This window comes from Corvus moneduloides, chromosome 2 (genome assembly GCF_009650955.1).
Source record: "Corvus moneduloides isolate bCorMon1 chromosome 2, bCorMon1.pri, whole genome shotgun sequence".
Classification (NCBI taxonomy): Eukaryota; Metazoa; Chordata; class Aves; order Passeriformes; family Corvidae; genus Corvus; species Corvus moneduloides.
In genome coordinates, this window is record NC_045477.1 from 1,511,758 (window position 1) to 1,633,267 (window position 121,510).

The 121,510-nt window shown below is 49.1% G+C and overlaps 1 protein-coding gene across 3 annotated transcripts; it reads left to right on the plus strand.

The window, feature by feature from the left end:
- Nucleotides 1-272: 272 nt before the first annotated feature.
- GDPD5 (glycerophosphodiester phosphodiesterase domain containing 5) lies at nt 273-106,426 on the plus strand. Of its 3 annotated transcripts, none has more exons than XM_032095189.1 (17): nt 274-431; nt 44,732-44,906; nt 76,827-76,930; nt 80,382-80,475; nt 81,095-81,154; nt 83,196-83,294; nt 84,532-84,625; nt 86,185-86,330; nt 90,641-90,723; nt 93,647-93,797; nt 94,207-94,425; nt 95,124-95,281; nt 97,078-97,225; nt 98,191-98,273; nt 99,435-99,449; nt 102,754-102,866; nt 104,194-106,426. In XM_032095189.1, the coding sequence occupies exons 2-17, from the start codon at nt 44,790-44,792 to the stop codon at nt 104,307-104,309; spliced, it is 1,800 nt and encodes a 599-aa protein (XP_031951080.1). In that variant the 5' UTR covers nt 274-431; nt 44,732-44,789; the 3' UTR covers nt 104,310-106,426. The 3 variants fall into 3 exon arrangements, with proteins under 3 accessions (XP_031951102.1, XP_031951080.1, XP_031951090.1); XM_032095199.1 differs by lacking the exon at nt 274-431 and adding an exon at nt 41,986-42,063; XM_032095211.1 differs by lacking the exon at nt 99,435-99,449 and having other exon boundaries at nt 273-431.
- Nucleotides 106,427-121,510: the final 15,084 nt, after the last annotated feature.

The following is a 121,510-nucleotide window of genomic DNA, read 5'->3' on the forward strand; positions in this document are numbered from 1 at the left end:
GTCCACTCTGTGATTCTTGGGTGCTCGCTGCCCTTTAGGGGCTCAGCATTCCCAACTCCCCTGGCACAGTGCCAAGCACTCCCCAACTTCTCCGCTATCGGGGTGCCCCCAACCTTTCCCTTGCCCCCCAAACCAGAACCCTTGGGGACACCCCAAAGCGAAGAGCTCCCACGCTTGGGCGCAGCTTCCTTCTCTCCTCCTCCTCCTCCCCTCCGTGCTCTGCTCCTCCCGCGCTGCCCGGGGCGGAGCCGCCCGGCCCAGCGCCCGCCCCGCTGCCGAGCCGAGCCGAGCCGGGCTGCGGGGACGGGGCCGCGGCCGTGCCAGCGCCGTCCCTGCGCCCTTCCCTGCCGGCCCTGGCACAGCGCTGCCGGCGGGGCCGGGTCCCCCTTGCCCGGGGCTCGGGAACCTGGCGGATTTCCCGGCGGCAGCAGGTAAAGGGAAGGGGCGGGCTGGGTGCGCTGGGGGCTTCCCGCATCCCCTCCTGCCCCCGCTCCTGGCGAGGGGTGCGCGGGGAGCCCGGGCTGCGGGGGGATGCTGAGCCGGGGGGCTGGGACAGCTCTGCCGGCTTTCACCCCCAAAAGGCGCTCCGGTGTCCAAAGCCGCGCTCCTTTGCCCCAAAAGGTGTTTCTTTTCCACGCCCAAAGGGTGTTTCTTTGCCCTGTGTGCCCCCGCTCCCCACGGGTGGCTCACCTGGCCGCGAGCATCCCAAGCGAAGTTGGGATGTGACCGGGTGCTCCCGGTGGTGGGGGATGTGGGTGGGCTCCCACCTGGGGAGAGGTCCCGGGGTACCCGCTGTGGTCTCTGAGACCCCCAGACTGTCCGGGTGTGGATCTGGACACTGCTTTTTCCCTTCAGGCCCTGCTTGTTTCACAGGGAACGCTGCATTTTGATACAAAATAATGGCATCTGCAGCGTCCCGCGGTTCCAGGGCTTCACACCGGTGTTGTCCGGAGCTGTAAAATCCTGAGGCAGCAGAATCCCAAGAGGGATTTATTTATTGTTGCTGGTCCAGCTGGAGGAGCACTCAGTGCCCATCCAGCACCCTTGAGGATGCCCAGGGATGTCCTGGATGGCTCTTGGTGACATTCCCCGGCAGCAAAGCCTCTGTTAAAGACCCCAAATTTCCAGCGAGCACGGAGCAGAGAGGGTGAAAAAAGGGGAATGTAAGAGCGTGTTACTTTGCCTTGATGCTTGGCAAAGAAACTGTTTCAAAAAAAGAGTAATTCAGGAAAAAGGGGGAAAAAAAATCTTCTCGTTGCTGTTTCATTGAAGCCCTCACCCACGTCCTGTCTGTTCCCCGCCCGGAAAACTGGGCACGGAGGAGTTGCAGTCGGCATGCGAGCTTTGCTCTGGAAAAGAGCTGCTGGAGCAATTCCTGGTGTGGAAGCTGTGAAATTTCACCCCTGGCGAGATGGAAATGGGGATTCTCCAGCCAGGAAAAACTTGGCTATGTGGAACTTGCCGTGCTTTGGGATTTTAGGGATGGGTCCTTAGAGCCACTCGGGTTAAGTGTAATCGTGTTGGCTTAAGGGTTATTTTGGGGCTGGAAAGGGATTAGGGATAGATGATAGGAATAGGCATGGCCATGCTGCATGTGAAATTTAAAAAATAATGAATTCTGGTTCTCTTTGCTGGCTCCTTGTCCCGGTGAGAAGGAGCCCATACAGATTTTTCTCCATGAGAAAGTTACGCTGTGCACGGAGAACTCAAATCCCACTGCGCCGTTTGGGTGCTGGAGTCTCCTCGGGATGCTCCAGCTGCCAGGAAATATAGATTGCTGCTGATTAGCAAGTAGAAGTTAGAGCGGTGCTGCTTCTTAGAGAGCTTTTTTGGGGTTTGGATCACCCAGCCATGCAGGATAACAGCCTTTTCCCTTCTTTCCCTCTTACAAATTGCCAGCTTGCCCTTGGCAGGTGTGGCTGGGGAAAAACTGAGGGAAATGGATTTCCTGCCTCGCATTTTGTCTGGCATGTCCATGTTCCTCATCAGATTGCTAAGGAAAATGGTCCATTAATTCATTATCCAGCCTTTATCAACCGGAGCAGTGATGCATCCTGACTCCTTAAAGCCTGTTATGTTAACATATTCTCCTCTGCCAAGCTTGGAAGCATCTTCGTGCTGATATCCCAGCAATGTGGAGCTGGAGAATATTTCTGTGTGATTTAGGAGATGCTTCTTCAGAGGCAAATATAAGCTCTGCTTTGATGGCAGAATTAATTTTAGAGTGGGTGGCTCTGTCAAGCTGTACTTTTTTACTACATGAGCGTGTTCTGCTTGTTACACTTTTCCCTGCGATGAATTTGGCGAAGCACAACTGGTGTTTGTCTTGGAAGGAAAACGAGTCCTGCTAGGTTCAATTGATTTGGTGTCAGGTTGAAGATTCAGAAACTGCTGGCTCGGAATTAATGATAAAGGGTTTCGTTTCTAGCAAGGCAACAAATTGCTTTATAACCCAGGAAGGTTATGAGGAGACAACCTTTTGTTGTACTTCTACCCATTAACTGTGTACCTAGGTGTATTTGATCTCCAGTAACTGCCTTAAAAACACCATGCCAAAATCAGTATATTTGGTGGGGTTTTTTTGTTGGGTTTTTAAATGTTTTAACGTGTGGGTTGGAGTAACTCACAGGTGCAAGTGCTGTTGTAGGTTGAGGTTAAAGATGCCGGGAGCAGGTGGCTCCTTCACCCTGATTCGTGTTAGAGGCACTTTGATGCTCACAGGTGGTGGAAGTTAGGTCTGGGTGCCCTTTAGCCAGACACACCTGGGGGGATATTGTCCTTTAACTCGCTCTGTGAGTCTTCCCGAGGGTGAAGATAAAAGGGAGCGGTTGCACCTTTGAAATACTTCTGGTGCAGCTCTGGGCTTGTGCGGGAAGGTGTGGCAGTCACTGATGTGGGGCTGGACGTGGAGGGGCACTTAGGGCTCCTCCTGAGAGCAGCTTTCCCACAGGCTTAGTGGGGTAGGAACATGCTTTCCTGGAGCCTGCGAAGCTGGTTTTAAACTCCTTTTTCTTGAGATGATGCACCCGTAGAGGTTGTGCTCCTGTTCCTGAGATGCTCTGCACCTTCACGCTGATACTCATGGAATGGTTTGGCTTGGAAGGGGCGTGAAAGCTCCTGCAGTTCCACCCTTTGAGATGAAGGGCTGGGATGTACCTGGCAGCCACGTTGCTTCATTAGGCTGCAGCAGCTGCTAATTAGGCTCCAAAAAGCTCAAGTAGGGCCATTTCACTCTCGTCCTGAACCCCCGCTAGTGCTGCTGGTGCGAGGAGGCGGTGGCTGCTGTGGGCTCTGCTGGTGCCAACTGGAGCTGCTGGAGGGTGAGTGGTGTCTCAGCTTCTCCGCTTATTGCAGGGTGTTTGCTCGGGGCGCCCCAAAATCCTCGTCCTGGGCTGGGTGTGCGGCTGAGCAGTCCCCTCTGCTCAGGAGAGGGCAGTGTCACACCGAGCTCATTCCTTATCCGTGCTGAGCAGCGCACGGAGCTGCCGCCCTCGGCCCGGAGGGTCTCGCAGGGGTTCTGCACTAGGGTGGGTTTGGGATACAGGCACCTCATCCCACTCCCTCCTTCCCAAACCACAGATTCCCCCTCCAGCTCTGCTCCAGGTGCTTAAGAGCCCTTTACAGGAACGTTCTGAGCAGGATGCTGGAAAAAGGGATTTATCAAGATAAAGACTGTTCATAGTCGTTGCTTGTGCCTGCCAGCCCCTCTATAAGCAGTGATCAGATACAGCTACTTTAATGCAGGGCTTGACTTTAAAGAAAAAAAAAATAGCTGCACATTGGTGTTTGGCTTTGCTGCTTTTTCCTCTTTAGCAAACCACTGTGTTCTCCCCACTTCCTCCAGAAGCACCCACAGATACTGGCAGGACAACTGCCTGAATATTTGGTGCAAGAGTCTGTTATTGCTCAGCAGCCTGACAAACAACAACACAAAGCTTTATTTTTTGTATGCAATTAAATATTTGTGGAAGATTTCTGCCCAGGAGTGGTTTCAAGGTACAGAGTGTTCCCCTTCAAGCAAGGACCTTCTGGGGTGGGGGGCAGTTGGGAAGGTTTTTATGCCTGTGGCTCGATGCATTCCATGTTTTCACATACAGAATCCATTTCAGGTTGGGATTGAGCTCTGGTTTGGTTTTTTTTGCCCTCCTGCTCCTTGGGCAGGATTAGTCCTGATGACAGAAAATCACAAATGTTTCTTTTTGTGAGTATTTTGTGTGTGTGTGTGTTGATCTGGTTTTCTTTCTTTCTTTTTTTTTCCCCTGCTGGGTGAAGGGTGAACTGGGGATAGGAGAGGGGGAAATTGCACCTTTCCTGGGGTGCTGCACAAATCTGGGCACCAGCTCTGTCCAAGCGCCCCGTCTGTGCAGAGCCCTGCTGCTGGCTCATCTCTTCCTTGGAAAGAGCCTGGACTGGTTTTGATGTAGTTCCTTAGTCATGACAAACCTGAATCCTGCTGCCCTCTCTGCACTGTGTCCTCTGTGTCGGAGCTACGCTTTCCATGAGGAGCTTGGGGTCCAGGCTGTTGGATCCCAGAGGGCTTGGAGGTGATGGACTGTAAATTTATTCTCTTCTTGTCTGCGAGTGCTCAGAAGGATCTGTTTCACTTTCAGAGTTACCACGTGGCGCTGTGCCAAAGCAGCTTTTTATCTCCTACTCTCCCCCTTAGATACCAGCTTGCCTTCAATTTCTGTTTATTTATTTATTTAAAGTCCTGCTGCTTCTCTTAAAATGCTGCTGCAACTTGTAAAATCTCTTCATAAATGTCTCGCCCCTGTGTTTTGCTTCCCTTTCCTCCTCGCTGAGGTGAAATGAAACTTGTCCCTCCCCCAGCCCGAGGTGAAATGCACAGAGCAGAAATATTCTGGTCCTTGGCTGTTTTTAGCTGTGCTGAGTTTCAGGCTCACGTTTGCCCAGGGAAAACAGCTCGCATCTGACTGGAATAGTCCAAGGTGAAACTCAGAGTTTCCTCTAATAGATATTTTTGGGTGTAGCCTTTAAAAAAATGTATTGGACTTGTTGTACCCTTCAGCACCCACGTGTTCTCCTGAGCCACTCTAGGAGATTATATTTGGGCCACTTAGCTTGTATTGATGAATCTCTTGAGCTGACAGTCACCTAATCATAAATCAAGTCTAAAAGTAAGTCAGTGTTCAGCAGAATTGCAGCAAAACAAATAAAATACATTAACATTTTTGAGTTGGAGCTGGCCCCAGCCTGTGGTGAGCAGTTGGGAATTGGCACCTGAAGGTGACAGGGGATGCTTGGGGTGTTCCACACGGTTCTTGGGAAGCAGAGCTAATCCTAAGCAGGGCACTTAAGAGCTTGGAGAGGATTGGGCTTGCTGTCCTGTGAAACAGCCCTGGACCTTGCCAGGAGGGAGGGACCTGGCACGGCCCTTGGGAGGTGTCCCTGTGTGTGACCCCATCTGAACCCCGTGTGCTGACTGCAGAGCTCCTGCCTGAGTAAAACGCTGGGGAATGGGGATCAGCTGGGATCTATATCCCAGGTCATGCCTCAGGTCCCCTTGCTGTGCCCAGTGCTTCCCCACTGTGCTGCCAAGGGGCAGGATGGGGCTGGGGGCTGCCCAGGTTATGGCTTAGACCCAGTCCCTGGGACGGATGGAGAGGGCTTAGGTTTGTTTGCAGGGATTTACCACTGTGCTGAGGTCACTCTGTGATATTTGGGTGGATTTTGGGGGGTGTGTTGTCTGGATTTGCTTTTATTTTTTTGCCGAGAGGTAATTAATGCTTTCCTTGGGATTAAAATACTTCCGGTATGTCTCAGCTGTTGGTGTAGGAAAGAGTCACCCAACCCCTTGACCTTTCTGAGAGGAGAAAAGGCTCTTTTGGAGAAGGTGGGAAGCGTGTATTCAAATCCAGTCTCTCTCTTCCCGACTACTTTGAGCAACTTGGGCTAGTGGAAAGTGTCCCTGCCCATGGAAAAAGGCGATTTTTAAGGCCCCTTCCAACCCAGACCTTTCTGTGATGATTCTGTCGTTCTCCTTTGTTGCATGAAGCAGCCCCATAAAGGAATTCCTCAAGGCTGTCATGTAGGTGATGTTTTGTAGGCAGTTTCCTGATCCAGCAGTGATTGTTTGCAGGTGTTGTGGGAATTTTGGTATCAATCTGCCTACTAATTATTCAGGAACCTTGTCGGTGAGACTTTAAGCTGCCAGTCAATCCTGTTGCAGTTTGAAACCCAGCAAAGAGGCAGCTCATGTGTCCTGGTCTGGGTGTCCAGGCATGATTTGCTCCGGTTCTCTCAAGCTTTTCGAGTTGTGATTTCTCCATTCGTGGCTGTGGATGGTTGACCTTAGAGACCTGCCCAGTAAAGTGCCTGAACAGTCCACGTGATGTGTGGTTTTGGGGTATTCAGGAGCCCTGGAACTCATCAAGCCAAGAGGTGGGGTGAGACCTTCTCAAGCACCTATTTTTAGATGTGTTCCTGTTCACATGCAAATTACGTTCATCACCGAGGATTGCTCTGCACTTGGGACACGGGATTTGTAATCCCTGTTTTGCAGCTCTTAGATATCAAAATGCCTGCCAAAAATACAGATATTGCTGTGTCCCTTTTCCCTGTGCCCTGGAGCTGGGGACTGGGAGCTCCCACACCACTTGCTGTGCTGCATTTGATGCTTTGTGAATACAGAGTGGTGGCAGGCTCTTATTTTCGGGGTGATTTACCCCCCCTGCATGGGCTTTGGCATCAGCTGGTGGTGTCTGACAGCTTGCAGGATCATCTCCTGCTCCTGCCTGGAACCTGGAGGCAGGATCTGCTTTCAGAATGAAGCAGCTCAACCCCTCTTTAGCTGTGAGTTAATCACCCAAACGCAGAGTGCTTGCAGTCCTCATTAAAAGTCTGATTTAAAGTGCAAGGTTGACAGCTCGGCTGGAGATACTTTCCCTTATCACAGCTGTTTCCTAATCCGTCTCCTCTGCGTAGGGACGTGTTTGTTTTTGGGTTTTTTTGGTTTGGATCCCCAGGCTCCTGCTCTGGGAGAGCCGCACATTAAAGGAATGCGGTGTAAGACAGCTGGAGATGTTCAAATGTTGATGTGGTGGGAATAGGCGTGCTCTGGTGTGCCTGATGCTGGCAGGGACAGACCTCTGTGCCTCACAAGGTCACTCAGCTGCGTGGCCGTGCGTTCCCGAAACACAAACCCTGCCAGGGCTCCTGGGACAGTTTTGCTTTGCCAAGAGAAATAAAGCTGCTTGCAGGATTAGAGGGATGGAGCTGCTGTCCCTGACAGCGCAGCCAGGAGCAATGTGGGAGGGGATTGTCTTTCCCTGGCTTTGTACCTGGGCAGGTTTTGGCTCCGGTCCGAGGGGTTAGCGTGGAGCTCAAACCTTGCCCTGTGCTTTGCTGAGCCTCAGGAGCTGCGCAGAATCATTCCACAGTGGTTCCGTGAAGGGAATCTCTGCCTTGATGATGCTGGTGCCCTGTCCCCGTGTCCCCTGGAGCAGGGGGATCACTCCCTTTGGATGGTCCCTGCTGGTGAGAGGTGTGAGGAGAAAGCTTGGCTTGTTAGCAGCAGGATTGGATTTGACCTGAAAACTGAGGCTCCTGCTGGGCTGGAAAGCCCTCCTGGGGTTGATGTGCTTGATGTGATGAGCACCCCAGTGTTACAGTGGGAATGTGGTTGGTTGGGCAGGAGGGAAGCCTGGGGGTTTGTTGGGAAGCTCTAACCTGGACTCCAGACTTTTAGAGCTGCCCTTTAGTGAGCAGTTACAGATCCACATCTAACAGCATAATAAGCTTAAATTTGGGAGTCCTCTGTATTTTTTGAAAGGGTCAGCGTCACTCTGTTAAACCCCTTCTGTCTTGAGAGTCTTTAAATCCAAATTTCTGAGGTAATTGGTTATATTGAGCCATACTGGACCCGTGAGGAAATCACTTTGCTCTCTTGGCTTCTTCTCTCCCAGCTCAGGGGAAATAATGGCTTTTTCCCTATCTCCCTGAACTTTGCAGCTCATCTGCAGTGTTCCCTGGAGGGACAGAGCTGAAGGACTGGCTTGAAGTCTGCTCTGCTCCTCTCCTGGTGCAGTTTGGGGCTGGATATCGGGCTGTGGGGGGAACACAGGGTGAGGAACAGGGAGCCCTCGCGGTCACGAGCTGGGGCAGATGAGGCCAAAGGAGTCAAACCCCCATGTGTCAGCTCCAGTTTCTGCACCTTCCCAGGCATTACGTGCCTCTCCTTATCTCTGCTGATACTTGCACTGCTGATAAGAGAGGGTCTGTAACAAGTGCGCTCTGCCACAGATAAAACCTGCAGTGCGCAAGAGCTGTTCCCGCTCGGGCTTATCAGCACTGTTCAACGTGGATATCAGCAGGGCTTCAGGGATGAGGCTGCCCTGGGTCCCTTAGCATAGAACATCCGAGCAGGAATTGTGCTGGGACTGCTGCTGCTCTGTAAGTCCCTCTCCAATGTGCTTTTCTTTTTTTTTTTTTTTTTTAATTTAAATTTTGGGATCAAGGTTTGTGAACTGGTTGAGTGTCTGAAATGCAGCTGCCTGGTTGTTGGGTGCTCTGTGTGTGGGTAATGGAGGTGGTGGCTGCTCTCAGCATGGCCTGAACAGGCTGGAGGCGTTCAGTTTCCAAAAAGAGGTGCACGTGTGGCACTTGGGGACATGGTTTGGTGCTGGACCCGGCAGAGTCAGGTTACTGGTTGGACTCGAAGATCTTAGAGGTGTTTTCCAAACTTGATGATGCTGTGAGTTAAATTTAGGGATTCTTGCATCTCCCCAGGCTGCTCTTTGTTTGGAGAAAGAAATCCTGGAGGTTTTGTGCAGCTGTTGAGCAGCGGTGCAGGAGCACAGCTTTCCTGCATCATCCTGGTGCTCCTTCAGGGCTCCTGACCTCTGTAAGGATGGGAAAACGTTGGGTCGAAGCTGGCAAAGGGTAAAGTGGTGGAGAATTGCTTGCATCTTGGATACCTCCCGGATCCAGGGGCCAACCAACAGCTTCTCTGAGCACCCTGTGCCAGGGCCTCCCCACCCTCCCAGAGAACAATTCATTCCCAATATCCCATCCATCCCTGCCCTCTGGAAGTAGGAAGCCATTCCCTGTGTCCTGTCCCTCCAGGCCTTGTCCCCAGTCCCTCTGCAGCTCTCCTGGAGCCCCTTTAGGCTCTGGAAGGTGCTGGATGGGCAGGGAGAAGGTTTGTTTGAACCCACTGATGGTGTGGCAGGAGATGGAGGAGGAATGAGCTGGGAATTGCCAGGAGTGGTCCCTGCTGTAGCACCGTGGCTGAGATGTGCCTGCCCTCTCAAAGCCACGCTCCAGGCTTTAGGGTGCCTGAGCCAGGCTTAATCCGAGCAAAGTCAGCCCTGGCTGTGCTGCAGGTGGCCAGAACTGTTAGAGGAGATGGCTTTGGACAAAAGTGGGAGCAAGTGCTGGTAGCTGTTCCCTGCCGCTGTGCCCAAGGTCAGCCTGACCGTGGAGCTCCCAAATCGTTCGCAATTTTTCCAGCTAACAGTTGCTGCTGCTCAGCTGTGTGAGCAGCTAATGGGGTTTATCAGCCTCCAGTGCTTCTGACTGGGCTTTGTCAGAGCAACCTAATCCCAGAGTGCCAGAGCTAAAATAAGTGGGAATAGCAGTTCCTGGGGCTATTCAATTCCAGTGCCTCGTGTGGCAAAGCTATCTGATTTGTGCCAGACTTGCTAGGCTGATTGTTGTGTCTGAGTTGACTCTAAAGCTGGGGAAAAAGAGCATCCTTGGTGCCTCTTAGAGCTCCAACCCCTCAGGCTCAAGGCACTGTCACATTTCTCTGGTTTAAACACCCCAGTCAGGAAACACAAACCAGCCTTTGGAGGGATGGGGGTTGCAGTGACCTCAAATCCCTTTTAAACACAGCTGCATGCTGGATCCCTGGCCCTATTCCTGCTTTTTAGGAATTTTCTGCTTCAAGCTGGAAGTGAAGTACAACTGTGGGGCAGCCTGGAGTCTGTCTTCTCCTGGCTGCTTTTACCTGGCCACCCCAAAACTTCTTGCTGTGTTTCAGCATTGCCTGAAGTTTATATTTTGTTCCCAATTTGGCCATCTTTGGTGACCGATCGCATCTGTTTGAACCCAAAAGGCTGTTAAGTTTGTTTTGGTTTTGTGTTGGGTTTTTATTCTGTGAAGGAAGGGTATGAAATAAATACTGCCTAAAAGACTTGTGGCTGTCAGCTCTACTGAGGCAGCTCTTGGACAGGGCTGTGAGGAAAACCCTGTTCTGTCTCATGCCCCATCAGGTTTAATGCTTGCTAAGTGGCAGAGCTGTCAAGAACGAGCGTTGGCCTGAGGTGCTGGAGCTGGGATTAACGAAATAAATATTGCTGCAAGTGGCTGAGCTTGGAAATAAATTGTGCTGTGAGTGGATATGCAGGGACTGCTGAGGTGTCTGGATTCCCCCCAGGGCTCACTGCCAGGTGGGAGGCTTGGGAATTTGGGAAGGCAGCCTGTGGGGAAAGTCCTGTGTCCCAGCAGTAATAAATCCTCTCCCTGCCATGCAGCCTGTGGGCTGTATTTAAATATTTTTCTTGCTCTAGAGCTGAAACCAGCTGCAGAGTCTGATGTCTTCATCTTGCCTATCATTTACAATGTGACAAAAAAAAAAAAAGTAGGGTTTGCCACTTGTCTGGCTTTTAGAGAACTCTAAAATGCTGAAAAATCTAATGAAGACCCATCTGCCATGGTCATCCTGCAGCTCTGAGGGTTTTGCTCTTGCTTGTGCCATCTCCCACCTGTTTCTCCATGGGAACAGTGAGGGACTGAGCTTTTTATCCTGCCTTTGAGATGGAGAAATACTGGGGCACCACAAAGAAATGATGTGTTGGTTATTTGTCCTCAGATAATGCGACATAACTTGGGGTGGTGCTCTGACGATGACTCTGAAAGGAAAGGTGACAGGTATTGAAAAGATTTGGGATCATCCCTCTTTTCCTTGCAGACACCAGTGGTTTTGGCCAAGGACAAAGTGTATTTCCCAGTTTTATGGCTGCAAAACGAAGGATGTGGTACTGCCTCAGTGGGGCAAGATGAGGGTGTGAACACTGGGATAGTGTAGAAAGTCAGACATGGAGATTTCTTTCCTTGAGGTTTATTCCTATTAATCCACCTTTGTGGGTGCTGCTCTTTGGCTTCTGTCACAACCTCTTTGGTTGTGGGATTTTTAGGGGGTGGTGCAGGCTGAGGTGGGAATGAGGGTCTGGAAAAGGCTGTGTGGGAGCCTTTGCCTGGCTCCAACATTATCGTACATAATTTTTGCTCTGTTTTAATTCTAACCTCATCTTAATGTCACTCTTTGCCATGAGCAGTGACACAGAGCCACTGAGGAAATGGAGTCTGCAGCAGTTTTTCTCCTTCCCTTTTCCTTTCTAGCAGCTCTTCTCCAGTGCAAAAGCCAAAGGATGAACCCTTGGTTTGTGATTATTTATTATTTATTTCCCTGTCGTGATGGACATTAAGCAGAGACCAGAAATACCTTCAGCTTTGGACACAACCTGCCCAAAATAGCTCTGGGAGCTCTGCAGGGGGAGGTGTTTGGCAAAGAGCTCTGCTGAATTTATCCTGAGCCAACAATCCCAGCTCACAGAGCATCTTTGGAACCACCAGGTGTGAAGGTGGCGATGGGAAAATTTTCCTGCTGCTGCAGCAGTGACACAGGGAGTGTTTCACCATCTCGTGGGATGCTCACCTGGGGGGTTTTGCAACTAAAACCCGTTCCCTGAGCGTTGTTTTGATTCATCCTGGTGGCTGAGTGTACTTTGGTGCCCTGGGGTTGGCCTGGGAATGTAAGAGAGCTCTCCAAACCCACTCAGCTCCCTGCTTGTAGTGATTGAGGGGTGTGGAGGAGGCATTTATCCCTCAGATAAATGGGATAGGAGTAAAATCCCGGTCTTATGGGGCTTGGATAGAGGACTCTGAGCTATTTTTGGCCACTTTTCCCTGAAAGCCCTTGGCACGTGGAGGTGTCTGGCAGCTGAACCCAGCTCTGCTGCTCCCCCAGCCCTGCTTCCCAGAGACGCCGGGGGTGGCTGGGACTGATTTGGGAGGAGGGCAGCAGGGAATGTGTCGGCTCCTTGCTTTCCATCTGGAAGTGGCGCTTTCCCCTGAGGGGGTGGCAGTGAGGGGGGATGCTGAGCACGGGAGATCCGCTTGTTCACAGGAATAACCTCCCTCTGGGGGTGGGAACAGCACGGGGGTTGCTTCCTCTCAGCTTCTTGAAACATTGTTGGCAAAAATGTGCTTTTTTCAGACTGAACGTGGGTCTTTTTAGGACAACCTGTGAGCTGTTACGGGGAAAAAGACAGAATAAAGTGAAAACTGGTGTGATCAGGCTTGAGGCTGTTCTGTGTGTGCCCTCACCCTGGCCAAGGCTGGTGGGTCCAATTCCTGAGGGAATATCCAGAGTTGCCAAAGTACTCAGTCCATCCATTCCAAAAGGTGAGAATAAAGTAAATTTTCTGAGATGTCATCTCCTAAAGGGCTTCCCTGTGGTGTGAGTTTGTTTGCTGCCAGGCTGGGACAGCAGTGACAGAACTGTGTGTCACTCAGGCTTGTGTTTTTCTGGCAATGCAGGAACTTGCACTGCTGGTCCAACGAGATCCTCACCTCAACCCTGCCCTCTGGCCCTGGGAAGCCGCTGCCCCTTGTCCTGTCCCTCCAGCCCTTGTCTCCAGTCCCTCTCCAGCTCTCCTGGAGCCCCTTTAGGCCCTGCAAGGGGCTCTGAGCTCTCCCTGGAGCCTTCTCCTCTCCAGGTGAGCACCCCCAGCTCTCCCAGCCTGGCTCCAGTGCAGAGGTGAGGATTCTGCCCAGCCCACGGACTGCGGGCAGTGTATGGATGGGTGGCTGCCCAAGTGGGGTTGCTGACAGCATTTCTAGAAATGTCAGTGGTTGTTTGGGCTCTGCAAGGGCTGAGGGTGCAGCAGAACTTCCCCCAGGGCGCTGCCGGGCAGGGCTGGGGAAGGTGCTGTGACAGTGACCTGTCACATCCAAGCTGTCCCTCGGTGCAGTGACTCTGCAGGAAGTCCTTGACCTGCTGGTGCTGGTTTTGGCCGTGGGTGAGCTTGGCTTGGCTGTTCTTACTTACTCAGCAAAAATGGATTTGTCACCCGGGCACTTGACAGCTTATAATTTACATGGCTGGAACAGATCCTGCTCCTGATTCCCTGCCTGCCCGCCTGCCGTGCTGCTGCTTGGCTTTCTCTGCTCCTGCAGCTCACCAGCACTCCATGAAACCTCTCTGCTTTGAGGGATAGGGATAGTTCTTGTGTCTTTTAAATCCTGTTTCTTGTTGGGTGCAGGGATAATGCTGCCGTGGGGTTTGCTTTCCTATCCTGCTCTGAATTTGATTGTGTGGGTGGGATGCTTCTCTGACTATGCTGCAACTTGTGCAACTGCCATGTGGCCAGAAATGGCTTTGGAAGGAGCTGTCTCCCGAGCTTTCCCTGGCATGGTTGTGTTTTTTCTCCTTACTCCGGACTCCCCACTTACTGGTGCTGTGCTTAGCACTGGTTTGAACACTTAAAAAGCACAAAGACACTGCCTTGCACCCAGCCCAGAATAAACCCAGAGCAGTGCAGGCACTAATTTTGGCATCACATAGCTGCCTGCTCCTGCTGTGGGAGAGCTGAGTTGGGAGCCATGGCAGCAACGTCGCAGGTACTGAGCAGAGCAACCTCAGAGGAGCCTTTGTCGTGGTGGAAACAGATGGAGTTTGACTTGGTGTCAATCCTGAGCCCAGAATAACTCAATTTTACAGCAGGGGACGTGGAAAGGTACAATGCTGCCACAGCCTGGATGCTGACAGGCAGGAACTGAGCTCTGTGGAGAGCCATGCAGGGATTATTCCCATTCTTGGGAAGCCTGGCCATGAGAAGAAACCTCACTTGGATGTGTTTTGTCTAGGCCTCTGCTTGGGAACGTGCTGAGCAAGGTGTGATAAAGCATCTTCTGGAACTGTGATCTGGTGCCAGATGCCACAGCTGGAGGCTTCTCTGGGAGAAGGGATGTGACAGCTCACGTGTGGTTCGGGATCTGAGGGATGAGAACCTGAAGAGGTCCCCTCTTCCCCTGTCATGTGCTCACTGTTCATGCACAACACTGAGCTTCAAAACGTGCCCTCTCAAGCCTTGTTCCCAAAGCCTCCATTTCATTTATCAGCTGGTTTAATTCAGTTGGGGATGGGATTAAGTTCAGCATTGGCTGGAGCTGTCCCTGAGCTGGGTGTGTCTCAATTACTGCCCTTTTTTTAGGGGTCCAAGCTCTCTGTGGAGTGGGAGCAAATCTTGAACCACAGAATGGTTTGGGTTGGAAGGAACCTCAAAGGTGAGCTCACCTTATCATCCAGGTGGCTCCAAGCCATGTCCAGCCTGGCCTTGGACACTGCCAGGGATCCAGGGGCAGCCACAGCTGCTCTGGGCACCCTGTGCCAGGGCCTGCCCACCCTCCCAGGGAACAATTCCTTCCCAGTGTCCCATCCATCCCTGCCCTCTGGCAGTGGGAAGCCATTCCCTGTGTCCTGTCCCAAGCCCCTGTCCAGTTCTCCTGGAGCCCCTTTAGGCCCTGGCAGGAGCTCTGAGGTCTGAAGAGCCTGTCAGAGCTGTGGACTCGGGCTTCTTGTGCAGTAATTCAAGGTTAACCCCAGCAGTCCTTCCTAACGTTTGCCTTTTGCTTTAGAGGCAGGAAATGGGATCCTAATCTTTAGCTCAAATGCTGTCTGTACTTGCACTGACAAAAGTCAATTTGTGATGTGCTTAATGAAGCCTAGAAAGATGTCTCAGATAAGGGACAGAAAAGATCTGCCCTTAAAGACTTCCACCTCCCAAAGTTGTTGCAGGGCTTCCTACTGTGGTTGAGGAGGTGAGGGCTTGTTGGTTTGGGGGTGTTTTTTGTTTGGTTGGTGCTTTTAATGATGAGTTTTTGGAGGAGAAAGCCTCCTTGGAAAGCAGATGGCAGAGTTGAACCAGGTGCTGCTTCCCCTAATGTTTGGGTGGAAAATGTTCCCTGGAAAAACCAGGCTCTGGCTCTGTGGAGCTGCCAACGGAAAGCAGGGGGGAGAATTTCGGAAATGTGACTTTGCTTTACAGAGTGTGGCTGTTGGCCTCCCCAGCCTGAGACCTGGGGAGTCTGCAGAGGTAGGAACTGGGTGACAGACACCTGTGCTTCAGGCATGTCCCTCTCCTTGATGCTGCCAGGACAGCCTGGAAAAATCTGCTCAGTTGGTGCCTTATGGAGGAAAGCTCATTTCCAGAGCAATCTCTAGGAGCTTTTGAGGAGATGTCATTAGGAAGGACTGGACTCTGCCTTGATACTGCTGCTCTAGCATTGAAACACGCAGGTATTTGTAGGAAAAGGTTTAAAGATAATGGGGCTTGTGGATGAAAAGCAGATACGTCCACTTTGCTTTGAGAGGAGGTGCAAAGACAGGGTGTTTCCAGCACTAAAGAAAGCAGGTGAAGAGCAATTTGGCGGCTCCTGCAGCATTTGAGATCCATTCAAGTCCTGTATTTTGAGGGATTTGGAATCATGGAATCACAGACTGGTTAAGGTTGAAGGGACCTTGAAGCTCATCCGATGCCATGGGCAGGGACACCTTCCTCTAGCCCAGGGTGCTTCAAGCCCCATCCAGCCTGGCCTGGAATGCTTCCAGAGACGGGACACGAACGGTCCAAGGTAGGGAAGCTGCTCTGCTGGATGGTGGGACAGGGCAGAGCACAGAGCTGAGATTCAGCAGTGAAGGGCTGGGGAGCTTTGGGATTAGCACTAAATCCCATGCACAGAAAGAAGCCTTGAGGCTTCAGATGGCTTGGATGTCTCGCGTTTGAAGGACTTCTCTGGTCAGGTTTTTGCTGAGCCTGCTGGTGAAAGTCCCCAGAATGTCACACTTACTGCATGAGAGCTATGCACTAATAGGATTTAATTTCTGCAAAGCTTCTGATGAGAGGAAGAGGTACCTCAGAGGAGCACAGGTATTTTGGGAAAGGCTTAAGTGGAATAAAATTCAGCTGCAGTCATGGTACAGCAGGGAAGCTTGGAGATAAGCGAGATGGAGCAAGGAGCCTTGCCACTTCCACATTGGATATGCACAGCCTGGTCTCTCACCTGCCCTGGGGTCTTCCCTGCTGGAAGGAGAGGGATCATCTCCTCAATGAAGGGGGGAAAGGCTGTTCCATGAAGTTCTTGTGAAGCTTGCAGAGGTCCTGCTATCCCAGGGTTTAAGTTCCTGGCCCAGTGGGCAGCTGCTGCATTTTGCTCCCGTTTCCTTGTGCTGTCAGGGCTCCTGGGGAGCTGGAATAAGGGGGCCAGGCTCGGCCTTGCAGATTGGAGGGGAAGGGGAGTGTGGAAGGTTTCCTTCCTGGGAGAAAAGGGCTGGTAGTGCAGCTTGGGGGGAAAAGCATCAAACAAAGCAGCTTCTCTTCCCTTCTGGCTCAGAGTGGGTGTGATGTCAAGGTGGGGCTGAGCCTTCCCAAAGACTATGGGAATGTTTTTTTCTTTCCTTTTTTTGAGGGATGGGGGATTGGTTTATATGTTTTTCTGTTAAATCTCTCAAACAATGCTGCTTCCCTTCCTTGGAGCAATTGTTCCCGTGGCTGACTCTCTTCCTTCCCCTTCCTCCCCATCGTGGGAAGCGCTCTCCTGATGATGATAGATGGGCTCAGATTTAGTCTCTGCTTTACCTTCCTTTGTCCTGCTCAGCTCTCTTGTTTTGCTTTGTAATTTCTGCCTGGATCCTCATCACAGGGTGGCCAAAATGAGATGTTTTAGTGCTGGTGGAGGGAATTAAGTGTCAGAGCAGCTTCTACCTTCGCCCTTGAACTTGGCAGGGCTGGGTTAATGACTCCATGATCCTGGAGGGCTTTTCCAGCCTCGGTGATTCCTGATTCTACTGCCAGAGACATGGGACTGCAAAGTCTCACAGCCTCTCCAGGTTTCATCCCTTGAGTCCATGTAATCTCCTCTTGGGAGAGACAGTTTCTTCCTTGGGGAAATAAAAATAGGTTTTTTGTGAGCCTGATCTCAAACCTTTTCAAATGCATCCATTTTGGGGGACAAGAATTTATTTTTGAATTGATTTTATTTTCAATGCCCAAGAATCCCAAGACAGTGGTTGGGCCCTGGCTCAGGTTGCCCACAGAACCTGTGGCTGCCCCATTCCTGGAAGTCATCAAGAGATAAGTTTGGATTTGTCCTTCAGGAGCATTTCCAGGGAAAATCTGTCATAAACCAGGCCTAGACAGAGCAGCATGGGAGAGATGCTGATCTGTCCACTTAGACTTCACAGTGGGCCCATGAATTGAGTTGGATTGGAAAAATTCCATGTGCCACATGCAGCGATAATAAACCATTGGATATTCCAGGCTTAAGGATGTAAGTAACCTGATTCTGCAGGAACTCCACTATGGCCTAGTTCTTTGGAAAATATCCCCCAGACTCCAGATGAGAACTTCCAGGTCCTCCCACCATTTATCAGAGGAGCTTCCTGCCGGGAACTGTCGGTGATTTGTCCCGGGAGGAAGAGGAAGGGCATCTGGCTGAGTATTCCATGACATTTGGATGGCTCCTGGAGTGAACTGGGAAAGGCAGCAGCAGGCTGGGGGGTTCTGCCCTCTCTGGTTAGGTGGAAATCACGTGGTCTAATTAAACAACAGTTGATGAGAACCTGTTTTAAGGGATTATGTCATGCTTCAGCAGAGCCAGGACAGTCATCCTGTCGATAAGGCTAACACCCACTGTAAACACAGTAATTAACAGCCTGAACTCGGGAGAGGTGCTCTGATGGAAACCCAGGACTGCAGGATAAGAAGGAAGCCTGTGGTGGATGTTGAAAGCCTCGTTCCCTTGGGCAGTAGTAAAGGACCTTCTTGCATGGAAGTCTGAAAAAACTCCTTCCTATGCCTCTTCCACAGCCGTGGTCAGGAATTGCAGGTAATCCCTGAAATGATTATTGACTGGAGAGCTGCCTGGGAGTGCTGCTGCTTGCTGACTCGACAGATGATAAAACCCTGACCCAGTGTGATCTGAGCTGTGCCTGAGCATCTGTCCTTGCTGCATCCCAGTCACCGAGGCTTTACCTGCATCTGGTCCAAAGCCAGCTGTATTTTTAGCCAGTTTAAACAGGCAGTGCCCAAACTGTTGGATGCTGTCCCAGGGGGACGAGAGTGGTTGCATGAAGGACTTTTTGTACTGAGAGCTCCCTGAAGGAGTGATGGGCAGGCTGTGGGAACTGGGGCTGTGGTGGCTGCTGCAGCAGAACTGTCAGGTTGTTCTCTGTGATTCCTTAATGTTGCTTTGAATTAAGTTATTATGAATAAAGAAATTTGCTTCTGGGAGCAGTTTTAAAGGAAATCTGGAGGAAATGGTGAGCCTCTCTTTAGCAGAGGGCCAAACACTGAAGTGTTGACCTGGTGCTGGTGAGGCAGAGGATCTGGGACTCTTGGCTAACCTCTGGGCAGCAGGGTGAGATTCCTCCTTCCCTCCTCTTGGGAGACCACAACTCCCATAGTGATGTTCCCTGTGGCATTCCTTGCTGGAGGAAGATGGCAGAAATCTGGGAGAGGTCCTGTGCAGTACTGGGTACTCTTCTAAGCCCTGCACCTATGAATGTGCTTTTGTCCAGGGGATAACATCACTTGTCCAGAAATGGCAAATCAATCTGCAAGCCAAGCTCCTGTGTGATCTGCAGCAGCCCTTGGAGTGCTGGAGCCTGTTTTGGATCAGCAGTGCTCCACGGGTCCAGCTGTTGCAGTGTTGCTTTTCTCAGCACTGATCCTCTTCCTTTCTAATTCGTCAAAAGAAAACAAATCCATCATTTTTGGTGCCAGAACTCAGTGCTGACTCTGCAGAAGTTGTTTGCTCATCTCTTGCATCCTTTTCTTTTCTTGCTCCAGAATCTGGGCCCCAGGGGAGGAATTTCTGAAAAGTCTTCAATGCAGAGCTGATCCAGGGGCGTAGGAAAGAGCGGAGGAACAGAGTTAACAGATAAACATCTCCAGCCGCTTGGAGACCTCTTGTGTTGGCTGCGTGAAACTTGTGTCCCAAACACAACAAGTGACAGGATGGGAGGAAGTGCTGGGGCAAGTTTAGGTTGGATGTGAGGAAAAATTTCTTCCCTAGAGGAGTGGTCGGGCCTTGGGACAGGCTGAGCAGGGGACTGGTGGAATCACAGCACCTGGAAGCGCTCAGAAGGTGTGTGGAATGTGTGGTACATGGGGACAGCACTGTGCTGCCAGTTAATAGTTGGGCTGGATCTTAGAGGCCTTTCCCAATCTTAATCTGTGATTCTGTTTAAATACAACTTTTCTTTCTTTTTGCTATAAATCTTGGTGGAATTTGCTCTTGAAAGCACATAGCCATTACAAGTCTGGGAAACTTGGTCTTCCTAGCGTGGAGTCATTTAGGCTTTAAAGGATTGTGATCATCGTTGAGGTTTATGCCTTGGAGCTGTGTGGTGGCTGTGTTGGACCTGCTGTTCTTGGTGGAACCATGTGAAGACTCCAGGAGGCTCCTTGCCTTCAGTGGGGAGGTTTTGGCTCCTGTCCTGTCCCTGGCTAAGGTGCCAGCCTTAGCTTGGTGCTGCAGGAAGCCGTGGGGGACCTTTGTGTCATATCCTTGGGATGGGGACTGAATTCCACGGATGGGGCTGCAGTGATTGTGGTCCAGCTCCTGTTTGTTCAGGCTGCCCTTGGCCCTCTGGATAACCCCCTTTAATCCCTGGACTTACTCAAAATCAGTGTCACTGGAGAGTGTCTGAGCAGAGATTAGCCACGGGTGAATGCGGCCGCCTGCGAGAGCGCCGAGGGAAAACTGAAATCTTCTATTGCTAAAAATGACCCCAAATTATTACTTTGCGTTTTGCTGTTTAATTTTTTTTTTTTTTTTAGCTTTGTGTTCTGAACCAGCTGCTGCAGTTCACAGAGAGCTGCTCAAGGGCTGCAGTGCCACGAGTGCCTCATGCAAGGACTCCTCCATCGTGCATCAGAACCATCTCTGTTCTCTGCTGTCCCCTGCAGAATGCTGGCACGAGCCAGGTGCCCTCGAGGGGACAGCTGGGCTGTGTCTTGCTCTGGCTGATCCACCCCTAATGCACTGCTTGGAGAAGTGGAGCCTGGCTTGCTAAGAACGGGCAGCTTTGTGGGAGATAAGCACCAGGCTGAGCTTAGCTGTGCCCAGCACGTTTGGCCCGAGGGGAGCTTGGTAGCTGATGGTTCATCCTGTGGGGGAAATGAGGGGGAAAACAGTTTTTAAACTGAACTTTTGGAAGGGGAGGGGGGCTTAAGAAACCCACAGGTGTGCTGGTAGCACCACTGAAGTGTTCATAAAATCACAGACTGTCCTGAGCTGGGAGGGACCCATCAGGACCATGGAGTCCAGCTCCTGGCCCGGCACAGACACCCCAACACTCCCACCCTGTGCCTGAGGGCATTGTCCAAACGCTTCTTGAGCTTGGCTGTGCTGGCACAGGCTGGATGGAGCTTGGAGCAGCCTGGAATAGTGGAAGGTGTCCCTGCCATGGCAGGGGGGGAACTGGATGAGCTTTGAGGTCCCTTCCAACCCAACTATTCAGTGATTCTAAGTCCTTTTCCCCCTGGGACTTGCCCACGGCTCTGGGATGGGTGACAGGGACGTGGCTCAATGCCTTGCCTCAGCTCAGGTTCTCTGCACCTCCTTGTGACCTCTCAGGGAAGAAATTAATCTCTGGGGCTTCGGGGCTTTGCTGGCCAAGCTGGGGGATAACCAAATTCCCCCTCAGGCTGCTGTGCTTCAGGGCCTGTACTGTAGGGTTTAAGCAGGAACGAGCTGCTGATCCTGTGTGTTTTTCCATATGGATCCTAAATGAGAGGAGCAGGAGTTCCTGTGCTGCACAAGTGGATGGATGGAGGAGCAGAAACTATCTTCTTGTGCAGGATGAGGTGATTCAGCCTCTGTTTGTTGTGTGAAAGGGCCAGGCAATAGGCAGCTCTGTGGGCCCCTTTTTTGGGGAAGAGCTGGTGCTCAGCACCCAGTGCCACACATGGAACGCTCATCCCACCAACACCAGCCCTCCACACTTCAGGTGATCTGCTCTTCTAAGTGCTGGCAGCTCAGAACGCAGCCTGGGCATCCTGACTCGGCTTCATGTCCTCTTTCAGTGTCCCTGCCTCCTGGGTATGGATTTGACACGAAACAGAGATTTTCACATGTTTTAAAGGCTGCCTACAGAGAGGCTGGGAGGAAAGCTAACGTGAGGACAACTTCCTGGGAGATGGGAGAGTGTTTGTTTGCTTTTCCTTTGGTGGAAAGGCTCAGAGTGGATTTGTTTTGGCGTTGGTTTATTTGCTAGCAGAGCCGGCTATCTCCTGGACTGGTGGGATCTGCTCTCCTCTGAGGCATTTCGGTTAAAAACCAAAAAGATGCTTGGGAAGATGATAGCAAGGAAAGAAGGGGTTTAACGAGTGTTTGTCAGGAATGACTTCCTCGGTGCCCTTGTCTCTGTGTTATCTCGCCGTGCCTCTGGAGGAATGCTGTCCCTGAGCAGCAGCAGCAGGTCACGGTGACACGTGTGAAGCTGCCAGTGTTGGCTGCCTCGCTCACACACTGGCAGCCCTTGTGGGTTGCTGCCTGAGGGGTCCTTCTTGTTAATACCTCACTGACAGCAGTGGGGCTCTTGTGGCAAAGGAAATTTGGAAGTGTTTAAGAATCTTGTTATGGTGATTGAAGCACCACCTGTGTGGGTTCTGTGGGCTTAGAAAACTGGTTCAGGACCAGAGGATAATAGAACAGTTTAGGTTGGAGTGGAGCTTTAAACATCATCCAGTGCCACCCCTGCCATGGGCAGGGACACCTTGCACTATCCCAGGCTGCTCCAAGCCCCATCCAGCCTGGCCTTGGACACTTCCAGGGATCCAGGGGCAGCCACAGCTTTGTGCTGCTGGCCCCAGGGCTGGGGCAGCCCTGCAGGTGGGGTCTCACCTGAGCAGGGCAGACGGGCAGAATCCCCCCTCCCCTGCTGCCCATGCTGGGGGATCAGCCCGGGACATGGGGGGGTTCTGGGTGCCAGAGGCACATGGCAGGGTCGTGTCCAGCTCTCACCCACCAGTACTCCCAGTTCCTGCCTTGCAGGGCTCTTCGCAGTGTCTCCATCCCCCAGTACCTTGGGAAGTGCTGAGCTGTGTCCCTCAAGGTGTGTTCCCTGGGTGTTTGGGCTGGCACAAGGCTTTAGTCTTGGCTTGTTATTTGTAGAGAAGCTCAGTGAGCTCTCAGCACTGAGAAGGGTTTTTCCCCGCTGAGTGGAAGAAGTGGGGGCAGAACTGCAGAGTGCCAAGTGCCGGTGGTGCCGTTCCCAGTGTCCCGTGCTGCCCCAGCTGGGAGGGGACGGCAGTGGCTGTGCCAGGCGTGGCACATGTGCAACCACCGGGGCACTGCTGGGGCTGCGAGTGCCTGGCATGGCTGTGGGTCAGGGGAGGGCACTGTTTACATCCTGTGATTAACATCGGTGAGTTAATCACCGGGGCTGGCACACCCGCAGACGCTGGGTTGGAGTCACACTGTCTGTTGCTGCAGTTGGATGCCTGTCCCAGAGGTGACAGGAGGCCAGCAGCAGAGATGTGCCAGCTTGGGCTGACACTGTTGGTTCTAATTCATCCTCCTCCCCTGTCCCGTGTGTTTGCAGCAATAAATCACCATCTTCATAAATCAGAGCTTTAACTTCCTCCTCTTTTTGGCCTCTTGGAAAACCAGCTTGGTGCAAGTGTGCAGTTTTTCTTTAGAACACATGGAAAGGTTTGGGTTGGGAGAGACCCTAAAGCTCATCCAGTTCCATGGGCAGGGACACCTTCCAGTGTCCCAGGCTGCTCCAAGCCCTGTCCATCCTGGCCTTGGACACTGCCAGGGATCCAGGGGCAGCCACAGCTTCTCTGGGCACCCTGTGCCACGGCCTGCCCACCCTCCCAGGGGAGGATTCCTTCTGATTATGAACCTCTGGGGCAGATTAAGGAAAACATAGCAAAGGCAGAGCCTTGAACACAGCATTTCTGGTGCTTGGTGGGACATAGAGCTGCTCACAGAAGGCCAACCTGAGACTTCTCGTGGGTTTCACACTGTTTTATTGGCTCTTGGAGACTTGGGTGTCCTAATTACTGTCCAGTGCAAATGGAAATCTAATATTTGGCTGATAACTGTTCTGAAATATGTTAATTGGCTGCTGGAGGGATTAAACTGGCAAAATGGGATGTTTGTGTTGTGTTGATCCCCCACTATCACTGTCTCTTGTTTGGTGAATGCCATTCTTGTTGGGGCTGCAAAAAGAGGTTGTTTTACCTCTCTGGTTTAATAAAAACTTCAGAGGATGGAATTAGTCTGTCTCAGAAGGATGCAGAAAGGGAAATGGGCATGGTGCCTTAAAGTCTCCTCTTCCCCTGTGTCCATAACACAGCATCTTGCTCTAAGCTATGTGAAAAGACTTTAATTCTGAGTCTAACAAGGCTAAAGGTGGTGAGGAACAAAATCAGCTGTCTTAGTAGAGGCAGAAGTGACCTTCTTGTTAAAACGTGAGGCTGTTCAGACTCCTACAACTGCCTATAAGGGACACAGTTAAATCATGTTGAGGCAAATATGCTGGGCAGTTAATTTACATCCTTACGTCCCTCCAAATGTTACGGAAGGGTTGATGTGCCTTTGTCCTCCTAAGTGGTGAAGGAGGTCAATGTCTTCTCCAGGTAACAAACAACAGAACAAGAGGAAACAGCCTCACATTGTGCCAGGGGAGGTTTGGTTTGGAGATGAGAAAAAATTTCTTCATGGAAGAGGTTGTTCAGTCCTGGCACAGGCTGGGGAGAGTCCCAAAGGTAGCCTGTGTGCATTAGTGCCTGAATTCAGCTTTATCAGTGCATCAGTAAAAGTTCTTTGGAAAAGGCCAGGAAAAGATCCAGCTGAGTGAGGAGAATTTGGAGAAAAGGAAGGATGGTATGAAGCTCATTTTCTGAGAACTCCTTCCATTGCCTGGCTGAGAGGCCAGGGATGCCATGGAAGAAGGGACCAGTTTCCAGCCTTTTGAGGCACACTGTGATGGGTTTGTAGCTCTGATTTCCACCTCCCTTTTTGAATCTGATGGGTGGCTGTTGGTATTCCTGAAATCCACAGTCAGAATTCCACAGCAGCCTAGAGGATTTTGCCTTCAGTTATGGAGAGAAGCTGAGGACATGACTAGGGCAGAACCACCCAAGCTTCTGGCAGTGCTTTATCCAGCAGGCACAAAATTGTCTGCACAAAAATTACTGTGTCTTCCCTAGAGCAATAATTGCCACGTTTTCATGGAGCAGGATCAGGGTGATTTTGGGTTTGCCTGCCTCCCTGGCTGTTTTGAGCTGTGCTGTTGAGCTCCTGCAGCAGCAGTTGTTGTTACCAAAAAAGGACCTTATTTTGAGTGGTTGGGGTGTGATTGTCTCTACTTTTTTTCCCAGTGGATCTCCCACATCTCTACATCTTCCTCTTAGGAATGGAGGCACTGAGCTCCTTATGGAACCCTTTTTCCCCCTCTCCCATTCTTTGTACATAAGCTGGGTGTCTTAAATTCCTCCAACCCAAAGAAAATCCACGTGGAGTGAAATGTCTTCACAGCCCAAATGTCTGGTGGGACAGATCTCCTTGGGAGCTCTTCCAAGCATCCCCTTGTTTCTAGCCCAAAGCAGCAGGGGCTTAAAGTGCTTGGAGAATCCATCCCGGAGCTGAGAGCTCCCTTCCTCTTGGGTTGTGTGGGAAATCCGTTCATTAGGCAGGAAGCTCACCTGGCATATGGGAGGAAGAAACCAGATTGGAAAGTGTCTTCCACATCCCAGGTACTTGGCGAAACCCTCGGGCTGTTTACAGTCTGGGTTTGGTGGGAAAGATTAAATGTTTTCTTTAATATTCTAGGTCTTTTTTCTGTAGGGTGAGGGAGATTTTTGCAATCTGCATTCCATGGAGCTGGAGAAAGTGTCCCTGCCTGCAGCTGAACAGAAAAGGCAAGGACAAGGGAGTTATCCAAGAGGTGTTGGAATGTTCCAAACCCTGGGGAAGAGGCCAGGGAGAAGTGAGGAGTCACCTGGCAGGGTGTGCTTTGGGTGTCTTCGTAGGTGGTGATGAGCAGGATTCCACATCTTGGGCCTGCTGTAGGATTTCTTGGATGTTTGGGAGGCTGGAAGACACCCAAATGCTGTGTGTGTGTTTCTTGTTTATTCAAACATCACAGTTACACCACACATGCCTCCAGAGCCCAGGGCAGGGGCATCTGTGGGTGATGGAGGAGAACTTTAAGGCCTTGTAGTGATTCACCTGCTCTCCTTTAGGATCAAACAAATCTTTCCTTAATCGATGCAGGTAAATAGACTTTCAAACTGAAACTATCTTATTCCTTATAAATTTTTCCCCTGAGTTTTTTTATTTCCTCGCAGTACAATCCCTGGACAACCTTTAAATCTGAACCACATTTTTCTGCTCAGTGCTCCTGTGATGCTGATAATTCTTCTTTCCTTGACCTTCTTTCATCCCTGGGTATTTGCGTGTCTAAACAGAGAGCAACAATTTTGACTTGCCATCCCAGGGCTCTGTGACCATTTCAAACATAAACTCTGCTTAGATCTCAGTTCTGTCTTTCCACGTAATAAATTTCCAGCATTTATTGGTTTTTTGACATGTAGGTTTCCCAAGGGAAAAGAAGGAGACTGCCTGAACAAAGCCTTCTCTATAATCATGGGTTTCAGGAGGCTTTGGGCAGAAATTGCAATTCCTGGCCAGTGCAGCACGGATTTTATGGCTCTATCCATAATTGCATTTATGCCAAGGGCAGGAGGTCTGGGGGCTGCTGGATCCTATACGTTAGACTGCATCATTAAGAGATGAATGTGTATAATTTATGATAGGAATGGCATGCCAAGAACCTGACGAAAACTCAGTGTTTTTATGGAAATTCTTCACTGGAGACAGTTTTAGAGCCATGTAATAATTTGGGTTGGAAGGGACCTTAAAGACCATCTCTAATTCCACCTCCTGCTATGGGCAAGGATGCCTTCCACTATCCCAGGTTGCTCCAAGACGGGGATGACTGGGAAATGAGTTGGATCTCTGGTTGGGGTGACACTGATGGCTCCTCTTCTTGATTGCTTCTGTTCTCTGTCACCTCGTGCTGACGCAGCTCAGTGCTTTAATAAAACCTTCTGCAGGGACACGTCTTGGGCTCTCTGACCTAAGCTGGGGAAAACCTGGTCAGCTCCTGTCCTGTGGGAGATCAGATGGGTTTTTTTACACCTGAAGAGCTTTCTCCTGTAGAAAGTTCTGTACTGGGAGGAAGACTTCTCGTGGCTCCCGAAGGTCGCTCTGGTTTTCGGAGCGCACAGACAACTCTTGACCCTTGAGGTGGAAAGTACTGGGTGAATCTTGCTGCTGGTTCCAGTTGGGATCAGGAACTGGGCTGAGTGAGCGCCATCCTGCTCAGGTGAGGAGTAGCTGAAGACCAGGATTTTCCTGCAGAAGGTCAGTGGCTCCTGAGCAGGCTTCTCGTGAAGGTGTGGCTGAGAGCCTCAGCTTGGATAATAAAACTGGGAATCTTCCTCTGCTGGAGGGGGCTGCTGAGCCAAACTTCCTCTCCTGGCTGGCTGTTCCTCCCCTCTGGAATTTCCCTTGCCCCTGGGACAGTGGATGGCCCTCATGGAGACCTTGGCTTTCCGTGTGTGTCCGGCTGGCGTTGCAGTCAAGCCATTGTGTCCATCCCCTCTGTGGCTTTGTCCCTGTCCCCTTCCCACCTTGGGAACTGGTTTGGAGAGAGGCTCTGGGAAGGTTCCAGACCTCCCAGCTCCCTGGGAGGGGGTGCTGCTGGGCTGGAGGGTTGTGGCCTTGTTGCCTGGGCAGAAGGACGGTGGCCTTCACCTTCCTGCATCCAGAAGAGGCATCACTGCAGCAATTTTGGCAGGGCTTCTGCTCCTCTCCTGAGCTTGCAGAGCAGCAGCAGCAGCTGCCTCGTGCCCTCTCCCAGCCAGGAGGGAGAAGTAGGTCAGGATTTGCATTCTTTGCCCAGATTCTCTGCATAACTTGAACACTTTTCCCCTTTTTTTTCCCCCCGTCTTTTAAATGCCCTGTTCCGTACATGCGAGTTCCTGGGGCTCCCCTGAATTAGAGGGTGAAGACTCAAACTCAGATGTATAATTGGGCTTTAATATCTGTCTTCCTTCCAAAAACACTTTTGGGAGACTCCTGACATGCTGACAGACCAATCCCAGTGTGTAAGAATCTGGAAGAAATGCTTGGGGGCAGCATCTTCCATTTTTGGCTGTAGTGTTGTCTAGATCAGGAGTTAAATATTCTCCTGTCGTTCTTTCTTTGCATGACAAGAGCGAGGATTTGGGGTGAAATCATCTGTACTGCAGACTGGGATGGTGAGAGTTCTTTTCAGTGCTTCTCTGTATGGCTTTTTTTCTGGTTTGCAATGTCCTGATTGGGTGGGGGAGGAGAGATGGAGCACAGAAGGATTGTGGCAACGGGAGAAGCATCCAAGCATTGCTGCAGGGCAGCGAAGGAAGATTTTGGCGTGGTTTTGTGCAGTGTGAGAAAAAAGAGCTTTGCTGTGATGAGCCAGATGAGATCTGATGTGATGGGACAGAAAAGTTGTGGCTGCCCCTGAACCCCTGGAAGTGTCCAAGGCCAGGCTGGACGGAGCTTGGGGCAGCCTGGGACAGTGGAAGGTGTCCCTGCCCATGGCAGGGTGCAATGGGATGAGCTTTAAGGTCCCTCCCAACCCAAACAAATCCGTGGTGATTCATGTGTGATTCAGCATCTCTGGCAGATTTTTCAGTAATCTGGCAAAAAAGGGAATGTCACATCCTGAGATTGGGTGATTTTTCCAGAGGGTGATGGAAAGACAGACCTGCTGCACGATTCTGGCCTTTCTCCATCTGTGCAGGTGATTTTTGATTTGGGCTTTTGTGGTTCAATCCTCCAGAGGCTTCGTTTGCATTATTGTCAGTCTGAAATAAAGCAGACTGTGTGGTCTGAAGGCAGGTGGATGGGTACAAGTGACAGAAATGCCATGACACAATCACTATTTTAATGAATTTCCACTACATTTTTAAAGTAAAATATTTTTAAATACTTCACTGAGATTTTGCCTTGTTTTTCTCACATGTACACGTTTTTAGCCAAACCCTCTGTTTTCCCGAGGAGATTTCAGGCTTTTCTGCGGTGTCTGCTTCGTGCTGGTGAAGCTGCCACCTGGATCTGTCTGAGCCTTGTGCAGAGAGCAGGAATTGTCATGTCTGTTCCCACCTGTGCCCCCTTGAGCTGCCAAAAGGTGTCAGCAGCTCTGGGAGGGTTCTGCACAGGGATGATCTTTTGGGAGTTGAGCTTTTCCCCATCCTGCCTTTGCTGTTTGATCTCTTTCCTTGAGGCTTTGGCGTATTCAAGCCTTGACAGTCGGAAGGCTGAGTAGAAATAAACAGAAGGTTGAGTCTTTTTCAAGTTCAATCCCAATTTTTGGGTTTAAACCCTACTTTTAAGTTGGATGAACTTTACTGGAGGGTAGATTTGGGAGTTGCAGTGAAATCACTTTGGATTTCTTTGTTCCCTCCTGTACCTGCTGTTTGCAAAAATCCTACGGATGTCCCGTTGTTCCCCTGGGATTTGAGGGTGTCATATTCCTCCTCCATTGTGTGTTCCTGTTTTCAGCAAACAAAAGGGGGAATTGAGTGTTGGTTTTGGAAATGTGGGATGTGGCTGGAATCCCTGGATCATGCTGTGGTCGACCCAGAGTGCTGCAAAGGTCTTGTTATCCTTCACTCGACACTCCTGTCTCTGTAAAGAGCTTTTCTTGGGCTGTATCTGACCTGCTCTTCACCTCCAGGTGGGGTTTAAGTAAACCAGTTAACCTCTGGCTTAAACTCAGACTAGGCCTAAACCTGCCATCCCCTGCCTCGACCTGGAATCTCCTCTCTGTGGGTAACAGCAGGCAGAATGCTTGGGCTGTTGTGTGCTGAAGTCTTGGCCACCTTGTGCTTGTCTCGTGAGCAGAATTTCCAAGCCCAACAAGATGAAAATACACAATGAAGCGTTTTCTGTCCCTAGGACCTGATTTTAGCGGGAAATCGATGTGAACTTCGGCTTCCTTGTACAATCCTGTCTTGTAAGCAAGGGGATTGATGAATGGGTATCAGCTCAGCTCCTACCAGGCAATAACTGGAGCTGGAAATCCTTTGGACTAAGAAACTGCACTGTAACTTAAAGCAAAAATTCAGGATTGTCAGAATACAAAGATGGGGCCGATCCTGAACACAATTTATGGATCCTGAAAACGATTCCTGGCTGCCAAGCTAAAAATCAAGAGCGCAGTAGTGGGAAGCTGTTCTGGAGAGTATTTGCCCATAAAAAGGAGCAAAGCTGCTGACAGCTCCTGGTTTGGGGCATCCAGTGCTTCAGCCTCCCCAGCTGGTACAAAGCATGGATGTGAATTAAAAAATGAAAATCTCAGACTTCTTGTTGCGGCTGGGATTGTCTGGTGGGTGGTGGCACTGGATCTGCTGGAGCTGATCCTGTACCTGCTGTTACTGTTTTGTTCTTTGAGGTGGTGAAATGATTTCGGTTTTCTTTTGGGGCAAAAGAGATGATCCTGTTGGCTTTTCAACATGATAGGCGAGAGTTGTCTCCTTTGTGCTCAGCTCCTTCCTCCAGTGATATCCCTGGATTTCAGCAGGGGCTTGGAGCTGAAGCTCTGAGGATGTTGCTGTTTGTGTATTTTGCACATCCTAAAGCAATGTCAGTACCAGAAGCTCTGAGAATTAGGGGTATTGGCTCTTTCAAGATGATTAAGTTAGTAGCCACTTAGCTCACTCCTCTTAAAAAATAGTAATAATGAAAAAATAGAAATAAAAATATGAATATAATCCTGGATCTCTGTCCTTTTCTCCTTATCTTGACAAAGAATCCCATTACTCTGCATCTTGTCCAGTTCCTGAACTCTCTGACCAGGGAACCAGGTGCTGGGGAAGCTGAGGTGAAAGCTGGTGGCCCAGGGTTGGGGTTTCCCAGCTGAGAGTCAGATCAGCTCTTTTGATCTTACTCCAGAAGAAAGCAAAAGCATTTCCCTGGCCACCACCACTGACTGTTCCTGCCTGAAAGCTGAGCAGCCTTTTCTTTTTGGAAACTTTCCCAGAGATAAACATGGAGCCTGTGGTGTGGCGAGACTAAACTGGGGCTGGAAGCTTTAAACACGTTCATAGAAGGGTTTGGGTTGGAAGGGACCTTCAAGATCATCTCATTCCAACCCTTCTGCCACGGGCAGGGACACCTTCCACAGTCCCAGGGTGCTTCAAGCCCCAATGTCCAGCCTGGCCTTGGACACTGCCAGGGATCCAGGGGCAGCCACAGCTTCTCTTGGCACCCTGTGCCAGGGTCTCCCCACCCTCACAGGGAACAATTCCTTCCCAATATCCCATCTATCCCTCCCCTGTGTCCTGTCCCCCCACACCTTGTCCCCAGTCCCTCTCCAGCTCTCCTGGAGCCCCTTTAGGCACTGGAAGGGGCTCTGAGGTCTCCCTGGAGCCTTCTCTTCTCCAGGTGAGCACCCCCAGCTCTCCCAGGCTGGCTCCAGCCCCTGGAGCATCTCCATGGCCTCCTCTGCACCTCTTCCAGCTGTGTTCTGACCTCTCCTGCATTACTGGGATTGTTGGACTTTCCTCCAGCATGTGGCAGGGAACTCCCTGTGCAGTGACTTCGTGATGTGACCTCCAGCAGCTGTTCTGTGGTGTTGGCTGGAGGGGGGGCTGGCATATCAGCCACATTAGTTGGGGAGAAAACATTCAGAAGCTTGTGTTTAAAATGCCTTTGTTGAGCTGAAGGAGAGATTTTAAGAGGAACCACGCTCAAATCCCCACAAAACCTGAGCCACCTGCTGCAGGGAGAGGGCTCTGGAGCGGGGCTGAGCTGTGGCTTCACACCTGGGGGCTGAACAGGTTGGGTGGCAAGGATGATCTGGTGTGGGGGAGAGAATGTCCTTAAGCTGTGAAACAGCCTCTTGAGAGACAGAGCGAGACGAGACACGGAGCCGCCTCCGCGTCCTCACTCCACGGGCATCTTGTGGAGCCCAACAGATTTGGGGACCCAAGCGTGGGTGGTGTGTGAGGAAAGCACTTGGGTAATGTCCCTGGAATAGAAACTCAGCCTTGCTGCTGCAAGCAGGTGGTGTCAGCTGCCTGCCAAAACAAAAAGGGAAGGGTTTTTGGGGCTTCAGTCAGCCCATAGGAACTGGAATAAAATTGAAAAAAAGAGAAAACTTGAACTTCTCAAGGGCTTGGCAGAAGATTGAACAGCAAACAGCTCCATTGGAGAATACCTGGAATTCAAGAGGATTTTACTAGAAATGCTGGGACAGTGTGTTCATTTTTAGCTCACTGAACATGTTCTCACCCTCTTTTAAGTACTGCTGAGGATGATCCAAGCTGAGGGATGAGGGCTTGAACTGAATCTCACAGGCTCCTCCGAAGCTTGCAGTTGCTAAAGAGAGAAATGAACCTTCTGGGAAAGCAGCATGGCCCAAACCCCCAGCTTGCTGGAATACGTAAAATTCCTTGGAAAGCTGGAAGTGAATAGCCAGGATTAAAGAGGAGAAGATGATGACTTGCAGCAGTTTTGCCAACATTGCTGGCTTGAGGGGTTTCTGCTGGGGAAAAAAAGAGATTTCCAACCTGAGCAGCCTTGCTCTGTTGGAGTTTAGATATTGACTGTAAACCCCAGGCTCGTTTAAAACTTGAAGAAAGGCTTACTTTCTCCAAGGAGGGAAAGGGGTAAAATACAAAATTCCTGCTGCATCCTCTTTCCAGTGCCTTCCTTATGTTCCTTGAAGAAAGTGATTCCTGCTTATAAAAAAATCAGATAACAAATAGTTCAGCTTGGGAGGGAGCTCAGCAGCCCAAGCAGCTGCTCAGGTCAGCTCTGGAATCATCTGAAGAGCAAGCTGACGGAAAAACCTTGGCAGCTGGATCCTGTGGATTGCCAGAGCCTGGTGTGACGTAGAAGGATGTGCAGGCTGACTCCAGAAGCACTGCATGGAGGATGAGCAGGAACCACCACAACCCCAGCCTGTATTAAAAGAGTGTGAGCCAAGGGGTCTGAGTCTGTAGGGTTTTTGGTTTTTTTTTTAATTTTGACTGATAGGCAATTCTCACCAGGATTCACAAAAATCACAAAATTAAACCAAGAATTGGTTGAAAAAGGTGTCTCCTAGCAGTTGCATGGTTTTCTTTTCTCCTCCTTAGAGATGAAAATAATATAATCACTGTATTTATTTTTATTCCTTTATTTTTATCCACTTCCATCTTTTTATCGAGCTGGAAAGGACAGGGAGAGAACATGGAAAGTTTGATTCATGTTTCTCACCTGTGGGCTTAGAGCCAAGGAAGGCAACCAGTCTAACTCCACTGGCTTTGGTTGGTGCAGAGGTTAAAATGGCTTTTTTTCCATGAATGAGGCACCTTCTGTCTCATCCATCCTTAGGATTTATTGGCCTGATTCTTGCTGCCTTGAGGATCCATGGATTTGTTTCTTCCCAGCTTTCTTGGCTGAAGAGCTGTACTGGACAAAGTAAGGCATTGCTTCGGGGGGCATTTCTCAGTGCTTCCATCCAGTGCCTTGTCAGGAGAAACAGTCACAGTCTGCTTAGGAAACTGCTCTGGGGCCTCAAATACTGAATTTGGAAGGTGAAGTGTTTGGTTTCTGTCTCTGAATAAGGAGTTTCAGTAAGGCTGGGCTTGGTAAAGGTCTGGAAGAGGTGCTGATAATGCCAGGATTGAGGTCAGGGAGGAAAGTGCTTCCTTCTCCTTGTAACCCTGGAGGACTCTTACATAACTGTTCTAAACCAGCTTAGGAGAGAGCTGAGGTGGGGAGGGGAAATAAAAAAAGCACACTAGTGAAAGATTGCTGATAAGCCCAGAGAATCCAAAAATAGGATCAGGCTCCGGGGAACAAAGGAGAACCTGCTGGAGGTAATACCTGGAGATTGACAGAAATTCAAGGGACTCACGTGAGCCCTGAGCCAGACAAACCCCAATCTTGGGCCCTAATCTTGCTGTGAGGATACCTGTGCTGTTTATAAATTGTGTCCTGGCTGGGGTGGACAAAGAAAAACCTCCTCAAGCTCTGGCCATGCCTCACCTGGACCAGAATGCTCCCATCCCAGGCATGCAGGGGGAGCTGGAGGGTCTGGCACTGCTGCAGGGGTGAAGCAGAATGAATGTTCAGATCCAGAGGATCATGGAATGGGGTGAGCTGGAAGAGACCTCGAAACTATCTTGTTGCAGCCCCCCAGCCACGGGGTTGGAACTAGATCACTTTGGGCTCCTTCCACTTGCTCCAAGTCCAATTTGGTCTTGAACACATCCACGGATTACTCTTTTCAGTTGAAAACGATTCCTGAAACACGGACAAAGAGCTACACTGCTAGATTTGGGAACCAAGATTTGCCTCTCCCCCTCTTCCCAATTGTCTTTGCCTTTTTTCCCCTTCCCTGTGACAGATTTGCCTGATGATTTGTTGTGCCATTTCCTTCTGCTTTCATATGGCACAGAGATTCCTTCTGTTTCCTGCTCCCATGTGTACTTTGCTAGTCTGGAAGTTAACACTTTCTCAGGGAAAAAAACCCTCCACTTCTCTACCTTTTGTTTTCATTCTTTCCTGGCCAGCTCTTTGCCTCTGGAATTGTGGTTTATCCAGTCTGGATTCTGGTGGCTTGGAACCCTGGTGTGCTCATCCAGGGAGCAGCAATTTTGATGTTGATTTGCCCTTGAGTCTCTGTAATGGATAAGACCCATTCCAGCAAAAAGAAGGGTATTGCTGGTGATCTTTTTTGTTTCCTTTGGGTTTGGTTTTTTTTTTTTGTTGTTTTATTTGCTTCTGATGCTTATGAAGCCTAATCCTGCAATTCCTTGCTGAAATTTCCCACTGGCAGCAATCGTTTTTTGGGTACTTGGTGTTTTCTCTTAATTTGATGAATATCCCAGTATTTTTCAGGACCTTTTCAGTCTGTTTAAAACAGTGGCAGGAACTGGCTTGGCCAGCAAATTATTCAGTGTGAAGTTAATTATTCAATGCCCTCTGTGTTTTCCTACTTAACCAAACAATATTGACTCAAGAGCAAGCGTGGTCCGGTTGCTTTGGGACTTACTTCAAATCTTTAATCTTCCCACTTCCATCCTTTCCCCTCTCCAGCTGTACTTGCTGATTAGTCTTTGACAGCAGGCTGGGCTAGAGCTGCTCTTCCTTTTGAGGGGAGGTTTATTTGATCTTTTCCCACCCAGCAGCAACTCTTGGAGAGCGTTCCAGCTGGGCTGCAAGAGGCTGAAGCTCCAGGGAATTGCTGCCTGGGGAGGGAAGGAAAGGTAGGAGAAAGCAAGGAACAGGAACAGAGGTACTTATGCAATCACACTGTGTTTTGGTAGGAAAATAAGCTGGAAATAAAGATATTTTGGCTCGTGGAAGGAAGGCTGCTTGTCTCCTACCCAGACAGTAGTTGTTCTCAAGGCAGGCTCTTAATCTGACTGGATTTAAGATGGAAATCTGGAGTGGCTTTCTGGAAGTGGGATAAAAGCTGTTTAATCCTGAAAGTGCTGTGTTTGTGTGGAGCTGGCTTGCCCTTTCAAGTTCCATGGGCTAATTTTCCTGGGAACCTCTTAAATAAATGGATATGATAATAATAAAAATAATAGTAATAACAGCTTTTCTGTGGGAGTTCTGTTCTCTGGAAAGCCCTTCTCTGCTTCCCTGGGATGTGGCTACTGTTTGGTCTGTATTCCAGGTGGGAGATGCCTGACCCACATGAGCAGGGGGTTCTGTCTTCAGAATGCATGTCACCTTGAAAATTGCACTTTTCTCATGCTTTCCTAGGGCTGGCTCATCAGAAGATGTGCAGGAAGCCTTTTCATTGAATTTTTTGCTTGTGTGATGCTCAAAGGTGTGCCTTGAGCAGTGTCCTGGTGTTTTGGTGCCATGGATGTGTTTCTGGGATGGACAGGGCAGGTCACTGTGGTGAATGGATGTGTTCCCTGTAGTCAGCCTCACTGACCTGGGGATGTTTGCAGAGCTGGTGTTGAGTGTGTGCTGCTGAGCACCTGCCCTGCTCCAGATCTCTTGGGTATTTGTATTTTCTTTTCGCTCCTCCAGCATCACAGAGCTACTTTAAAAAAATGAACTTCCAACTTGTCCTTTTTCCTAGGCCTTTTCCTAGAAAGCTTAGAGTGGTGTAGAGGAGAGGGAAATGCTGTTGCATCCTGGGCTCCTGTGGGATTTAGCTGCTCCAGATGTTTGGATGAGCTGCTCTGGGCTGGAAGCAGTTCCCACCAAACTGCTGTGTGTTAATGGACCCTTGGGGGTCTTGCCGCAGGGTTGTGTTCTCTGGAGCACGGGGCTGAGGGTCATAAATAATGACCTCACTGGGATTAGTGTTTCAGGAGTCCCAGATGGAGAGAGCTTTGTGCCAGCATCCCCAGCCCCGCAGGCTCATCCTGACCCTGCAAAGGTTTGTTTTGGATGCCTTTAATATCAATCCCAGAATGGTTTGGGTTGGAGGGGACCTTCAAGCTCCACCCCCTGCCATGGACATCTTCCACTATCCCAGGTTGCTCCAAACCCTGTCCAACCTTGAACAATTCCAAGGATGAGGCAGCCACAGCTTCTCTGGGCAGCCTCTGAGGGAAGATGACCATCTCACTTTGAAGACAGATGTCTGCAGGTGTCCCTGTTTCACTCCAACACTGATTATATTGAAAACATCATTTTGCTGATAATGTGCCAGTGGTGACCATCTGGAAGAGTGTCACTGGTGCTGGAAAGGGCCCTGGGACACAGTGGGTTAATGCTCAGAGAATCAATGCTCATCCTATTAAAAGTTCTCAAAAAATGATTGAAAGCACTTGGACTAATAGGCCTTGGGTTTGCATCAGTAAATGAGTTTATGAATCCCTCATGACTGGGCCTTTCCATAAGGAAAACAAGATAGGAGCTGATGTAACTGGCAGATGGAGCCTTGTTTTTGTGTTTTTTTAGAGCAGGACTCTCCAGGCAGCAGCTGGAAATGCCTGTGAGCCTCCTCTTCGAACTCTGGGAGTGACCCTGTGGATGGAGGGGCGGTTCCCTTCCTGACTTCACCCTCTCTCCCACCCCTTGATGTGTCAGGGTGACCTTAGCCAGCATTTGGAGATGTTTTTTGGAAAGCAAGGAGCGTTTAAGACTGATGTGACTGCTTGCCAGGTGAATTGAGAAAGTTCCTTTCTCCTGAAGGATTTATGCTGCAGCGCACAGAGTGAAATCTCTTTGCCCTTATTCACATCTTCCTAAAGATCAACACCAGCTTTTGACAGGATACAGGAATTGTGGTCAGGCATTTACCTGGAGCTGAGTGACACTGGAATGGGGGGTTGTGACCTGTCTCTCGTTACCTGTTTGTTTCTTTGGATGCAATTTTCCTTTCCCTCATGACAGGGAAACTCTCCTGTCTGTCTCCTTGCATTGAGCAGAGACTGATTGGTGCAGAACTGGAAAAAAATCAGTAATAACTGGAAGGAGGCTTTAGGAACATGAGACAAACTTCTGCTTCATTGGAACAGAAGAGGGATCAAGTGGATGTTAGCCCTTCCCCTGGTAGAAATCAAATATCTTCTGTGCCCCAGGGGTAAGGAGGGGATGGGGGATGCATACATCTCATTTTTCCAATATTGTTTTTGCTTCCGTGTTTTTCAAGCGATCACAAAGCTGAAGTGGGGGTGATGAAGGGCTGACTTTGCTTCTTGAACCTCTCCTGGGCTTCATCAGTTACCTCATGGACCTTAAAGCTCATCCAGTTCCACCCCCTGCCATGGGCAGGGACACCTTCCACTATCCCAGGTTACTCAGGAATGCAAAGCAGGTTTTTCCTTCTCTATTTATTTAGCTCCTCTGCTGCTTAAGAACATTTTTTTTCGTGGATGATGTTTCTTGCAGCCACATGGAAGGAATCAATCATAGGAAATAAAGAGCCTGTAATCCATTTAACTAGGACTTTCCACCTCTCATTAAGCCAGAGACGTTCATGCCTAATTCTCTGGGTAGCAGTTGCACAGCAGATGTGCAGGGTATGGATTGGAAAGTGAGTCTTGCTGGTTTTGTTCTCCTTGCTTCCCCCTCCCTCACTGTTTCCACTGGAGTGCGTGTGGTGGGTGTGGAGGTGCTTGGCTCCCTCTCCGGTGAGTGTCCGGGGCTTGTTCGTGCAGTTTTCTTTTCCTGCTGGCAGGAGCCAGGCTTTCAGCAGGGAATGTGTCTGAGGGAAGCTCTGGAGCCCTGTGTGGGACAGGCGCCAGCTGCTGGCACCTTGCAGGGAAGGTGGAACCTGCCCCTTGCAGGGCCAACTGACACAATGCGTGGTGAGCTCTTCAGGGCTGTGTCTGGAAAGGGAAAACCAGGAGAGGGAGGAATGGTTGTCTGAAGAGGAAGCTGCTTGTCAGGGTGTGCATGCTCAAACCCAGCTCTATTTCCACTTAATTCCTCAGCAAAAACATGCTGGTAGTGGGTAAAGCTTGGTGCAAACTTCTGCTTTGCAGCTTGGTGAGGATGGCAAAGCTGCTGGAGTCTGTGGAGAGGAAAAATACTGTGTAATCTTTTTAATTCTTTGAATATTTTAAAATTCCTTGTTGGTACATGAGTTTTCTTTAGTATCCAGCTGTGCTTTCCTGGGTTATCTTCTCATTCTTCCACTGTTGGCTTTTCCTGGCTTGTCCTCACCTGGGCTGTCTCTGTTGAGCCCTGCTGATGTGGTGTCATCACCCAGACCATATCCCAACATCACAGGACATTCTCTGTCGGACGATCTTCAGACAGCAGAGGCTGAACATGGGGTCTCTTACTCGAACCCCTCCCTTCCCTTCCCACTTCTCCCAGACCTGTTTGGTGCTTTCCTGCATTTATCTTTGGGTTTGTGGCTCAGATTCCCTGCACTTCCCTGTCTTCTGCCAAGATCAACAGCGCTGTCTGGCTCCTGGTGGTGTCTCACCTACCTTAGCTGCTATTTTAGATTTTTTGCTGTTGAACTGCTGGGTTCTTGTGCTGCTCTGAATGTTTCTGGAATGCTGTCCCAAAGAGACTCCACCAGACATACCCTTGGAGAGGTGGAAAGGTTTGAGTTTCTCTGCCAGAAACATGATTTCACACACTTTGGGCTGCTTAACATTTCTCCTTGCTGCTTCTAGAAGCCAAGAGCCTCATTAGACTTAAAGGTATGAGAAATTGATGAGTTGTTGCCCATCTCTCCACCAGCTCCCAGAAGATGAAGCTCTTTTTATACTCAGGTTGTCAGAAAGTCTTTGGCAGAGGGGACCTGAAGTGTCCCACATTTTCCCTCGTGTCCCACCTGTGCTTTGTCTGCTGCTCAGAGTCACTTCAGAACCCGCTTGTGGATTCACCTCGTATTTTCGGATCTGCAGCAGATTTTGGGTTTTCAAAGCTGTGCCAACACCTTGACCTGCAAGGTTTGTGCAGAAAGCAGAGATTGTGTTTAATTATTGCTTTGCCAGAAGTTTACACAGGGTTTTCCGGTGCCCTGTTCCTCTTCTTCCACCCTTTCAAAATTCCAGGCACCCATCCCTGCCTCAGTTCGTGGAAAACATTAAGAAGCTCTGTTGCAGAGGGCGTTAGTCCGTCCTGTGCTTATTTATTTAGGGAGATTAAAGTCTAAGGTTTTCTTTTGTAATCCCTTTGAAGTATTTATCTTTTGAAGTCTGAATTTTCATTAACTGGAAGTGTACAAACCCCAAACTACACGCTGCCCTAGTTTCAAAGCTGTAATTTTTTTTGCAGAAAACATTTAAGAACAATAAACAACAGGTCAGACCCATCGGGGCTCCACGTCAGCCACATCCCAGTTGGGGTGTGTCTATTTGGGTCATCCCTTGCCACTCTGGGGAATCAAAGTGGCTCTGCAGGCTGTCTCCCTGGGCTGGGATGTAGCCATGGATTTTTGGGATCTCAGAGAGACAGTGATGTTCCCCTTCTGAGTGCTCTGCTAGACCAGCACGTGGCCTGTAGACCTTGCTTTCAGTTTTTTAATTTGCTCCCTCCCTCTCTCCCCCCCCCCCCCCCCCTTATTTTCTGTCACTGAAGCAGCAGCACTCGGCTTTTAGGACAAGGATATTGTGCTTTGCTGCCTGAGTTCTCATCCAAAGGATTCCATATATCCATATGCACGTGGCAAGGGATGCTTTGCTGCAGTTTATCTTTTCTGTTTGTTTGCCAGGGGGAAAAAAAAATATGGAAGCTGACTGGAGATTTGATCTATCTGCTGCTTTTATTTGTGCAGGATTATCAGTGTAAAAATGAATGTTTACAGCCTGGAAAAAGTGGGTGGGAGACCTCTGAGCCACCCTAATTTCCAGAGTGGGGAATAACAGTGCGTTGGGAAGAATAACCCTGCTGGGTCATCAAGGGGGTCGTTGCCTGGGCATCCTCCACCCTCAGAATGAATCACCTGAGGCTGTTTTATGGCTTTGGGGTGTCCCATTCCCACCTTGAAATGAAATCTGGGATCTTGCAAGTTGAGCTGCTTTGGGTTTGTGCCAGCAAAACGTGGAAAATGCTGCTCAGTGTGTGTTTGTGTGTGTGTGTGCTTCTCGATTTCCTCCCGTGGGAGTGGCCAGAGCAAACAGCCCTCAGTAACAGCTTGTTATTGATATTGATATTGACCTTCTTCCATTTCCATTTTCCAAGTCAGGGAAAATGAAATTGCATTACTTTGCCTTGGAGGAGTTCAGTATGTTAATAAAAAGATGTATATGAAAACCAGTGGAGAGTCCATGAAAATCACAAGAATTTCGATAATTTACATGAATTCAGCCCTGGCTGGGCAATAGAGATTTCTCTTCTAATTGTCTTTTTTTTTTTTTTTTTTTTCCTTGTGCACAGAGCTGAGAGTTTGCTCTGGAATAGCCCAATTTGTTTAGAAAGTGTTTAAGGAAAATCGGGATTTTCCAGTGTAATTAGGGAAACGACTGACAAGCAGGCTTACAAGCATATCAATAGGGCTAATTGATTATCAGGGATGTTCTCACCTAATTGGCATAGGAAATTATTTGCTTAACATGGCTTTAAGCATAATTAGATTGATATAAATTTTAGTAGAGACCGAGATGTTGAATTTACAGAGATTCTTGATAAACAGTGATCCCAGGAGTCACCAGCAAGAGGAAAAACATTTCTTTTAATATGGAAATCAGTAGAATCTGTCAAAGCTCTTTTTGAAATGAGTGAACTTAAAAAATTCATCTCAAACACCCCACGAGTCTCTATTTTTTATCTTTATTTACAGTGCAAGTGGGGTGTGTTTCCTTGGGTCTGCATTTTGGGAGGTGGGAGCCTGTGTGCTCAGGGCTTGCTTTGGTTTTGAGTGTCCCACTGCCTCTCCAGATACGGGGGGAGCACGTGGTTCTCCCCACAATTTTGCCTCTCTGAAACCACGGGAGCCTCCTTGTGGAAGGCCAAGTTTTTCCATTGGATGGATGTTCCCAGCTGTGCCTTGGCAGATGGAGATGTCGTAGGAGACCACAGGTGTCTTCCACATCTGGAGGGATGGAGTTATTGGGGAAAAATGTGTGTCTGCCTCTTTCCAAGTGCTTGGCTTTGCTCCAATGTCTCCTGAGGCTTCAGGATTCCATGGGTTAGTTTATTCCAGGTGGACCTGGCAGTGCTGAGTTAATGGTTGGACTCCATTATCTTAGAGGGCTTCTCCAGCCTTAATGACTCTGTGATTTCATTATTCATAAGCCTCCATCAAAGCATCCTTGGCTGTGTTTTGGGTTTTCTCTTGGACATGCTGACCCAAGGCATCCTGAGCAAACCGTGGTGGGTGTTCAGAGCTGTCCATGTTGTGGCTGGAAATGCACTAAAGCTGCTTGCCCCTGGGCTGTTAAAAACTACAGAATATCCTGAGCAGGAAGGGCCCCACAGGGATCATCCAGTCCCACCCCTGGCCCTGCACAGACACCCCAACAACCCCACCCTGGGCATCCCTGGCAGCGCTGTCCAAACGCTCCTGGAGCTCTGGCAGCCTCGGGGCCGTGCCCATTCCCTGGGGAGCCTGGGCAGTGCCCGGCACCCTCTGGGGGAAGAGCCTTTCCCTGATATCCAACCTAAACCTGTCCTGCCACAGCTCCAGCCGTTCCCTGGGTCCTGTCCCTGTCCCAGAGAGCAGAGATCAGAGCCTGCCCCTCCTCTTTCCCTCATGGGGAAGTTGTACCTGCAGTGAGGTCTCCCCTCAGTCTCCTCGAAGGGGGATCAAAGGGGAGGGCTTGGACTGTAGCAAGCCTTGGGAAAGGCTGTTAAACCTGCTCCTCTGGGGCTTCAGCCCCACTGTTTACTCAGTGCACTTGAGGACTTGTGCTGTTGCTCTTCCCTTCACTAAAATGAGGGCACTGAGATGCTTTAGTGATTGGTCTTGATTGCTGCCTTCCCTCTCCACTCCAGGTTTCTGAATATTGCCCGGAGACTACAGGGATGGAGGAGTTAACTCAGAGAGACAAAAATCAAAAATTTTTAGGCCAGATCTCCCCAGAGAGCTTCACTTTTAAATTTGCAACTCCAATTCTCCCTTCTTTCTTTTTCGCCAAAGCTGTTTGGAAAGGAATAATGTGTAACAGATACCTCCACTTCAGTATCTCAGAAGTGCAGTGTGTGCTAATTAGGCATCCTGGAGCCTTTGGAAAACGCTCCCATTGTATTTGCAGATGGAATCTACCCTGCTGCCCCTTTTTGGACAAGCGAGCTGGTTATTCAGCTCTGAGAAGCTCATAGCCATTGGCAGATGATGCATTTTTAAAGTCAAGGTTGAGAATGTGTGGGTTTGTGTTTTCTATTTCTTTTTTTCCCTCCTCCCTCCTGGTGCACGTTGCTGAATTTGAATAATTAATGCCTGTTGTCTTGCTTCCTGTTTTCATTACTGTATGTAATGCTAACCAGCAGTGGGCTGAATCATTCATAGGCTGCTTTCTCCACCTCGAGCTGGAGATGTCATGGGAACAGTGATTGTGAGGTGCTGCAGACTTTCTAAATCCATTTCTGGAAGCAGGAGCAGTAAGTACTGAGTCCATGCTCTTGGCCAAGTGAGGTTCTCTGGGCAGATGGTATCAGTGTGGTTTCTCTCCCTGCAGCTTCTGTTCCTGCTCAGGTGTCCGTGTGTGTGGAGGGGAGGGTGGGTGCTGCGTTTTGTCCTTTCCCATCTATTTCGGACTTTTATGGATCTGTTTGTGATGCTCATGGAGAAGAGGGAATGGTTTTAGACTTGTTGGTTGTGCCTCATGCAATTACACTGTATTTAGGAAGGGATTATTTAAAACTCATCTTAGATTTTTTTGTCACTGTGCTTTTCCTGAGTTTCTGTGGAGAGCAGCCTGGAACTGTGGGCTCCCACAGTGCCTGCCTTTGCAGTGAGAGGAACCAGGGTGGGAGCTTCACTTGGTGCCTCACAGAGCCTTTTCAGTTGTTTTTTCCCTTGGACACTGCCAGGGATCCAGGGGCAGCCACAGCTTCTCTGGGCACCCTGTGCAAGGGCCTCCCCACCCTCCCAGGGAAGGATTTCTCCCTAACATCAAATCGACACAATTCTTGCAAGTGATCAAATAAAATACCCAGTGGAAGCTTTTGTAGGTGGAGGTGACCTGTCTGCCCTCTTGCCTTGCATGACTAAAGCAGGAAGAGGTGGAAATCAGGAGAGATGCTGTCCTTTGGAAGTTAATTCGTGCAGGATTACTTGAAACAACTGTTGGCTTCTAGGTTTTCAGGGTGGGAATAAGGGGTTTGGCTGGGAAGTTGTTAATAAGCTGTGAATGATTTTTACATCTTGCACAGATGCCCCAGCGCCTTGTGTATCACTCCATGCTTGGAATCTTCAGGGCAGAGAGGATGGTTTTGCCCAAGACCTTTAAGTAGCATCCAATTTTGCGCATCCTCAGTGTTTCTGTCCCATTGTGATGGGTTTTCTGCGTCCGTGGTGGGAAGGCAGAGGGGGGACTCATTTCCTAGGGATGGTCTTGAGGCTGAAGATAGGAGGCAACTTGAGCAATGACTAATGCTGAGCTTTATAAATAGCAAGAGGAGAGGTGAAATGCGGGCAGGGAGGTGACCTCGACACGAGGCCACAGAGGTGGCACAGCAGAGCTGGGGGGGGGCCGTGGTCAGCCCAAAACAGTGTCAGGCTGGCTGTGGCTGTGCCTCTGTCCTGCTTGTCACCCCCGAGGGCATGGGCAGAGCCACGTGGGGAGCTGGGCTGGCCACACACGGATGCGTGAGTGAGTCGTGCCCACCTCGTGTCCTCTGCCAGGGTCAGCGCCTCGAGCAGCACAGAGAGCTCTGCTGGAAGCACAAAGCTGCCCCTGTGTCCGGGGGACAGGAAGACACAGGGCTGCGGGCTCCGGGGACAGCGGGGTGACACTCTGCTGGGCTTGGAGCCACCCCTGCCTCCGGGCTGCTGAGTGCTGATTAGAGTCAGGGCAAGGCTGTCCTTGGCTGTCAGCACAGAGCGTGAATGGGCATAGACACGGGCAGGAGCTGGGAGGGTTGAGCTGTCCGTGTCCTTGCTGACAATTTCTAGACTCCACCGCCGTGTCTGCACTGCCTGCAGCATCCCCTTGTGCATCAGCTGGATTGAAAAATACGGTCAGCCCTGTTTTTGGAGGCTTCCTTCCATGGCATGTGTCAAGGAAAAGCTTTTAGGTGGCTGGCTTATCTCCCTAAGCCCAGCCACGCTTTGCTGATGCCAGCGAGGATGTTGCTACTCAGCTCTCGCAGCTTTTCCCAAGACCTGAGTGCTGGGAATCCCACATGTAAGGAAGTGTTTCCCCTGGAGAGGGGAGGATTTACTGCCCACACACCCTGCACTCAACTCTGCACTCTCGGGAAAGGTGGGCAAGCACTTTGCAAGCTCAGCCGCTGTCAAACTCCACTCCCAGCCCACTGATGATCCACACAGCAGCAGTGTGTGGGGCTGTGGGTGCACACCTGCGCTTCAGGAAGCTGTGGAAAACCTGCGGTGTGGGGTCAGGCACAGCATCCAAGCTCTGCACCCCTGTGAGTGCTTGAGAGGTGTATAAAGGGAGAGGGTAATACCTGTATTGTATATTTTGTGTATACACACACTATATTCCATATTCTTGGGGTTGTCCTGTTCTGTCCAGGGCCAAAAGTTTGATCCTTGCTGGATCACTTCCAGCTCAGGATAGTCCATGATTCTGTGATGCCCCTTCTGCAGGACGCATGGAAGTGTTTATTCCTTGTCTGGGACTGTTTTGCAGGCTCCAGAGGATGCTGCAGATGAACTCCTTTAGCCTGGCTGGGTTTCAGCTTTGTGGAGGTCTCCGAATCGATTTTCAGGTTGTTCTTGCAGGGGCTCTGGGTCTTTACACTTCAGTCATTCATAAAAACCCAATCACCTGGGCTGCAGATCGTCGTCCTCCTGCTCTTGTCCTCACGTGGCTTTCCCTACCGATAACTCCTACGAACACATTTGCTTTTGGTGGTGTGGGAGAAGCTGCCCGAGGAAATCAAACTTGCAAACTAATTAAACTTCTTGGTCTTGTTGAGTTACGAGTGGGAGATGTTGGCAGGGCTGGGAATAGATCTGATTCTCATCTCTCCTCTCAGTAGCCAGAGGACACGGTTAATTATGAAATTGTGTGTTAATGTATTGAAATATCGCTCGGGATTTTAATTTCCTTTTTTTGTTGTTTTCTCTCCTTTGCCTCAGGGCACTCCCAGGAGCTGATGGATTTGTGGTAGCTGGCTCCGGAGGGGCTGGAAGGAGCATGGTTAAACACCAACCCCTGCAGTACTACGAGCCCCAGCTATGTCTGTCCTGTCTGACCGGGATCTACGGCTGCCGCTGGAAACGGTACCAGCGGTCACATGATGACACCACCAAGGTGAGCAGGTGACAGCAGCTGGCTGGCACCTCTTCCCTGGGCTGCTGCGTTGTAGGTCTTCCTTGAAAGTGTTAAATATTTGGGGTTTTTCTTACTTATTGGCTTGGATGTTTGATGAGAGTCATTGACCCCATTGCAGGAGGTCTGAGATGTCCTCCCCACGTGGTTGATGTAGAGATGGGCACAGGGAGGTTGGTCATGGAGCTCCAGGGGATAGAATGTGCCCAAATCTGTCCATATTGTGGTCCTGGGGAACACTTTCCATGTGTTTTTTCTCTCCTTGCTCTGTGTCCTGCTGGTGCTTGCAGCACCCTTGGCTGGATCTGTAGGTCCTGTGTTTCTGCAGCATCTCTGCCTTTGTGGTGTGCCTTTAGTGGGCATGGTGGTATTTGGTCCAAGGGGCGACTTGATGATCTTGGAGGCCTTTTCCAACCTTCATGATTCTGTTCTTGCATGTGAAAATGAGTTTGTAGGTAGGGAACAGGATGGGCTGTGGCTGCCCCATCCCTGCAAGTGTCCAAGGCCAGGCTGGACAGAGCTCTGAGCAGCCTGGGATAGTGGAAGGTGTCCCTGCCCATGGCAGGGGATGGGACTGGATGGGCTTTAAGGTCCTTTCCAACCTGAACCCTTCTGTGGTTTGATGGAAGGCAACAGAAGGTGAGAGCAAGCTGGGGGTAAATGGGAAAGCTGTTGCAGGTGACTCTTCCCTCCCCTGGATAAACATAGATTGTACGAGCTCTGGCAGAGGGAATCCAGGCAGTGAGGCTCGACTTGCACCTCCTCTCTTGTTCTGGGCTGGGAGATGAGGTCTTGTGATGTGTTGATAGGAGAAGTGTGAAAATATTGCTGTCAAAGCCCCCCCGTTACATCCTCTGGGCAAGGAGTTTGTATCACTCTTCTCTTGTACTCCCGTGTTGCCTGGGATGTTTTTTTAAGTGTGCTTACAAGTTAAATTTTGGGGGTTTTTTTCTTCTTTAAATCTCATTTCATCTGGAAGTGCTCCCTGGAGACCCTCTGGTTGCCTTCTGAATGCTTAATTTTGCTCTGGTATCGCTTGGCTCCTCTGTTCTGTTTTTAAGTCTATAACCAGGGATCTTCTTGGCTCTGGAGTGCTTTTCCTCTTGGAAAAGCAGCTGTGAAGGAGCAAACAGGGCTGTGTGGCAGATCCTGTGCCAGAAATGCTCCTGGTTGTGAATTGCAGCCATTGTTGGTGGTGCAGCTTGGCCAGGAGCTCCCCTGTGAGTTGGAAAGTCACGGCTTGAGTTTGTGCAGCCCAAAACAAATTTCCTTTTGCAGAGTAGGAATGTTGGTGCTGTTTTCACTCTGCTTTCAGCCTGGCCAGCTTGGTCTGGGTGACCACTTTGAGCCAGCAGAACATTACAGTTCTTAGCTAAAAATTTACAGGAAAGTTGCCATGAATTTTTTCAGTGAAATCTGCCTCTGCTTGCGCTACCAAAAAATATCAGTGGCAGCTTCCAAGTCTACTTGGAATTTCCATTGGTTTTTTCCTAGTGCTGGAAAGGAATTAGTTGTGTTTAAAGGTAGCTGATCCAGGCTTAAAAATATGTCCAGTCTGAGCTGCTCTTTTTAAAGTCTGTGTGAGGCCTCAACTTCCACTTTGGTGAAAGAGAGATGGAGACAACAGCAGAAGTAAGAGAAGAAAACCTAAAACGAGCTGCAAGCTGTGCAAAACAGAGAAGCCGTGGCTGCCCCATCCCTGAAAGTGTCCAAGGCCAGGCTGGACGGGGCTTGGAGCACCCTGGGACAGTGGAAGGTGTTGCTGCCCACGGCAGGGGGTGGCCCTGGATGGGCTTTAAGGTCCCTTCCAACCCAAACCACTCTGTGATTTTATTACTTTTTTTAAAAACACTGATCTGTAAAGGACAACAAAGAAAACACCACAACTTAGGAGCCTTTTTACTTGGCACAAAGGCAGCGACACAGTGATGAAAACACCTCTTGTATGGCCTCACATGTGACCTTATCCTACCTCAGCCTCTGTAAACCCAGCAGCTGTAGCATCACGCATTTTCCTGAGCATAAAAATGGCCGTGGCACACCAGGGAGGTTCTCAAGTCTTGCAAAAATCCAGAGCTACCTGGAAAGGAAGAAACTGGACGTGCACGAGTTGTTTTCCTACTTTTTAATTCTCAGCAAGCAAGTCCTGCTTTCAAAGAGGAGTTTCTAGTGTAGACCACAGCGTGTTTATCTGCTTTTCTTGTTAAAGCATCAAACTCCCCAGAATGAAAGGCTTTCACCCCAATTTGGGGCATGAACCCAGCCTTGCCTCTGTGATATCTTCAGCTGATGCCTGTGAATATTTGTTGTCTGAATTGTGCTGCACCTGAACAGCCAGAATTTTAATGATTCCTCTCTTTTTTCCTTCAAACGAATGCACATCAAGCTTTCTACTCCACATTTAAAATTTACATGAGAATGAAAATTTTAATTGGGACACCTGAGTTCTAGTTTTTCTGAGGCAGTTTTCTGGAATTGTCATTATCTCTTGCTTTACTCTGACCTTTGAGAATGGAAGAGTGGGGCTGAAGGCACACAACCCATAGAGTCCAATCTCCTTTTTAAATTTTGAACGTTTGCAAAATTCCTTTTTTCTGTTGTGGGCCCTCAGCTTTAACAGCAAGGCCCCCTCTCACATTTATCTTTTAAATCTTTAGTGCTTTTTTAAATGAAAGACACATGAAGGAGGAGAAAATAGTCTTGCTGAGATTCAGATCATTATAATCTCTGTAGCTGGGGTGAAGAAGGATTTTCTGATCTAACCACAGCTTGTTCATCACATATTCCACCAAGGATATTATGAAGTCAGTGCATGGAACCATTTTTTTATTGCTTCCAAACCCCTGTTGTTTGTACACGGCAAATATCCCACCTTGGAAATCATCCTGGGTGAGAGAGGGGAAAGAGATTTCCTGCCAAAAGAAATGGCAATGATAATTTTTTATTCTATCCAGTAAAAAGAAGAAGCCACTCTGATTGACTGGCTGGGCTGAGCTATCAAAGCATGGTCTTTCTGTACATCACAAATCTCCTAATCCTCTTCTTAATTGCCAGTTGTCTGAACTGTGAGCATGTGGGAGGGGAGATGAGGGGAAATATCCAATAAAGGCTCTCCCTGCCTTCATCTGCTGCTGCTCATGTAGCTGCAAATGTATAAACGAGATCCCAACCCCTTCCCATGAATTGGGCAGTCCCTGTTAGGATTTATGCCCTTCAAGTGAAATGTGTGTGATTCAAGACAGTCCATTTGGTTAAATGCATCATGTGACCTCCAACTGAGGCTTCTGATGGCTTTTTGGGGTCCTTTTGTGCGAAGATAAATGAGGAGATGTGATCCATCAGCATAATGAATTGCAGAGCTGTGTCTGGGCTGCGTGTATTAATTCACTCTCTGGTGAAATGCTCTTGTAATTCCCGCTTGGCCAGAGCTGTGAAATGACCTGAACAGATGATCTCAGCCACAGGCTTTGGAGCTGGGACTTTGTCAGTGCTAATTCCCAAACGGCCAGAGGTCACTGGTCACAGAAATTGCTTGCTTTGCTGAAATCTGCTATTAGAGGATGGGTTAATTTGCCCTTTTCCATGTGTTTTTCAATTTGTGAGTGTTCTAGACCGTAGGCCTGAGGGCATAGGAGCTTTTGAGGGGAAGAGGCTCTTTCAAGGTTGTTTGATTGGAGGTTGGGCACTGAAGCATTGGATGCTGCACGTTGGCCGTGACCAGTGATTCAGAGCTGAGTCCCCATGAATGGATGTGTCCAATCATGTTGGCTTCATGGGCTCAATGCAGGGAAATCCAGTCATTCCATTAAATATCGATGTGTTTTTTCCTTATTGTTCCTGAAGGTGCCCCCCTCACTAGAGGGGGCTGGACCAGATGGCTTTTAAAGGTCCCTTTCAACCCAAACTATTCTGCTTCTATGAATCTGGGGTTTTTTTTCCCCTTGATGCTTGGAAATGAAAGCAAAACCTGTTTTGGTTTGTTTAGGGTTTTACACATCACTTAAACATCCTTTAAAATTGGCCTTTGAGTCCTTCATTTGACAGGGAGGCTGTGAGGTGGATGCTTATCCAGGGAAGCTGTTTGGGATCCACGTGTCAGCTGAGCCAGGCAGGAATTGCGTTTGCTGTGTGTGGTGCCATCAGACCAGACTTTGCCAGGGTGTTACTGGGTCTGACTGGGAATGGCCTTTGTGATTTTAGCCTTCGTGAAGGAGCAAGACCTCTCTTAGACAGGGCAGGGTCCTGTGGAGGACTGGCAAGGAGCAGAGAGTTTTTCCAGCCTCAGGAACTCGGGGATTAACCTGCCAGGAGCTTGCTTCTCTTTGATTTCCACACCCTCACACAGCTCCTAGAAAGGCTGGGATGAACTTGCTTGTTCTGTGTCAAAGAGGTTCCCTATTTCGGCAATGCTGGTTTGAAGGATGGGAAATCCCACGTCCCTGAAACCCCAGTGTTAGAGCCTAATCTTGTGGTGCACCCTAAATATTGTCAGGGTGAGGCTGTTTGATTAATGCTGAATTTCTGGCGTAGTCCTGATGCAGGCAGAATGCCTGTGGGGGAGAGTCTGCAAAACCCATTGACTATGGGGCCTGGGTTGGGATTATGGGCTCAGACTGGGGGATTAACGTGCCCTGGGATTTATAAAGCTTTAGAGGTGTCAAAGGTTTTTACTGCAGAGCATCTGCAAAATGGGGCTTTGGGCTCTGAACAGCCAGCACTGAACTGAGCTGCCTCTGGAGAAAGGGGGAAGAAGAGGGGACAAGGAGGGATTTTTGGGCCATGGTCCCTTAGAGCCAGCCCTGTGTTTAGCTGGCAGGTCCATCCCTGGGTTTTTCCGGGGATTTCTTTCCCCTGGACTCCTGGGTACAGCAGCACTCCTCCAGTGTCAGGAGAGTGGTGCAGCCGCTCTTGTAAAATCTCAAGTGGTTTGAAGGATGCCAAGTAAACTCCTGGTTTAACCCACATGGCAAAGCCTTTCCAGGCTCTCCCTGTGAGTTCCCTGGACTGGTTTTGACTGGGATACAGTTAATTTTCTGCGCAGCAGCTGCTATGGTGCTAAATTTTGGGGTTTTGACTGTAACAGTGTTACAGCTATTGCTGAAGATTGTTTACACAGCATCAAGGTACAATATTTTCTAAATTCCCTCCAAGAAGGGGAGAAATGAGGTGTTTTTTCTGCTTGTTTTCCTAAACAAGCATTTTTCTTCTCAGCTGTGTAGTTGTCACAGTTAGACTTTTACAATTGAATTATCTAACTCCTTTTCCCAAAGAGGCAGTGGGAACCTGTGAGCTAATTAATCCCAGGGTAATTCATTGTGTCTCTCTTTACTCTGATATTTAGTCCTTTCCCAGGGGTGGAGCCATGAGTGTGAATTTTGAGGAGAGAAAAGGGTAGATGTGAAATGGCATTAACATCATGGGAGTTTGACTTGTGGGAGTCTTGATGTCAGAAGGTCTCTCTCTGATCTTGACAGAAGAGTGAAAAATTGTGGCCCTTTTCCAGAGGAGACTGGATTCTTCTCACCCAGAGGGAAGTGAGCCGTGCCCTTGCTGCCTTTGAGTTGGACTCGAGTGATTTCCTTTACATTTGGGGTTGAATTTGCCAGTCTCCTGCTTCGCCAGCTCTGCTTTTCCAGCCTCTCTCGTGAATTCCCAGGTGTCCTGGAATAGATCCAAGGACGGTTGGGCGGTGACAGAGCAGAAAATGCTGGAGAGCAGCTTCGCAGTGTGTCCTTACTGGGTGGCTGGATGTGCTGGGGGAGTGCAGGCGCCAGTGGAAAAGGCTTTTTTTGGTCCTTTCTTTTTTTCCCTATCCAAATAGAAGGTATTTTTTCCTGTCTTTCAAAAAAGCACTTTGTGGAAGTGCCTCAAGGATGCTTGTGGGTCCAAAATGACCGCGAAAATTACCTAGATAAGAAGGAAACCTGGCCCCAGTGGGAGTAAATGAATGACATGGAGGGGATAGGAGGGGAGCAGGATTAGCTTGTGGTGATGAGCCTTGAGAAGGGTGTGCAGAGGAAGAGGTGGAAGTTAGGAATAGTCTGGGAGTAAATCACAAACTGGTTTGTGTTGGGAAGGACCTTAAAGATCACCTAATTCCACCCCCTGCCAGGGGCAGGGATACCATCCACCATCCCAGGCTGCTCCAAGCTCCATCCAGCCTGGCCTTGGACACTGCCAGGGATCCAGGGGCAGCCACAGCTGCTCTGGGCACCCTGTGCCAGGGCCTGCCCACCCTCCCAGGGAACAATTCCTTCCCAATATCCCATCCATCCCTGCCCTCTTTCAGTTTAAAGCCATCCTCCTCTGTGCTGTTATTCCAGGCCCTTGTCAAATGCCCCTCTCTGAAATCATGGTCAGCAGGGAAGAACTTGGAAATACATGAAGGTGTGGCTTTCCTGGCGCTCATCACAAGGCATTTCAGTCATCTGCCAGTCTGTTGTTTTGGAGAGGACTCTGCTGCCTGTGGGGTCTGGGTGGGGATCCAAAGTGCTTGGGTTCCAGGAATGCTTGTGGTTTTTGAATTGGGAACCTTTGTGCTGCTGACATGTCTTATTAACAAAATTGATTAGCAAAGCTGAAAAATACACTGACTCTTCTTTGTTGGCTGTGAAGCTGATTGGTGATTTTAATCTGTATTTGCTGTCTCGTGAGTCCTTCTGGGAAAGGGAACTTGGATTTAGGGGTGTTTGGTTGCAGATTTAAGCTTTTTCTCCAGGTTGTTTCCAGAAGAGCTATGGCCAAGCTCCAAAGTGCGGTTTCAAGGATATAACAGCAGCTGGAGATGTGCTTGTCCATGGCTGGAGGTTTTAATTGCTTTTTGGTTGTTATTCTTTGTACTCATCTCAACCTTGAAAATTATTCTAACTTTTTTTTTTTTTTACCTTTGTGCCACGTTTGCAGTGAGGTGTTAAGAGAGAGAGAAGCTCATGAACTGCCCTGGGCCCATCATTTCCACCTGATGTGCAGTTCTGAGCCTTTATTTGGCAGATACTTATTTGCAGGTGATGTCAGCAAGCACTTGAGAGTCAATTGCCTTCAGTGAAATCAGATGAGGCCCTTTTCCAGGGAGAACTATGGAACAAAAAATGAAACAACTGAGGCTTGCAGCCTGTGACCCTTAGAAACTGAATCAGCTTCCTCGTGAGCTCTCCTGAAGATGGTTGTAAAGTCAAGGTGGACTTTTGGGTGACCAACAAGTAAAGTTTGGGTGGGTGGTAAATCACTTTGCATGTGCCAAAGATGGCCTTGGGTCCCAGGAGAGCAGCTCTTACCTCCCTGCCCATCAGTTGGGTGTCTGAGGCTGCTGGGCAGGGACCAGGCTGTGACAGCTCTTGATCTGAGGCGGATGTGAACAGCAGGAGGCTGGTGACTTTAACATCCCCTTTATGCAAAAGTGTCTTAGCTGGGCTAAAATTCCCAAAGTGATTTAAAACTCAGCCTTTTCAGTGGGATGAAATTAGCTGGATGCTTAGCAGAGGTAGAGGGGGGAGACCCAGCTCCTCTTCTCATCCCTTTTGGCAGGAACCAACCCTTCCCTTGATTGTAATCACAGAATGGTTTGGGTGGGAAGAGACCTTAAAGATGATGTAATTCCAACCTCCCACTATCCCAGGCTGCTCCAAGCCCCGTCCAGCCTGGCCTTGGACACTGCCAGGGATCCAGGGGCAGCCCCAGCTGCTCTGGGCACCCTGTGCCAGGGCCTGCCCACCCTCCCAGGGAACAATTCCTTCCCACTATCCCATCTAATAATGCTTGGGGGAGAGGTGGATGTTTTTGGTGCTGGTGACGTGTCGGCTCTTCCGCTGCCCCAGACTGCTCCTTTCACCACAAAGCTCTTTGGTTCTTGCTCACTGCTGTCCCTTCACGTGTGACGTTTTTTGACATGACTTCTTGTGGCCTTTCTGGAAAAATGAACCTGGTTCCTGTAATTCAGAACTCGCTGTGGTGCCTTACTGGAGGCTTTGCTTACCACGCCTGCTTTGTCACCACTCAAACCACCCCACATCCTGAGCAAACCGGCCCTCTGTGACTGCGCCTCCTTGTCTGGGTGTTTTCCTTCCCCAAAAGGCTCAAGAGCATCAAGTTGTATCAGAAGTGGGGGTGGAACTTTTAGCTGAGCAGTATCTGGAAAGGGTCTCTCATTTCACTGCTTTTTTTTCCCCTCGAGGTTGATGCAGAATTACTCTGTATGTGTTTGCAGGATTTAGTAGCTGTGTGCTCAAGTCTGACCAAACTATTTTGCTGCTCTTGTCTGCAGCCGTCAGGGATTCCTGCTTCTCCAGCCAGAAGCGAGGGATAAACACCACAAGGCAAAGAGGAACCTATGATGGGCCAGTGTCTGTCATGTGCTGGGCTTGCAATATCCAAGTTCTTGTGTGATGAGCCAACTCCAGCATTTAAATTACTCCCAGGATGGCTGATTGTTTATTTTCTTTCCCCAGCACTTCACCCTTGAGATTTAAAAAACAGTAATGAATAAATAAGCCAAGCTTCTGCCTCCTCTCCAGAGGAATGCTGGCTTTGGACACCCAGCCACTGCTGGGCCTTGTTGGTTTCCCTCTGGCAGTGCACTTAACCCATTTAGAACTCTCTTAGGGAAAAACAGGTGAATGCCTTCCATATGTCAAGTATTAGAGAAATGCACGATTTCTGTGACTTGCACAAAGCATCCCCTTGTCTGGCAGATACAGGAACAAGTGCACCCTTGTTTCTGGGAAGCGAAGCCCTAACCTCCTGCTGGTAAATCTGACATGTCCACTGTTTCAGACAGCCTCTGTTCATGTCCGCTGCGCCTCTGGAGGCTGGGCAAGACCCTGATTTTATCAATTTTCCCCTTGAAAGAGAGGCACTTCAGTTTTTCCTTGCTCTAATTCTTTTTTTTATTCTAGGCCTTCAGGTCACTGGGTTGCCACCAAAGCTGGGGCAGAAAGCCTTTGGCACATTAGCCCATTCAGTGGCTTTTGTTACCAGATGTGTCTCTGCCCTCTGGACCATCCTGTGGGATAAATAAGTCTGTGTATTGATGGGGCAGCATTTTGTGGAGCAAAATGTGAGCACTGAGGATTTGCCAGCTGGGTCAGACTCGAGGTCGTCCTGCCTGACATCCTGTCTGTGCCTGGGCACAGTGATGGGGCTGGGAAGGAGCAGGAGATCAGCCTGCTGGGCTCTGGGCTCCTTCCTTCCCCCTCCTGCCTTTGTGCAAGCAAGGGTTGAATAAAGATTGGATGTTGGGAAGGAACACCCTCCTGTGAGGGTGGGCAGGCCCTGGCACAGGGTGCCCGGAGCAGCTGTGGCTGCCCCTGGATCCCTGGAAGTGCCCAAGGCCAGGTTGGATACTGGGGCTTGGAGCAGCCTGGGACAGTGGAAGGTGTCTCTGCCCATGGCAGGGGTGGCATTGGATGGGCTTTAAGGTCTTTTCCAACCCAAACCATCCTGGGATTTTGTGGAAGAGGAGAGGGGAAAACTTAAGATACAGCCTAGGGAAGAGGAAGGGAGGATGAAGGGCAAGGAAATAAAGCAGTCCAGTAGTTGGATCCAATCTGATCCAATATTTGTCTGTTCTTCTTGATTTTAGTTATCTGATGTCCATCAGCTCACCTGAAGAGTGAGTGGAGAAACCTTTCCAGTTTAATAGATAAAATCTGACAAGTATCTTAATTGGAAAAAATGATGTTTTCTAGGGAGGTTGCTTTGGGTGGTCACATGGACTTCTTAAAGAGATAAAAAGGCATTGCAGCTATTCCTGAGCACACTCCCTCTGAGAAACAGAGAACTGGAGATGGTCCCAGGGACCTCCTTCTATATATTGTATTTTCATATACTTCTTATTTTGGGATATTGTTCAGCTGCTCTGAGCCTTTTGTAGGACTCAGACAGAGCTTACCTGTTTGGGAGTCGAAATTAATTCAGGATCATCACCTTTTGGCTGTATTTTTGCTGGATTTCTGCTGTTGTTGCTTAAAGATTTTCTGTTTGTTGGTTGCTTTTGTTTATTTTGTGATGAACTTGCCCCAGCTGGTTGGGATTTTGGGTCTGGTAGCTGAGTAGTTGCCTGACAGCAGAAACGCAGTAGGGGCGACATGAGCAGTGTCTGCCAGCCTGGGTCATCTTTGTAATGCTTGGCATGAAAAACAACCCAGGGCACCATTTATCCTCCACCAAACAGGTGAGCTGGGGAACGGGGCTCCTCTGAGAGCAAAAATTCCTTCAAAAGTCACTGAGTTATTCCTCTTCTGTTTAATCCTGTTGCTGAGTCTGAAACACAGCTTCAAGTCTTTAAAGCTTCCAGCCAACCTGGGAAATTGTGATTGTTTTTTTCCTTCCCATTTTCCTTCCCTGCTCTGTGTTTCACTGGCTGTTCCTGCTGGGTTTACTTCCATCACCTCTGGCACCGGTTCCTCGCCAGGAGCCTGTCACTGTTTCCACAATATTTATAAATCTGTGAAAAGTTTGGGTTGGTTTTTTTTGCGTATGTAGGAGCCCTCAAGCAGAGATCTGGGAAGAATTTTATATATTCAGTTGTTTAAGGTAGAACTTTATATTATTCTTATTTCAGGATAAGTAAAAAAATTGCTTTTCTTGCTTTCTTTGAGTTGGACAGTTTATGATTGTGGAATGTGGGAATTCATTGGAAAGAAGAGTGAAGTTACAGTTAATTTTCACCAGCAGCTGTTGAAAACTGGGGTTGCTGCTGCTTCAAACTTTATTACTGGTCTTGTGATGGGAGGATTTGGGGATGGGGCCAGTCTGCCCTGTGCAAGGATGTTAAACCAAATGGGAGGTGGCTTGGTGTATTGTATAAAAGGAAACTGAGAAAATCAAATAAAAATAATCCTTCTGCTCAGCCTGGCCTGAAATGGCAGCCAAAAAATTTAAAGCAACCTCTGCTTTTATTTTGGCATCTTAGCACCAGTTTCACTGGGGTGAGCCCACAAAGCTGAACAGAGGAATGGGTGGTAAATTAATTTCTTTGGGATTGAAGAAAAATTTTACTCAGAGTTGTCTTTTAAATAGTTACTCAGCTGGAGTGAGCCTCTTGTAATGCTTAAGGGTTTTAATTGTCTTCAGTGGGAATAACTAATGAAGAGATGGATGTGAGTGTGGTATTTGCTTTCACAAGCTTCAGATTTGCAAGAGTTCTTAATTGCAAAGCAATACTTAAAGGGGGATTCAAGAGTGCTGGAGAAGGATGTGGGACAAGGGATGGAGGGACAGGACACAGGGAATGGCTTCCCACTGCCAGAGGGGAGGGATGGATGGGATATTGGGAAGGAATTGTTCCCTGTGAAGGTGGGGAGGCCCTGGCACAGGGTGCCCAGATTAGAAATTAGGATTAGAAATTCTGAAACTGCTATAGGAACCAATCAATCACCTATAAAAAGGTCGGTCCTGCTCAGGGGCCACTTGGAATATTATCCAGAGCCTGGATATGAAGGCAAACCAGCTAAAACTGCAGAGAAGACCCCTGTAAAACCTCCAGGTTAGCTGTGATTCCTGGTGGCATCAGCCCCAGTGCCACACGCCTCACCTCCAAACCAACAGGCAGCAGGCAGCACCTGCAAGGGAAATGCTTGAGCACATTCCCAGGTTCCAGGGTGAAGGATGATCCCAGGGATTCAGAATTCATCACTGGTGACACCAGCAAGGTCTCTTCAATCCCAATCCATTCTGTGGTTCTGTAAAATGCTAATCTCAAGGTGTTTGGGGTTTTTTCTTTGTATTTTCCCCCTCATGTCCTTTCCTGTTTCAGTCTCAGAGCAGCCCAAACGGACCTGAACTGGGGGAACTGGCAGAAGAAGGAACTGGGAGCTGTTTTCTGGCCCTGGCTCTTTTGTGCATCTTTGCAGAAGCCCCTTCCTAAGTGGGGGATGTGCAGTCAGGGCACTCAGTCTCATTTCCGTCTAGAACAGAGCTGGTTCAGTGGGGTCAGAGGAACTAATGAGGGGTGTTTCCCTTGGGATTCTGTCCCAGCCCTCCATCCTCGGAGATAAATGTGTGCTGGGAAAAGGGTGTTGTAATTCAGCAGTGTGACATGCCAGCCTGGAGGCCTCTTGATAGCATTGTAATTCAGGCAGGCAGAGTGCTTTGCCTTTCCTCTCCCCACTTCTGGAATGTGGGCAGAGCTGATGCAATGTATTTGTTGCCATTTCAACCCCCCAAGCTCTGATTTGGGTGTAGGATAATGCTCTTAACAACCCACACACTGAACTGTCACCACTTCTTGGGTGATGCAAACCCAAATGTTTGCATTTGGTGGTTCCTTTCAAGCCAAGTTCCTTATTCAGGTTTCTGTGTGGGTTTGGGATTTGCCACTGTGTGCTGCTTTTTGTAGTATCTGGTATTCCTCTGGGCTTTTTCTTTTTAATTGTACTCAAAGCCCTGAATGATGGATATGATGAGATGAACTAAATGTAGGCTTGGGGTCTGGCCCTCACCTCACCAATCTTTGCCTTCAAAGGTGTCAGTGTTTCTTCGTCACATCAGTGAAGTAGAAATAGACATTTTCAGTTCCCTTCCAGGGCCTAAAGGGGCTCCAAAAGAGCTGGAGAGGGACTTGGGACAAGGGATAGAGGGACAGGGCACAGGGAATGGCTTCCCATTGCCAGAGGGCAGGGATGGATGGGATACTGGGCAGGAATTGCTCCCTGTGAGGGTGGGCAGGCCCTGGCACAGGGTGCCCGGAGCAGCTGTGGCTGCCCCTGGATCCCTGGCAGTGTCCAAGGCCAGGTTGGACACTGGGGCTTGGAGCAGCCTGGGACAGTGGGAGGTGTCCCTGCTCATTGCTGAGGAGGTTGGACTGGATGAGCTTTAGAAGGTCCCCTACAACTCAAACTATTGTATGTTTCCATGATTCTCACTCATTTTTCTAGAAAATCTTGCAAAATTCAGGAAAACACTTTTTTCTGCTCTGGAAAACAAGGCTTTCCTGGGCTGAATGTGTTCCTCCAAAGCAGATCCGTGTGAGAGCTTTAAAGCAGCTGCAGCTGGGAAAAAGTGACGGAGAGGTGACCCAGGCCTCACAGACTTGTCAGGATGTTTTAAGGTATTAAATCAACTGGTAACTGCTGCTGAACAATTATATTTTGCAGCAGGGTTAAAGTTGAGCAGTTCTTTGCCCTCTCTGTCTGGCTGTGATTCATGAGTTGATACACTGCCTGTGCTCCCAAATTGTTTTCCTTATCAATTACCACTTGTTCTCCAGCCTGTCATTTCACGGAAGCTGGCCCCAGTGGCATCCCAAGGGAACGCATTTGCCTCTGAGGCTGCCAGCAGTGATGGATGGGCTCACCTCGAGTCAGGTGCTGCCTAGAAATGCTCCTGTCGCTCCTTTCAGAATGATGCTGGGCAGGCACATCAAACCCCATGGATGGGGCAGTCTGTTACTGCAGGGGTGGGGTTTGCAGCAGCTCCTGGTGGAGGCTGCAGGGAATTTCTGGTTGCTTTTCTGGGCCCTTTTTGGGCTTGTTTCTCTGCTGTGCACGAGATGCTCTTAGATCTGTTTTATTCTCAAATCTTGCACCCCCTTATTATTGAGGGCTTGTAAAGCACTGCAGGACAGCTTTGGAGATGAAGACTTGTCTTCCTCTCCTCCTTTCTGACTTATCTCCAAATGGGAATTGTCATCTTCCCCCTAAGATGCTGCTCTTACCTGTGCCTTGTAAATGGATCCCAGCGCCAACCTGGATACTGCACCCCAGGGAGAATCTGGGAAGCATCTGCTGGTGCTGGCACATTAAGTGGTTTATGAGCACTAAAACAGCTTTATGAGAAGCCAGCACTTAGCTTCTTATTAGTCCAGTGCCTCTGTGGCTTGAAAACAAATTAAATTTGAGATTTTCAACACTTGCAACCAATGTTTAAAGCTATTAGAGGGGTAAAAAGCTGAAATGGCCTCCATTATAATTTCACCACTGATTGAAGGGTTTTTCAGAGGTGGCAATAATGACTTTTTAAAGCAACTTCTGGACTTGCCTTCTTCAGAAGCCTTCAGTGAAGCTTGGGGGGTGGGGTGAATGTGGTCGGTGAGAAAGTTCTCCCATCGCTGGTACTGAAATGCTCTGTGAGGTGAGGGGACAGTGCCTTTGAAGCCTCCAGGGTGTTTGAAGTCAGGAAAAGAAACTCTCCAGTTTTTCCACGTCTGCATTGCTTCCACCAGCATGGGCTTGTTCAACAGCTAATCTTGCCCTGAGTGAACTCTTTTCTTCCTTTTTTTCCCCATTTCTTGGCAGTACAATGATTCATGTCGCGTTGTGGTTTTTATTTAATTGGTGTTCACCTCCTTCCCTCTCTTTTTAACCTGTTCTGGTTTTCTTCCTCTTTCTGTGATCTCCTTTTTTTTTTTAATTTGCTTGAAAGGAGAGAAATACCCAAAATCTCTTTTCTAAGAGCTGCAGTAACACCAGACTGACTGCTCAAAGGCAACCCCTTTTAACTCAGGTATCTCATTTGCACCAGAGCTGGCTGAGGACAAGGAGTTCTTGTCCTCTTGTTCCTGATGATGCTGATTTAAAGACAACACCGGACTAAGAAAGAGATTTTATTTTGCCCTGCTCTGAGAGCTGTAAAGAAAAGATCTGGGTGATCAGAAACAGGCAGAGTGTGTTCCTTCTGCTATTCATGCTTTTCTTTTTTTTTTTTTTTTTTTTTTTTTTCCTATTTTACTTTTTCAGAACTGACCTGCTCAGAGGCTGCTGGGTGTTAAAATTGGGTGGGAACTCCTGGTGGAGAACAGAAAACTAAAATTTCAGATATCATTGTTTCCTCTGGACATGTTTTGTCCTCCTTGGAGCAGGTTAAAGTTTGTGGATGCCTTCAGAATCAGGAGATGCATTAAATGCCACCCAGTTACCTCTGGAAAGTCATTTTCCGGGTGGAAAATTGATATTTTCTGAATTACAGTGCCTTTTTAATGGAGGTCTTGATCTTGGCAGGCTCCACCTTCTACAAACACCTCAAAAGATGACCAGGAAGGAATTAGTAAGGGGAGAAAAAACAAATATGTGGACATACTTTGGGGAAAAATCATTCAATTCATGCACTCCAAAGTTTTTGGACTCTTGCCTTGCTTGTGGGGTTGGGATGAAATGCTTTTTGCATTGATGGAAAAGAGGCTTTGAGCTTAATAATTCATGTATGGACATCTTGAGCTTTGTTTAAACACTTTTGTCTGTCATCACAGCGCTGGCTTGAAATAGGATTAGGGTTTGTTTTCCTTGGCTTCCCGAAATTTTGCGTAAGGAGGACTTTAGCTCCATTATTAAGCCGTGTTTACTATGTAGGAACACTGACACTGGTGAGGAAAGCTGGGGAAATAAGTAATGTGCTCCTGGTGTGCTTGGCTGCTGCTTTTTGGTTGTTAGAACTTTCTACAGCGCATTTGCTTTCATATCATTTGGTGGGAGGAGGGTGATTTAAATATGAATTTAATTATTTCCAGTGGTAGGAAAGGAGTCCTCTGTAGCTGTGTGCTGTCACTTCTGCCTGCAAAATTGCAGCTATTTATCCTCCTCGAGGTCCTGCTGCAGTCAAGTTCCAGATGTCAGAGTTTGCTGGGGTTTAAAAATGATTTTAATTTTCTCAGAGGTTTGGAGAGGGTGTCAGGATTGATTTGCTGTCTGCAAATAGAGGCTTTGGTTTTGTGGCCTCTGAGCATGAAAGACAAACTCAGGGTCACTGTTTGTCTCTTCAGAGGCTTTGTGAATATTGAAAACCAACTTATCCAGATCAGTCTCCTTCTGGAAACACTGCTTTTCAGGTAGGGATGATGAGAAGGCTGGTGGGCAAAATGGAATGGGTTGGCTTATCCTGATGCAATTGCTTGTGTCTGTAGCAAGTGCAGGACCCTGTAGTGGCCTCAACCTGAGCAGGAAATATTTTTAATTGTTTTCAGGGCTCACAAAGAGTATTGTGCCTTTTACAGGCAGCGAGATGGCAGTAACAATTCCAGATTTAACCTCGTTTCCCTGTTTTCTGAACTGCAGGATAGGGGCAAAAATAAAATACAGATGCTTAGATGTTGTGTGAAGTTGTTGACTGTAATGATTCCTCTGGAGAAGCTTTGTGGTGGTGATTTTTAGGGAAAATCCCAGTGTTTTACTGGCAGGTTGGTTCTCCCTGGCTTCACTCTGTGTCCAGGGATGTTCAATCCAGTGGTTTCCAGTTGTTACTTACTGGCTGCTCCCTGAGCCTCGATGAGACCTGTTGATTCCCGTGGCCTCCCTGTGACTTTCCCTCTGGAGCATCTGATGATGGTTCACCTTTGGGAAAGGTTGAGGGGTTTTCTTTGAATATGTTACACTAAAAATGAACATTGAAGAGTGCAAGGCTAGAAGAGCAGGTACCCAAGGTGGTGGGGACTGGATCGACTGAATTCCTGGTAGGGCTCGGAAAGGGTGGAGAGCTGGCTGAGTTATGGACTAAACAAGCCCTAAATCTCTGCCCAGTGTCTGCCACGTGTCCAAACACTGCTGTGTCCTCAGGGGACAAAGGAACCTGTGTCAGCTCCACAGGATGACTGGAGATTTTCCCATCTGGGCCTCAGTAAAGCTTCCCACAGCATTTCCCAAGAGAAACTGGCTGCTCATGGCTTGTTTAGTGGGTCAAAAACCGGCTGGGCCCAGAGAGCAGAGGTGCCCTCCAGGGCTCAGGACTGGCGCCAGTCCTGGTTAATATCCATATCCATGATCTGGAGGAGGAGATTGAGGGCACCCTCAGTTCGCAGCCCCAGGTTGGGTGGGAATGTTGAGGGCAGGAATTCTCTGTAGAAGGGTCTGGACAGGCTGGATCCATGGACTGAGGCCAGTGGGATGAGGTTCAACAAGTCCAGTGCCCTTGGGTCCCCACAGTGCTCTGGGAGTGGGGATGAGTGGCCAGAGAGCTGCTGGACCTGGGGGTGCTGGTCCCAGTGTTCTCAGCCAGCAGAGAAGGATAATTTGGTTAAAAACGATGCTGTTGGAGGGAAGATTCACAAGCTGCAGGGTTCTTGTTGTAAAATTAAAGCACAGCCTTGATGTAACGAAGAATAAAAGAAGGGAGGTGCAATGTGTCACTATTTATGGCATTACGGTAATTCTGCTTCCAAAGCAGATCTTTAATTTGTATCCTGCTCGAGTTGTTGACTCTAATTTATAATCCAATAAACCCATAGATTGTTGCTCAGGGCAGGCCAGAGATATTACATCAGGCCAGGCCTAATAATTTAGGAGCAGTTCATTAAGCTCAATAGCATCTAAGGTGCAATTGCTTTTATGGGCTGGTGTGTCCCATTTGGCACCACCTGGTTTATTCCCTGGGTGCTGCTGCGTCCTGAATCCATGGCTGCAGCCCAGCAGTAGCTCATCTGATTGCTCCTGGTGGGGGAATTGAGCTGTCCAGTGGTGACATGAGTTGCTTTCCTACACCTCTGCCCTCATGGCAGGGGTTTGGAGCTGGTTTTTCCAACCCAAACCAATCTGTGATTCTGTTTGTGTGCCCTGCTGATTCTGAGTCTGTAACTGGTGTTCGTTGAGTTTTGGTTTGTGGGGTTTTTAGGTTTCTCTTTGGTTGGTTTATTTATTTGGTTGGCTTGTTTTGGGTTGGTTGGTTGTTTTTAGAAGCATTTTTTGTGTGCCACAGGCCGTAGTTTTGACAAGGCACTATCGATAAGGTTTATTTGCTTCTTTTAAACACCTGCCAGCAGAAAGCAGAGTTCAGCCCTGTCTGAGCTACTGTTTGATTCTGTCACATTTATTCTGTGTTCCTGCACGGCCTCAGGCAGCTGCCACGTCTGTCTGCTGGTTTCCCACATGCATCAGCTGTGTGAGCTGGGAGCACTGCATGTTGATAACTCAGTTCTGCACTCAGCATGGAGCACAGCAAGAGGAAAAAGACTTGGCCACAGAAATAAATCTTCCAGTTCCTCTCAAGTCCAGATTTTCTGCTGGAGACCTTCTAATGCAGGTGGTGTGTGAGGAGAAAACATCAGGCTGTCTGATAGGCAGAGCCCAAACTTCTGGACAAGATTCTCCAGACAAAACCCCCAGAGAGCCTAAAGATCTCTCCTGAGCATCCTTTTCTCCAGGCTGAGCCCTCCCCAGCTCCCTCAGCCACTCCTGGTGCTGCAGCCCCTTCCTAGCCCCGTTCCCTTCCCTGGACATGCTCCAAAGTGTGATTTTTTTTAATGGATCATGTAAGTGACCTCAAGCTTGATCTGCTCCTGTAAATGGTCCAGATCTGTTCTATTGGAGACTTGGCCAAACTGGATGGTTCTGTGCCTGCCTCTGGCAACAGTTCTCCTGCTGGGAATGCCAACATCCATATGCAGTTCTCCCTGTGGCTTCCTAATTTGAGGTTGGGGTGGGGGCATATTCCACCTTTTTCCTGTCTCCTTCCTCCTGCGAGGTCAGCTGTAAATTAGGTTGGGTTGTGGTCACAGGCTGCTGCCAGGAGATTTGTTGACACTACTTCTATTATTTTTTTGGTTTTTTCCACTCTGGCATGGTGCAGTCATTGCTTTAGGCAGGACTTTTTGGAGGGGTGAGCCTAGGCTGGAGAAAATCAGTTCTGATGTTGTTTCCTTGATGGATGAACAGTTGGTAGGAAAGCTTTGCTCATCAAAGATTTGTGTGGTGGAAAAAAAAAATGTTTTAAATGTCAGGCCTCCCTGTTTTTGTCCTCTCCATCCTTTGTGTTGCTCCCAGAGCTGCTGGCTACAGCCCAGGAGATGCTTTGGGAAATGCCCCCGGTGATGAGACAGGTAAGGGAAAAATCAGCCAGGTTTGGGTATTAAATGCAACAAGAAAATGTAAAAGATCACATCCCTCAGGGAGTCTGCTCCTGCTTGGCGTCAGAGCTGTTGCTTTCCCTTTTCTCCTGGTTCTTCTGAAAGCTGCAGCCTGTTTGGTGCTGGAGTAAATCCAAGGCGAGGTTCCTTGTGGGCTGAAACAGCAGATGCACCTCCCACCTCTGAGCTTCCTGGCCTGCCTTCGGAGAGGAAGGAACAGAGAGTCCTTATGGATCTCTGTGAAATACTCCTGATATTCTCTCAGCAGATCTGGAGCAATAATAACCACACTGCTGACGGGGCTGTAAAAAATGGGAAATCTGGCTTAGCACGTGCTATATTTAGAAATGCCATCAGTCCCAATGAAATGGGAGCCGTGGATAATCCTGGTATTTCCTGTGACAGAGGACTGGAGTTTTTGGGGTGGGTGTCCTGCAGGCAGACAGTTGACACCCTCAAGTGGGTTTGTAAATGAGGTTTTACTTTTCCTGTGCGTTGTGTAGGCAGTGCTGGCTGTATTTTCATTTTGAAAAACAAACAGGTGTTTTATACCAAATGTGCCTTGATATAATTAGTCATAATTAAGAACCATGACTGCTTTAGCTGTTGATTGAAAAATTAGGCATTTTTCTCACCAGCTGCTTCTCACTGAAGCTGCTTTGATGCTCTCAGATGCACTGAAAAAACCCAGCCCAGCCAAAGGCAGAAGAAGTTCAAGGCCATTCCTCCCCAGAATTCCCTTTCTCAATGGTACAAACCTCTGCTTAGTGATTGTGATGACAAAGCTCACAGAGGTGACAGATGACTTTGCAGTGACTCTGCAGGTGACTTCCCTGCCATGGGTTTTGCTGCACAAGCAGTTTTGCTCTTGCAGGAAGAAGGAGAGAAATGGGCTGGAAAGCTTTCTTTGCAGGGGAGGTAAAAATCACATTATTGTAAAATTTGACTTTTGTTTCTTTACTATGCATTTATCTCAGATTCCTTCAGGTCCAAGATGTTTGTCAAGATCTGAAGAGAGTAGGAGGAGAAAAAACTGGTTCTGAGTGTGGTCAGCAGCCCTTAGAGCATTTTGATGTCTGCCAAGGTTCCTTTCCAAGCAGTAGATTGAAGAGCTGCTTTGCTCCATGAGAAAGGTGGAGAAGGATCACTGAATGCAGGTGTTACACCTTGGTATGGCACAGGTTGTGCCTCATTTTGGGCCACAGTCTCTTCCATAAGCAGGAGAGAGGTTGTGTGGTTGGGATAAAAGTTTCCTTTGGGATGGCATTGTGGACACTCTGGGCATGATCTATTCCTGTGCTTGGAAATATTTGTTACTAGCTTGGAAATTATTTTTTATCTATCCCAGATGTGAAGCCAAAAGCCACGTTTGCCATTGTCTGTAAAATTCCAGGCTGCAGACCAGTGGTGCTGTGGGAATTCTTTCCCTGCATTCTTCCCCAAGCTGGGATCTGTCTGGTCCATCCCTCTCCTGGCCACCACAAGGGCTTTATCTCCAACTTGCTGAATTCCACGTTGGGTTGTGCAAAGAAATGGTTTGAGAGCAGTTTGCTCATCCAAATTGTCCCCAGTCATGTGGGAGAGCTGCAGGATTAGCACCTTTTTCCTGGCATGATTTATGATCAGGGAGTGATGGGGTAGGAAAAACCTTGAGCTTGGGGTTATTTTCAGTGCAGGGTTTTTTGAAATTGCTGAAATTGCCCTCTCCAGGTTGTCCTCTGAAAAGGGAATGGAAAGTCAGGCTGGCTGTGCTGGTGTTTGACAAACTCTGGAGTGCAGCAAGGTGCAGGAGCAGCAGTTTGGCAGATTTGCTATTTCTGTGCCACCTTCCATTGGAGGCGCTTTAATCAACGTGCAGCTCTTGATGAGAGGGATAATTATTCCCACTTCCACAGAGCTGAGAACATGAGCCAGGTTAAAATGTCTTTTCTGGGATTGCAAACGACTTTGTGGCAAGGAAATGAACTGAGTTTCCTTCCCAAAGGGCAGCCCTCTGGGGTGCTGCTTTGCTTCCCAGCAGAGATTCCTGGGCTCATCCCACAGTGTGGGCAGCAGGGGAGGGGGGATTCTGCCCCTCAGGTGAGACCCCACCTGCAGAGCTGCCCCAGCCCCGGGGCCAGCAGCACAAGGACCTGGAGCTGCTGGAGAGAGCCCAGAGGAGGCCCCAGAGCTGCCCCAGGGCTGGAGCCCCTCTGCTCTGGAGCCAGGCTGGGAGAGCTGGGGGTGCTCACCTGGAGAGGAGAAGGCTCCAGGGAGAGCTCAGAGCCCCTTCCAGTGCCTAAAGGGGCTCCAGGAGAGCTGGAGAGGGACTGGGGACAAGGGCTGGAGGGACAGGACACAGGGAATGGCTTCCCACTGGCAGATGGCAGGGATGGATGGGATATTGGGAAGGAATTGTTCCCTGTGAGGGTGGGGAGGCCCTGGCACAGGGTGCCCAGAGCAGCTGTGGCTGCCCCTGGATCCCTGGCAGTGTCCAAGGCCAGGTTGGATGGAGGTCTGAGCAGCCTGGGACAGTGGAAGGTGTCCCTGCCCATGGTGTGTTCCAGCCCAAACCATTCTTTCGTTCTGTGAAATGTTAAATTTGCTCTGGTTCCGGAAAGGTGACTCAGGAATGTTCCTCCCTTGGGAACTCCTCATCTCCCAGGCTGTGTCTCTTGCTCAAAGCCTGTCTTTGTGCTTTTGCTGCAGATGCTCCAACTTTAAATGAAGAGAGAGAAAACAGATTTAACTGGGCATGGCCCCTCTCTTGGGCTTGGCACCATTCAGGTGCTGCCCTGGCCCTGGAAAGCAGCAGGAGATGAAGCAGTTGCAGGGCCTTTTTCAGCACATGCACTGAGGCATTTCAGGTTTTCAACAGAGCATTGAGGCTCTTGCTCCTGCTTAAAACAGGATGGTAACAACTTGTTCCTCTTGTCTGTGAGTTGGCTGCTTGCCTTTCAGCCATGGTGATGGGTACTGAGAAGGAATAGCTGCAGGGGAACCTCCTGGCTCCTGTCTAGACACGCACGGCAGAGTTGTTACATAATTCAACTTTGCCATGCCAGAATTTATCAACATCGCATAAGATGTCCTCTTGCAACAACAGTGATGTGAGTGTGATGTGTCAGAGCTGCTGGGAAGTGGGAAGGGGACTTTTTGTAAGTCAGACCTTCCATTTCTTTGATGCAGCTTTTATTAGCCTATAAATTTTGCTTATTTTAGTCCTCATTTTTGTGCCTCCCAGTGGTTTCTGAGTAACACAAACATTTAGACACCTACTGCTTTACCATTTTCCTTGCTGCTTCCTCAGCTGGAGACCAGCTGACCCTTCAGGCAGAATTGCTGGATGATCAACCCTTGCAAATGCTTTTCTAAGATGTCATTGCCTTGTTGCTTGTGCCACCAATGGAGAGAGAAGAACGAACCTGTGTGGGTTTCCATGTGGGGAAGTGTTCTGCTTTGCCTTTTGGTGTTGATGCTCCTGGTTTAGCATTGTCCTTCTGCTTGTGCTGGTGTGGGCACTCTGCAGCCACACCAAAGTGACCACTGTGACACAAGGGGGGCTTTGGGGAGGGCAGATGTCACTTGCTGTGGAGGTACCACAGGCTGATATTTGTTGGTCATCCCAAGCAAGGTTTTCCTAGACCCAAACTGGGTGTAATCCAGGGAAAGTGGATATTGATACCAAGAATGGCACCCACTGCCTCTTTTACTGTCAGGACTTTGTCTTCCAGCACGGGCTGCTGATGCTCCTGCCCTTTCAACCAGCACAGAAATCCTTGGTTTGTTTTTGTTGTGCCAAGCATCATGACAAAATAGTATTTTTAGATGTTGTCTTGCAGACATTTGCTGCCAAGGGTAAGATGCAAGGGAAAAATTGTCCAAGGAATGAATTTACTGTGTGTTTCTTCTCCCAGTCCAATCATTTGCCCTTGGATCTATTTGACATCTATGTCAGATTATTTAGGATAGTTTACAGAGCATTTTACAACAGAATTCCTGTAAATGCTTCTGAAATATAGTAATTCTCTTGAAATAGGGATAAATATTCAGGATTTCTCTCATCCACTGTTCTTCCCATATTTAAGCCGTGCTTACTAAACTCATCAGCACCCAACAGGACAGAGCTGGGGACACATCTGAGCCTGAGCTGGACAAAGGGCAAAAGCAGTCAGGGGCCAGGACAGAGACAGGGTCAGCAAAGGCGAATGCAGAGCTGGTTCCCCTGGCACTGAGTGATCCACTGAGGTGCGGAGTGGTTGGGTCACAGCTTTGCTGAGGGTTTTTAGAGACTGCAATCTTCTCTAGGCCTGGTATAGGGCCCAAATGTCCTATTTCCACCTGGAGCCAGAAGCTGGCCATTAAGGAAATGCCTTTAAAACCCCCAGGATACGCACAAAATGTTCCTCCCTGGTGATAATAATTTTCTTCTGAGATTTCTTGAGTAAAATGTAACACTGAGGCCATTGCATTTAATAGCCTTCATTGGCTGTGTTCTTAGGTAGCTTATATAGTCCTTTTTTTTTTTTTGAGCCTGCTTTTATTAAAGCTGCTTTTAATCCTCACCCCCTTGCCCCAGGATGCTGCTGCCTTAATTAAAGTGGACCATCAGCTGAATGCAAGTCAGCAACATCATGTGCCTTTGCAAAGGACTGTCAGGAGGCTGGGATGAGTTGGCAGGAATAACACCCACAGGAGGCACTGAGGATGAAATCCTCCTGCTGCTTGATGCTGATGAGTGCTCAGCAGGGATGCTGTGCTCAGCAAGGTGCCCCACTTCAGGCAAGCCTTGGACCTCAGCCAGTTGGTCTCTGCAAGAACTATGGGCTGTATTTTGTTTTCCTTCCCTAGATGAGCCTCATCAGTAACAACTGAAAAATCTGGACCTATTTCGTCTGGAAAGAAATCTGTCTCCCCTTGGCATCTGAATATGCAAAGTGTTGGTGAAAAAAGGAGGTTGTAGTGCATTGTTAGCATCAGGAATGGGTTTGGAGTACTTGGATCGTTCCATGAGTTTGCCCAGAAGCACTGGTTATGTTGGCTGGGCAGAATCCAGTCGGTTAAAAACACATCATCAGGAGCTGTGGGAGTAAATCATTCTGTGGGGGATAGATTGGGGATCCCCTATCACTCTGTCCTGTTTGCTCATGAATCAGAGGCTCCCTCAGGGATTTTTGTTTACCTCTGCCTTCAATGAAAGAGGGGGGACGTAATTGCTGGAGGCAGAGCTGGTCCAGGACATGATTATTGCTGCTGAAGGTCCCCAGGGGCCACTAACAGCCAGAAAGAGCCCTGGCTCCAGCTGTGCTGTGTCTGGAACAGCACAGGAATTCCCATCTTGGTGCCATCAAGGGTTGCCTGTGCTTTTTGTGATGAATGCTGGGGACTCAGTGAAATGCCGCCTCTGTTGGGTGATGGACATCTAGAGAGAAACTGGTCCTCTGGCAGACTGTGTGGGGAGGGGGGGGCAGGCAGCTGTGGGTTATCCCTCAGTTTAGATCCCTTTATCCCTCTCCTTGCTATTTAGGCAAGGAAAACTGCCTGATTGCTCCCAGCTTTGTAAGCCCTGGAGCCCGGAGGGAATCAGCCCTACCCTTTCTGGTTGTGTTTTTGGAGTCTGGGAGCTCGAGGTGTTTTACAAAGTGTAACAATGATATTTTTAGAGATTTGGCTCTTTTTAGTTGCATCTGTTGAGCTGCAGTTCAGCTCCAGCAGCCCCAGCAGGAGTACATATTTCAGGAATATGTTCTCCGCCACTTTCTGTGACCTGCTAAATGGAATTGTAAATGGAGCGTGTCACAGCTCAGAAATCTCATTCATGGCCTTTTCTAACAAGGTGTGCAGAGAACCATTAGCCCAGCCTTTGCCATAATCAAGTAAGATGTGTCTGAGATGTGCACTGACTTGCTTTAGGAAGCATCTGGTTAAGTGTCAAAGCCTCAGCAGCCAGAGCAGCAGGGTTTTCTTCTCTTTCCTCCTTACTTCAGACTCATTGTCTGTCAGACCCAATTTCTTCCTTTTTCTTCCCGTTTCTGTAATGATTGGCAGGTGCCTCTTATGCAAAACCACAGCGTGTTACAAGGAGTAAAAAACCTTGGCAGTGTTTCTGAAGTGACCACACTGGCTCAAATTGGCTGTGCTCCCAAATTTCTCCTTCCAGTCAGTCCCTCTCCTGTCTGGAGAGGGCCATAGCAAATGGGAAAAATCTCATTCCTTATGAAGTTTGAAGGAGTAAGCCAAGACAGGGAGAAGGCAGAAAGCTGAGGATGAGGAGTAAAAAGCAAGAGGTGGAGGAGGTGTTCAAGCAGAGCTTTGCACCAGATGGTCGCAGTTGCTGGATGAAGAGAAAACAAAACCATTGGGCAGGTTACAAAGTCCTGTGGGAGCTGCCTGATGCACTGTGGAGTCCTGCAGACTCCTCCTGCTCTCTTGTGTCCCTGAATCTTCAGTCCGAGAGAGGGATGAAAGCCTGATCCCTCTGCAGCCTGTCAAGGTGAGGGAATTTCATCCCAGGCACCTTGGTTCTGCTCCGGATGTGCACAGGGTCTGTTAGGCCAACATTTGCTGCTGAAGTATATTGATCTGCTCACTTAAATGCTTCAAATCCTTGGAGTGCAAGGTGCTTTCCATTAGTTCTGTTCCTCTGCAAGATGAGATTGAGCTGCTGGATGTGCTTTTGGCAATGAAGGCTGATTGCATCCTGGGCTGTGACGATGACAGTGCAGCCGGATGTGGGTTTTCCTCTCCAGGGACACTTGAGAGAAGACATCTGAGCACTGAGGGCTCCCCATAACTAAGGCAGGCTTAGAACAGACAGAAGTGAAGCCACTGGGGCCACCAAACTGTTTGGAACAGGAGCCAGGGGCAGAGAAGGAGGGGCTGAGAGCTGGGGTTGTGCAGCTGGAGGTGGGAAGAGAGGATTTTGCTGCTCTCGGCAGCTAAGGAGTAGCTGTAGAGAAAGTCACAGAATCATAATTTTTGGGGGGTTGGAAGGGACCTTAAAGATCATCCCATTCCAACCCCCTGTCATGGCAGGGACACCTTCCACTGGACCAAGCCCTATCCAAGCTGGCCTTGAGACCTTCAGCCATAATGGCCCTTGGCAAGAGGCAACGGGAACAGTCTGCATCAAAGGAACATCCAGTCAGACAGTCGGGAAGTTTCTCCCCATGAGGGTGGTGGTGAAACCCTGGAGCAGAATCCAGAGGAGGGTGGGAATTGAAAACAAGCCACTGCTTTAAGGACTCCGCATTCACATACTGAGAGTTTGTAATGAAAGTTTGTAACTTCTCCTTAGGAATTGGGGTGTTGTTCCCATTGACGAAATGCTCCAGCTGACACTTGTTCTTGGTGATCCTCAGTTTCTGGTTCTGTTGGAGATGGAGTCATCCTTCATCCTCAGAGATGATTTAAGAACTTGCTTGAAGATAATCTTTTGTTTGTTTGGACGAGGTCTGATTGGGTAATCCCGAAATGAAGAATGGTGCCGTCAGTTTTTCCTTTGTATTCTCTGGATAAATGTTAGCTCTCCTCCTTTCCTCTCCAAACTAATACTGACAAATGCCTGCAGCAGACTGATTCTTGAAAATGTCAGAAAATAGTGAAGTGCAGACTCCTTAATAAACTCTTTTTTGTATCCAGGAGTGAATTAAAATGATCTGAAAACACTCTTGAGTGATGGTGGTGCTCCAGTCAGAGTCCAGCTCTTGGATTTGCTCCTGAGGTAGAGAGCGATTGCTCAGGACTGCATGGCCTTGATCCCTCAACAAACCCATTTATTTGCTAAAGGCAGGTGCCTGGGCTGGTGGATATTTAGTGACACAAGGATGGTGTGCACTGCAGGGAGATAAAACACCTTTGAGGCCTTGTTGCGTTTCCAAGTTGGAGGGTGTGGTTGTGTTGGATATCTCTGATTGTTGTCTGCACATAGAACTTCCAGCAGGGAGATTTACAGTGTGGAGCTGGAGGAAGATGCCCAAACTGGATTTTGTTTGTGTGTGTGATCAGCTCCACGTACTGTTGTTTTCCATCTGCTTGTGCATTGCCTGCCCAGTGCGCTGCCAGATTTTTGGGAGGGCTCAGTCTCCTTCCAGTTTCCTCTCAGCAGAAATTCCATCCTCAAGCCAAGATGCCCTTCAGCAAGAAATTGCTTTAAAATATTAGCTTTTCTATAAAAGGCTTCTGTTTTACAAAACTGGATTTTTTCTGATTTAAAAAAAAAAAGCGGGGGGAGAGGAGGGGGCAGACATTGTTAAAAAGCTTCTTCCTGTTCTAGTTTGATTTTTATTTCGTTATTTCATTATTTTTAATGAATGAACAGGAGGTTTACTGTGCTCAGGAGACAGAGGATGGGTAGAGTCCTCCACAGGGACTGAAAGCCATGAATTCCCAGAGGCTTTGACTTGAATAAGAGCTTTCTTTGTGGTGGATGACTGGCAGTTCCAGAAACAAGAGGGTCGGCTTCCCCCTTCCCCCCCGTTTCCCCCATTTTTCTTTCTTTTTCCCCATTTTTTTCCCCCTTTTTTTTTTTTCCATTTCCCCGCCCCCCTCTTCTTTTCCCTTTTTCCTCTTTTTTCCTTTTTATTAAAACAAAAGGCATGCCCCAGTTGCCGCACTCATCTGACTTAAACTTCTGCACAACTTTAGGTTGTTTCCTCTGCCCAGCATCAGTGGTGGCTCCTTCTAAAGTTGGCAGGAGCCATGGAATCGTTTGGATTGGAAGAGACTTTAGGGATCATCTTGTTCCAGCCCCTGCCCGTGGGCCAGGACACCTTCCACCAGACCAGGTTGCTCCAAGCTGTTGATGTTCTCTGGTTTTCGGTCTTTGAAAGAAAATACCTTTTATTGAGGAAGATCCATCTGCTCTGAGGTGGATCTCCTCAATTCCAAGCACCCACAGCCTCCTCCCTGTATTTAAGGTGGAATCTTTAGGTGGCATCTTTAGGTGGACCCTTTGCTGTGGTTTCAGCTGCTCTGGGAGAGCTTGGGGGCAGAGCGGGGGTGACGTGAGCACGGCGCAATCCTCGCACTTAGATGTGAATCCAGGAGGGAATGTAAAATCCATCTGTTCCCATCTGAGCTGTACTGGGATGAACTGCAGCACGCTCCAGCAGTGACATTTGAGTTCCTTCACAGGAAAGCTCCTGTGGGTGCACACGTTGGACTTCACCCACGTTGATGGAATGGTTCCTGTGAGCTCATCTGTGTGGGAATGGAGCCCTAATCCATCCAGCACTGGCATTTCCTCAGACCCATTCCCAGTTCAAAGCAGGCTTCTCTCTTTCCAGTTCCTTTTCAAGCTCTGTGTGGGTTCTGGGTGCCAGGGCGGATGCTGGAGGCGTGGGTTTGCTTAGGACAGGGTTCTGCTGTTTCATCCCGAGGCTGGGAGGTGTAGGTGGATCTCAGGGATGCTAATCCTGCTTGGGATGAGCTGACAAGGACTCCAGGAACCAGCAGAGGTGGAGGATGGCATTTCAGGACTGGTGTCAACTGGGGTGACTCCAGCAGCTTCAGTGGAGCAAAATCCATCTGTTCTGTTTACTCCACGGACTGTCAGGGGATCATCTGGCTCTGGCCTTGGATTTTCTTGGCTTTCATGGATCAGACCTTGAGCCAAGAGTGCTGTACTGCCCCTGCTTCCCAGCTGGGTCCAAAGGAACAGTGAGGGGGCAGCTGAGCTCATGGGGCAGCATTTCAGCAACCTTGGGGAATATATGTGGTAGTAAATAAGGAATTTAATATGTCTCACATGTTGAACCCTCTGTTTTGCCTGCAGGCCCCAGGCAAGGTTTGGGACATACTTCTGATAGAACCAGCTTAATTATGTAATTTAAGTCAATGTTAATTCTAAATATATTGAATTTATTTATAAGTTCTATCACTATATAAATATTAATTATATTACTCTTAAGACATACTATGAAGAATATTAATTATATTATACGGTTAAGCTTGTTGATCGTAGAGTTCTTTTCCAACCTTTCTAAGTCTATGATTAATAATCCTGTTAAAATATTTAAACCTCAGGAAGAGGGGCACATGTAAATGCAGTGATCACCGCTTCAGAGCAATGCAGTCTCACCCTGGGCAGTCCTGGTTTTTAAGATCTGAAGTGTTGCTTCTCTGTTCTAAGTCCAAATCACGCTCTGAATCCTGAGACCGTGCTGATCTGCTTTATGGGAGGAAAGTGGGCAGTTTGGTGATCTGAAGCCTTGATAAGGAATCATCAAGTAGATATCAAATGGACCATGAGTGTGGCTTCTCTAGAATTCTCTAGAACTGTCTTGTGTTAAGCTGGGAATTCAGCCATAATTCAGCAGGGAACAGGTCTGGCAGACAAATCCATAGATTTGCAGAGTGGGTTGGGTTGGAAGGGACCTCAAAGCCCATCCAGTGCCACCCCCTGCCACGGCAGGGACACCTTCCACTATCCCAGGCTGTTACCAGCCCCGTGCAACCTGGCCTTGGACACTGCCAGGGATCCAGGGGCAGCCACAGCTGCTCTGGGCACCCTGTGCCAGGGCCTCCCCACCCTCACAGGGAACAATTCCTTCCCAATATCCCCCCTAATCCTGCTTTCTGGCAGTGGGAAGCCATTCCCTGTGTCCTGTCCCTCCATGCCTTGTCCCCAGTCCCTCTCCAGTTCTCCTGGAGCCCCTTTAGGCCCTGGAGGGGGCTCTGAGCTCTCCCTGGAGCCTTCTCCTCTCCAGGTGAGCACCCCCAGCTCTCCCAGCCTGGCTCCAGAGCAGAGGGGCTCCAGCCCTGGGGCAGCTCCGGGGCCTCCTCTGGGCTCTCTCCAGCAGCTCCAGGTCCTTCTGCTGCTGGCCCCAGGGCTGGGGCAGCTCTGCAGGTGGGGTCTCACCTGAGCAGGGCAGAGGCTAAACCTGCATTGGCTCTGCAGGTTGGCTTTGGCAGAGGATAAATTTCTAGGAAAACCTCCTCTAAAGGAATTTTTTTTTTTAGAAATCCTGGTCAAAGGATTTCTTTAGCTCACAAGTGGTACCATGCTGGGAGGTGTCTCCTGGCATATGTGTGGTCATCTGGAATGAAATAGGTGAGAAATAGGAGGAAGTTTGACTAAATTGAGAAAGTCCTCGTAGGAGGGGTTGGTGAGAGCGTGTATAGTTAAACCTCATAACATCTCCTACAGATCTTAGAATAAATAAACTTCCTGAGCTTCTCTGCTTTGCTGTGCCACTGCAGTAAATAATGCTTTGTCTGGCTTGGAGAGTTGCAGCAAAAGAGACTGGCAGAGACTTCAGTTGACCAAAACTAATCCCTAAATTGGAAAATCTGTCCCCTGTGATAATGAATTTCAGTGCTGTTTTAAACAAGATTCAATCTTCCAGCACAAGAGTGGGTAAAATCCGTGAGCCAGCATCACAGATGAATCAAACATTGGCTTTTCTGTGGCAAGTTCCTTTAATTTGTGGGGTTTTTTTCCCCCTAAATCCCTTAACTTGGAGTTGGTTTTGCTCCCACCTGGCATAGTGTGGGGACTGGGGATGTGCAAAAGGGGTGGAGAATGTGTGTGAAACACTGATTGATTTATTTATTTCTTATTAAGGATTCTATGATTTTTTTTCTGACAAAAATTTTCTGGCAAACTACAACTTGGTAAAATGTCTCTGTCATCATTAATTTCCTTTTGGGGCTCTTCTGATTGTGTCTGTTGATCACTGGATCAGAGAATGGCTGGAGTGGACCTTAAAGATCAAATATTCTGTGTTTTTCTGAAAGCCCACCCAGAACTGTGCCTGAACTCACTGAAGGATGCCTTAAGACAGAAGAATTTGCCTGGGTTTTCACAAAACCAGCAAGGCATGGCAAGGGCACCCTCAAGGGCAGACCCAAAATAGCATTTGGAGAGCTTGCCACAAGCTCTGCTGCTTGCATGTAAATAAGAAGGGGGAAATTGTGTTTATATATATGGGAAAAAAAAGCTCAAAGGTTTTGAAATGTTTTCCTTGGCTTGTTTATCAAATCAGTGTCATCCACTGCACGAACATCAGCAGAGCTCAGCCCAGAGTGACCTTTAAAGAGCTGGAGGGTGGGATTTTTTTAGCAATGTTGGTCTTCAGCATGAAAAGGGCATAAAACCTCACTTGCCTTGGAGAACCCCAAATATATATGGGAATATAACCCATATTTAACTTACATGTGCAAGGAGGTGTTAGACCCAAGCGGAGAGGGGGAAAGAGAATCCCAACAAACAATGGGGAAAGTGAGGTTTGGAATCCCGGAAATGTGCAGGCTGCAAGGCATCCAGAAGGAGGGGAATGGTTTGGATTGGAAGGGACCTTAAAGCTCATCCAGTCCCATGGGCAGGGGCACCTTCCAGTATCCCAGGTTGCTCCAAACCCTGTCCAACCTTTGGAACACTTCCAGGGATCCAGGGGCAGCCATGGCTTCTCTGGGCAAAATTGGGTGTCTTGATTTGGGTTATACAGCCAAGAATTTGGAATTTCTAGCAGAAAACATCATTTTTTGGCATAGCAAAAAATGAAACAATTCCAACCCTTTTTATTGCTTTCTTTTGGCTCTTTTTCCTGTGGTGGAGAATACAAGGAGGAGCTGTGTATCACAGGATTGGTGTCCAGGGTGATGCAAAATAGTCAACACACAGTTAAGTAAATAACTCCAGCCCTTAGCATGGAAAGGGACGCAAAATTTAGTATTTTTTAGTGTTTCTATTCGCTATATTGGTTACAGTGTTTTGCATAATTAAAAATCCAGGAGAGCTCACCAGAGAAAAGAGCATTTTCCAAGAAGATCAATGTGTGCTCAGGGTCCAGAAGGGAATGACGGTGGTAGGGTTGCTCCTGTTCTTTTCCAGTTTTCATCCTTCCTTGCTCCTTGTGGGAAGAGAGGATTCATTAGAATATTTTCCATGCAGAATTTATTTCAACAAAAGACCCCTCACCAAACAAAACCCCAGCTCCATATCCAGAAGTGTTCCCTCTTCCCTGACAGCTGGAGAAATGCTCTTCCAGCCCTCCGTAAGATGTATCTATATAAATGACCCTCTGCCCAGAGCTGGGGAGCAGGGTTGCATCTCCCAGGGAGCAGAGGTGTGAAATCTGCCCTTGGAAGTGCCTGTTTACTCCACAGCTGGGATCAAGTGGCATCCTATGGACACTGACTTCTCTTTTTCTCCGCAGTGGGAGCGCCTCTGGTTCCTCATCCTCACCTCATCCTTCTTCCTCACCCTGGTCTGGTTTTACTTCTGGTGGGAAGTTCACAATGACTACAATGAAATCAACTGGTGAGTAGAGCTTCCCTTAGGAAATCTGGCTGCCATCACGCACCTGCTCAACACAGCTTTGGATTCATCTGGATCCTTTGGATGGAGTTGCAATGATGATAAAGGGAAAATGAGGTGGGAAGTGGGACTGAAGGAGAGCTGCTTCTGCCTGGTCCATGTGTAGATGTAACGTGGCCTCACATCTCCACTGCGTGGCTGGGTTTTTGTTTGTTTGTCTCTATGGTCGGCTGGGTTTGGAAGTGGCTGAGCAATTTGGCTGCAACTATTCCACAACATATCCGTGGCAAAAATTCAGCCTGAAGCACATGGGTGTGGAAAATATTATACAAAGTTGGAAGGAGCTGAAAAGGAGCTTTGCAGTGGGATGTGCTGGAATTTAGGGTGTTGCCAGCTGCCTCCAATGCTGGAAATTATACTCCCTTTTATTATTCGCAGCATCTTAAAACATTTTGACAGCACCTTGGGCTGTGTTCTAACCAAACTGCTTTGACATTGTCTTCTTGTCAAACATAAGATGTAAAGTGTATTTTAAAACACAGTGGGGAGCTGATCCCTTAAATAAATCATCTGCTTTAGATGCTGGAGCTGTGCGAAGGGAGCATGTTTACCAACATGGTGATGTGAGCTGGCTCCTCCCAGGAGGAAATGGGTTTTTCCTCTTTGCTCACACCCACACTGTGGCAAGTGAAACCATCACCATTGCTCTGAATTATTTGTAACAGCAGCATGATAAAAATGCCTTTTCTAAAATGGTGTTTTGGAACCTCTCTCTTCTTCAGTTAAACCTTCAGAGAGGATGTGAGTGCTCCAAGTCCACCCCAGTGCGAGACCAACACTGAGCTCAAAGTTGTGAAAGGGCTAAAAACAATCCTGCAGAAATGAAGGAAAGCCCTGGGAATGCTGTGAATGGGCACTGGAGCTGCAGTGCTGCCAAGGCTTGGCTCCCCAGATATTCCTGCAGGAAAGGGGGGACATCTGCAGGTCTGCTCTGGATGCAAGAGGCAGTTGGGATTTAACACGTCCAGATGTCGCCTGCAGCCCAAAGCCCTGTCCCTGCCGTGCAACCCAGGGTGCTGGAAGCACATCTGGATTGTGCACAACACTGGGAAAGGATTCCCTCTTGTGCACAAGTTCTGGAGAGGCTCTCTGGATGGAAAACAGCATTTCAGGCACTGCCATTCAGTGCTGGAAATGGGTTGGTGCTATGTGTGTACTGTAACCCCAGTGAGATCCCTGCTCCATGCACTGGCACCAGAGGTTGAGCAGGGTTTCTGGGAACAGCTGTGGAAAGGCTGGAAAGGAGGAGGAGAACATGGGGTGAGGTTTTCATTACAGCCATGCCAGTTCCAGGCAAGGGGGAAGTAATTTCCACTGGGTCCATGCAGGCTGAGCCTGGCCCTCTTCCCTTCCAGCTGCGTGGGCTCCATGAAAACAGAGCAGTTTTGGCCAGACAGGGTGTGAGGGAGTTGAAAGCATCAATTTGTTCCCAGTGGGGCTGTGAACCTGTTGCTGATGAGGCACAGTGAGGGGCTGGTGTTTAGAAACGGCGCCTTCGCTGTTCCTCTGTGGTCGTCGCTTCTGGGCCGTGCTTTTGGATGAGGTTTCTTTGCTGCTTGTTCCTGCTGCCTTCCTCTCTGATTTACTGGGAAGCTGGGAGCTCCCCCAGAGGAGAGGAAGGGCTCTTTGGGGCAAACAGCACACTGAGTTGCTGCCAGGGCCTTCCAGAGGAACTGGGAGAAGGAATTGCTGTGATATTGGTGTCAGGAGCTGCTGAGCTTCTTCCCACCCTCCAGAGCTCATCCTTGGGAGCTCTCCTCTCTCATGTCATGTGCAGCTGCACTGAACTCCTTCAGCCTGTCCCACCAGGTGAAGAAAGACTGGAGGTGTCTGTCCAAGCAGCCCCTCAAGGAGGAGCACTGCCAGCAGCAGGTTGGCTTGAGGGCTGGATGAAGACTTCCCCCCGCTCTGGGACTTGTTCCAGCACTGCATCACCCTCTGGGAAGAGATTTTTCAACCCAGACCTCTAAGGGCCTTTTCCCTCTGCCACCCTTGAGGAGGTTTTTCATCTTTTTACCTGTCTGTCAGGCATCTTGGGCAGCAGTTGGGGCTTTTCAACTTGTAAGGACTAAAGGGACTATTCTGGGGTTGAAATGGGCTTTAGAAGGACAAGGCAAAATTGTAGCCCAGCATGTCTTGCTTCAGGCTTTTCAGCTTTTTTTTCCTTGAGGCTGGATATCAGTGAGGTCCTTGTTAGTGAAGGTGCTTTGTGTCCCTTAAGTAAATTTTTTTTTTTAATTTATTGCTTCTGGCATGTCCCTTTTTGGTGTCTACACTTGATTGCATTATAATTTAGATCTGCACTGTATAAGGTTTGTACTGCACCAGTTCTGGCTCGGGTGGGCTGTGGGGGATGCTGTAATTTGGGAACCTGGCTGTGTTCCCCTGGAGCAGGACCATAAATGCAAGGCTTGTAGCAAATGTGTTCCTCCTCAGTTCTGGAGAAAGCTCACCTGCTTCATAACTGCCATGGACACAGCATTTTAAAACATTCATTTGCACATCAAGTGAAGGCCTGGTGCTCTCAGAGGGGCACCGAAGGGACATCAGAGCAAAAACTTAAATGGACTGAGAGCTAAGGAAGCTCTGGGTGGTGGCATCAGCAAAGACTTCAGAGGAGCCCTCTTTCCTTTCTTCCCTCTTTTTTCCTAACAGCATGTCTGAATGCCTGCAGATCCCTGGTTTTGTGCTCTTTGACTTCCTGAGCAAAACCTGGACACGGGCCATGCCTGTTGAGCCCAAGGATTTGCTTTCCAGATCTCACAGGGGAGCTTTACTCCTGGACAGAATTGGAATCAGAGAATATCCTGGATTATATCATGGATTCCAACTCCTGGCTCTGCACAGGACAGCCCCAAAAATCACCCCAGAGTTTGTCCAAACAGAGCAGATGTTCTGTCTGATGACCGATGCTGGATTTGAGTGCTGGGGAGGAGGTTGGCTCTTTGACCTGCATGTATGTAATGCAGCATTTCTGTTTGTTGTAACCAAAAAGCAGGCAACAAAAGAACCCAGCCAGTTCACTGCATGAGCTGATTCCCCCCAGAACCACCCTGTCCTTGTTGTGCCAAAGGGTTTGCATGGAGGTAACATCAACCCTAATCCAAGTTAGGGATGCTGTTGGGTTTTTTTTTTTTCCTAAAAGTCCATTGGAAAAACTTTAATCCAGGTCAGGTTTTAACTCTCAGAAGCTGCAAGGAGGGTTCTGGGGTTTCTCTGCCTCTCTCTATCCAGGTAATTTCCATAAGGGATTAAAGCACTGGGTTGTCACTTGTGCTTTTTGCTGCCTATCTCTTTTCTTGACAGATCCATTTTCTAAAGTCTTGTCTAATCCTAGTGAAGCTGTTCTGGTGTTGAATCCCTTCTTAATCTATCCTTCCTACTTCTCTTCCAGGTTTTTATATAACCGAATGGGATATTGGAGTGACTGGTCCATTCCAATCCTTGTAACAACTGCTGCTGGCTTTACCTACATTACAATGTTACTGGTGAGTAGAATGAAATCCCCTTTCTCAGAGGTTTGTGTGTTGGCTTTAAAAAGGCCACGAGCTTCTCAGGCCATCTGCAAGTTGAGCAATCTTCCCTCAGAAGTGATTTCTCTCCCTCTCTCTCTTTTCTCTTTCTCTTTTTTCTCGTTCTCTTTCTCTCTTTCTTATTCTCTTTTTCTTAGCCTTAATTTGCATAAAATTAAAAGTGAAAAATAGACACTCTTAGGCCTCAGATGATCAAAAGACAGATACCTTCAGAGGAGGAATACAGCTCTTGTTTCCCATGGTATGGCCCAGTTTCTACTTCCAGGCACAAGGGGCAGTTGTTGCCCTTCATCCCAGGGGGTTGGGACCTTCAGGGTGGTGTCCATTCAGGTGGCCACTGCTTCCTGCAGCCCCAGGGGCTGTGCACCCCTGGGCCAGACTCTGAGCTCCCTGCAAAGCCTTTTCCTTCACATCCTTGGCTTTGGAGAGGATCTGCTGGCCCATCCTGCCTCCCTTCCTGCTGGCTGCCCTGGCTTGTGTGGCTGTCCCCTCGGGTGGGTGACGTGTCCCTGTGTGCTCAAGCGCTTCAGGGTGGTGATGTGCCTCTGTCTGACTGCTGGTTTCTCCCTCCCAGATCCTGGCACTGTGTCACATAGCTGTGGGACAGCAGATGAACCTGCACTGGCTGCACAAGGTAAATCTCAGCTTCAAGGGGAGCAGGATCTCGGGAATGCGGGAGCCTGAGGAGCAGGCGGGGGGTGGCACTTGCTGTCACTGTGCCTTTGGGAAGAGCATAAAATGACTGTGGTGGATGAGCAGACTGCTCAGGAGAGGCCATCAAGGCCTGGGGACAAAGAATTTGGTGAAATGCTTTTGGCCCTTGCTGATAGAGAGGCCACCCGTGGAGATGGAGAAACACCAGTGGTTAGAGCAGCCTGGTTCAGTCCCAGCTCAGGTGCTCCATGAACCTCTCTGGGGCTCCTTTCTGTGCTGAACCCAGCCCTGGAGAGGGGCTGAGCAGACGTGAAGCTCTTCAGAGTGTGCTTGGAGGGGACCAGCTGGAAAAGCCTTGGGAGAAGATGTAGCTGTTAAAACTGGGGGTGTGCAGCGTGCAGGGTGAGGTTTGCGGGGCCCAAGGAGATTTGTGTGTAAAGCAGCTTGAAAAACACTGCTGTGAAACACCAGAGAAGATCTTTGGAGCACAGAAGGGGAGAGGAAGGGTATGGAGGGAGAGAAAATGGGTTGGCAGGATCCCACTGTAGCAGGCAATCTGCTAATTGGAAATGAAGGGACCAGACCTGAATCTGCCAATACACAGCCCCTCCTGGAATTCTGCCCGTGATGAGGTATTGCAGGATCACAGCCTGAACACCTCCCAGGACAGGGAGAGCAGAGACCTCCCCACCCTTCCTTTTTCTTTATTTCTTTCCCTTAGAGATGGTAGAAATTATGCTTCCTCAGGGGAGGAGGAGGATGCAATCAGAGAGAGGGGGCAGGGACTGTCTGACTGCTGCTGCAAATACTTTATCAATTCTTGAGCCTGACATATGTTTCTTCATCAGGGAAAATGGTATTTCTCAGGCACCCTGGTGGGCTTAGATGAGTAAGTCCAGAAGAGGGGTGTGTTGGTGGAGATCAGTTCTACCCTGTGGGCCCCCCACATTTCCTCCCCTTCTTCCTAAGAAGCCCCCTTTTCATCACAGCTCAGATGTGTTGCTCTGTCTCTTCCCTTCCCCAACACCTCCCTCAGCTTCCTAAGGAGGTTGAGATACACGACTGGAATAAGTTAATATTTTTCTCTGAACTCTACTGAATTAACTTCAAATATAGATTAAAGTGTGGGGGAAAGGCTGCTATGTGCAAACCACACAACTCTGTCCAATTTTCTCCTGCAATTCTGTGCAAAGAGCTGAGGGTTGTAAGCCAAGTCGAAGATGGGTGTGAGGGGAGGGGTAGAAGCAATATATTGGAGTTGATGGGAGGAGGAAAGGGAGAAGTGGAGATTTGTGTCCTGACACCTCTGTGCCACACAGGACGGCCACACCAAGGGCAATTAGGGCTGCAGAAAGAGGAATCCTGTTTATATGTACCAGAGTGATTTCTGTAAATGTTGGGAATGCGGGGTTTTATTTGCTGGTCTGAGATATTAAACCTGAAATTGGCCTAGAGGTGCCCTGTGCAACCAAGACGATCAGTTCCTTCCTGGGGATCAGTTTCTGCCAAGTCTCCCCCACAGATTTTGGATCTGCAGCAGCATCCTTTGGCTCTGGCAGAACAGCAGGGGCTGGATACCAGACAGAGCAGAGAGTGGGAATTATTTTTAGACAGACAGCCCAGATTCTCAGTCTTTGCAGCTGGAGTTATTTCCGTGGCACTTTTGGATGGTTTGAACTTTTTACCTTCCTCTTGGAGGTCACGTTTTCATTTTGCCTGCTTTGCTCAGACCTCTGAGTGCTTCCATGTGAAAGGGCAGCTGGGGGAGGTCCTGATGGGCTGGGTCTTGGTCTGCCCTCTCCATGCCACCACTGTCCCATCCAAAGTCCTTTCTCAGGCCCTGGTATAACAGGTCACAACGTGACAGCACATGAGCCCAACCTCCTTCCCCGTGGGCCCTCGTGCTGCTTTTTTCAGGCCTTTTATTACATGCAAAGGTTTTCTCTCTCCATTTCCCAACCTATACAATTTATATAATAACCACAGTCTCCAGCCTGCAAATACCCTCTGATTTCTTGCAGATTGGCCTGGTGACAACCTTGATAACTACTGTGGTGACCATGTCATCGATAGCACAGCTTTGGGACGATGAGTGGGAGATGGTATTTATTTCATTGCAGGTAAGTTGTCTGCAAGGATGTTTCCCTGGGAGGGAAAAGGGGCCAGAGCAGCTGAATGCCATGAGTGTTTTATGAATTTCTGTAAGATGAAACTCTGTCTTGATGGTCGGCACTCCCCAAATTGAAATCTTGGCAATGAGAAAATTGTTTTAAGAAAGACTTGTGGTATCCTGCAGGGCTGTAGAAGTGTCAGAGGAAAATACTTACAAACTTAATTTCTTTTAGATCTGCTCTCTGTTCCTTTTTCCCCTCTTCCTCAAAAAAAAGTCCCAAAATATTTTGCCCATCTTGCTTAAGAGGTGATCACTGACATGTATTTGGGAGTATGCAAATCTATGCAAATACAGGGGGTGGAAGTGGCATTCACATGAATGACTAACATTTCTCAGAAGTGCTTTATTTTACTGCGGTTTTTTTTTAAGATTTAGGCAGGGAATTGGAGAGCAGAAGCACGACTCAGATGATACATCTCCAGCTTTGTGTCATGGTGATGCACCCTGGTGATTAACAGACTGGTGTGTTCAGAGAATTCCAGAAGAGTTTGGGTTGGAAGGGACCTTAGAGCTCATCTAATTCCCGTCCCCTGCCATGGGCAGGGACACCTTCCACTATCCCAGGCTGCTCCAAGCCCTGTCCAGCCTGACCTTGGACACTGCCAGGGATCCAGGGGCAGCCACAGCTTCTCTGGGCACCCTGTGCCAGTGTTTTACCACCCTCATCATAATTTTTTTTTCCGCTCATATGTGGTGTGAATCTGCACAATCGCAGTTTAAAACCATTTCCCCGTGTCCTACTGCAGCTGGCCCTAATAAAGGCTGTCCACATTTCTCTTACAGACCCCCTTCAAGTGCTAAAAGGCCACAATAAGTTGTCCCTGGAGCCTTCTCCAGGTGAACACGCCCAGCTCGGCTCCAGAGCAGAGGGACTCCAGCCCTTGGAGCAGCTCTGAAGCCTCCTCTGGACTCACTCCAGCAGCCCTTATTCCAAATATCTCTGTTGTTGAGGGGGAAATTCCCCTAAAAGGGGGTTAGAGCTTTCCTCCTTTCCCTTCAGAGTAGCCAGAATGCCAGAGGCAATGGCAGGATTTGGAAGAAACAATGGCCAAAACAGCTGCAGGAGGCTGATGGAGGAACGCTGCAGAATCCACCTGGAAACAGAACCTGTGAAGTCAATGCGTTTTCAAGGTGCTGGGGTGTTTTTAATCACATTTTTCCTCTCCTGTTCTGGTGCCCTGCAGGCCACAGCCCCTTTCTTGCATATAGGAGCCCTGGCAGCTGTCACAGCACTGTCGTGGTTGGTGGCGGGGCAGTTTGCACGGACGGAGAAAGCCAGTGAGTACCTCCTGTGTCCCTGCAGGGTGGGGAGTGGCTGCTCCTCTTGCTTCTCTCTTTCCCCCCTTGATTCTATTTTTTCCCCCCCTGTTTCTCCTTTACTTTTTACCTTTTTATTTTCTTTTGAATAAGCCAGGGAGCTGTTTTCCTTCTCTGTTTCTGGATTGTTTTGTTTGTTTTTAAGGAAAAACATTGGTATCACTTGATCTTAAGAGTATGTCAGACTCGTTTTACTCGTGGAAGGCATCTTACCTGGAATAGTTTACAGACTTTTTGGTGCAGACATGGTGGTGTTAAAAAAAGAAGAAAAAAACCAAAACATCTGTGAGAATGTGAACTACAGTCACTTCTAGTGGAAAATGGGATTTCAATCTTTTGGAAAAATGAGGTGCAGCTGCCGGCCTTGGTGCAAGCCTATTCTTGCCATTTCTTTGTGGCATTTCAGCTTTTTTTCTGAGCAAATTTTTTGGGGCTTTTTGTTCTGATTAGACTGAATTTTCAGAGCATGGTTGGTGTGTGGTGCTCCTGGGGTGAGCAGGAACTGGGTCAGGATCACATTCTGTGTCTGCCTGGAGGTTTGGGTGCTGGTGTGACGCCTTTAAGGTGCAGGGACACGGTGTGAGTTCCCTTAGCAAGGTACCACTGAGTTCCTTGAGTGCTCCATGAGTGATTGACATCTCTGCCAGAGAGGAGGAAAAAGCCCTGGCAGAGTTCCTAGAGTTACTTTCTGCATAATAAATAATAATTTAAAAATTTAAACATCAAGTCTTTTGCTGTAACATCTGTGGTTTCTAGTGGCTCCAGATATCTTAGGAGTTCAAAGGTGCCTGTTGTTTTTTATAAGGAACACATGTCTGTGGAGTACAAGGGGTGATTCTGTTGCTCTGTTGGCACCTCCCAAAGATTCCCAGAGAGCCTGGACTTTGTGGGAAGTCGCTGATAAATGGAATTGGGTGGCTGATGGGTGGTGTGGGAGGCAGTGTGGGGGCTCCTCTGGCCCCAAGCACTGCAGCACCATCACAGCCCAGGGATTTATTTAAAGGTCTCCAACTTGATCAGTAAAGCATTACTACATTTTTCTGGCACAAATCTCAAGGCAGAAGCAGCTGAAGCGGCCTTGCCCTGGCTGAGGTGGGTGGTGGTGGTAAACCACCAATATAAGCTTTAATTGCACTGGTGTGGTGCCATGGCTTATTTTTAGCTATGAGTGACTGATGAGTTATTTCTGTTGTCAGGCAGGGAAAAATTTGGTGCTGTCCCACCCAAAGGGTGGAAAAGCCAACAGTGTTTTGGGTGGCACTTCTGGGGTTTAAGCAATTCACTTAACTTACTGTTTCCCAAATACAAAATGAAGTGAAAGCCTCCTTCAGGGCTTGATTTTTATTAAACAGAAGATGTTTTCCCCTAAACACAGAGCTCTGCTCTTACATTAGAGGCACTGACGGTAGATCAGTCCTCCCCTCCGGAGGAAGACAGAGGCATTCTAGAATGTGCTCCTGTGGCACAAGGACGTCAGGGCCAGCAGTTTCACCAGCTCTTTGTCTCTCTCTCCATCCCAGCTTCCCAGATGCTGATGTTCACTGCATACCTGGCGGTTGTAGTTGCACTTTACCTCGTCCCCCTCACCATCTCCTCCCCCTGCATCATGGAGAAGAAGGCTCTGGGACCCAAGCCAGCCATCCTAGGGCACCGTGGGGCACCGATGGTGAGTAGTGACCAGAACCCTGTGCTCTGGCTCCTCTGCCCGTGCAAAGGGTGCTGCTGGATCTGGCAGTCTCCAGGCTGCTCTCCAGGGAATGGATACAACAAATACAACTTGGAGGCACTCCTGCCTAGGATTACCGTGGAAGTAAAGCGGGACTTGAACCCAGAGTCAAGTGACACCCCAGATGCTTTAGATACAAACAGAAGGGCAATTCTTGCCTTGCTCAGGCTGGTTTGTGCCATTGCATTATTTTAGCTGCTGCTTTTCGTACAATTGTGGAATCCTTCCTTTCATCTTCTCTTAGGTACCAAAACACCGCCACCATCTTTGAGGGGGCCTTTTTTTCTTTTTGTGACTCTGAAGAGCTTTGGTTTGTGCTGCTTGTGCAGGTGAAATCAAGAAGCATTTGCTTTGCTGCACACATTCTTTACATATTAAAAATAAGGGCAGTTAACCTGGCTGGCGGCCTGATTGATAGCAGCAAACACTCACAATAAACATCTTCTGCCAGAGCAGGAGAAAGGATTGTCTGGGAAATAAATCTGTGTCAGGTCAGGTCAGCTTTTGTTAAATCAAGCTTCAGTTTTCTTGTGTGGGCAGTACAATAATGAGGTCTCATCTCCTGTATCTAGTTATTAAATCCCTAATGCCTTTTGCTTATGAGTTTATCCTCTTGTCCGTGGCAGGTTGTTTTTCCTGTTTGTTTTGTGCTTTTTCACTTCCTTTCAGTCCGGGTGAGCAATTTCCTGAAAAGTTAGGCCTCAGAATCCCAGAATGGTTTGGGTGGGAAGGGACCTTAAGGCCATTGAGTTCCAAGCCCCTGCCATGGGCAGGGTTAGTTATGGATGCTCTCTAAAATAGGGGGATTAAAGGTATGTTTTATTGTATGTTTTAAACAGAACTGTCACTGCCTTGGCATGTTACTCACCTGGCATGATGGGACACTAATGCAGAAATCCAGTGGAGTGGCAGATCCCACACTAAGCCCCACACAGGGAACTTCCAAAGGGCATCGTTTTACACAAAAAGAAAGTTCCATTTCTTAGGTATCACTTTAACCCTGACTTGTGGGGTTTTTCTGTCCAGTTTGTAGCTCACAAGGAGATTAATACGGGAGAGATAAAGAGGAAAAATTAATAAAAAATAAATCAAAAGGATGGCCATATTTCCAAAAGGACAAGAAAATACCCTTAAATCTTGTTGATGAAACAAAAGATCAGATCCTTTAGTGCATAATCTCAGATTCCCAGAATGGTTTGGGCTGAAAGGGACCATAAAAACCTTGTTCCAACACTTTCCCCTAGACCATCCAGAGGTTTGCAGTGGCTGCAGTTAGGTTGGAATAAAATTGGGTTCTTCTGTCCAGGCTTCTTCATTAACCTCCCCAACAAATGATGCCATGAGTTTCTTTTTTAAGCCCTGGCTAATCAAGGGAAAAACACAATGTGGTGATGTCCAGCTGCAGCAAGGTTGTGCTGCTCTAACACAGTTTGATAATCTTCTTTAAGGAAGGTCCCCAAAGCTCCTGGCTCTGTTTGAATGCATTTGCAACTGATTTGTAAGCATAAAAATAACCGAAATGAGTTCATTCACAGTAATTTTCTAGAAATTACTTGCTGTGTCTCTGCAGCAGGAAGAAATGAATAGTAGCCTGATTTTTGCGGGGGATGAGTCTCTCAAACCAGGCGCAGAGAGGTGGAAGAGCTCACAGAAATCCTGTGCTGGGTCTGTCTGGCTCTCAGTGACGTGGGCATGGTTTATAAAAGAGAGGAGGTTTGGAAATCATTGCTTTGTGCCCCAAGGTTTCTTTCCCTTCAAGAGTTGGTTGTGTCCCTTGATACAAACCTGGATTTTAGGTTTTAGGCATAGCACACCTGAATATATTGTGCCAAGGAGGTATCCCATAAAACAACCTGGAGAGAGGCAGCGAGAAACACGAACAGAAGGATTGTGCATTTTTGTAGTTATTTCAGTTTGGCTGTAAAGCCTTTTTAAAAAAATAACATTAATCCAAGCAATTAATTCCTGTACCAGCAGCTGCCCCGCTTGGATGCATCTTTGCCTTAAACATGCTTAATCTGGGGCTTCAGCTCCCTCTTAGCAGAATAGACAGGCTGGGAGGATGCAGATCCCTGTATCTCACATTGTCCTTTCTCACAAAACCCCTCACATGGCAGGGTATATAAACTCCTGGTACAGAGCAATCCTGCCTCCAGAGTGGTGCCAGCTCTGGGAATAGGCAGCATCTGATATTGGTGGGAAGGGTTAAATTTGCTCTCCTGGCTTTCTGGCTGATCTTTACTGAGCTACATCATCGGTGTCAGTGGCCTGTGCAGTTCCCTCAGGGCTGGGATCGACCGAGAGGTTCAGGAGCCGGGGAGGGCAGGTTTTGGATCGATGATGGGAGAGGCACTCCACTGGGAGAGGCAATTATTTATGTGAGGGTGACAGGCTGGGGACTCGCCACATGCTCACAGGGAGAGCTGTCTTTGCCTGAAGGGTTATAATCACAGAATCACAGGATGGTTTAGGTTGGAAGGGACCTTAAAGCTCATCTCATTCTTCTGCTCTGGAATGGGCAGGGACACCTTCCACTCTCCCAGGCTGCTCCAAGCCCTGTCCAGCCTGACCTTGGACACTGCCAGGGATCCAGGGGCAGCCACAGCTGCTCTGGGCACCCTGTGCCAGGGCCTGCCCACCCTCCCAGGAAACAATTCCTTCCCAATATCCCATCCGTCCCTGCCCTCTGTGACTTTAAAGCCATTCCCCCTTGTTGTGTCACTGTCTGCCTGTGTAAAACGTGCTCTCCTTTTTTCCAGTCCCCCTTTAAGTACTGCAAGGCTGCAATGAGGTCTCCTCGGAGCTCCTTTAGGCACTGGGAGGCTCTCTGAGATCTCCCCAGAGTCTTGTCCAGGCTGAACAACCCCAGCTCTCCCGGCCTGTCTTTGTAGGAGATGTTTTCATAGGAGGGTGGGTGCAAAAGCAAATATTGAACTGTAGAGAGAGGATCACCTTGCAGGGTTACCCTGCAGAAACCTGAGCTACTCGGGAAGGGATACCCGAGCTGGTGACAGCGACCCAAGGCCATCTGAGCAAGTCTGGCTGGGATTCTCCAGATCCTTGTGGCTGCTGCTCTCTGCTGGCGGCTCTGGGAATGTGTGGAGAACTCCTCTTGGAGCTCGACCTTGGGTGACCCAGCACGGGGCTGTGCGCTGGGGGTGTTGCCTCTGTCTTCGCCTAAACAAGTCTGGCTTTGATTGGGAGCTGTTTTAGGAAGATAATGTGGCTCTGTGCTGCCTTTGATGAGCAAACGTAAAAATGAACTTGTGTTGATGTGTGGCTGGAGCCAGAGGAATTCAGTGCTGAGATACCGGAGCTGGGTGAAGGTTGGTGCTGATATTTGCTCTGATTGTTTTACTCTGAAGCTCTGCTGACCTGAGCCTGTGAAGTGATCAGAAAACAAATGTCACTTAGAGACACTCTAAATGCTTAAGCAAGTTTTTATATTTATCATTATATCTTGCTCACATGGTGCAGTTGGGCCTTTGCCCTTAATTATTGCTCTTTGCGGTCCCTGAGTAAATCATGGGCTGTTGAATGCTTATTATGTCCTGATGGAACTGATCCTGGTGGTGGAAAACCAGGGTGTTACAGGTGCTCCAAGCCTGAAAAAAACTGGGGGAAAAAGTAATTTATTTTTCAAAAATAACTTTATTTTGATGTGATTCAGTGCAGAAAACCTGCCAGGTTTCCTTTCCACAGTTGTATTTTTTTTTCTGGTCTTCCTGTTGTTGTTTCATGGGTGTTTTGGGAGTAGCTGTACTGTACTGCTTTTGTAGAAAAGCAAAGTATTTGTCTTCACACCATTTTTATTTTAAACGAACCCTAATTCTCTTACCATCTGCTCCTCAACAGGGAGGAATATCAAGTAAAATCTGAGTCCTTCTCTCTGATAGCCTCAGGGATAAATTTTCTAGGCTTAAGGCTATTTTTTAAATTGTTGTTAAAACTAACTAGAACATTTGTTATTAGAGAAACTGTCTGATTTTTAGATTAATAGCTGACTTCATGGAATGGGTAGATGTGGGAGTAAAATGTATCTTACAGAATATGTGGTCTAGTTGTTCTCCATGGTATGGAAGAGACAGGAATTTTTGGGCATGGAGAGATGTGGAATAATAACATTTTGGGCCACTTAGGACACCCTGATATCTCCAAACCTTTCTCCCAGCATCCTCGCTGACACTGCTTTGTAAACTTCCCTCATGCTGCTGATCTCTCATTGCTTTTTTTGTGTGTTTTCCTAACAGCTGGCACCAGAAAACACTCTGATGTCCTTCCAGAAGGCAATGGAGCAGAAGGTGCATGGAGTCCAGGCTGATGTGGTATTGAGGTAGGTCAGTGTGCTGGCTGCTCTGAGGCTGTCTGTGGGTAATCCAAGCCAGGAATGGTCCAGCATATCCAGTGTCTGGTCACTGCAGCTTTTTCCCATCGGGAAGGGCTGTCCTGGTGAACTCCTCCAGTAGCTCCTGTGTCTCCATCAGACGCTGCTGATTATTTCACTGAGGTTATGGTTAAAGGTGGAGTTGTCCAAATGAGGGAACCTGGATCTCTTTGTCACCTTCATTTGCAGGAAGGCTGTAGTTGATCCTAGAGCCTGTTTTATTCCAGTGAAACAGCCTGGCCTTGGGAGGAGACAGAGCTGCTTAGATGTGACTTTTTCTGGCATACCCCAGGTGCAGACAGAGCAGAGATCCCAAATTGACTTTGTTGCACAGGAGGGTCTTCACCAACCTTGAAAAACCATCCCAAGAATGCACCAGGAGGAAACCCTTCCTTCTTCTCTTCCTCTCCCTCCCAAGGCATTAATCTTTAGGGAAGGAGGAACCTAGTGACTGTCAGAAAGTTGTTCCTTGCTGACAAGTGTTGAGCTGAGTGGACAAGACCAATTAAAAGAGAATTTAGAGAGGATTGTTTCAAGAGCTGTGCTTTGTTCCAGAAGTTTGATAGTTCCTTAATATTCCTTGATATTCCTGCTCCCAGTTTGTCCTGGTACCACTTATAAATACAAGAAAGACTCAAAGCAGGTATTTTATTTTTTTTCCTGACTGCTTTGGAGGTCTGTGTCAATGGAGAGATATTTTTGCCTGGTGGAAGGAAGTTGAATTGTTAATTGTTTCCTTTTTACTTCGCATCATTTTTTTTTTTTTTTGAGAGAAAATGATTTAAAAACTGAAGGAATTTCTTTCCACTGGTGAGTGGAAGGTCACTGTGGAAGGATGAATTGGGATGTATGTTATACAGTTCTTGTTTTTTTCCAAAATTAGTTCATCAGCTGTCATGAGGGGACAAGTACTTGACTGTCCAGCTCCCAGATGAGCACTTGGCTCATGTGGCTGAATCCATTAACACTGGCCAAGGAGAAAGGTGGGCTTTGGGAGGAGGAGAGCTGGAAAAGCTCCAAGATCCTTCCCCATTGCCACTCATCAGCCATCCCAGAGGAGCACTCCAGGCTTAAACAATGCCCTTGATGGCCCAGTTTCCTGAGCCCTCTCCAAGAGACCCAAGTGCCTTCAGAAAAAGAGGATTCCATTGACTTTCAGACTGAAAAGTGGGATATTGGTGCAGCTGGCAGCACCCTCAGGAAGGGTTTGCAGCACAACAGCCCTTGCTGTCCTTATCCCTCAGGAAGATGCTCTTTGTGCCTGTGGCTGGATGGGTCCATCCCTCCTGGAATACTTCCATGTTCTTCTAGGCATGTATCAGCATGGGTGGGCAGCTTGGACCTGCACTCAGAGCCATCACATCCTGCTCCATACCCATTCCATATCCCAAACCATTTACAAAGCCAGCTTTGCTCCAAGCAGCAGAAGCCTGGAATTGCTGCCTGTTCCTCTCTCTCTTCTACCCCTTGCCACATCTCTTCTTCTAAAGCTCTGGTTCCTGTCTCTGAATTACTGCTTCAAACCTGGGCCTGCCAAGACGCTGTGGTTAGCCCTGAGTGGTGCTGGGTGACTCTGTGAGGGGAGGATTGGAAAGGAGGGAGCAAATGTCAAGTTGAGCCCCATAGGATTTCTGCACTGTGTTTAAGGCTTAGCAGTGCTCTGCTCTTCTATGAGATGTTAAACTCGAGCTCCTGTCTCTTTTAAACACTCCACACTCTTCATTCTGCAGTTGCTTGGCATTTTTTTTAAATTTTATTTTTAACTGTATTTATTAAACCCCTTCCGACTGCAGCAGTGTGGGATTGCCGTGTCAGCGGGTTGCTTTGGGCTGGGGGGAAGGAGTTGGCACAGCACAGGCCCGAAATAGCAAATAAAGATGCCAGTGACCTTTGTGAGAAGGGACTTGTGAGGGCAGTGGTAAAGCTGAGGCAATGTTTGCTCCATCATCTACAACTGGGTTTCATTTTCCCTCTGGGAAACAGCTCTGGATTATCTCCTAATTCAAATGGGATTTGTCATTTCGCTCCATCCTCTTTTCAGACTTCTTCTGCGTCTCCTTGCTTTGGAAAATGTCATTGTTATCAGGCTGGCTGCCCTGGGTTTGTCTTGATTTCTGGGTGCAGACAACTGCCCCCTGCCCTTGATAAAAACTGTCACTGCCCTGCGTGGTTTTACCGCTGATCTGGTCCCAGAAAATTGAGTGGAAGAAAGCTTAACAAGTTTTTTATGCTTTCCAGAACCATTATTCTGTAATATCTAGATGACTTAAAAACCCCAGGGCATGCATTTGGCTGTTCAGTTTCATCTGAGAGGTGATTTTTTCTTTTTTTTTAAGCATGAACTTAACTCATGTGGGCATGAAACCAATTTTCAGTTGGAGAAGGCAATTTCAGAGCATTTTTGGTAGTTTGGAACCCTTGCATCTCACTGAAAGCCTGATGTTCACATATAGTCTGAGAGGCTTTGAAAATCTCCCTCCTGATCTGCTCTGGACAGATTGAGGAGAGTTTGTGTGTGTGTGTCTGCATCCAGGGAAAACTCTGATGTTTTGGGGAACTGCAGAAGCTTTGATGAGCCTTCAGGGTGGGTGTTCCTGTCAAAGCTACCTGAGCTGGAAATTTTTGAGGGGATAATGGAGAGGAGAGAGGGAGAGGTGGATGAGGCATGAATGGGGTTATGTCAGTGTAGCAATGACTGCCAACATCTCTTAGATGTTCTCCTCTGCATGCACCTCAGGTGCTCTTGGGGATGGAGGGGGTTTGTTGGGCTGCTTGACACTTGGACAAGGATTTTGATGTGAAGCCCTAACAGAGGCTGGAGTGGGAAAGGGGCATTTCTCTCCTCCACCTGTAACAGGGCCTGTCTTTGCAGCTATGATGGGGTGCCCTTTCTGATGCATGACAAGACCCTCAGGAGAACAACAAACGTGGAGGAGGTGTTTCCAGAGCGGGCCTACGAGCACTCCTCCATGTTCAACTGGACTGACCTGGAAAAGCTTAATGCTGGGGAGTGGTTCCTGCAGGTGGGTGCCAAGGAGCCATGGGATCACAGCTCATTCCCAGGTCCTCTTTGAGGGGGAAAGGTGTAGATCCATCTCTTCAGTGATGTGGTGCAGCTAGACCAGGTGTCCATGGACCACGTTTAGTTCTGTCTCTACTAAACTTAGGCTTGGTCTAAGTTCTGTGCCTTTTCTGCCGCTTGGAAAAAGGGGCCTTAGGCCTGGCTGACACCACAAAGAACTTTAAGACCCTCAGGAGGGTGAATGTGGTTATAAGGAAGACAGAAAAAGCAGTGTGTTATACACTGTTCCCCTTCTGTTGAATTTAATTTTGGGACAATCATCTCCACAAAGATAAAGTAAGAAATTCAGCCTTTACACTGGGGGAGTCTGGGCTTTGTGGCAGTAATCCTGGGATGTGCTCTGCTTTCAGAATGACCCTTTCTGGACAGCAGGGTCTCTCTCAAGGGCTGATTACTTGGAGGCTGCCAACCAGTCAGTCTGCAAGCTGGAAGATATGCTGGAGGTGATCAAGGACAACACATCCCTCATCCTGAACTTCCAGGACCTGCCAGCAGCTCATCCCTACTACAGCACTTACATCAACATCACCCTGGAAACCATCCTGGCATCGGGAATTCGGCAGCAGGCTGTGAGTTCTGTGGGGTTGGGGATGTTTCCAGAATCAGCCTCCTTATGGTTTCCATGAATCCTTGGGTGTCTCCAGTTGGGCATCAATCCCTGGGTGATTCACTCTAATTTGAAATGCCACCCTGTGCCAGGAAGTTGTGCTGGGCACTGTACCAGTGGTCCCAGAGGCTGGAATGGACCACCTGGTACAGCTCAGGAGAGGTTCTCTCTGGGTATAAGGAAACTGGTTCTCCCTGTTTTTTTAAGCCCCCTCTAAGGCCACAACAGAGATGGAGCTGAAGAGCAAGAGAAAAATAGTTGAAACATAGATGTGGGGATGTGAAGTGGGATTTCTCCCTCAGGTTTTTGGTTCCCTATTGAAAATGCACATGGCTGTTTCTATGCTACTCTGATGCTTTGGTAGATGAGTGTCACTGAGTTAAGACCAGGCTGGCTGGGGCTTGGAGCAGCCTGGTCTAGAGGAAGGTGTTGGAATGGCAAGGGGTTGGAACGAGATGACTTGGAAGGTCCCTTTCTACCCAAACCCCTCTGCGATCCAATGATCCACTTCACCTCTGGCAGCTGGCCATGAGCTGTTGATTTGACATGCTTTGGAATCGCGGTATGAGCTCAGGGCTATTCCATGCCCCGCCCTGGAGTGTTCCCAGATCTGGGAGCCACGTTTGCCGTAACCGGTGCCCTGTCTCGCACCCCGCACAGGTGATGTGGCTGCCGGACGCGGAGCGGCAGCTGGTCCGACGGGTTGCTCCAGGTTTCCAGCAGACCTCTGGCCTCAAGCTGGATGCAGAGCGCCTGAGGGAGAAGGGCATCGTGAAGCTCAACCTGCGCTACACCAAGGTCACGAACGAGGATGTCAGGTACTGCCTCTGTGAGAGCCCACACCATCCTTTCCTGAGCGTCCCAGCCTGTCTGGCTGCACAGAGGGGTCTTTTCAGATGGATTTGCTCTTGAAAGCTTGAGCTGTGCAAGCTTTTCACTACCCATCATCCAGAATCCAGGCTGTTTCTGGGAGTGCACAGCTGCCTCTGACATGTCTACATGCTGTCTCAGGATATGCTGATCCTCTTTGAAATACAAATGTGTGAATTGGCTGATTCTTATTACGCTCACAGCTCTGGGAAAAAGTGAAGGCCTTTCACACTGAGTTCCCTCCTAGTGCTGCTTCATCCTCATTAGCAGCTGCTCTTTGGGTCCATTTGTCTGCTCCAGAGCTGCTAGCACAGAATTTTGATTAGCCCGAAGTCTGGATGTGCTTTCAGAAAGTTCTCTTTGCAGGAAGAGGAATTCCTGTCCTGTATCATCCATTTAGACTGATCAGCTCTTCTCTGTAATGACCTTGGCACAGCAAGGGGTTCCTGTCCTGCCTGAGCCTGTATTTGAACTCTGTGGTGTTTCAGCTCCCAACTTTGCCCACCTTTCTCAGGGAGGGCAGATTGTTTCTAGTAGGGCTTTCCTGGTTTTTAAAATCTAAATTAAGCAGGTTTGCAGAAGAGAAATACCTCTAAAGGAGATGTCTTGCTGCATGTTAGAGTTGGAAGTAGGGAAGAGCTGAGCCTGCAGCTGTTTGAGAGCATGGCCCTGTTCAGGGTGATCCAGCTGTGTCTTTCTGTGGCTGCCAGCAGTCAGTCCAGCTCCTTAAAACCAAGGTTCTGCTTTACCTGCAGGATAATTCCTGCTTATTTTTCCTCCTATTTTCTCTGTCCCATGGAGAGGGCTCTATGCTAACTTGCTCTTCTATCCCAGTTTATCAGCCTCAATCTCCCATCAATCCCACCTGAGCTGTAAGAGCTGTCACCTGAATGTTTCTTGAACCCTGTGGTGCCCAGTCAGATGTTGCTGCAGTCCTGGTTTAACACAGTTCTCTCAGTTCTCCCCAAATCCAGCACCTGGATGTAACATTGCTGCAACCACCCCTGCCCCTGAGAACCCCTTTGGAGCACCTTATTCCTGTTGTGAGCTTAGAGATGTCCATGTTTTGCACTGTGGCCTTCCACCTCAAAGTGTTTTGCCAGTGTTAAATTGCAGGGATTAACCTGTGCTGCCCGTGTGAGGGAGATTGTTGATGCTTCTGCTTCACAGATAAGGAAACAGCAATTTATGTGTATTATCTGGGTACCAGGTAATTGGTAATCTGGCTGCCAGTGCTTGGTTTGCTGCTGGCAGCTCCTGGACCCCAGCTGGCAGTTTTAGGCACTTGGAAAATGACCTCAGGAGGCTGGGAGCTGTAACTCTGCAATTGTCCCCAAAACAAAGGCATGGAAGTTGTAGGAATTGATGTTGGAGACAGGTCTGTCAGTGTTTAATTAAGCAAATTGCTCCTGAAGTGTTACAGGCGTCTGAGGCAGATGCTAATTTTGCATCAGCATGGTGAGATGGTTGTTCCAGAAACACACCATGTCCATCATTCCTGGGGAGGCATCTGAGATGGGCTGTGGCCTGTGCCAGACAGCAGCCAAGAGGTGAGGAAAGCTGTCAGGATCAAACCATTGGCTTGCAGTGCCCTCGGCCCGCTCTTGAAGTGCCCACGCCCTGTTCAAAACTCTATTTCACACGTTTCAAACCACATAAAGCTGTCTGTGGTCGATGGCAAGAGCAGCTCTTGGAGATGAGGTTTGGTGGGGTCCTGCATGTCACGCTGTGTGTCTCCTGGCAGGGACTATGCCATGGCCAACCTGAGTGTGAACCTGTACACGGTGAACGAGCCCTGGCTGTTCTCCATCCTGTGGTGCGCCGGCGTCCCCTCGGTCACCTCCGACAGCTCCCACGTCCTCCGCAAGGTGCCTTTCCCCATCTGGCTCATGGTAAGCACCACCCTGGGAGGGGCTGGGAGATCTGGGAGGAGGAAGTGCAGTGGGTGGGTGTACAGGTGTTGGCCACTGCAGCCCTGTGCCCAGTGGGATTTTCCAGGGAGGTTTGGTTGGGCTTGAGGGTTTTCCCCCCTCTGTAGAGCTGAGCCCTGAGATGGTTATGAATTGATGCTCCTCTTGCACAGTCCTTTCAGTTTGGGTGGGATCCTTGGAGACTGCCTTGCATTCCCTGTTTAACCCACATGATTTTTCCAGTTTTCCTCTGAGGGAAAACACCTTTGCAGACCTGCTGAGCAGCTGTTACAGTTGCAGGAGAAGCAGGCACGCAGGTGAACCAGCAAACCAGGCCTCTGTGTCTTGGCCAAGTTGCAAAATTAGGTTTTTGCCTGTTCTTAATCCGAAATTAAAGACAAGTTTTACCTCTGGCCTACCCCATTGCTGAGCAAGAACAAGTAGAGACCCAGTGATGATGGTTCACCTGGCCTCAGCTGGTGTGATGACCACTTAGACTGGCACCTGGAACCACACCTACCAGTGCCTGAAAGGACATAAACTGCATTTGCAGCTTTGGGGGCTGTGCCTAAAAGCTCCCATGTGCAGTTAAAATGGACCTTGCATGGATATATTTCCCTGTTTTCCTCCAGACCTGGACTGCCAAACAGCACCTTGCCCTCACCCTTAGGTACAGCTGAGAAAGGAAACTTTCAGCCCAGAGAGCTCTGAGAAAATGTCAGCATACAAAAGGAGGGAGAGTTTCAAATTCTTCCCGTTTGCAGTTTTCCCTGATAGTTTTGGATGACAGCCTGGCATTAGGAAGGTCATAAATGTTGTGATTTGTACCTGACCCCTGCAGCTCTGTGCTTTTCTTGCTCCTTGGTGGTAACTCCAGCCATGTGTGGTCTCCCTGTGATTGCACAAACCCAAATGTTTAAGGTCTGCTTCTGTTTTCTGTCTTGCAGCCTCCAGACGAGTACCACCTAATCTGGATCACGTCTGATCTCATTTCATTTCTCGTAATTGTAGGAGTTTTTATATTCCAGAAGTAAGTTTGTTACAGCTCTGCTCTTGGGTATTTGTGACCTGTGTTTTTGTCCAGATTGTCTGGTGGAGATGGGAGAGAGGAGCACCCTGACCCTCAGTTCTTGGATTGCAATAGCAGGGGAAATATTTATTAAAAAATCCTTGCAAACAATAATTTCACTCCCAAGATGGGATGTAGAATTGGATGCACCTTTTCAGAACGAGAGATCACAGATTAGTAGTGTCAGATGCCTTGCTTTGCTCCTAAAATCTGTGGAAGAGAAGCTGTAAATGCTTTAGGGAAATGGGTGTTGAGAAAGACATTACAGTGCTTTAAAGGGAGAAGAGGAGAGGGCTTTTGAGATTCCACCATTATAGTGTTCAAAAGGAACCCGTTACAGTTCTCTTAAATCAGTTCTTCCTGTTTGGATGAAGAACTAGAAATATTATGGAGTAATTGGAATAGTTTGGGTTGGAAGGGACCTTAAAGATCATTTAGTTCCAACCCCCCTGCCAGAGGCAGGGAATTATTATGGGAAATGTTACGATAGTGCAACTCAAATCAGTTGCTTTGTTAGAAAGAAGGAGGAGAAGCTCTACTCCAGAAGCTGGACTTTCCTGCAGCAAAGGGCTTGCTCTTCCAAGAGCCTTTTGCAGGACAGACCCCTTTCCCTGATGTTCCAGTTTCTCCACCACATGAAAGAATTGGTAGCAGCGTTGAGGATGTGTCAAAACCAAATCAGAGCAGGATTGCCCAATGACCACCTGCTGATGGGATTCAGCTCTGGGGAGCTGGGCTTGGCATTTAGCCTTCAGTGTCATGGTTGGTTTTTTTGGTGTGTTTTTGTTTGGTTTGGTTGGGTTTTTTCCCCCAAGTCCTTTTTAGGGCAAACCAGAGCTGCAGGATGAGGGGGTGGGTGGGAGCAGAGACACTGCTTCGATGTGCTCGTCCTCTCCTCCGCATGGCTTTTCTCTTCTCCGCAGCCGAGGGCAGGGGCTGCTCCTGCTCTTCTGCTCCAGCCCCGGTGACAGGATCGTGGCAGCCTCTCCAGAGGGGAAATACCAACTGTGATGACTTCTGACTAACCTTTTTTTGCCTCTTTGCCTTGTTATTTTCTTACTGCTCTGACTGTTGTGCATGTTCCTCCTCTTTCTCTCTCTGCTGCATTCTGGCATCTCACAGCTATCACATGATCAGGTAATTCTGGTGCTTTCCTCCTCTTTCTCTTTTTCATTCAATCTTCCTTTCTCTCTTTCCTTCTCCCTCTCTGCTATGGCTTCACTGCAGATGGACAGGGTAGGATGCAGCTTTTCCTGATGCTTTCCAACATCTGGCTTCAGGAAGGGACCATGAGGGTTTGAACATTGCATAGTCCATAGCCATGAGCCACCATGGAGGTCTGATGCTGAAGCCAGTGGATGTTTTGAAGGCAATCTGACCTTCTGTTACAATGATCTAAGTCACTGCCTTTTAAAACAGCCCAGTTCTGAGGTCTTGGGGCATGTTGTAATTGGGAGATTCCCAGAGGATGTAATGCTTTCTCTGTGGAAATAATCCCATGCAAAATATCCCCTTCCTTCCTGTATTTACCAGAGGTGTTTGAGATCAGCCTCTTCTGAACAGGCCTATCCTAAAGAAAACCATGGAATCTAGTCAATTACATACGATAGTGCTTCTCTAATTAATTCTTTGAATTAATGGAGCTGATAACTGGAAAGGTTTGGCTCATCAATTGCTGCCCTCAGTGCTTGGGATCTTCCCAAGTTACACCACTGTGAAACTGGAAATACAGTGTGAAAATACAGAGCACTGGGGTAGGGGAGGGAATTGAGCCTGGGGCACTGGATTTGAAGCGCCAGCAGTCTGATTCCCAGATTTCTCCTGGCCTTGGCTGTTGCCATCCCTTTGGAGGGAATCGCTGTCGCTTGTCTGCAGTAAAGCCTTCGCTGCCGCCCTACTCGGACCAAACTCTCCACGCGTTCCCTTCTCCATTGCTCCCGCTCTGTGCCATGGGCTTGTATTCCTGAGGAATTTGTTGCCCCCACCCACTGCCTCGGGGTCAGGGTTGGCCCTTGCAGGGGTCCATGAGGTGCTTTGGATCGCGGTGTTATGGCCTCGTGGCATCTCCCCGAAACAGGGCCTGGCTGTGGGGCTGGGCTGAGCCCTCCTGTGGGTGCAGGGAGGTCGGGTGGTTCCCCCTTCTCGCCTTCCTGTTGCTCGTGGATGAAGAGAAGGCCAGCATGGAGGAGCTGGGCAGGCTTTAGGCAGGAGCAGGCACAGGAGGGGAACTCTTTGCAGCTGGCTTGGCTCTGTGCTCGCTCCATCTTATCACCTCAGTGCTGATCAATCCCACTTTTATCTCGACCCCTCTCCCAGCCCCTTTCCATGGCATTGAGCATCTCCCCTCCCACCCAGGGTCTGGCCGTGGCCCTAACCCGGTGTATGCTGTCTCTGTGTTGTTGTCCCAGTATTTTTTAGTCTGTTCCCACCCCGTGTCCGTCTGGTCTGCTCTGACGCCAGCCTCCCAGAACAGGACCTTCCTGCTGTCTCTCTGGCCTTTTTGCACGCTGCAGTCCCAAACCTGGTCCATCACAACAGAGTCCAAGGGGGTAGGAGAGGTGCTATTTTCTATTCAACCAGCTTTTTGGAGACCCCAAGGCTACTGAGCGCAGCACAGAGTGTTTCACGTGGTATTGGTTGGAGTTGCATCATGGTTAAATGTACTGGTGGCTCTTCTAAGAGGATATTTCAAAGCACCCCTGGAAGATGGGGTTACCCTCTCCTGGCTCAATCAGAGCAATGCAGCCCTGGGAGAGGAGCCATCATCTCCTTGTGCATGTTTTACCGCTCTGGGGCTGCCCACAGCCGCCACGGGAGATGGAGAGCACAGAGCACTGCTTGTTCCTCTTGGCAGGAGGAGAAAAGCCCTTAGTCCCTGCACATGTTTGAGGCTGGGTCTCTGTGCCTCAGAATGACCCGTGTCCTCCATGGAATGGCTGGGATCTGTGGGCAAGAGGTCGCCTTTGGCCACAGAGTGACTTGATGCTGAAAAGCCTGGTGTGGTGGGCAAAGAAAAGGCTCATTGTTGTACCGATGTGTTTTGGTCCTGATTTAGAGTTTAAGGAGGGTCTTATCCTGTGTGATCTTGCAATCACATTGGCCTTAGTGGGATCTGCCTGCAGGGGACACTAAGGCCAAAAATATGTTCCAGGTCAGAGTGGCTCAGTTTAGATGATGATGATGATAGAAAAAAAAAAAAAAAAAAAATTAATTTTTGTTTTATACTTAAATGTCTTTGCCTCCTTGTGCTTCCTCTTCATTGCTTCTGTCCATGGGTCTGTGAGTTGTGTCGTGTTGCCATCCCACCCCTTCTTTTCTGTGTAGCCTTCATCTGTACCCTGGTCAAAGCCTGATGGTCACCCAGTGTCAACCACTGGGATTTGGGAAGGGGGTCCACAAAACTGACACCAGCTAGATTTACCTGGGGGAAAAAAATTGCAGAACCTCTTTTGTGGATATTGATTTGTCAGGCTCATGCTGTAGACCCAGGCTGAAGATTTGTGAGCTCCTCAAATCTGCTGGGTAGGGGGGTTAGAAATTGAAGAGAAGGTGATTGTTTTGATCACCTTCTCTTGTGTGGGTGAGCCACTAGATGGTGCCAGCAGATCAGAAACTTCATAAGCCACCCTAAATCCCTGCTGTTTCTTTATTAAATAGCTTTAGAGCATCCGTGGCTCTGGCAGGGAGAGTGGGATTTACTGATGGGTCAGTGGGGTGTGGACTATGAAAGCCTGGCCTAAACATAATCCCATTGTGGTGGGCTCTTGGGTACAGGGGCCTTGGCTGAGCCCACCAGGCCGTGTTTTCCCTATTCCAGCAGCCCATCTTCCCCTCCTAATGAGGGTCTGCCACAGGGCTGCTCTCAGTGCCCCCAAGTGCCACATCCGCATGGCTGTTAAATCCCTCCAAAGATTGGATGGCTCTGGGCAGCTGTGCCGGGGTTGGACAGCCCCTTTTGGGGGAGGAATATTTCCTAATACCCAATCTAAACCTCTCCTGACACACTCTGAGACCATTTCCTTGCTGTGTCTCAGGTTTGAGACTTTAAATTGTCTCTGAGCTCTCTTCTCTCACAAGCCTGACTGGCACTCAGTGAGGGAAAGGTGGTGGTTTCTTTACTTGCCTTGTTCTCTTGTTTCTTCCCTCTCAAAGTTAAAACACCTCTGTCTCCATTGTACAGCAGGAGAGGGCTGTGGAAAAGCTGCAGTTCTTGGGGAAATTAGTTCATGGATACGTGAATGCATGGGTCAAATTCCCAGGTGGAATTTGGGTGCTAAGGGTGGTTAAAGATTCCTGCGGTAACACTCTGATCTCTGAGCATCCTCCTGCCATGTGGGGTTGTGTAGGTGCAAGGGAGCAAAGGGACTTGGTGGCCTCTTGCACAGAGGATGCTCCTGTGTCTGGAGAGACCAGTCCCTGAAATCCTGCTCCTGTCTTGCAGGTGGCGCCTGGGAAGCATCAGGACCTACAACCCGGAGCAGATCATGCTCAGTGCTGCTGTCCGCCGCTCCAGCCAGGATGTCAAGATCATGAAGGAGAAGCTGATCTTCTCAGGTAGGAATGGGGCTGGTGGGTCCCTCCCTCAGCTGTCAGCCTGCTGAGGGAGGAACTGGTCTTGATTTGGGAGTCTTTTCCTGCTGTGGGTCAGGGGACTGGGCTGACCTTGCTGCATTGCACTTGAGGGATATGGGCAAGGCTCATGGGGGTTGGAATGAGGTGAGCCTTAAGGTCCTTTTCAACCCAAACCATTCTGTGATCCATCCCAAACTGGTTCATGTCTGAGCACTGATACGCTCAGAAGTCCTGCATTTAGCTTCCCAAGTTATCCCATCTTACACTGTCCCACATCTTCTCCACTCTCCATTGTCAAAAGCCATAAAACCCACTAATAATGGCACATGTGGCCACAGATACGGTGATGAGTTTGGGGTAGACCTGAAATTCAGTGGCATTAGAGATTGAGGGGTTCCTGATATCCTTGTGCTCCTTCCGGAGTTTATTTCTGTTGGAACACATTTGTAACGTGTCCATCACATGCCACCTCTAAGACAGATATCAAAAATGTGAGCAAAGATGGAAATGTTTAGCTTTAAAAGGTTAAATGTGGTGCATGAAGCTGAAAAACTCACCTTTGAAGGAATGTGAATATAATCCCTCCACCCCCTGAGCTTTGTTATGGGTTTTCTTTTTTTTTGTATTTAGGGTCGGGAGATGCCCAGCAGGGATCAGGGTTTAGTGCACTGGGCACAGACACAGCAAAAAGGCAACTTTGCTTATTGTGTGAAATGCCAGCCAGAGGTGGTGAAAATCGGGTGTAAATCCAGGGAACCCAGACAAGGAAAGCTTGGGCACAGCAGAATTAAGCTTCCCTAACGTGTCCCAGACATAAAACATCCCAGACATAAAATATCCTTAAGGTGGGGGGTGGAGATTGAAGTTTTGTGCCTCTGGAACAATTGTTCTTGCCTAGGGTGGATGTTTGCCATTAAAACATCAGTGGGTGTAGGTTTTTTCCAGTGAAACCAGGGACTAAAGGAGTCAGTCCTTTTCCAGGATGGCCATTTGGGCAGGGATTTGGCTCAGTACTTGGTACCACTCTCCCACAGGTGCCTTGCTCAGCCTGTGACAGTGACATCAGGTGTAGGGGGGGATCCAGCTGTGCCTCTGGTGGTGGCACCACGGTGAAGGGCTGAAATGTGGAGCTCCAAACTGGAGGCAGATCCTGTTCAGAAGTGGTTGGAAATGAGTGCAGTGTTCCTAAGTCCCTGTAGGATCTGATGGACCCCAGGTGCTGGGATTGCAGGGCTGCTCAGCACCTCAGTTTCTCCATCCAGGGTGGATGCTCCTGCGGTGACATCCCTGCTTTCTCTGCCCTTCCCAGAGATCAGCAACGGTGTGGAGACCACGGACGAGCTGTCCTTCTGCTCCGAGAATGGCTACGCCAACGAGATGGTGACACCCACGGACCACCGGGACACCAAACTCCGGCTCAACTGAGGACTCTGCTCCGGCCCTGCGCACGCTCTGGCAGCGAGAGCCGCGCTCTCCTGCTTCCTGCGGGATGGGAACCTCCGAGGAACTGCTGGTCGGGCAGAAACCCCCTCCCGCTCCCCACCACTGGCTGCTCCACCTCCCTGGTTGTGAGGCTGGGGGGCTTATTTTTGTAAATATGTAGAAAAAATGAATTTTTTGTCTTTTTTTTTTTTGAGTGTAATTCTTTCCAGGGCATGAGTGGAAATACTGTGTTCATTAAATCCTCAACCTTATGGCTGAAGTTCTTTGGATCTTGATGTGAGAGCCTGAGTCCCCTTGGGGGGTTTTGGGAGCAACACGGTGGACGTGTGTCCCCTTTCTCCGCCTTTCCCTAATCCAGTCCTTCCCCGGTGCAGCGACTGTGTAGCTGAATGTTGTGATGTTCTTGTGAAGTGTTCCTTTTGTTATGGTTTATTTTCTTTTGGTTTTCCCTCATTCCCCTTTTCCTGGGCAATGGAAGTGTAGCTCTGATGCACCAGGAGGCTGTTGGGAGAAGAGAGGCTTGCCGAGGAGAGGAATTGACGCTGCTCCGCCCTGCTGAAGTTCAGAGCCGGGGAAGGGCCTGCACTGGCTCAGGCGCTCGGGCACCTGCTCCTTGTCCCATCCTCTTTCCCCAAAGCCTGGATGCTCGATGGGGAATGGCTTTCTTGGAATGTCCTGCCAGAGTTGTGAAGGCAAATCCTGAGCATTTCCTGTAGATTGGGCTCTGCTGGCAGCAGGTTTGGATTTTTTTTTTTTCTCCTTTTTTTCCTCTCTTCTCCCCAAGCTGGGCTCTGCTGGGAGCCCAGATGGCTTGTGACAGACAGGCAGTGCCATGGGCACCATCACTCCTGGCATCTGGCTGAAGTGCCTGCCACTCCAAGTGGCATTTGCAGTCACTCCTTGCTTCCCTTCTGGAAGAGGAGGTGGTGGTGCAGTGGGAGATTCCCCTCTCTCTGGGCCAAGGAGATGCCCGTGGGTGAAGAAACTGTAAATAGTTAGGAAGGCAAAACAACCCCGGGATATGATGTATTCCTGCAAGGAGACCTTTGCTCCTTGCTGTAAAAGCAGGATCTTTACAGCTGCAGGTTCATGTCCTCCAAAGGAGCGATGGTCTTGCAGCCAGTGCTGACGGGCTCTGAAGGCAGGAGCTCCCATCAGCAAGTTTCCAATGCAAAAGGCTTTAAACCAAAATCTTAGAGCAGAGGTTAAAAGTAAAAAAAAGATAAATTGAAAAAGGAGAGGAGAAGGCAGTCTGGGGGATGCCGATACACATCACATTCCACACCTAAAGGCAGGAGAGAAACAGCCCTGAGCAGTTTGTTCTTGCTTTGGAACTGCTCTGGCCTTTTCAGCTGAGATCCGGTGGCATTTTGAAGCCCTGGAGTTTAGGGCTTGGTGTGTAAGAGTTGGGGGCAAAAGTGGCCGACTTATCTCTGTGAAAAACCCCATTGATAATGAAAGTGTGCATTTTGGTGCTCCACCACCTAAAAAAGCACCACGTAAAATCCAGACTTTATTCCTTTGCATCTTCCCTGGGTTTTTAGGAATGTATGTGGAACAAGGCCCTGGTCCATGCTCCCTCTTACCTTGCCCAAATACTCTCCTTCTCCATGGTACTCCCCAGTCTGTGAAATACAGTGTGTCTTGTTCTGCAGAACTGCAAGATTTTGGTGGATTTGAAGGTATTTTGAGAACTGAGTTGCTTCTCCCTTTGATGTGGTGCTGTATTGAAACATTCCTGGTGGATTGTCATTGCCAAGTGAGAGATGTTGTTAAACCTCGGCATCTGTTGTTGATCACCTGCATGTTCTGATTTTATCCTTGGAGATGACTTTATTGAGAGGTTAAGTGCTTAAAAGCTTGGAAGTGTTGAAAGCAAACCAACAAAGAATTGTTTTCACAATTAACTTTTTTTCTTTTTTTTATGACAAGACCCAAATTTCATGCATAATGCACTGACTGTTACTGTCCTGAATATTTGCTACCTTTTTTTTTCTTTTGGAAAAAAAGGAGGATGATACTTTTCTGATGAGAATAGAGCTAGACCAAAATAAACTCTGCAATGCTCTGTGAAATAAACTGTCAGTATTCCCCTGCCAGTCTATCGTTGTTTTGTGTTATGGCACTACACAGGGGCTCCACCGCCCGATCCAGGGAGTTCTCCCATTATTTTCTGTTGTTCTCAGCACCTGGCAGCTCATTTTAACCCCACAGGTTGAAAATGCCCTGGGAGCAGTTGGAATCAGAGCAAATCACACAAAAGCCAGGCTGGGAGAGAATGAGATGTTCCAGGTATTTCCTTTTCCCAGTGCGCTTTTAATTTAACGCAGAACCCCTCTCTTCCCCTCAGAGCCTCTATCTTCTAATTTGGAGTTTTTCTCAGAAAAGAATTCCCTGCCTAGGCTGGGAAAAAAGCCTCCAAATTATTTAGGGTGCTTTGGGATGGTGTCACATGGGTTCAGCTGGTCACTTGGAGCCCTTGGCAAGAAACCCGTCATCTCCTGTGCGCACGGAGAAGCTCAGCGTGACCGTAAGTGAATAAATAATAGCAACAAACCAATTAACCCCTGAAAGGCGCTGCCGTTCCGCCGCTGCCCACCGGAGGGCCCTGCTCGGCCCCGCCGCTCCGTGTCCGCCAGACGGCGCCCGCGGGGCTCCGTGGGGGGGTCCCGGGGCCCCGATCCCGCCTCGGTGCCGCGGGCCCGGGACCCGCGCTGCGCCCGGCGGACACCGGCAGGAGCGGGCCCGAGCCCCCGGAGCGATGCTCCCGCCGCATCCCGGCATGAGCGGCCGCTGCGGGAATGGAGGGCGTTTCAGTTCCGAACCTTCCCATTCCGGCAGCTCTTCCCACCTTTAGAAAAGGTACTAAAAGACAGATCCGCTGCTGGTCTGCAGCGTCCCCTTGTAACCACAGCGAACACGCCGCTGCGCTGCCTACTGCCCTTCTCGGCGACACGGACCGTAACATTCCCGGAATCGCGGAGGGCGAAGCTAAACCAAATTGCTCCCGGCTGAAAACTCGACAAGGAAAATGTGCCAGCACGGAAAGCTTCGCTGACCTTCCCCCTTAGGAGTGATCACTTGAAAAGTTTCCAGCTACATCTTGCAGAGAGATAAACGAGGACAAAACGTTTGCTCAGACCTTGCGCCTGGTATTTGGAAACCTGTATTCACTCCACAACCAAATGACGATTTTCTTTCCTTTGCAGCCTGCAAACTGCACACAGCCCGTGGTGCTCTGCACGGCCTTTCGAGCTGTGCACCAACACTTAGATGCTCGCAGAGCCTGACGCACTTCTCGCACACAAGAATGTGCCGGGACACACACAGATGCTCCATTTCCCCTCCGCCTCGCAGCCTTCCATGAGCACACCACACCCTGGGGCTGTGCGCCTTCCTTCTCAGCTGGGTGCACCTCGCATTTTTTCACTGTCACATCCCAGTGTCCAACCTTAAAACGTCCAGCAGGTGCTCCCATCAAAAAGATGGTGCTGTAACAGAACAGTTACTTGAAAAGATAAGGAAATCCAATCCTCTGCCCCCTCTAACCCTCACGAAACACAAGAAAATGAGCAGCTGGTAATGAAGAGATTTTTAAATGGCCCTTCCTTGCCCGTCTCCTGTGTAAAAGGCAGAGGCAGAGCTGTTGTTAAAGGTATAATAAAAAAGAGAGTGTGGCGATAAAAGTCGCAGCAGCTGAGTGTGGGAAGATTCCCCCAGCGTGGTACAGACACATTGGAGCTGTGGGCTCAGCTCTCTGCACTGCCCCAGGGAGCTCAGGACCGGATTTCCAGGCAGCGCAGGGAAAGAATTATTGGCATCGCTTCTCTAGGTGGCCCAGAACGATGCTGCTGTGCTGGGGCAGGAGCAGGGGAAGGCCAGGAACATCAGTGTGGAGGCTTAGGATTGGGGTGAGAGGGTGGGCAGAGGGAAAATGTGGTTAGGAAGTGGAGAGGAATGAAAAGGAAGCCCCACAGAGCAGTTGTATTCAGTTGTGGGGGGAGTTAGGGCTGTTTTATTTAGGCTGAAGAGCTTGAACCTGCCAGACATCCTCCTGCTAGCAATACCTGCAGTTACGCCTGGACTCTGGAACAGATTTTTTTGGGGAGGCACAGCACATTGATTGAACTTGGATTCCTGCTCTCCGGTCCTGAAGGCAAGGAAATCTGGAAGAGGTGAGGAAGGGCTGTCCCCATGTTTAATGATGTTTCTTTTCAGGAGGGAAAGGGCTTTTCTCTGCCTCATAAGGAACTGGCGTCGTTTGGAGGTAACAACAGTCCCCCCAAGCTGAGGGCTGCATTGCTCACCTCTGGTGTCTGGTTTTGAGGGAGCATTTTCTTCCTCAGACTCCTCCATCACTGTCCAAGCAGCCAGAGCCAGCCTCACCTGCAGGTTATTGACTGAACATCCTTGGGACATCGTGCATGTTTCTGAAAAGCGCAGGTGCAAAGGGACAGTGTCACTTTGTCACTTTGCTGATCTAATGAAATTCATCTGAGTTTGGGCCTGGAGGGACTGTTAGCACAGCGCCCAGAAATGCTGAGAGATGCAGGTACACACCCCTGTGCTCAAGCACAGGGTGATAAAACCCACCACGGCCATCTTTGCTGGTGGCTCTCTTGTTTTGGTGACAGCAGAAGAGCCCTTCCAGAAGCAGCAATGGATTTAAGGGAATGAGGAGGTTTTGCACCAGTTCCTGTGAAAACTGCTGTCAGACCATCGAGACAGGAGCTGGGAAACACCACAGAAGGCAGAAGGCTCAGTGCATCCCCGACAGCCTCGATTTGAACAGGAGTAAACCAAAATCAAAGGACACTGGTAGCTCAGTTTGCCCGCCTGTGGCTGGGGAAAGCTCTTCCCACTCAGACTTCACAGGGAGCACAAATAAATCTACCCTGCTGAAGTGAGGTGGTGTTCACCTGCCTGGGACTGGGGTGTGCAGGTCCCTCCAGTGCAGAGGGCAAACAGCTTCATTTTCTCCTTGAAAGACAAAACACCAGAAGATCTTTAGGTTGTGTGAGATACATTCCAACAAATACACCTTTTCTCCAGCATGGTGGGGGATTTTGTCTGGCTTGGGGCTTAGGGAAATTCCTGATTTCACTGTGACCCGTTTGTGCATCCCAGTCCTGGGGTTAAGTTCCCCATTTTGCAGAGGAAAGCCGGTGGACACAGAGGCACTGGCTGCAGCTCAGCCCACGGGGACCCGCCGCGCCCTCAGGCAAAGCGGGGCCTGGCTTGTGTTTGTGTCCTGCAATTCCCTGGGAAAGGGGCTGGGTGTGCCCAGCAGCTCTGCGCCCTTTGGAATTCCCTGTCTGCTCTGGCAGAGGCGGTTCCACGTCGGTGCTCCTGGTGGCACCCTGGCTCTGTGAGCTGCGGATGCGCAGGAACAGGGGAGGAGAATCCCAGGCTGCGATCTGCTGGCAGCTCCTGTGCCACCTCTGGAGTCCTGAGCTGACACAACGCGGGAGGTCTGAGCGTGCCGGAAACGAGAGAGCTTTTAAATAATTGGAGGTAATGGTTTTAATTACCCTTTAAAATCCTTGTTTTAATTAATCATAACCAGCACATATATAAATTATAAACAGGGTGTTATTCTTAGATTAATCTCAGCAAAGTTGTCATAAGCTACTTTTGTGGGAACACGGCTGGGGAAAATGACTGAAACTTTGACTTTTGATAAACTAACTCTGATGTGCTCTGATGAACAAAGCCTGTGAGAGGAAGATGGATTGGTGAGGTTGGACATCTGGAACGCAGAATTTATGGACCACAAGGACATTTTGCAGAAAGCAGAAGATAAAGGAGAGGCTAAAAAAGACTCAGTAGATGTCTTGGAAAGTGGAGGAAAAAGATACTAAAAATACAGACTAATTAGCATGAGAAGTGAGAAATAATAACCAATAGAGGATAGAATATTGAAAGAGAATTATGTAATCTAGAACCAATGAGCAAGAATTTCTTCTTTTTTGCTAAAAATCCATAAATAAGTGAAAAAGTTCTGTATCAGTGTCCATGTGGAGGCTGGAATTTTGTCAGCCACACACACAGACCGTGGCCGGGAATAAAGTCATCCCTGACTCGCTGGCAGTGAAAAGGGGGTGTTAGAAGAGGGTTTGGTACCACGGGAGTGTTGACACAACCACTCAAAACCTGCCTTAGCAAATATATTTAGAGGGGCAGCAGCTCCCCACTAAATGGGAGAGCCTGGGCTGTGGAACTAAAGCTGCCACTAGTCTAGAGAATGGCAGAACCCATCCACCAGGAGCTGAGCTTTGGAGATGCTGAGCAGCTCAGCCCCAGCCCAGCCTCCGAGCAGGGAGATAAACCCAGGAATTGTCCTGCAGGGATCCCCAAGGAAGGCACAGGAGACGCTCAGGGCTGCATTCACAGCCCCTCCGGCTCCTTGTGTGGCCACAGCAGAGCTCAGGCCAACCCAGACTCCTCGTTTTCCAGCAGAAGAGGAAAAAAATGATTAAAAAAGGTTTCTTCCTAAAAAAAGGAAAGAAACAGTTGGATGTTTCTTAATCACTGCAGGCATGAATGGAAGAAAAATTGCTAATCAGGAGTCTATTGATGGGAACACAATTCACAATCATTCCATCTGCATTGCCTGGAGCTGCACTGCTGCCTTCGGTGCAGCAGGGAAAACCTGGCTGCCGGGAGGCTGGGAAAGAAGCCTGGAGGAGATAGGATGAGGGAGAACTTGGGCATTTTCCTTGGATGTTTACTGTAAGCACCTTTTTAATTCCTTCTTTTAGTTTTTTTTTCCTTTTGAAATGAACCTCTTGGTTCTGCTATCAGATTTCTGCACTTCACAACCTTCTCTCCCTCAAGAGAGGTGCTTATTCTCACTGTGAGGAAAAGAGGTGCTGCTGTGGCCGTTCCCAGCTGGACACTGAAGGGAAGGAAACCTGGCACACGGTGTCACTGGCAGACCAGAGGCTTAGCTTAGATATGACAAATCTCAGATCTGATCAATCTCAGCCAGAATCCTCCTGTGACAAACTTTGCATTGAGCAGAAAGACAACTCTGACCCCCTTGTGCAGGGAGTGCTGCTGGCACAAAGGGGCAGCTTTAGGGGAGCTGTTCCTCAGAGGATGCACGGAGCAGCCCCTGATTTTACTTGGCCAACTGGGGGCTGGAGGTGCTGCACAAACCCTGTCCCAGCGCCAGGAGGAGCTGAGGGAAAGCAGCGCCTCACCTCAGCCTCCAGGAAAGCAGGACTGGCTGATTCCCTGCTTTGAAATGATTTGCAATGATTCCAGCCTCTCACATCAGATCAGCAGCTGCACGAGCTCCAGGCACAGATTTCCCTTCATTTCCCAGCACTAAGTGGCTCTTCCCGAGCCATGGGGGCCTCAATGCAAAACAGAGCAGGGAGAGGATGCTGCTGTCCAAGAGGATAGTTGGTGCTCTGGGAAGGCAGGAGGACAGCCAGCACTGCCATCAGACAGCTGCATTGCCAAGGGTTACCTGAGGAGCCCAGCCAGGAGGAGCCAGGACAGACAAACAGAGCAGGCGCCTCTTTTGAGACACTTTGGGAGTCTCATCTTCTGGGAAGGGATGGCTTCCAGAGAGAATTCCTAAGGCGGCATCCTTTACACCCGTGGCTGCAGCCATTCACCTGCTCCTGAGGCTTTCCCGTTTATTTTTCATCCAAAGGCAGCTGTGACCCCGTGTGCCAAGATGTTCCACCTTTCCCAGAAGCAGCCCCAGAAGGGTGAGGGTGTGACGCTACAGCTCAGCCCCAGGGTGCCTGAGGGGTTTGATGTCCCTGCTGCTCTCCAGGAGGGCCCCACTCCAGCAGATCAAAGAGACCCGAGGCCAGCAGTGACAGTTTTCATCACGCTTTTAAAAGAAGGATCATGTTATCACCTGATCTCAGGTGTTCAGCATCTCCTTTGATCCAGGGCACACTGAGAGATCCGAGGGCCATTCCTGCCTCCTTTCTTGGGTTCTAGCTGCAGTGCTGATCGATCTGGGGAGCTCTGGGCTAATTAAGCCCTCAGCCTGCACTGCTTGGAAGCCAACATCCTGAGTGGGTTTGTTTGGGTGCTTTGCAGGAGGAGAATTAAGAAACGGCCAGGCAGAATTCATTAGAGCACATTTTGTTTCTCTCCCAGCTCTGCCTGACCCCGGTGCCTTCATTTGCTGCCTGGGTTTAGAAAAGCTGAGGCAGCCTGGTGTGAGGGTGGCTGAGTGGGAGGAGGTCTCTGGGAAACGATGAAACCAGGAAAGCTGAGGCCAAATTCCTGGAAATACAAGCCCAAGGACTCATCAGTCACGGTAAATATTTTGCAGAGCTTTTGCAGATGAATCGGTGCAACACCGGCTGTCTTTGCTCAAATAGAAACGTGGTTTGGGTTGGAGGGGACCTGGAAGCTCATCCCATTCCTGCCCCTGCCATGGGCAGGGACACCTTCCACTGTCCCAGGCTGCTCCAGCCTGGCCTTGGGCACTGCCAGGGATCCAGGGGCAGCCACAGCTGCTCTGGGCACCCTGTGCCAGGGCCTGCCCACCCTCCCAGGGAGCAATTCCTTCCCCAAATCCCATCTAAACCCACTCTCTTTCATTTTGCAGCCATTCCCTGTGTTCTGCTACTCCAAGCCCCTGTAAACAATCTCTCTCCATTTGACTTGTAGGTCCTGGAAGGCTGCAAGTATGAAATCCTGATTATCTTTATGAGGAATTCGTGACTGAACGCACCTTCGGTGGTATTTTGGGATAATGAGAATTAATATTCATCAACAGTCGTAAATGAGAATTTGTAACAACAACCAAAGGAAAGCTTGTTTGAGATCTGTAATGATAATGTTCTTTCACAGCTGCTTTTGTGAGGGGGGAATAATTTAGCAGCACTAGAGCTGATGTTGACTCTCGGGTTTGTGGTGAAATTATGAAGTGAATGTTCCCTCCAGAGGACTCCAGAGCTGTTGGTGGGAGCTGGAGGCACGCTCTGGAGAGAGCCTGGAGTCTGCTGTGCTGCAGGATTGTAAATGGCTGTAATTTCGCTGCACTGCCTCCATCCTGCCTGCATCCTATGGGAAACAGCATTAAGCAAAAAATAAATGATGTGATCTTTCTTTAAGCTTTAGGAAAATGAATTCATGCTAAAATGGCCTTATCTTTTCATTTTTCCCCCTGCGTGTAACGTGGGATCCCATGTGATGATTTCTCCACAGAAACACTTTGGTTTTCCCTACTCCTAATGGGAAATTTCTGCAGACAGAAAATCCTTGAATGCGAGGAGGCCGGAGGCTGGTACCAGCTAAACAGAGGAAGATTAAGATCAAGTACAAAACCACGGTGTAACAAGGTAAGAGGCAACACAGCTTCAGAACAAAATACTGAGATACAGATTGTTTGGCACACTGCAGAGGAGGGAAGAGAAGGGGTTGGAAGTGAAGGGCTCTGCTTTTCCTCCCCATGCTCCTCCATCCCCTCCACCCCTCTCCAGCACATCCCTGTGTTTGTTCTCCTTGGAGCTGCACAAAAACTCTGTCACTGAGCGAGGACGATGCTGCAGAAGCCACCAAGGGAAGGAACCTGACCTGGCCGGTTTTTCACAAGAGCAATTCCCTGTCCCTGCTTCCCTACAGAGGGGAAACTGTGGGTTAATGACACCTGTGTCATAGATTTATTGATATCAGTATTTTATAGAAAACAGGAATATAAAAATTATTTTATTATACAAATGTGGAAATGCAAAAACAAGGTAGATGAGAGTTTGCCATGGGTGTGAGCTGTTTCCCAGCCATTACCCATTTAATCTTTAATTTCATGATAGAAGCCAACACTCCTGATTTTGTCTAAGGCATTTGACCAAAAGGTAAATTTGGTTTTGTTTAAATCTGCCGAGGAGAGTGATTTTAGGGGCAGCAGTTTTTCAAGTCACTGGAGTAGAATTGGTCAGCGTTGCCAGGAGGAGGAACGCTCTCACTGCTGCTGGCAGCGAACTGCTGCAGTGCTTGAGGAGCAGCACGTCAGGGCAGAGGAGCTGTGGGACAATTCCCTTGTGTTTCCTGTGAGACAGCGCTCCCAGGGACAGGGTGGCCTTGTTGGGGTGGCTGTGCAGGGCCCTGAGCCGGACTCGGTGATCCCTGTGGGGCCCTTCCAGCCCAGGACATTGCGTGTTTCCCTGGGCTCAGGGGATGCCAGGAACAGCTGTGGCTGTGTGAGCCCTCCCAGGAGCAGTCAGAGGCTGCCTTGGATCCCTGCTGCAGGTGTGCTCCTCGTCTGGGGGCTGAGGGAGGGCTCTCGTGTCTCAGATAAAAGCAGAGCTCCCCCTGTCAGGGCTGAGCTCTCGGAATGGTCCCACATGTGAACCTGCACTGCCCTGGAGCTGCTGTGCCCTCCCACTGGAGGGGTTCCACACCTGGGGGCAGAGCAGGGAAGGAGGCAGGGAGAAGCTTTCTCAGCAGAGGGCTTGGACAGGTAACAGAGGCTTCTCTGGGCAAGCTGTGCCACTCCACCCTCCCAGGGAAGGATTCCTTCCTTAGCATCCATTCTAAGTCTACCTTTATTCAGTGGGAAGCCATTCCCTGTGTCCTGTCCCTCCATGCCTTGTCCCCAGTCCCTCTCCAGCTCTCCTGGAGCCCCTTTAGGCCCTGCAAGGGGCTCTCAGCTCTCCCTGGAGCCTTCTCCTCTCCAGGTGAGCACCCCCAGCTCTCCCAGCCTGGCTCCAGAGCAGAGGGGCTCCAGCCCTGGGGCAGCTCCGGGGCCTCCTCTGGACTCTCCAGCAGCTCCAGGTCCTTGTGCTGCTGGCCCCGGGGCTGGGGCAGCTCTGCAGGTGGGGTCTCACCTGAGCACAGGGGCTCTCCATCCGTTCTCTGCCCAGTCAGCATTTCCTCTGCTGAAATCCCAGTACAGGCTCTTGGCAAGCAGGTAAATAGGAAGTTTTGCTCTAATTCCCACCTGTGAAATCCTGCTGCAGCCACCGAGGCACTGGGGCTGTAACAGAAGGGCAGCCTTGCCAGTGGTTCTTATCTTCAATGAGCTGTCATGTCACACTTGTGGAAGTGCTGGGAGGGCCCTTCAGGATGGGCAGCCCTTCACAGCAAGAATGTCAGGAAGGCTGAATGCCAAACCCTGGGGAGCTGTTAGAAAAGGAAATGAGATGTAACATGGTGTTGTGACCTCCAGTAGGCTGGGGCAGAAGGGCCACAAATGATCGGTTTTGTCCACAGATGTGAAACTTTTAATCAGATCAGCTCAGGCAGTGTCTGTATCCATCTGAGGCTGCAGCTCTGAGGCTTCAGGGAGTTGCAGCCTCTGGAGCTCTTTAGCCACTGTGTGCCTACAGAAATCCTACTTTGGAACAGGGTCCCTGTTCCAAGCCTGGAAAATGTCCTGCGTTAGCACCTCACAAAACACACAGAAGGTAAAACCAGGGAAACTGAATTTCCTGTACCACGTGTTGATCCAAGGGGGGCATCATCACTTTGTCACCTGTTTGGTAGGTGGGATTTAAGTGGGGTTGTGGATTCCCAGGGGAGCTGTGAGAAAGGGGGCCGTGGCAGGGTTATCTCCTCCCCAAAGAGAGCAGCAGGGGAAGGAGAGCCATGAGGAGGGTGAGGAACAATCCCTTCTTGCTCCCACAGGAGGGGATTAACCGGAATACCAAGTGCCAAAGGGACAGGGAACAGAATGTCCTGAGCATGGGGACCTGTTTGGAGCCAACACACACCAAAGCAGCCCTGAAATGTTGTGTATTCTCTGCCCAGGCAGAGCTGGAGTTGCTCTAGGCCCATATTTTTAGGACATTTTAGGTCCAAATATAGAGAATAAAAGTGCTGCAGCTCTCACCTGCTCTGGGGAGCAGGAAGGGGAGGAGGGCAGAGCTGGGAGCACAGAGCAGGAAAACACACAAGTTGTACAGAGAAGTTGGACACTGACTTCAGGGGTATTAATTCCTTAACGTAGTGGGAAAGGGAAGGCAAGGGAAGGAGGAAAGGAAAGGCTAGATTTTGCCTGGACATATTTGTTTTCTAACACACTGTTAGGATCCTGTGGCCGACAGTGAGCTGTGGTTAGCTACTCACAGGCATTTTTGATATTTCCCCATGATGAAATGACATGTTTGAATAGAGAGGAGAACAAATAATGAGATTCATCACTTGCCCCTTTCCTGTGTTTTAATTATAAACAAGCAGATGCAATTCATAACATTAAATAAGATTTCCCCTCATTTCCTTCCAAAAATGGTTTTGAGCAAGATAAGGCACTTAAATTTAATCCTTCCAAGAATGTACGAATACTGAATCCTTGGCTCAGACACAATCCCACCATGAATTTATATGGGAGCTTTAATGGGTTTGTAAATTAATCAATAACGTGGTTAAATTATATTTGCTCTGCTAATTATTTTCCATATCCTGCAAATTAGAACTTCAGCAGTCTCTGAGAGAAATCAGCCCTGCTGTTTGCACCACGCTTGTGTTTACCTGCTGGAGTATTACTGAAGTGCCTGTTTATTGGTTCTGCTGGGGCTGGGAGCTCTTCCTTTGCTGTTTGAGTGGCAGCCACGGGGCTGCAGGGCCATGCCATGGTGGTTCCATTATTCTGTGTTGGCTGTGTCAAATCCTGGGAGGGCTGGCCCTGGGTGTCCATCCCTACGTGTAGGGGCTGCCCGTGGCCACGGAGCCAGGGAGTGCTCTGGGCTGCACAGGACCTTAGGGATCATCTCGTTCCAGCCCCTGCCATGGGCTAGGACGCCTTCCACTGTCCCAGGCTGCTCCAAGCCCTGCCCAAGCTGGCCTTGGACACTGCCAGAGATGGGACATCCTGTGATCTTCCTACTTGATGTGTGCTGATTGACTCCTTAATTTACTTTCAGGCCTGTAATGGAGGAGTAATTTTGTTCCCTTGCTGTTTACTGTTGATGGGGATATCTGCTCTCTAACAGCCTGGCAGGAGCTGTTCTTACACGGGTGTTTGGTTAGAGCACAGTCCCCATTTATTTGGGAATGAGGAAAGGCGTGGGGACAGCAGCAGTCAGGAGGCTCTCCGGGAAGATGAACAGCCTGTGCTGGGCTGGAGGGAAGGAGCTGCTGTGCAATATCCCACAGCCCTTCCCAGACCCCCGAGGTGCAAAGGGAGCAGGGCATTTCCCTCTGGAGTGGAGTGACTGTAAGGAGTGCTCTGGGGGAAGCGTGGGGCTGGCAGCACGGCTCAGTGAACGGAGAAGCCTGCAGCAATCCTGCTGCCAGTCCTGCACAGGGATGTTCGTGCTACCCCAGCAGAGGCCTCTGGGATTGTCCTTGGCATTCTCTGGTGCTTGTGGAGCTGGTGCATCCTCCTCATCTCCTCTGCAGGGCCCAGAACAGTCAGATTTTTAACCACTTCCCCAAAATGTGCCGTGAGAGTATTGGCTTCCTGCTGTTTGCCACCCCTCATCTTCCATGGCTTCTCCTGCTCTGCAGGCAGCACCTACTCCTCTGCAAAGCCCTAGCCTTGCTCTGGCTGTTTTGTGCTTGCCAGGCTGATTTGGGAATGTGGCTGGAGCAGCCTGATCCTGTCTGTCCATCCTGCAGGATCCAAGAGTGTTTGCAGCTGGGCATTTTATTATTCCCAGCTGAAAACCTTGGAATCTGCATCTGACGGTGTCTGTGGCGTTGATAAGTGCCCAAAGCAGGTCCAGCTCAGAAGGGTTTTTCTGGTTCTTTACCCAGCAGGGATGGATGGCAGCATTTAAGGGGTCATTTCGTGGCCCAGGGCTCAGCCTGAGCCTTTCTGTGCCTGTGGCTGGTGCTGTGACAAGGCTGTAATGGCTGCTGGGGCTGAGGAGAGCAATGTCTCTGTGTGCTCATTTGACTGCTCAGTCTGAAAGGGAGCATGGAAAGGTGCCTGTAATTAAAGAAGCCTTTTATTAACTTGGCTTCAGATGAACTTAGATGAGACAGTGCAGTGCTCCACAGAAATTCATTACATGTATTCACTCATGAGCATTTGCATTGAAGACAGCCAGCTCAGATCTTGCAGTGGGAATTTTCTAGGCACCACAAAACAGGTGTGATGTGTCCAGCTTATCACTTGAGCAGTCGAATCAGCACTTACTAATTCTAGATGAAAATTGAAGAAAACAGTCATAAACAGGTTTTCCAGCACTAAGCCATATATTTTTTCTGTTGTCTTATGAAGTTTGTCACTTACAGCTGATTTCAGTGGAGTCATTCTGGTGTCTTTGGTAATAATTTCCTCTACCCTGAGGACCTCCACCTCCTATTTTATTATATTTTGATCCTATAAGGCATATTTCGTTTAATATGGAACTATTTGGTGAGTAAGCCAGAATTGCAGGTTTTGGAGTAATTTAGACATGACATTTGTGATTAACAAAGCAGAGGATGGAGATATTTACAATGCACATTTGATACATATTTATGTGTAGGTAATGGATTTAAATGATGATGGATTCAGTGTAATGCAACCATGCAGATGTAAGTGCTTAAGAAGTAATTAAGTACAGTTTTCTATAACATTAATTAGAGGCTCCTGAATGCTTCCACTATCAGTGGGCCCATCTAGGAATCACATTGGAACTGGGTGTGCCATTTGCACTGGTAACTTCATTTTCAAAGAGCGGAAAGATAAAACTGCTTTATTTGAGCATTTAACATCAATTTCAAAGAAAACCTGAGCTTTTTATGTCTGACATTAACACCTGATGACTACATATTGCCCCATTTCTCTCTTTTACCAGTTGATCACAAGAGGAGCCCAAACAAAGTCTCTGAGCTCAGACAACCCAGTGCTCGTGTGTGGGCTGAGAATCCATCCCTGATTCCGAGGGTAGAGCCAGGCTGGGTGGTGCTGGCACATCCGGGGTTTGAGTGGCACAAATGGGGATTGCTGGTGGTGTGATGGAGCATTTTAGGCTCTCAGGAGTCTGTGGCACTATCACATCTGAGTGTGGTGCAGGAACAAATATCTCAGGAGGAGCTGATCTGCAGGAGAGGTAACTCAGGGGTTGCCTCCTCCTGCTGAGCCAAACTGAAATCCCACATTGTGGATTCTGGTGGGGAAAAGCCCATTTAGAGGATTAGTGGATGTTTTGTCTCTGTGTGCAAGGAAGGCATTTGGCACTGAATGGGTGCATTTGTGCCTGCTAAGGGATGCAGAGTTTTTCCTCTTCCTTCCCCTGCTCAGATGCTCTGAACTGACTCGGGAGCTGCAGTTTGGGAGCGGGAGCAGGAGAAGGGAGCTGTAAGAGTTCAGCAAAAAACCCTGCAGTTGAATTTTAAACTGAAGTGCTGCTGTTGATGAGTTTTCTGAGGGTAACAGGCAAAGTTTGGCTTGAGGGGAGTGATGGAGGAGCTGGGACACATCCCTGTGCCCAAGGCTGGGTTATATCCAGCCAGATCCTGTCTCCAGGAACCCCGAGTGTCTGAGGGGATTCTTGGAGCTTATTTGGATGGCTGAACGTGTCCTTCTGTGAGACAGGTGAGGAGAGGCTGCTCAGGAACACGAGTAGAGCAGCAAAGCCTTTTAGGGAAGGGGGGTCCAGGAGGGCCCTGGAGGAAGAGCTTGGTCACACTCTGTGGTGGAGGAAAGAGGGTGGGAATAATCACTCCAGACTGCACTTTTCTCTGGCAAGGAAAGGCCTGGGCTGAGGCTGTCACTTGCTGTGGATGGGCCAGGGGTGACTAAAATGTTGTGTCAGGTTCCTGCGTGCTGCAGCTCTGCTCTCCTGGAGGAGGGCAGGGTGGACGCTGCCCTGGTGCTCTGTGCTTACAGGCACAACTGGCAGAGCCTTCAGCCTCCCTGGGCTGATTGAAAGAGCTGAATAAATATCGTGGGTCAATCTCGGGTGTAGTAGCCTGATGCTATTGTATGCTTTCATGTTTGGTGGTTGCAGGACAAGGTGACTTTGGAAACAAATGTGTCCAGCTGCCATCTTGCTGTGTATTTGAAATAAAAGCACAGACTTGTCAGGAAAATCCACCAGTGCCTGGGGTTTCTGTCCAAAAAGGAGACAGAGGAGCCCTGCAACTTTATTGGAGTCAAGGGAGAGAGGCCACCAGGGCACAGCCCGCGGGGTTTCTCTCTCCAGGTACCAGAGGGCGCAGCCTCCCTTTATCCCAAACTCCCGGCCGCACGGTGCCCTCTTCCCTTCCCCACTGCTGAGGTACCAGGAAGGTGCAGCCTTCCCGAGCTGCCTAGCCCACATTCCCCCTTGAACCTGGCCTTTTCCCCTACAGTTCAGGCTTGTGCAGACCCCTGTGTGTTTCAGGAGCCAGGCTCCCTGGGCTCTGCACCAAAGGCAGTGCAGACAGTCAGACCCATTGCAAAGATGTTCACACCCTCGGCTTCACCCCTCGAATTGTTTGTGAGGACATCAGCACACATCTTTCCTCTCAACCCCTCCTCTTCTCATTTCTCCATTTGTCTTCACAAGCCCTAGTTATTGTTGCCTTAGCCCTTTTTAACAAGCTGGAACAGTGGGAACAGCCCCTCCTGGCTGTTCCAGGGCTGCTCCCTGCAGCAGGGGCAGCAAGGGAACACAGACAATAAAGCAGGCACAGGTGGCTCATGTTAGCCCAGCAATCCCTTTCTTCCAGCTGGGAAGGCCAAATCTCCAGGCTTGGAGACCTCCACACCAGTGTGCTGGGTCCACGTGTGCCCAGCTGTCCTGGCTGCTGCCTCTGCTGTCTCTGCAGTCCTGGGTGGATGTTCTGGACAGCAAAGTCCAAAGGCAGCGCCTGTGCTAACTGGGCTTCCTGACCAAGTCAGCCCAAAGGATCTCAAGCAACCCCTGGATGTATTTAAAAAGCCTCCAATGATCTCAAACACCCTTGTAACCTCAAGTAACGCTGCTAAAGGCCTCAAATGGCCTCAAATAATCCCATGATCAATAAAAAATACTCCAATGACCTCAAGTAACCCCTGTGACCTCAAGTGACCCCAATGACCTCAAGTAACCCCGGTCAGGGCCTCAAATGACCTCAAGTGACCCCAATGACCTCAAGTAACCCCGGTCAGGGCCTCAAATGACCTCAAGTGACCCCAATGACCTCAAGTAACCCCTGAATCAGGGCCTCAAATGACCTCAAGTGACCCTGGATCAAACGAAAAATTCTCAAATGACCTCAAGTAACCCCTGTGACCCCAAGTGACCCCAATGACCCCAAGTAACCCCAGTCAGGGCCTCAAATGACCTCAAGTGACCCCAATGACCTCA

Bases quoted from the DNA above. Each gene is read 5' to 3' on its own strand.
- GDPD5 (XM_032095189.1), top strand. From the start codon at position 44,790: ATGGTTAAACACCAACCCCTGCAGTACTACGAGCCCCAGCTATGTCTG. The intron at 93,798-94,206 runs GTGGGTGCCAAG...CTCTGCTTTCAG, and splicing joins CTGGGGAGTGGTTCCTGCAG to AATGACCCTTTCTGGACAGC. The intron at 95,282-97,077 runs GTACTGCCTCTG...GTCTCCTGGCAG, and splicing joins GTCACGAACGAGGATGTCAG to GGACTATGCCATGGCCAACC.